The 135462-nt window shown below is 52.6% G+C and overlaps 9 protein-coding genes and 1 long non-coding RNA gene across 38 annotated transcripts in view; 3 read left to right on the top strand and 7 right to left on the bottom strand.

The window, feature by feature from the left end:
* Positions 1–3666: 3666 nt before the first annotated feature.
* Positions 3667–8877, top strand: FUZ (fuzzy planar cell polarity protein). Of its 4 annotated transcripts, XM_082367648.1 has the most exons (12): positions 3668–3807; positions 3955–3988; positions 4248–4369; positions 4648–4732; positions 4954–5022; positions 5248–5352; positions 6181–6378; positions 6525–6620; positions 6971–7077; positions 7153–7217; positions 7299–7373; positions 8381–8877. In XM_082367648.1, the coding sequence occupies exons 1-12, from the start codon at positions 3725–3727 to the stop codon at positions 8605–8607; spliced, it is 1266 nt and encodes a 421-aa protein (XP_082223774.1). In that variant the 5' UTR covers positions 3668–3724; the 3' UTR covers positions 8608–8877. The 4 variants fall into 4 exon arrangements, with proteins under 4 accessions (XP_082223775.1, XP_082223776.1, XP_082223774.1 ...); XM_082367649.1 differs by lacking the exon at positions 4954–5022 and having other exon boundaries at positions 3667–3807; XM_082367650.1 differs by lacking the exon at positions 6525–6620 and having other exon boundaries at positions 3667–3807.
* AP2A1 (adaptor related protein complex 2 subunit alpha 1) lies at positions 8649–45369 on the bottom strand. 5 transcript variants are annotated; one of them, XM_082367599.1, is made up of 24 exons: positions 45141–45368; positions 31834–31902; positions 31561–31703; positions 31111–31304; positions 20767–20896; positions 20133–20234; positions 18617–18725; positions 15416–15566; positions 14764–14932; positions 14474–14611; positions 14153–14335; positions 13611–13708; positions 13231–13462; positions 12947–13114; positions 12700–12863; positions 12315–12380; positions 11914–11970; positions 11726–11808; positions 11532–11623; positions 10196–10317; positions 9991–10107; positions 9828–9897; positions 9462–9596; positions 8649–9090 (listed from the first exon to the last, which is right to left on the bottom strand). In XM_082367599.1, the coding sequence occupies exons 1-24, from the start codon at positions 45205–45207 to the stop codon at positions 9013–9015; spliced, it is 2937 nt and encodes a 978-aa protein (XP_082223725.1). In that variant the 5' UTR covers positions 45208–45368; the 3' UTR covers positions 8649–9012. The 5 variants fall into 5 exon arrangements, with proteins under 5 accessions (XP_082223725.1, XP_082223726.1, XP_082223722.1 ...); XM_082367600.1 differs by lacking the exon at positions 12315–12380 and having other exon boundaries at positions 45141–45367; XM_082367596.1 differs by lacking the exons at positions 8649–9090; positions 9462–9596; positions 9828–9897; ... (1 more) ...; positions 10196–10317; positions 45141–45368 and adding an exon at positions 43291–43336 and having other exon boundaries at positions 10359–11623.
* A 6839-nt stretch (positions 45370–52208) lies between these two features.
* On the top strand, positions 52209–74083 carry TSKS (testis specific serine kinase substrate). 3 transcript variants are annotated; one of them, XM_082370393.1, is made up of 11 exons: positions 52209–52423; positions 52674–52887; positions 60370–60465; positions 60672–60755; positions 61088–61171; positions 61745–62025; positions 62493–62687; positions 63543–63716; positions 64393–64528; positions 65644–65800; positions 65900–65984. In XM_082370393.1, exons 1-10 carry the CDS (start codon positions 52254–52256, stop codon positions 65770–65772), a joined length of 1563 nt encoding a protein of 520 aa, XP_082226519.1. In that variant the 5' UTR covers positions 52209–52253; the 3' UTR covers positions 65773–65800; positions 65900–65984. The 3 variants fall into 3 exon arrangements, with proteins under 3 accessions (XP_082226519.1, XP_082226517.1, XP_082226518.1); XM_082370391.1 differs by having other exon boundaries at positions 52210–52423; positions 61061–61171; positions 65644–65768; positions 65900–74083; XM_082370392.1 differs by having other exon boundaries at positions 52210–52423; positions 65601–65768; positions 65900–66037.
* On the bottom strand, positions 59198–61887 carry LOC309617764. 2 transcript variants are annotated; one of them, XR_014238116.1, is made up of 5 exons: positions 61760–61887; positions 61460–61565; positions 60961–61124; positions 60349–60416; positions 59198–60155 (listed from the first exon to the last, which is right to left on the bottom strand). It is a non-coding gene; the product is annotated as an uncharacterized lncRNA (long non-coding RNA). The 2 variants fall into 2 exon arrangements; XR_014238117.1 differs by lacking the exon at positions 60961–61124.
* Positions 74084–75706: 1623 nt separating the features above from the next.
* CPT1C (carnitine palmitoyltransferase 1C) lies at positions 75707–100044 on the bottom strand. 4 transcript variants are annotated; one of them, XM_082370326.1, is made up of 19 exons: positions 99739–100044; positions 98544–98698; positions 93365–93504; positions 91952–92123; positions 91719–91820; positions 91499–91636; positions 87026–87103; positions 86684–86791; positions 86495–86579; positions 85863–86058; positions 85566–85748; positions 84759–84864; positions 83166–83282; positions 82249–82413; positions 81871–82005; positions 81084–81236; positions 80504–80617; positions 80292–80384; positions 75707–80060 (listed from the first exon to the last, which is right to left on the bottom strand). In XM_082370326.1, exons 2-19 carry the CDS (start codon positions 98682–98684, stop codon positions 79881–79883), a joined length of 2406 nt encoding a protein of 801 aa, XP_082226452.1. In that variant the 5' UTR covers positions 98685–98698; positions 99739–100044; the 3' UTR covers positions 75707–79880. The 4 variants fall into 4 exon arrangements, 3 of the variants coding, with proteins under 3 accessions (XP_082226452.1, XP_082226450.1, XP_082226451.1); XM_082370324.1 differs by lacking the exon at positions 99739–100044 and adding an exon at positions 99371–99607; XM_082370325.1 differs by lacking the exon at positions 99739–100044 and adding an exon at positions 98792–99010.
* Positions 100045–100140: 96 nt separating this feature from the next.
* ADM5 (adrenomedullin 5 (putative)) lies at positions 100141–102564 on the bottom strand. The gene is made up of 2 exons (XM_082370390.1): positions 100803–102564; positions 100141–100599 (listed from the first exon to the last, which is right to left on the bottom strand). The coding sequence occupies exons 1-2, from the start codon at positions 100871–100873 to the stop codon at positions 100344–100346; spliced, it is 327 nt and encodes a 108-aa protein (XP_082226516.1). The 5' UTR covers positions 100874–102564; the 3' UTR covers positions 100141–100343.
* Positions 102565–102705: 141 nt separating this feature from the next.
* On the bottom strand, positions 102706–113448 carry PRMT1 (protein arginine methyltransferase 1). 3 transcript variants are annotated; one of them, XM_082370343.1, is made up of 11 exons: positions 113300–113410; positions 111020–111073; positions 110357–110458; positions 109439–109594; positions 109234–109297; positions 107048–107190; positions 106065–106152; positions 105863–105978; positions 104823–104973; positions 104386–104507; positions 102706–103019 (listed from the first exon to the last, which is right to left on the bottom strand). In XM_082370343.1, the coding sequence occupies exons 1-11, from the start codon at positions 113333–113335 to the stop codon at positions 102936–102938; spliced, it is 1116 nt and encodes a 371-aa protein (XP_082226469.1). In that variant the 5' UTR covers positions 113336–113410; the 3' UTR covers positions 102706–102935. The 3 variants fall into 3 exon arrangements, with proteins under 3 accessions (XP_082226469.1, XP_082226470.1, XP_082226471.1); XM_082370344.1 differs by lacking the exon at positions 111020–111073 and having other exon boundaries at positions 113300–113448; XM_082370345.1 differs by lacking the exons at positions 111020–111073; positions 113300–113410 and adding an exon at positions 110693–110812.
* Positions 113449–119263: 5815 nt separating this feature from the next.
* BCL2L12 (BCL2 like 12) lies at positions 119264–125122 on the bottom strand. 6 transcript variants are annotated; one of them, XM_082370364.1, is made up of 8 exons: positions 124966–125078; positions 124731–124814; positions 124173–124287; positions 123815–123957; positions 122657–122743; positions 122478–122569; positions 121355–121642; positions 119264–119480 (listed from the first exon to the last, which is right to left on the bottom strand). In XM_082370364.1, exons 3-8 carry the CDS (start codon positions 124277–124279, stop codon positions 119430–119432), a joined length of 768 nt encoding a protein of 255 aa, XP_082226490.1. In that variant the 5' UTR covers positions 124280–124287; positions 124731–124814; positions 124966–125078; the 3' UTR covers positions 119264–119429. The 6 variants fall into 6 exon arrangements, with proteins under 6 accessions (XP_082226490.1, XP_082226489.1, XP_082226488.1 ...); XM_082370363.1 differs by having other exon boundaries at positions 124731–124817; positions 124966–125072; XM_082370362.1 differs by lacking the exon at positions 124731–124814 and having other exon boundaries at positions 121314–121642; positions 124173–124302; positions 124966–125122.
* Positions 125123–125187: 65 nt separating this feature from the next.
* Positions 125188–130406, top strand: IRF3 (interferon regulatory factor 3). 4 transcript variants are annotated; one of them, XM_082370341.1, is made up of 8 exons: positions 125188–125326; positions 126168–126340; positions 127013–127184; positions 127271–127341; positions 127989–128175; positions 128276–128656; positions 129547–129662; positions 130171–130406. In XM_082370341.1, exons 2-8 carry the CDS (start codon positions 126176–126178, stop codon positions 130336–130338), a joined length of 1260 nt encoding a protein of 419 aa, XP_082226467.1. In that variant the 5' UTR covers positions 125188–125326; positions 126168–126175; the 3' UTR covers positions 130339–130406. The 4 variants fall into 4 exon arrangements, with proteins under 4 accessions (XP_082226467.1, XP_082226466.1, XP_082226465.1 ...); XM_082370340.1 differs by having other exon boundaries at positions 125255–125395; XM_082370339.1 differs by lacking the exon at positions 125188–125326 and adding an exon at positions 125797–126061.
* A 1117-nt stretch (positions 130407–131523) lies between these two features.
* SCAF1 (SR-related CTD associated factor 1) overlaps positions 131524–135462 on the bottom strand; it is a 14122-nt gene continuing 10183 nt past the window's right edge. For all 6 annotated transcript variants that reach the window (XM_082370287.1, XM_082370284.1, XM_082370285.1 and 3 more), the window contains 5 exons: positions 134907–135462; positions 134178–134260; positions 133740–133958; positions 132269–132397; positions 131524–131962 (listed from right to left, as the gene is read on the bottom strand). The exon at positions 134907–135462 is cut by the window's right edge. In XM_082370287.1, coding sequence (XP_082226413.1) covers positions 131771–131962; positions 132269–132397; positions 133740–133958; positions 134178–134260; positions 134907–135462 — 1179 coding nt within the window. In that variant the 3' untranslated portion in view covers positions 131524–131770. The remainder of the gene's footprint in view (positions 131963–132268; positions 132398–133739; positions 133959–134177; positions 134261–134906) is intronic.

The raw sequence follows: 135462 nt of genomic DNA, 5'->3' as shown, positions 1-135462 counted from the left end.
AAAGACCACCAGCACAGAGGCAAAGATTGAAATTAGAGTCCACAGAAACAACAGTTAACAGATGTAGGTCCCCCACCTCCAGGTACTGGAATTGTCAGGTTCGTAATGAACCACACTATGCAAAATAATAGGAGAAATAAAGGACATTAAGTTATCTCGTGCTGTGTAACAAATTACCCCAAAACTTAGTGGATTGAAACAACAACATTGTTACTTCGCAGTTTCTGTAGATCGGGAATCCAGGCATGGCTTAGCTGGGTCCCCTGCTTCAGAGACTATAATCAAAGTGTCAGCCAGGGCTGTAATCACCTCGAGGCACAACTAGAAAGGATCTGCTCCCATACTCATTCTTGCCATTGTTACCAGGGTTCAGTTCTTCACAGGCTATTGGCCAGAGGTTCCACGTGTCACCCACCAGGGTCCTTGGACTCTTTTTTTTAATAATTTAAAATTTTTTATTTTATTTATTTTATTTTTAGCTGCATTGGGTCTTCATTGCTGTGCGCGGCCTTTCTCTAGTTGCGGCGAGCAGGGGCTACTCTTCATTTCGGTGCGCGGGCTTCTCATTGCAGTGGCTTCTCTTGTTGTGGAGCACAGGCTCTCGGCGTGCGGGCTTCAGTAATTGTAGCACATGGGCTCAGTAGTTGTGGCTCGCGGGTTCTAGAGTGCAGGCTCAGTAGTTGTGGCGCACGGGCTTAGTTGCTCCACGGCATGTGGGATCTTCCCGGACCAGGGCTCGAACCCATGTCCCCTGCGTTGGCAGGCAGATTCTTAACCACTGCGCCACCAGGGAAGCCCCCTTGGACTCTTTAATCAATAAAAATTGATAAGACGCCAGACAAGAAATTCAGGCAAGCCTTTATTTGGACTCTTGCTGCAGCAGGAGGGAGTGAAAACAAGAAAGAGGTGCCCTTGTTTGCTCCGTGACGGGGAGCAAGCCGGTTCCTTAAATGGGGTGAGGGGAGAAACAGTTTTTCGGTAGGCAGTACTTCAGGAAGTAGGAAAATTTTAAATTAACCTGGAAAGATGATCTGAGAGACAAGAAGGAAGAGGGAGAGCAACATGAATCATAAACATTTACGTAATTACAAATAAATATTGCCTGCATAAAATAAGAAATATATTCAACGAGGGCATTAAAAAAGTCAAACTAAAATGCTGACAACACTAGTTGGTTAGTCTGGGAGGGAGTTTAACGGAGTTAAGCTGTTATATTCTGTTTGTATTATTTGAGAGAGGGTTTAAGATCTTTAACTTTTTGCTGAATTAAATATGTAAGGTAAAGTTTCAAGGATAACCAATAAAAATAAAAGAGAATTCGTGTATAAATTTGAAACCAGAAGAAAGAGAAAATAATGGACTGAGGAAACAAACAAAAAAAAATCCAGTAAAAGATAAGAATGGAGGAAAAAAGCATTGAAAAGGCAGAACAAGAAATATAAAAATAAAATGATAGAAATAAATCTAAATATATCAGTAGAAAATAAATATAAGTGGACTAAAGAAAAAATTCATAGAACTACAGGGAGAAATTGATATTTTAGTTCATTTGTTATTTATTGCAGCTTATTCCTCTAGTTTAATGTAATTTAATGTGCAGGGTAAATGTCTTAATATTTCCTATCAGCTATTAGAAATCAAATCCAGAGTGCAGACAAAACATGTTTAAAAGAAACAAATGTGGGCTTCCCTGGTGGCACAGTGGTTAAGAATCTGCCTGCCAATGCAGGGGACTCAGGTTCCATTCCTGGTCCGGGAGGATCCCACATGCGGAGTAGCTAAGCCCGTGCGCCACAACTACTGAGCCTGAGCTCTAGAGCCTGCAAGCCACAACTACTGAGCCCACGTGCCACAACTACTGAAGACTGTGTGCCTAGAGCCTGTGTTCCACAACAAGAGAAGCCACAACAATGAGAAGCCCGCGTACCGCAACGAGGCCCCCGCTCACCACAACTAGAGAAAGCCCGCGCACAGCAACGAAGACCCAACACAGCCATAAATAAATAAATTTATAAAAAATAAATAAAACATAAAAGAAACAAATGTTTTTTAATATTACTATATATTTTGTAAATATATTTGGATAAATGAGGGCAACTGTTCTCACAAAAGAGAAAAGATCTAGAAAACCATAATTCAAAAAGAGTCATGTGCCACAATGTTCATTGCAGCACTATTTACAATAACCAGAACATGGAAGCAACCTAAGTGTCCATCGACAGACGAATGGATAAAGAAGATGTGGCACATTTATACAATGGAATATTACTCAGCCATAAAAAGAAACGAAATTGAGTTATTTGTAGTGAGGTGGATGGACTGTCATGCAGAGTGAAGTAAGTCAGAAAGAGAAAAACAAATACGGTATGCTAACACATACATATGGAATCTAAATGGTTCTGTTGAACCTAGGGGCAGGACAGGAATAAAGACACGGATGTAGAGAATGGATTTGAGGATGCGGGGAGGGGGAAGGGTAAGCTGGGACGAAGTGACAGAGTAACACTGACATATATACACTACCAAATGTAAAATAGATAGCTAGTGGGAAGCAGCTGCATAGTACAGGGAGATCAGCTCGGTGCTTTACGACCACCTAGAGGGGTGGGATAAGGAGGGTGGGAGGGAGGCGCAAGAGGGAGGGGATATGGGGATGTAGCTATGCATGTAGCTGATTCACTTCGTTATACAGCAGAAACTAACACAACATTGTAAAGCAATTATACTCCAATAAAGATGTTAAAAAAAAAAGAGAAAAGATCTAGCTGACTAAATTGATAACTTAATGAAGATTTACTTCATCACTTTAAACACACAGAGGTGAGAACCTAACGCATGTCAGCATAGGATAGGCTAAATCTATTTTGTTACATCCATAATATAGGTTAGAATAGGACATTTAAAAAAGACGAAGTGTACTTATACGGTTTCATGAGAAAAAGAAAGTTTGAAAACAACATTAACACAATAATCATACTTGTGAAAACGTGAATATTCTGTTAAACGGTAAAGCTTTTATTTTAGGGAAAGGATTTTGGGAGGAGTATTTTCACATTCTGCACAATACACTATCATGTATAAATTCATTACAAATAATATTATTTTCCGATTCTGGAAAATAAAGGATTTCATCTTTCTTTTTCTAACAGCAAAAACAACCATGCCATTTGTGCGTTACTAGGCAACGCTCGCCGGACCAAACCATCCTCGAGGGTGAGGGGAGAGATTTTGCTCTAAGGAAGTGCTCGGGATTCGTCATGCGGCCATCTTTGAGAGGGGCACAGCTGTTTCCAGCTTTAGAAGGGAACTAGGACTGAATGGCGGTTGCTAGGCAACGCCTAGGCGCTGTCGCCATCGTTGAGCGTGGCATAGTGTTTGCCACTACAAAACGGAAAGCCAAGCCAAAGCGGTTGCTAGGCAACACCCCGGCACCGTCGCCATCTTTGAGTGTGGCACGACTCTTTCTCAATTTAGAATGTGAAACGTACTAGTTTACGTGATGGTTACTAGGCAACGCCTTGGCGCAGTCACTACCTTCAAGTCGGGCTCTTAATTCTCTTAGTTAAATAGAGTCAAACCGCTTCAAGGAGCGACTAGGAAGCTTCGCAAATACAATTAGCCGCCATCTTTGTTAGGGGTATTGTGACTTCCGGCTGGGGCGGAAGAGAGCGTAACGGGGCTTGGGGGAGGTGCTGGAATAGGAGTTGATGGGGGTTTGAGTTGGATGAAGAAGGCGAGAATCCATTCCTCTTCCAGTCAGCTCCCCATCTCGCCCTCTGTCGGCTTCGGACCGCAGCCTGACTTAGTGTGACTACCGGCATGCTCCAAGGCGGGCATTGACTGTCCCCACGAAGGGACTGGGAAGCGGGGGTTCCAAATGGGGGAGGAGGGGACCGAAGGCACCGTACATCTGCTGTGCCTCGCGGCATCCAGCGGGGTCCCTCTGTTTTGCAGGAGCAGCCGTGGCGGCGCCCCTGCCCGCCAACAGGTGGGGCCCCGGGCGCCTGGATCTCCGAAATAGAAGGGGTTTAGATGCTTGGACTCTGGGTCTTCAAGGGAGTAGGGGCTGGGGAAGTTTCAGAATTGGGTTTGGAGGGTCAAGGGTGCAATTGACCAGTGATCCTGGTTCCCCGAAGAGGAGGGGCCAGGAGATCTAGAGAGAGGAGGGGGTTGGGGACCTGAGTCATTTGTTCCCATAGAGGACGGGATTTGGGGGCTCCTGTCTAAAGTCCCCAATCTTTCCCCAGCTCCCATTCTCTGTCATCGGCTCCCTCAATGGCGTCCACATGTTTGGGCAGAATCTCGAGGTGCAGCTGAGCTCTGCGAAGACGGAGGACACAACCGTGGTGTGGAAGAGCTTCCACGACAGGTCTCCAAGGGTAGCTTGGGGGCAGGGCCAGGGTGATAGCCCCTGTTGAAGATGACCCCGAGGCCATCCAGGTCTCCAACGTCAGCTGTTTACCTGGCTGTGGGATCTTTGACAAGTCAGTTACCCTCTCTGATCCCTGAGTTTCTCTGAATGAAAAGCGGGTTGTGCTCGGGCATGGATGTAGCTGGCATCCAGGATCAAGGGCAGACCCTACTCTCCTCCCTGCCTTGTTTCCTTGGCCTGGACTCATTCTTCCTTCTCACCTTCCTTTCTCACAGCATCACCCTCATTGTTCTGTCATCTGAGGAGGGCACCTCGGAGCTGAGGCTGGAGAGACTACTCCAGATGGTGTTTGGGGCCATGGTGAGACTCCCCAACCCTCTTTTCCAATCCCAGGAGTCTGAACTCTCAGCATCCTTCTCCCTCAGGACCCAGAAATCCTGGAGCTCAGTCCCTCCTGCCTTGGACTAAGGAGTCCAGATCCCCAGTTTCCTCCTCCTGCAGACACAGGAGTCTGAGTCCCAGCCCCTCCTGTCTTATAACCAGTTATCCAGGTCCCCTGCTCGTCTATATGGTTCTTCTAGGTTCTTCTTGTGGGACTTGAAGAGCTGACCAATATCCGCAACGTAGAGAGACTGAAGAAGGAGCTGAGGGTGAGGCTGCAGGACGTGAGGATGGGAAGTTAGGATACCTGGTTACTGATATTTGGGAACTACAGTTCCCAGAAGCCCCTGGGGCAGCCTAACCCAGTGGGTTCAGGGGGCAGCTTGGTTGTATGACACCCCTCAGCAAGGCCCAGTAGGGCCAGTTTTCTGAGGAGGAGGCAGCAGATCTGGGTACCACCTGGGTCCTAGGCTTCTTCATTTTCCCTCTGCTAGGCCAGTTACCGCCTCATCGACAGCTTCCTTGGGGACTCAGAGCTCATCGGGGACCTGACCCAGTGTGTGGACTGTGTGGTTCCTCCAGAGGGGTCCCTGCTGCAGGTATTGGGAACGCCTTGTAAACTCTTAGAACTGTCCCTCTGGCCCTGGCTCAGTCCGCATCCTCTTACCCTTGGACCATTGCGTCAACCTCTTCCTATCCTTTTGGCTTCTAGTCCAACACCCCCCCTCCCTTGACCCCGGAAGGATCTTTCTACACCGAGAGCTGCCCCTGCCCCTCCCCTGGTCACGGCCCTCCCGTGGCTTTCCATCACCCCCAGGACAAGGTCTCAGCCCCTCAGCCTGGTGTTGAGGACCTGAGGAATCTGAGCCCGCCAGCCTGCTCGCCCTAATCTCTACTAACTCCACAGTCCACCCTCTCCCAGCTGCCTCATGAGTCTCGCAAATCCGCACAACTTCCCAGCTTCCCTGCCCTGGCACATCCTGTTCCTTCTGCCTCGGGGATCTCTATCTCCCCTTCCTTAAATATTGCTCTGGATTCATCTGGCATGGCTTGCCTCCCAGCATTGTGACTCTCGGCAGGTGACTTGACCTCTCTGAGCTTCAGTAGGTTGTAGATTGCGACTACCTGGCATATAATAACAACGCGATAAACCATAGCTGCTGCTGTTACAAGTATTAGCTTCAGTAGGACGTGTCAGGCTATGTAGCAATCACCCTACCTGTTTAATTTCACACTGTGACTTCGGATGGTACCTGCATGTGAAGATGAAGGAACTCAGGCCCAGGGAGGGTGAGACACATGAGCATGGCCACCAGGCAAGCTTTGAATTGTATGGCCGTCTCTTCCCACCCCTTACGCACCTGGGAAGTCACTGTCGGCCCTGCTCAGGTCTCCTGACTCGCAGCCGGCCTGCCTCCCTTACCCAGGAAGCCCTCTCTGGGTTCGCGGAGGCTGCGGGCACGGCCTTCGTCAGCCTGGTCGTGTCGGGCCGGGTGGTGGCAGCGACAGAGAGCTGGTGGCGACTGGGGATGCCGGAAGCCGTGCTGCTCCCCTGGCTGGTGGGATCCCTGCCGCCGCAGGCCGCTCGCGACTACCCGGTGTACCTGCCTCACGGGAGTCCCACGGTGAGTGAGTGGATGGGGCGGGCAGGGGGAAGGTGGGGGCGGGGAGGAGCGCGCAAGGGGTGGGACCTGGAGGCTGTCTGGAGGAGGCGGGGCTTGCGATGAGAAGGGGAGGAGCTCCGGCCAGCCCACCCTGCGGGCTGCCTCAGGTGCCGCACCGGCTTCTGACCCTGACGCTCCTGCCGGGCTTGGAGCTGTGTCTGCTCTGCGGGCCGCGCCCTCCCCTCAGCCAGCTGGATGCACAGGTGAATCTGGGCTACGTCCCGCTCTTCCCCTATTTCACCTGCTACCCGCGAGCCCCGGCCCTTCTCTGAGCACCCTGACCCGCGAGTGCGCTCTTTACGCTTGACTCGCCCTTGGCCCCGCCCCCGCCCCTTAGGCCCCGCCCCCTTCGGACTGTGCTCCTATCACCGTCCCCCCAGCTCGGCCCCTCTTTCCCTCTTACAGCATCCTTCCAGGCCTCGCCCCTTCCACGGTCCCCTCTGCCCTCTGCCCTTGTGGTCTCCTCCCCTGCTCTAGCCAAACCGCCTTCTCTTGGTATCCCCCCGACCTCACCCACCGGCCCCGCCTCTCTCGCTGACCACGCCCCCTGCAGCTTCTGGAGCGCTGGTGGCAGCCACTGCGGGACCCGCTGCGGGCCTGCCTGCCGCTGGGATCCCGAGCGCTGCCCGCGGGCTTCCCCCTGCACACGGACATCCTCGGGTAGGGCTCAGACGGGGGAGTGGGTTGGGGGTCCTCATCCCCTCTTTTCTGGCCGTGACACCTCTTTTCCCACAGGCTGCTGCTCCTCCACCTGGAACTGAAACGTTGCCTCTTCACGGTGGAGCCCTCGGGGGATAAAGGTGACTGAGAGGAGGGCGGGGCCGGGAGGGGCGTGGGCTGGGGAGGGGCTCTCTGTTACCCTGTCCCTCTTCCCCCTTCAGAACCGTCTTCTGAGCAGCGTCGGCGCCTCTTCCGCTCCTTCTACACCCTGGTCACCGCCACGCACTTTGCACCAGGTCAGCGGCGGGCACAGCGCCCCGTTTGCACAGGCTGGGACACTGAGTCCCAGCTCTCACAAGGTGGTGGTGGGGAAACTGGTAGGAGAAGCCAGCTGTGAAGTGGGCGTGGCTGTCTGTGAGGACTGGGCAGTGCACACTGACAGGAAGGCAAGGGAGGGGCAGGGAGGTCCCAATCTGCAGGTTTCAGGACCTCCTGGCTAATCCTAATAGTTAACACTGAGGCCTCATGTCCTGCAAAGTGCTTTTCTGTGTACTGACTCACTTCATCCTCATAGGTGAGGGCTATCTCCTGTTATGTCATCATTCCCATATTATGGATGAGGAAACAGGCTCAGCTAATAAGCAGCAGAGCCACGATTCAGCCAGGCAAGCCTGGCTCCCACATCCACACACTCCTGCTCTAGTGCTGCAAGTACACGCTTTGCCGATAGTCTTGGGTGGAGGAGGGGTGGTAGATTCCACAGAGCCCAGGTCCGGAAGGAAAAGTTGTCATATACGACCTGTAAGGCCCAGAGAGACAAAGGAAGGGACCTAGAGTGACACTACCACACCAGCGAAGACTCTGATGAATGTAACAAAATGGTAAAAAGCTCCACCTGGAAGGGGCAGATGACTGTCCCTTCCTAGCTATGCGACTCCACCTCCCAACCTGCCTCCCACCTGTAAGTGGGGCAGGGCCCTCAGCAGGGTTACGGGAGGTCTTCCCTGGAGCCCAGCGCCCGGCACCTGGGAAACATCTCCTGCGTGTTTATGATCTGTATTGCTAAGCAGATTACCTAGGGCTGCACACGCAGTGTCCCCAGGAAAGTGGGGGACTGAGGCTGGGTGGGAAGAGGGGGAGAAAGTCCGTGATCTTCTCAGGTCCTGACAGCTGGCTGGAGCTGTAAGGCTCTCCTCTGTCAGGAGTCAAACTTAGGCCCAGGATGGGGGGTGGCTCCCGGAGGTCGGCATCCTAGTTGTCCAGGCCCCACTGGTCACCTCGGCCCTCCCTGTCCTTCCTTCAGAGCCGGGGCAGCCAGAGGAGAAGGCGGAGGAGGTGGTCCATCGGGCCCAGGTACCGAGAGCCTGCTACCTGGTGTTGGGGGCTGAGGAGCCAGGCACAGGATGGCGACTGGTGGCCCTGCAGTTGGGGCCACGGCGGTTGCTGCTGCTGCTGTCTGCTCAGAGCCCCACGCATGGGCTGCGGGGCCTAGCCACCCACACTCTGCATGCCCTCACCCCACTCCTCTGACCGCTGGGCGTGAGCGCCAGAGACAGACAAGGACATGGGGCTGTTAGCGTCTCTCTGTTTATTCGCTCACAATAATACACAGCCCCTGGACAGGGAGGGGGCAGGAGGGGCTACGACAGGGTGGGGTGGGAGGGGAGGAGGTTCCCACTTCCCTGGCCCCTCTCCCCTCTGTGCTTCGGGGGGGAAAGGGAGGGAGGGGGCTCCCCCTTACCCCCCAGAATGTAAACAGCAGCAGATGAACAAAAATAAAAATACAAAAGGCTGGAGAAAGGTCCTAGGCACCCCTCGACCCCGGGGTCTTCCCTGTCACCAGCGGAGGTCCCCTCGCTGCCCCATCCACCACGGCTGCCTCAGTCCTGGCGGCTGCCCAGTGCCGGCCACATCCCCGGGGGCAGAGTCCAGGGCTCAGAACTGCTGGGCCAGCAGCTCACACAGGTGACGGGAGACAGGCTCCTTGCTGGTGCGCAGGGTCAGCCGGTACATCTGGGGGGACACGGGGACTCAGGGAGGAGGCACAGAGGATGGCGAGCCCGGGGGATACAGGGCAGATAAATGATGAGAGGAGAGAAAAAGGATCAAGGGATCAGAAAGGTGATAGAAGGGACAGGGGAGACAGAGGTAAAGGATGGAAGATAAAAAAGAGGCCACAAAGGGTGGAAGGGATATGGAGAGATGAAAATCAGGGAGGAAAAGGGAGAGGAAGACCAGAGGATGGAGAGACAGGAGGGAGACAGGAGAGGGAGGAGACAGGGACACAGAGCAGAGGCACGTGATTAAAAGAACACAGTGAGGCAGGAGGGGGCCGGGTGCAGAGAATGCACACAAAGCAGGGAGCCTCGCAGACCACCACTCACCTGAGCCTGGGCATTGGGCTCCAGCCGGAGCAGACAGCCCACCTGCAGGGCTTTAGTCTGGATGATTCCAGCCCCCACGAAGTTCTCTGGGTTGGGGTCCACATTGTCCAGGAGAGCAGAGCCAAACCCCAGGAGCTGAGGAGGAAGGGGGGTAGCCGTCAGAGGGTGCCCGATCTCTGTTAACTCCCAGACAGTGGCACACCAGTTCCCCCAAACCCTTTGGAGTGGAAATTGGCCCCACTTTACAGATGGGAAAACAGAGGCTCAGAAGTTGAGCAGCCACTGCTCCCCAAATCCCAGAGTTGGAGAGAGAGGCAGGGCTGGGAAACTAGCCCCGGTGCCTCTCCTGTCTAGCCTGTCTCTCACCTTGGCCTTAGTGACTTCCGCGTCCATGGGGTGGTTGGCTTTGAAGATTTTCTGCGCCTCCTGTTGGGGGCTGGGGGCCGGGAAAGGTTCAAGTCAGGGATCTGGAAGCCCCAGCCCCGCCCACCCTGAGGGCGGCTTTGGCTCCGGCCCCCCCGCGGCTCACAGGCTCAGCTGCTTCCAACGCTGGAAGAAGTCCTGGGCCGCCATCTCCGTCGGCTGGAAGAACTTGTTGATGGTCACCGGGAGCTTCAGGGTGAGGGATTGGGGGGCGCCCCCGTACCTGGCGGGAGAGGAGGGAGGGCTCTGTCAGACCACACCCTCGCCCCGGAATCCCCGCCCACCCGGCAGCGCCCCGCCTCCTGACTCACCGGAAGCGCACGGACAGGAGCGGGGGCGTCAGGAAGTCCCGCAGACACTCGATGTTGAGCACCTGCTGTACCTGCGCCCCACCGTCCACCTGCGAGGCCACCCGCTTGGTCTGCACGGCCAGCTGTGCCCGCTCGTGGTCAAGGAAGCCAGAAACAGGAGCGACCCGTGGTGGGAGGGGTGGTGATGGGGAAGGGACTTGACCATCATCACCTGATGGTTCAGAACTTTCCTGGAACCCCAGCCTGCCGGCCCTTCAGGGACCCGGCGCTGCCGTCCAGGGCTCATCGTACATGGCCTAGCTCCAAAGTCCCTCCTAAGCCAAACCTCTGACCTAGGTGCCTCCTCTAGCCTTCCATAGTGGGCTCAGCCACCTCCATTACGGTACAGGTCACACCGTGGCTCTGAAGGCTGACCTGGGTTTGAATCCCAGCTCTTAGCACCTCGGTGACTATGGGCAAGTCACTTAACCTCTCTTAGCCTCATCCAGCACAAGTGCTCTCATCCAGCACAAGTACTTGTCAGTGTGTGTGGCACAAGGTAGGTTCACCAAAATGGTGGGAGTTAGTGTTGTCACCATCTACCTTTGTGTCAACAACCCATTGGCAAGGACGGGGTCTTATGTCTCTCTCCCCCGGGCCCTGCCCAGCACAGAGCTGAGCCTACAGGAGGCCTCTGGAAATGTTGAATGAACCAAAGAACTGAAAAGGTCATCAGGTTTTGGGATCTAACCGCTCTAATTTCCAAGTTGTGCAAACTGAGGCCCAGAGAAGGGGGACAGGGGACTGACGACACTGCTCAAGCAGTTCCTTTATGCCAGCCACCCTTCCAGGGTCTTCGAACCAAACTGATCTTCAAAACAAGCCTGTGAAAAGGAGGAGGAGGATCTACACTTCACAGAAGGGATAGCAAGGCTCAGAGAGGCCAAGTGACTGGCCCAGGTCACACAGGAGAAGGCCGTGGTTGGCAACAAGACCCCCAGGCCTGGCTTTCAGGGGCAGGAGGCACTGGGATCATGGGTGTGGAGCCCGATGGAGGACGAGGTCAGGACACGGGAGGGGCCTGACAGGGACCAACTGAGGCCCAGAGCAGCTGTGATTCCAGAAGTAACACCTCCTGCATCCCTATCACCTGTCACTGTCATCTCCCGTCCTGTTAAAGAGGCCCACCCCATCTTACAGATGACACTAAATCTCAGAGAAGTACCATGGGCTCAGGCTTCCAAGTAAGAGGGCCAAACAGGGGTCTGGACCTGGGTCCATCTCCTTCCCAGCTGCCAGGAAGGTGGACCTGGAGGGGCGGGGCTGGAGCCAGGGGGCTGAGCCAGGCCGACAGGATATGAGTGTGGAGATCTCCAGGGTGGACCACGGTGGGAGAGAAGTTCTGGAACTGCACTGAAGTCTTGTTGCCATAGAAGAGATACATGCGGCCTGTGGAGGATGAGGAGAGGTAGGGCTCCATCTGAGTTCCTTCCACGCCCTCCCGAAGCCAAGATCTCCCCGAGACTTCACCCCATCGCCCCCTGGACGCACCCAAGTTCTGCCGGAACTCTGACTTGACTCCAATCTGCAGCAGCTGGTTCTCAAACAGGACCCCGTTGTTCCTGCACACGAACCTGGGTGGGGGCGGTGGGAGCTCAAGATGACGGGTGCCCGCCTGGCTCCTGCTCTGTGCTTCCCACTTGTCCCCACTGCCCTCCCCAACCTCACCCACGACTCACTTATTCAGCAGCTCATCGGCTTCTGGGATGGGCGGGCCAATGTCCTCAGGACCTGGGCTGCAGGTGGGAAAGGAGAGAGATGGGAAGGGGCTTGGGGGGCTAGAGGTAAAGGCCCAGAGCTAGTGGTGGGAGATTGCAAGCCCTGAAGGAACAGAAGCCCAGAATCCATATACCCAGATTCCCCAAAGAGCCCCAGAATCAGACTGGCAATTGCCTCTAGTGGGAATAGGACCCTGGCAGGTACCGTCAGCACCCCCCTACCCTGTATCAGACGGCCCTGATTTTCACTCCCTTCCAATTCCTTGCAGCTCATCAGGAGAGCTTGATGAGAGCTCCCAGTCCCCTAACCCTCCCTGGGGACACGGGAGTCTGCCCCCCAACCCCCTGAGGCCACCCCTTACTCAGCAGCTGGAGCTGGGTCAGCCAGCAAAGCCATGGGGCTCTCAGGGGCAGGCGGCTCCAGCTCGCTGGGCCATCCAATCCCAGAGCAGACAAGAGAAGACAGGCGTGGCAGGCAGCCAATCCCAGAGAGGCAGCAAGAGGGCGAAGAGAGAGGGAGGGGGGAGGAGGGAAGGAGAGAAGGAAGAGCAGGCTGAGACATGGTGATGGGAAAGGACAACACAGGGTGGCCAGGGTCAGCCGAGAGTCCAGAGTGGCCCAGAGGGAGGCAGGAGGCCGGGGGAGGCGGCAGCCAGGGCGGACAGAGGCTCAGGGACAGGGAGGGAGGGGGGAGTTGGGAGAGGGCAGATGGAAAGGGGGCAGCCCTGGGCCCAAGGCGGGCGGTACCTGAGGAAGGCCTCCTCGGGGGTGGGCCCCAGGCTAGGCTGGGCGGCCGGGCCATCGGAGAATACGTCCACCAGGAGGTTGCCCGCACCCGAGGGAGCTGGGGGTGCCGCTGGGGGAGGGGCTGCCCGCAGCCCCAGGAGGTCGGCGGAGGGTGAGGGCGTGGACTGCAGGGAATGCAGGCACAGGTGAGAAGAGAGGACGGGCGTGGCGGGGCCCCGCCCCCGCAGCCCAGCCCCACGGGACTCACCACGGTGCTGGGGGTGGGCTCCACGCCCCCATTGATGTCATGGCTGCTGGGCTCCCTCCGGCCGTCATCCAGGGCACTGCCGGCCCCCGGCCCTTTCTTGCGTTTCAGCTTGGCCAGGATGGACGACTCGCGCTCGGGGAAGGGTGGCATCTCCTCCAGCACCGTGGCCTGCGGGGTCGGGGTGGGGGGGTTGGGGGGGCAGGAGCAGGTCAGGGACGGGCGTCCCGGGGAGGAGGAGGGGACAGAGGTGCAGAGGAGGGGCGCGTGGGGGCTGGGGCTCTGACCAGAACGTCCGTGCTGGCCACCGAGCTAAGGGTGAGGTACTCGACGGCGCGCTGCTGCAGCTCCACATCGGCGTTACGCAGCTGGGAGCCGGCCCGCAGGACACCCTGGATGGTGGCCTTGGTCTCCGGGAAGAGGTTGATGAACTTGATGTAGGTGGACAGCAGCAGGGCCCGGGTGGCCACGCTGCACAGGTGGAACTTGGAGTGCAGCAGGGAGAACTGCACCGGGGGGCTGCAGGGGGCGGAGCCGGGGGTGCGCGTCAGCAGGTGGCCAGCTCCACCACCCTCTCCCAGAAGCCCCCACGAGAGGTGCCGCCTCCCTCAGAGGGACCTTTCCCGGGATCGCAGGCGGACCCCAGGGTGTGCGTTCACCCCCTCACCTGGAGCGAGGGTCCCCAGCAATCAGGTTCCCAAACTCCCCAAGGATGTAGCCGCCAACTTTCACCATGTTCTCATGGCAGGCGGGGGCCTGGAGCGCCTGGGGGGCGGGGACAGCGGTGAGTGGCACCATCCTGACTCAGGAGCGCTCAGCATGTGCCAGGCGCAGCGCTGAGCCCTCGACTCCTATTAACTGCAGAAGCCTCGTGACTCTGCCGTGCGTGGGTTTATAGATGGGGAAAGTGAGGCACAGAGCAGTTAAGTGACTGGCCGGAGCTCACACAGGGAGTAAAACGGGGCAGAATGGGCCCTCTTTGCTGGGGCAGAGGGAGTGAGGAACTGCCGGGACCTGGGGACGGGGGGCTACACGCTAGGCACCCCACGCCCTGCTGACCCTCATACATATGAGCCCGTGGAGGCCCCAGGAGGCCAAGGCCCCTCTGAGGAGGAGGAAGCAGCATGGAGGCCCGGGCCGTCTGGCCCACCGCCCCAGCTGTCCTTGCTCTGCCTTGCCCCTCTGTGGGGGTGAGACGGGGGCGCTGACCTCGAAGACGGTCTTGGCAGCGTAGCCCTGGACGTCGTCACGGTTGGTGACAATCTGTAGCACGCGGTACCACACCTCCTCGCTCACGTAGTCGCCCGCGATGCGGATGAGGTTGAGGATGGTGTCCACGTACCAGCTGTAATCCACGGCGTACTTCTCCGCCAGGATGGCCACCTTCAGGACCTGCCAGCCAGGAGGGAGGTCGGGCGTGCGAGTGTGCCCACGGCGGGGAGGCGGGGTGTGGACTCACCCCATCTGGGCTCAGCGCAGCCCGATCTGGAGACCCAGGAGTCTGGGCGTCCTGCCCCTGCCAGGACTCACGATCTCTTCGCGGATGGCGTAGTCGGCCGTCTCCAGGTACCGCAGCATCTCTGACACAATCTGCTTGGCGTTGCTCCGGTCGCACATGGCATAGAGGAGGTCGGCCGCCCGCTGTCGCACGCTGACGTCCCGCTCCGTCTGAGGGAGGAGAGCAGGCAGGGTGTGTTCTAGGCTCCCTCCTGGCATGGCCCGGCCACCCCAGGGCCTCTGACCCCCCGAGCCTCTCTGAGGGAGCAGAGGAGACACAGGCCAGGTCAGTGTGGCCGGGGGCAGGCTCCCAAAGGTCACACCTTGAGGGCGTTGATGACGGTGTCAATGTGGGTCTTGACCGCCTCGTGGGAGAACTCGGAGCTGGCCAGCGTGCACATGCTCTCCAGGGCCAGGTAGCGCAGGTTGGTCTCCCGGTGCTGCAGGAACTGGCCCAGCTGGTTACAGGCCCGGACCAGGAGGTTGGGCTCACTGCCGGCAAAAGAGGAAGAGACCGGGGTGGGGGCAGGGAAGACACCCAGATGACATGAGGAGATGGAGGACCAGGCCTCAGCTGATCCAGCTCACATCCGCCTCAGGATCCAGCTCTTAACTCCTGCCCTCTGTCCCAGTCATGACCACTCCCGGGGACCCAGACACCTGGGCATCCGGCCCAAATACAGATATTTGGGAATTCTGCCCCTCAAGAGGGGCCCAGTGCCAATCTGGCAGGGCAGCGTTTCACACTTCCATCATCCTCCTAGCTAGAAGTCACATTCCCAGGCCCCCTCCCCTAGGACCCAGGAACCCAGGCCCCCAGCCCCTCCTCCCTCAGACCCAGCATCCGGGCCCCAGGCCCCTCCTCCCTCAGGCCCAGGAGTCAGCCCCTGGCCCCCTCCTCTCTCAGACCCAGGAATCCAGGCCCTCAGCCCTCCTTTCCCAGGCCAGGCTCCCTGCCCCCCAGCAGGCAGGCACCTGTCATAGTGGATGATGAGACTGATGGTCTCGAAGAGGATGGCATTCTTGGCGTTGGAGTGCTGGACCTTCTTGGACTTGGGCGGCTCCTGGGCCTTGTTGAGCACGGTCTCCAGACACTCCACCAGCCGCCCCTTCACGGCCGCGTCCTCTGGGAAACCAGAGGGCACGCCCTGGGCTGAGCTCTCTGCCGGCCCGGCCCGCGTGCCAGGGGCAGGGGCCACGCCATGGCTCCCATCCTCCAGAGGAAGAGTGCGGGCCCTGCAGCTTCAGGCTGGGGCCTCTACTCCCCCAAGTCCTTCCTGGGTCCCCAGGTGACCAGGGGAGGCTGACAGAGGACATGACTCCAGACCTGAGCTCTCGTCCTGCTCTGTTCTAACTCCGCTGGTCCAGAGGCTCCACCCTTGGGAGCCCCTGTTTCCCCTTCCGCAGCACGCATGCACTTTAGGAGTCTCACAGAGCAAAGAAAGCTGTAGGAACCTTCCCCAGAGACACCCCCAAACCCGGCTCTTCCCAAGGAGGGGTCTGAGTGCCTGAGACAGGTGCCAGCTAGGAGCTCACACAAACCCCGGGAACTGCCATTCCCTCACCTGTGAGGCAACTCCAAGTGGACAGAACAACTGTCAAGTGTTCTGGCAAAGAATGTTGTACCCAAATCTATCGGGAAATTCACGAGATAGAGAACCAGCTAAAGGACACAGGCAGCGATCAGCCAAATCCAAAACATGGGACACACCGCAACCCAAAACTCTCCCGTTTCTTCAAAAACTGGGAGTGGGGGTGGGACTATTCCAGATGGAAAAAAAAAAATGACAAAGACGTAATCAGTTAATTTGTGGTCCTAGACTGTATTTTTTAAGCCATAAAAATATGCTATGGACAATTAGGGCAGTTTGCTGCCTGGGTAGCTGATGACCCCAAGGTTATTCTAAATCTTCTTAGGTGTGATAAGAGCATTGTGGTTTTGTAGTGTTCTTGATTGTAAGAAACGTTTGCGGAAATATCTTGGGGTGAGGGGGAGTGTTATGATGTCTGCCACTTTTTTTTTTTTAAATAAATTTATTTATTTTATGCATTTATTTTTGGCTGCGTTGGGTCTTTGTTGCTGCACGCGGGCTTTCTCTAGTTGCAGCAAGCGGGGGCTACTCTTCGTTGCAGTGACAGGCTTCTCATTGTGGTGGCTTCTCTTGTTGTGGAGCACGGGCTCTAGGTGCACGGGCTTCAGTAGTTGTGGCATGTGGGCTCAGTAGTGTGGCTCGCGGGCTCTAGAGCGCAGGCTCAGTAGTTGTGGCGCACGGGCTTAGTTGCTCCGCGGCCTGTGGGATCTTCCCAGACCAGGGCTCGAACCCGTGTCCCCTGCTTTGGCAGGAGGATTCTCAACCACTGCGCCACCAGGGACGTCCCTGCCACTTACTTTCAAGTAATTCAGCAACTGGGTGTCCGAGACAGTGAGGGAACAAGGGAGCAAATCCAGCAAAGTGGTAAAGCTCCGCTGAGTCTGGGTCGGGGGGCATCTGGGTGTGGTCATTTTACTGTTGTTCTCCCAAGTTATTCTTATGTCCAAAATTTTTCTTAACCAAAGGTTGCAGTGAAAGCCAGTGTCATGGAATGAAGGGGGAATTCTTCGAGATTAAAAGAGACTTATGGGACTTCCCTGGTGGCACAGTGGCTAGGACTCTGCGCTCCCAGTGCAGGGGGCCTGGTTTCGATCCCTGGTCAGGGAACTAGATCCCACACGCATGCCGCAACTAAGAGTTTGCATGCCACACCTAAGGAGCCCACTAGCTGCAACTAAGAAGCCCGCCTGCTGCAACTAGGGAGTCCACGTGCTGCCACTAAGGAGCCCGCCTGCTACAACTAAGACCTGGTGCAACTGAATAAAAAGAAACTTACTTGGAAATAAATTGGAGCAGCCCCTCCCTGCCCAGCACTGGGTGGGGGTGGGGTGGGGGAACGGCTGCAGTTCTCACAGGGCAGGGGATCAGAGTTGGTGAGGTGCTTGCCCAGGGCACACCCCAAAATTATGAGGCGGGGCTTCTAGATGCAAGAGGGCTTAGGTTCTAACTATGCCCTTCCTTACAGGATGAGAAAAGAGCCCCAGAGTGGGGACGAGGCTTCCCCAGGGCCTCATGACAAAATTCACCTCTGGCTTTCACCGGCTGGGATGGGCCTTGGGTGTCACCTACATCATACACTCCATTACAGTGTGTGCGTGCGTGCACGTGCACACACACACACACACACACACATACGCTCGCACCCAGCTGGCTGTGAAGATTTGGGGCTACACACCAGCTCCCTGGCCCCCAGCAGGTGCTTAGCACCCTGGCTGAATCGAAGGGCACTAGTTTATCAAGCACCTACTGTGTGCTGAGCACCTCAGCACTGGGTCCCTCAAAACTGCTCTGTGAGGTCAGACAGCCGAGGATACAGAAGCTCAGGGGGAGCCACGGCCCACGTGGTAGAGGGAAAGGGTTTAGAGCATAGATTCGGGAGTCAGGCTCTGCTCTTCCTTTGCTGCCCTGGAAAGGCAATGTCTTCTCTCCAAGCCTCAGTTGCCCGGTGTGTCTATTTCAGGGACAGCTGCCCCTCGCCAGCTCTGCTGGGGGCACCTGGACACCCCGGTGCAGTACCAGCTCACTGCAGTACCTCCGTCCACGCCGGTGGTCATGACCATGAGCAACGAGGGCAAGAAAACCCCTAGCAGAGCTATGCTAACTCCCACTGCATGGCCTGGAATCGCCCCTTGACCTGCTGGGTGACCTTGGGCAAGGCCCTCCCCTCTCCAAGCCCTGGTTTCCTCATCTGTAACAGATGAGATGACAGCCCCGACATTCCAGGGCTGGAGCATTCCAGGGCTGGAGCGTGAGTCTAGTTTTGCAGGGACCCAGGCCCACAGCAGGGGAGTCAACAAACAAGCGATCTGTCCCATTCTCTGTGCTGAGCCGGGAGGACGCCCTGCTCTCTGCTGCCCACCCTCCCCCAACCCGTCTCCAACAGCCTCATACAGCATTCTCATCCCGGGGCCTCCCAGCGTGGGCCCTGGGCTCAGCGCTGCCCCCACTGCAGCCTCGGAACAGGGGCTAGAGGCACCGGCCCAGCCTCAGAGGACTCCTGACACAGACCCCCAGCACCCGGCCCCCCTGCCTAGCCATGGGGTCGGAGGCCCCCAGACCCCAGCCCCGGTGGGCTCGGCAGTACCTGGCGGCGGGTAGCACTGCAGCAGCCGCAGGAGCTTCACCGAGAGCCAGGGCGCCGGGACGAAGTAGTAGGTGTAGTCCTGGAGGTCGGTGGAGGCCGAGGAGACGATCTGGGGGCAGAGGAGGCGGGTGAGGCATGGGTGGGGGGACGGGGAGGGGTGGCTGTGACGTGACAGTTTTATGGCGCAGAAACCTGAGGCTCAGGGAGGGTGGTGAGGAAGCCTCGGGCACACAGCGAGTGACGGGCTGGATCTGGGACTGGTCGGTTTTTCCACGTAAAGCTGGCGTTGGGTGGGCAGGAACTCTCGGCCAACCCGATCCCCTTCTGTGAAGGCGACTCCAACTCTGCGCCTCACAATGCCCTGGGCTGCCTTCACTAGCACCTGGACCCCACGGCTCCCTGGAGAGTGCTTCCTTGTGGCCCTCCCCCAACACCCGAAGCTACCCAGGGGCAGGAACTGGGTCTGACCCATTCCTGGGTCCCCGGGCCTACTACGAGGTCAGACACGAGAAGGGATCAGGGAAGAGGTGGGGGAATTAGTAAAAGAGCAGGCAACTTTTTTTCCTCACGGCAAACTCCTACGCCACCTTGAAAACCCCTTCTCCAGGAAGCAAGCCCCATCCTGCTCTGAGCCACCTCCATGACAGTAGGTGCCCCGCCCCCGCTGTCACTGTCTGTGTCTCCCCCACCAAGCCTGGCCCATGAGAGAATTCGGATGCGTGGTGAATGAATGAAAATACGAATGAATAAGCTGGTGTGTTGTTCTCTTTGGTTGAGAACACAGGCCTCTCTTGACCTGCTCAGGAAACATTTATATTTATTCCAAGTCTCAACTCAGGCAAGGATCACCTCCACCAGGAAGCCTTCCCGGACTTCTAGGCTGGGTGAAGTGCCTCCTTTGGGGGGGCCTGCAATGTCCTTGCTACCTCCACGACTGCACACACTGCCCCTTTTATGATAATCTGTGCCTGAGTTGGCCCTGCTGTACATCCCTCCCCTCAACAGGACAGGGAGCTCCTTGAGGGCAGGCTCGGGTCTGACTCATCCGTGTCCCCAAGTGTCAGCCCGCACAGAGCTGGGCCCACAGGAGGCCTCAAGGCATGTTCCCAGGACAGGGGCGAAGGTGGTGAGAGGAGCAGAAAAGGAGGGAAGGAAAAGCAGGAGAAGCAGGAAGAAGAGAGGGGGGCGAGAGGGAGACAGACAGGAGAGCAACCTCACTTCCTGGGTGCTCATCGTGTGCCCGGCCCTGTGCTCTTTATACAGATTAATTCACAGCAGCTATGCTGTGAGGCAGGCACTGGAATAATCCCCTTTGAACACATGAGGCAAACGAGGCCCAGAGGGGTGAAGCCACTTGCCTAGGGCCACACAGCCAGGAAGTGACGGAGCTGGGATGAACCCAGCTCTGAGCCTGAGTCCTTAACCACTGAGCGAGATGGCCTCTCTGGGACCAGTGAGGACCAGAGAGGTGCCCAGGGGACAGGGACACCGCAGCTGGCACTGATACCACACCCACCCGGCTCAGGCGAGACACGGCCAGGGAGATGCATGTCTTGAAGTCATCTGGGTTCTTCTTGCAGAGACAGGTGATGAGGCTGACAGCGGCTGTGACCACGCCCTGTAGGGGCAGACGAGTGGCAGGTTAGGGCCCTCGGGGGAGGGTCAGACTGGGGACAAGTGTCCAGGCTGTGGTTCTGAGAGTAGAGGCGCAGGAGCAATTGGGGCTGGGGTGGCCTGAGGGGTGCGCTTGGGTATGTACAGGTGTCCTGGTGGCTGTTTCACGGCTTGGGGACCATGAGGGACTGGAGCACTGGGGGTAGCGACAGAGGTCAGTGTCTCTGTGCTGGTTGGGCAGGCGATGGGGGAATCTCTGGGTGTCGGAAACAGAGGCTGGGATTTTTCTGAGGGGCTGGGTGAGTGACGGGTGTTGGGGACACTGGACAGGATCCCCGGGCATCCAGGTGGGTGTCAGTGACAGAAGTGGGGGGCCCTGGGCATTCAGGTAAGAATCAGGGCAGAGGAGGGGTCCCCAGGCATCCAGGTGGGAAGCAGGGCAGAGGTGGGGGGCCCCAGGCATCAGCTGGCTGCCAAGGGCGGTGGGTCTTGGGGGCAGTGGTCCAGGGTCCCTGGGCACCAGGCAGGGGTCTCACCATGTGCTGGTCGTTGAGCAGGTGCACCACGCGGGCCGTCCACTCGCCCATGGGCACCAGGTCGGGCGAGGCCTTGTAGAGCCGCAGCAGGCACAGGGCCGCACTCTGCTTCACGCTGTCCATGCTGTCCCTGCCGGGACACAATGTGGGGTGGGAGTGGGGGGTCAGCGTGACCACGGCCCTGCACACCTCCCCCCTCCTCTCTCGCTCCTCCCAGGAAGGGTGTCCAACAAGAGGCGGAAAAAGCCCGGCAGACCCAGGAACCCATCTGGCGCTGCCCTCACTGCCCATCGGGCCTCAGTTTCTTCATCTGCAAAATGGGTTGCCTCCCAGTAACCTCATGGGGTCATGGGCAGGGCCGAGCAAAATGTCAAGCGTGGCTCTGCACCTTCATTCAGTTACCGTTCACTTATCGAGCGCCTACTGGGAGCCAGGCACTGCTGTCGGCTCCGTGGACAGAGTGGTGGACAAACTGGTCCAAAGTGTGTCCTCACAGGGACTTCCCTTGTTGTCCAGTGGTTAAGAATCCGCCTTCCAATGCAGGGTATATGGGTTCGATCCCTGCTCGGGGAACTAAGATCCCACGCTGCAACTACTGAGCCCACGTGCTCTGGAACCCATGTGTCACAACTAGAGAGAAGCCCTTGCGCCGCAACGAAGAGTCCGCGCACTGCAACGAAAGATCCCGCGTGTTGCAACTAAGACTTGATGCCGCCAAAATAAATAAATAAATAAATAAATAAATAAATAAATAATCCACAGAGTATCAGATAAAGTTGTTCTTTCTTTAAAAAAAAAACACAAAAACAGTGTGCCCTCACAGAGCTTACATTCTCACCAGGGCAGCCGGCATCCTACAACAGATACTGTCCAGGTTCAGTGCTACAGAGCAAACTAGGGCAGGCACTCTGGGTTTTTGTTTTTGTTTTTTTAACTTTTTATTTTAATTAATTAATTAATTTTTTTGGCTGCGTTGGGTCTTCGTTGCTGAGCGCAGGCTTTCTCTAGTTGCGGCGAGCGGGGGCTACTCTTTGTTGCGGTGCACAGGCTTCTCATTGTGGTGGCTTCTTTTCTTGAGGAGCACTGGCTCTAGGTGCGCGGGCTTCGGTAGTTGCAGCACATGGGCTCAGTAGTTGTGGCTCGAGGGCTCCAGAGCTCAGGCTCAGTAGTTGTGGCGCGCGGGCTTAGTTGCTCCGCGGCATGTGGGATCTTCCCGGACCAGAGCTCGAACCCGTGTCCCTTACATTGGCAGGCGGATTCTTAACCACTGCGCCACCAGGGAAGTCCCTGGGGATGCTATTTTGGATGAAGGTCTCACTATCAAGGCGCCAGGTTAACAGAAAACTGAGAGAAAAGACTAGAAATCTGCACAGAATGTTCCCAGCAGAGAGAAGGGGCCGTGGAGGCCTCGAGGCAGGCAGGCCTGTGTGTGGAAGGAGCTTGGAGGAGTCTTGTGTGGCTGGAGACAGGACAGAGCGGGGGCTGAGGGCCAGACCGTGCGGGGCCTTGCAGGCCACGGCGAGGACTATGCTTTCACCCAGCGGGAGATGGAGCCACTGCAGGTGACAAGCAGGGAAGCTATGATACTAAGGCGACAGCGGTAAAAGCTACCACCCAGGGCCCTTCCGATCTGCTCGGCCCTGGTACAGGCACTGGCTCATTCATTTTATCTCCACAACAAACTGAGAAAACAGGTACTACTATGGACCACTGTCCCCAGATCTGACTTATGTTTTTAAAAGGTCCCTCTGCTGCTGTGTGGAGAAGAGACTGTGGGAGGCTGGGGTGGGGGCGGGAGGTAACAGCAGTAGTCCAGGCAGGAGATGACAGGAAATGACAGTGCTTCAGACCCCGCTGCAACCGTGCAGGTGAGAAGTGGCTCTGTTCTGATACATTTTTACTATGAGGTGGTGGGGACAGAAGAGGGGACAAGGTGACCCTCAAGTTTCTGACCTGAGGGACCTGGCAAGTGGTGAGACCATTTGTTGCGTGGGGACCTGGGGCAAGATGGCGGGTGGGGCGCTGAGTGGGACCCAAGTTTGATACCGAACAGATACGAAATTGACATGCTAACGAGACACCCAGTGGGGCCCTGGACCCACGGGGCTGCGTGGCCTCTGGCAAGTGCCCTTCCCTCTCTGAGCCTCCATAATGTCCTTCATAAAATGGGAACCCTACTCCCCTCTTCAGAGGAGAGGAAGCCTGTCAAACACTGTGGTGGGCTGAATAATGCCCCCCACCCCCGACACGTCCACATTCTAATGTCCAGACCCTGTGAATGTGTTCCCTTACATTCAAAGGGGACTTTGCAGATATGATGAAATCAGGGATCCTGAGATGATCCTGGATTACCCAGGTGAGCCCTAAATGTAATCACAAGGTCCGTAGAAGAGAGAAGGAGGAGGATCAGAGTCAGAGAGATGCAAGGACAGATACAGAGATCAGAGAGAAGATGCTACCCTGCTGATTAAAGATGGAAGGGGCCATGAGCCATGGGATGCAGGCGGCCTCTAGAAGCTGGAAAAGACCTGGAAACAGATTCTCTCCGAGAGCCTCCAGAGGGCACCAGTCCTGCTGACACCTTGATTTCAGCCCAGTGAGCCTCACTGTGGACTTCTGACCTCCAGAACTGTGGGAGAATCAATGTGTGTTTTAAGCCCCTAACTTGTGGTCGTGGGTTACAGTGGCCACAGGAGACTGAACAGGCACTGGGTTAGCATAGAGCCTGGCAGCCAGCAGTGTCCCATCCCAGAGCGCTGAGTTCATGGCCCGGTCAGTACCCAGGTCCCAGCATCACAAAGAGTGTGAAGCGTAACAGTGTTCTAGAAAGCACTCCCCGGTCTCTGGGGTCAGACACGCCTGCTTGTGGGGAGTGATTTGGGGATAAGGCATTGACCCTCTCTGACTGGCAATTTCCTCCTGGGGAAAATGAGGACCCCCACAGACTGGGGGATGAAGAAGTGAACCTCGGTATCGCGGCCTCAAGCACAGAATGGGTCCTAGGAGTTGTCTCGACCGCCCAGACTGGGCCTTACAGTGACGTTTTCCCAGAAAGGACCCAACAGAAGCACAGGGGAGGGTCCCAGGAAGGGTGGGTGAAACTGCAGGAGTCAAAGGCCAGGTGAAAAGATGTTTTACTGGACGTGCAGGAGAAACATGAATTGCATGGACATGGCAGCTCCGTTTTCTCCCGTCAGCTAGGCAGACTCGCGTGTGTTGGCCAGGCTGGGGAGACGGGAGCCCTCGGATGCCGTGGCCACGGGTAGACACGGACACAGGCCGTCAGAAAAGGAGCTGGGCTGCCCCTGGTCAGGTAGCTTCTGTAAGGGATGCAGACCTAGACCAGCAATTCTGCTCCCAGACACCTGCCCTGGGGAAAGGCACACACACGTGCTCAAGGTCATGGCATAGGAAAGATCATATTAAAACCAGAAACCAGCAGAAGGTCTGCCCACAGCGGAGCTCCATGAATGGTGGTCTTTCCACTATCATCATCATAGCTCACACCCCATGAGGCTTGCCTCTGGCCCAGGCTCTAAGAGCTTCTACATATTAACACGTTTAATCCTCAGGACAGCCCTCTGAGGAGGTGGATTCTATTATCATCTCCGTGACAGGTAAGGAAACGTCCAGGAGAATCCCAAATAAAAGAATAAGAGTGGGGACTTCCCTGGTGGTCCAGTGGTTGAGAATCCGTCTTCCAATGCAGGGGACGCGGGTTCGATCCCTGGCCAGGGAACTAGGATCCTACATGCCGTGGGGCAACTGGGCCCGCGCAGCAACTACTGAGCCCGTGCACCACAACTAGAGAGAAACCCGCGTGCTGCAACGAAAGACCCCGCGTGCCGCAACGATGATCCCGCGTGCTGCAACTAAGACCCAACGCAGCCAATAAATTAAATAAATAAATAAATATTTAAAAAAAAAAAAAGAATAAGAGCGATTGACCAACTTGGTTAAGTTACACAGAGATTGTGATACCTCGTAGGTAAAGTTGAAAGCTACATAATATAGGGGGGCGTGCCTGGGTGTAAAAGGACAAAACGTACATTGGAATAAGCACCACCAGACTCAGGGCACCGGGAGGAAGTCCAGATGGAGAAATGATATGAGGGACCCGAAGGGGAAATTCAACCGCAGCTGTTTTCTTTCTTTCTTTCTTTTTTTTTTTTTTTTTTTGAAACAAGGCGTAATACATTATGACCCAGCAATTGCATGCCCAGGCAGCTCCGCAACAGAACCGAAAACAGAGTTCACACAAATGCGTGCAGTATTCATCACAGCCGAAAGGTGGAATCTTGGTGACGAACGGAGAAATAAATTGTGGTCCATCCATACAGTGGAATGTTCTTATTGGCTCATAAAAAAGGAATGAAGCCCTGACACATACTACAACAGGGATGAACCTCAAAAACATTATGCCAGGAGAAAAGCCAGACACAAAGGCCGCATACTGTGTGATTCCATTTATCTGAAATGTCCAGAATAGGCAAATCTTTAGAGACAGCATATTAGAGATTGCCTGGGGCTGGGGAGAGAGGGTCTGGGGAATGACTGCTGATAGGCACAGGGCTTCTTTTTCGGGTGATGGAAATGTTCTGCAATTAGGTAGTGGGGATGCTTGAACAACACTGCGAATGGCCTAAGGACCACCGAACTGTACACTTCAAAGTGCTTAAAATGGTGAGCTTTATGTTATGTGAATTTTACCTCAAATTAAAAAAAAAAAAAACTACCTAAAAAAACAGTAACCCAGAGTTCCCTGGTGGCCTAGTGGTTAGGATTCTGGGCTTTCACTGCCATGGCCCAGGTTCAGTCCCCGGCCAGGGAATATCCACAAGCCACACGGTGCAGCCCAAACCAGAACAAAACAGAAAAACCAAAAACATAAAAACAGCTCCTCTGTGCCCCAGTCACTGTCAAGGTCAAGTTTCCAGTGCTGAGAGCCCAGCCTATAGTCAGACAAGCCCAGCGTGGCCTGTGACTTTGGCAGGGCGGGGACCCTTGTGTGAAACGGGGACATCACCTGTGCTCATATATGTTTGTCACACTGGCTTCTTTCTCAGCTCTCAGAGGTGCCAAGTTCTCCCCAATCAGGGTGACTGGCCACCTGACTCACCCAAGCCAATGCCAGCTGCCTGTCCTGATCTTTTTTTTTTTTTTTAAAGAGATTGGAGTTTGTTTATTTATTTATTTATTTATTTATGGCTGTGTTGGGTCTTCGTTTCTGTGCGAGGGCTTTCTCTAGTTGCGGCAAGCGGGGGCCACTCTTCATCGCGGTGCGCGGGCCTCTCACTATCGCGGCCTCTCTTGTTGCGGAGCACAGGCTCCAGACGCGCAGGCTCAGTAATTATGGCGCACGGGCCTAGCTGCTCCGCGGCACGTGGGATCCTCCCAGACCAGGGCTCGAACCCGTGTCCCCTGCATTGGCAGGCAGATTCTCAACCACTGCGCCACCAGGGAAGCCCGCCTGTCCTGATCTTAAAGAAACTGTCAGCAGCATTCACCATGGCTGACCACTCCCTCCTCCGTGAAAGTTTCTTCTCCAAGCTCCGCGCCACAGCCCATTCTGCATTTTCCTCCCTCTCCCTGGCCAGACTTCCACACGCTGGATCACCCCAGCCCTCAGCCTTTGGTCTCTTCTCTTCTCTGGTCACATCCTGCCTGAGGGACCTCATCCGGCTGTGGCTTTAATTATCATCCACCCTGCGCTGTCCCATCTGGTGGCCTCCAGCAACACAAAGCTACCGAGCACTTGAATGGAGTGAGTCCAGACTGAGATGCCATGTGTGTAAATTACACAGTGGTTTCAAAGACTTAACGCAAAAAATATTGGATAATGTGTATGTTGATCCAATGTCAAAATGATTCTGGATGGATCAGGTGAGATTAAAATATTAAAATTAGATGGGGAATTCCCCTGGCAGTCCAGTGGTTAGGACCCTGAGCTTCCACTGCAGGGGGCACAGGTTCGATGCCTGGTGGGGAAACTAAGATCCCACGTGCTGCACGGTGCAACCAAAAATTAAAAAAAAAAAAAAAAAGAAATTAGTTTTACTTTTTAAAAAAATTAATCAATTTATTTATTTTTGGCTGCACTGGGTCTTCATTGCTGCACGCGGGCTTTTCTCTGGTTGCGTTGAGCGGGGGCTACTCTTTGTTGCGGTGGGCGGGCTTCTCATTGCGGTGGCTTCTCTCGTTGCGGAGCACGGGCTCTAGGCGTGCAGGCTTCAGTAGTTGTGGCGCACAGGCTCAGTAGTTGTGGCTCACGGGCTCTAGAGCACGAGCTCAGTAGTTGTGGTGCACGGGGTTAGCTGCTCTGCAGCATGTGGGATCTTCCCGGACCAGGGCTCGAACCCGTGTCCCCTGCATTGGCAGGTGGATTCTTAACCACCGCACCACCAGGGAAGTCCCTACTTATTTGTTTTTACTTTGTCTACTAGGCATCTCAGATTCAACATGGCCAAACCCAACTCTGGATCCTCCCCCTCCTTCACTTGGTTCTCCCCCACTCCCTCCTTCATCATTCATCCACCTGTTCAACTTCACTCCTCTCTCTCTCTTACACCATATACAATCAGTACTGTGGTCTTTCCTTCCAAAACATACAGCTCTAGTAACTATTTTCTGCAACAACCTTGGTCCCAGCCACCGTCAGCTCTGCCCAGGATGGCAAGAGACATCTCAATGGTCTCCCTGCCACCACGCTTGGCGCCCCCGACAGTCTCTAGGCTACCTGAATCTAAGAATCATGTTCTTTCATTGGTTCTGGTATATTTTTAGCCATAATCTGTTCAAACATTGCGTCTGTTATGATTCTCTCCCTTCTCTCTTTCTAGAACTCTAAACAGTGTTGTTAGATTTTATTTCCCTTGACTCTTAACCTCTCTTTTAAATTTTTCTGTCTCTTTGTTTCTCTGGGCTGCATTCTGATTAATTTCTCCAGTTCTTCTGCCTATTTACAATCCTTGCTTTGGTTCTGTCTACTCTGCTGCTAAACTAGACCACTTAATTTTTTTTTTTAATTTAAATGTTGTCCATTTCTTTTTAAACAATGCTTACACTTCATTCCATTTTTAAATTGTTCTCTTTTTTCTTGAAACATATTAAGCATACTCATCTTACATTCTGTATGAAAACTCCAATCCAATTGTTATTTTCCATTTTCTTTCTGCTGGTTCTCCCTCATGGTGCCTTGCGTCTTGTGTCTAGTGATTTTCGACTGTGAGCTACTCATGTAACTTGGAGCTTCATCTGTGGAAATCATTGAGGCCTATGATGAAAGTGGGTTTCTCCCAAAAAGACTTGTTTGCTTCTGTCAGGCACTGGGGTACTAGCAGTTTGTGTCACTTAAGCTAAAGTTTGGCTTAAGGTTCTACGGATGACCCAGGAAGGGGAAAATCGGACTGAACACCAGTGTGTGGGCTGTTCCATGCCAAAGTTCAAAAAGGATAATTTTGCTTATAGACCCTAAGGGGATTCATTTCTAGGTCATCCTCACTTTGAAGTGTGGCCTCTGGAGCCCCTGCTTGAACCAGCTTGTCTTCTGTTCCCAGAGGCTACAGGGCCCCAAAACCAATACCTAAGTTCATCCAGGTCAGCAAATGCCCTAAGCAAAATCCAGCTTAGGCACTCTGCTCATCTCCCTGGGTGTCAGGCTCCTCTTGGCTTGTGGCCTGTGTGCCTCCTTATTTTCTTGCTAGCTCATGAATACATTGAAAAATATTTCCTTTCCTCTTTTAACCCACATTGATAACTGGGTTTTGGGGAGACCCTCAGGCAGGAATCTAGCCAACAAGCTGCCAGAAATACAAGTCCTACTTTCTCCCACACCAGGTTGAGTGATCTTTTAAAAATACAGGGGCTTCATAAATAAATAAAGAAAGAAAGAAAAAATAAAGTAGCCGGAAAAAAAAAAAAAAATACAGGGGCTTCCCTGGTGGCACAGTGGTTAAGAACCCGCCTGCCAATGCAGGGGACACGGGTTGGAGCCCTGGTCCAGGAAGATCCCACATGCTGCAGAGCAACTATAAGCCCGTGTGCCACAACTACTGAGCCTGCACTTTAGAGCCCGCGAGCCACAACTACTGAGCCCACATGCCTAGAGCCCATGCTCTGCAACAAGAGAAGCCACAACAATGAGAAGCCCGAGCCCTGCAATGAAGGGTAGTCCCTGCTCGCCGCAACTAGAGAAAGCCCATGTGCAGCAACAAAAACCCAACGCAGCCAAAAATAAAAAATAAATAAATAAATAATAAATAAATAAATAAAATAAAATAAAATAACAAAGCCAAGCATGTCATTTACCTGCTCAAAACACACCTATTGCCTCCCAATTTCAATTAGAATAAATCCATACTCCCCCTATTCTCTCACTTGTTCACCACAGTCAAGCCAGAGACACTATCTCTTGGTTCCTTGAATGTACAAAGCTCACGCCTACCTCAGGGCCTTTGCACTTGCTGCTCCTTTTAGTTGGAGAACTACTCCAACCTTTTTTTTTAAAACATCTTCATTGGAGTATAATTGCTCTACATTGTTGTGTTAGTTGCTGCTGTATAACAAAGTGAACCAGATATACGTATACATATATCCCTATATCCCCTCCCTCTTGCGTCTCCCTCCCACCCTCCCTATCCCACCCTTCTAGGTGGTCACAAAGCACCGAGCTGATCTCCCTGTGCTATGCGGCTGCTTCCCACTAGCCATCCATTTTACATTTGGTAGTGTATATATGTCAATGTCACTCTCTCACTTCGTCCCAGCTTACCCTTCCCCCTCCCCGTGTCCTCAAGTCCATTCTCTGCATCTGCGTCTTTATTCCTGTCCCGTCCCTAGGTTCTTCAGAACCATTTTTTTTTTTTTAGATTCCATATATATGTGTTAGCATATGGTATTTGTTTTTCTCTTTCTGACTTACTTCACTCTGTAGGACAGACTCTAAGTCCATCCACCTCACTACAAATAACTCAGTTTCGTTTCTTTTTATGGCTGAGTAATATTCCATTCTATATATGTGCCACATGTTCTTTATCCATTCATCTGTCGATGGACACTTAGGTTGCTTCCATATCCTGGCTATTGTAAATAGTGCTGCAGTGAACATTGTGGTGCATGACCCTTTTTGAATTATGGTTTTCTGGGCATAGGGTATATGCCCAGTAGTGGGATTGCTGGGTCATATGGTAGTTTTATTTTTAGTTTTTTAAGGAACAGCCATACTGTTCTCCATAGTGGCTGTATCAATTTACATTCCCACCAACAGTGCAAGAGGGTTCCCTTTTCTCCACACCCTCTTCAGCACTTATTGTTTGTAGATTTTTTGGTGATGGCCATTCTGACCGGTGTGAGGTGATACCTTCCAACATTTCTGAATGACTGTCTTCTCCTCATCATTCCAGTCTCAAATTACATGTCACCTTTCGCAGAGACCCTCCCTGATGAGTCTGACTTAAGTAGCCTTCCCCACCATTTCTGCTGCCCCCCACTGCCCTGTTTTGTTTTCTTCAGAGGAATTGTCACTATCCGAACTCAACTCACTTCTTTGCCTATGTGTTTGCTCTTTGGATTCCCCCCGAGGTGTAAGCTCCCCAAGGATGGGCATGACTGTCTCCGCTGCTCCCTCCTGCCTTCCCACGCCCGGAACAGTGCCCGGCACATTGCAGGTGCTCAAGAAGTGTTTGCTGAAAGATCACACAGGCTGATCCACCACCCTTCACGCCTTTCCCTTTTCCACAGCCAACTCCTCCTCCTCACTCAGGTCTCAGCCTGATCCCACTTCCTCTGAGAAGCCCTCCCTGATCCCCCAGGCTAGGTCAGGCATGTCTACTACGTGCCCTATGGGCTTCTGCACCCCACAGCATGGTTCTGAGAGGAAATATATGTTTCATCCTGAAATTATTCAATCGATGCTTATCCCCCACGCTAGACCGTGAACGCTGGGAGGAGGAAGACCATGTCCATTTCTGGTCATGGCTACGTCCCCAGCAACCAGCATGGCGCCTCGCACATATATGCTCAATAGATGTTTGTTGAATGAATGAATGGAGAAGAGGCAGAAGTTCTGGAGGGCTGTCACCGACATAACTTAAGGTTATCACCTCTTCCTTACTAGATGTTAAAGGTCAATCAGATAGACATCCCACTGGCTTTGTTGGGAAGCTGCCTTACATGGTCGAGTCACTTTGGTGAGATGACGAGAGACAACCATGGGGCTGCCACTGGAATCACGGCGGTGCCAAGCCTGGCTGGGAGACCTTGGGCAGGTGACAGAGCCTCTCTGACCCTCAAACTGGGTTGGGTCTTGTCTACCCCATCCCCCCACCTGGGTCCCCAGTGCCTCACCCAGCCACCAAGATGCGAGGGATGTCAGCGGCAAAGGCCTCGCCCATCTCACGGCTGCCCACGTTGGCGATGCAGTGCAGGGCCAGGCACATGAAGGTGGGGTTGCGGCTGGCCAGGTCGTTCTTGATGGCGTTGTTGATGAGCCGGATCAGCTCCGAGTTGGAGTTCACCAGCACCGAGATGAACAGGTAACCCTGGGTTGGGGAGGGAGGTGGGGGGCTTGGAGCCTTGTGGCTAACTGGCCCTAGACCCCAACCCTCAATCCTGGAGTCTGCACTTCCGGCCCCTCCTCCCTCAGACCCAGGAGTCCAGACCCCTGGCCCCTCCCCCCTCAGACCCAGGATCCAGACCCCCCGCCCCTCCCGCCTCAGACCCAGGGGTCCAGGCCCCCCGCCCCTCCCCCCTCAGACCCAGGATCCAGACGCCCGGCCCCTCCCCCCTCAGACTCACTATCTGCTTCTCCGTGTACTTGTTGGAGCTCAGCAGGTTCACGGCCTCCATGTGCCCAAAGTCGATGTCATGGCCGAGCAGGAAAATGAAGAGCAGTTTACACACATACTTTTTCTTGCTGTAGCCGTCCAAGGCTTTGTCCCCTGGGGCCAGAGGAAGGAAGAAAGGGGAGGCAAAAATGAGGAAGGATCATACCTACAAGTCCCAGGTATCCCAGCCCCAGCACACAGCCCGCTCCTCCCACAGACCCAGGAGCCTGGGCCCCCAGCATACCCTTGAACTTGGAGCGGATGTTGGCCAGTTCCTTGTTGATTCTCTTAATCTCCGCCTCCTTGCTCTTACCTGGAAGGGAGAAGGCAGGACAGGTCAGGAGGGTCCCAGAGAGTTGAGCTGCCTGCCCTCACTTTCCTGGGCAAGGTCCCTCCCGGCTGGAAGGGCAGAGTCTCCCCAGCCTGGGGCTCCAGGCCCAGGGGGCTGAGGCAAGGCCTGGGCCCTGTCTCTAGCTGGGAGCTTCGGGGAGGTGGGAACCTCGGCTCTTTGGTCCCCACCACCCAGAGGAGAAGCCCAGCACACACTGTGGGGTGCTCCCTGCCTCCCTCCCTCCTCCAGCCCACCCATGGCTCCGGTTACCACTGCACCAGCCCCCAGCTGAAATACGCCCCTGGCAGGAAATATGTAATGAATGAATGAATGAAGAGATCGGCTGCCTTCGAGCTGGCCCCCTGGACCCTCACCCTGACCACACCCCCAGAGCTCAGTGTCTCTTGAAAACTGCTCGGCCCGCACCTTCCCAATTCTAGCCAGTTGCCAGGCGTTGGGTCCTGAGCTCCCGGCTCCCCACCTCTGCCCCACCCCCACCCCATCCCTGCTCACAACCTGCAGTTCTCTCCATCCACCTGCCTCCAGCCTGGCCCACAGACCCACTTCCTCCCTCCCCACTACACGTCTGTCTGTGACATCCCTGCACTTCTGACAAGATCCACCCAGGGAGGACTCGAGAGGTCCTTCCGGGGTCCCACAGGCCAGGTCCCACGCTTCCTCTGTGCTCCTGGATGCCCAGGTGTCCCCATCAGAGCGAGATCCAACTAGATGGTGATCGGGTCTCGGCCGCCCTCACCACTGGCTATGTCCCTCCTCACGCCCCCCAGTTCGAGCCAGACTTCACCATCTCTCCCTTGACAGGCTCCACTGTTCACACAGCTCCTCCAAACAGAAACCTGGGTGTGCTCACCCCGTCACTCAAGCCGTCGCCATGTCCTCTTGGCTCGACCTTCAGAACATGTAACCACACACCTCCACCACGACCCCCTCATCCAGACCCCATGCCCGCCCACCCAGATCACTGTGGCGGCCTCCTTCCTGGCATCCCTGCTTCCCACTGGGGGGATTCCACCCCGTGGCTACCAAGCCCTCTGGCCCTGCCCTGGCCACCCCACCAGTGTCACCCCTCACCGTCTTGCTGTGTGTCCCCACCTCGCAGGCCTCCGTCAGTTCCAGGGACAACTCACACTCCTTCCCACCCCCAGGGCCTTTGCACGTGCTGTGCCCTCCACCTGCCCATCTATCCAGTTATCTTCTCACCACTTGGGTCTCAGCTCTTGTCACCTCCTCCAAGAGGCCTTTCTTGGCCAGTTCTCTATTTATTTATTATTATTATTTTTTGGCCGTGCCGCACAGCTTGCGGGATCTTAGTTCCCCAACCAGATATCAAACCAGGGGCCCTGGCAGTGGAAGTGCGGAGTCCTAACCACTGGACTGCCAGGAAATTCCCTCTTGGCCAGTTCTTTAAAGTCAATGCCTTCTTCTTCTGTTTCCATCATTTAAAAAAAATGTCCTGGGACTTACCTGGTGGTCCAGCGGTTAAGACTCCGGGCTCCCGGGCTTCCCTGGTGGCACAGTGGTTAAGAATCCGCCTGCCAATGCAGGGGACATGGGTTCGATCCCTGGTCCAGGAAGATCCCACATGCTGTGGAGCAACTAAGCCCGTGTGCCGCAACTACTGAGCCTGTGCTCTAGAGCCTGCGAGCCACAACTACTGAGCCCGAGTGCCTAGAGCCCGTGCTCCACAACAAGAGAGGCCACTGCCATGAGAAGCTCCCGCTCACCGCAACCAGAGAAAGCCCACGCACAGAAACGAAGACCACAATGCAGCCAAAAATAAAATAAATAAAATAAATTTCTAAAACATAAATTAAAAAAAAAAAAAGAAAAAAAAGACTCCGTGCTCCCAATGCAGGGCGCCCGGGTTTGATCCCTTGTAAGGGAACTAGACCCTGCATGCCACAACTAAAGACCCAGTGCAGCCAAATAAATAAATATTAAAAAAAAAAAAGTCTTCCCTGGCTCATTTCATACCATGTAACTATTTTATTTATCTTTACTGTCAAACCTCGGCTCCCTCTTCAGATTATAAGCATCACAGGGGAGCTTGTAGAACGGTGCCCAGCATACAGCAGGTGCTTAACAAATGTCTGGTCACCTGAATGGTGGAGCCTGCTCTGACCCATGGCTGTGTCATCCACATGTGGCCAGGCAACTGGGAGGTTCAAATGAATGAATGAATGAAAGAGAAAGCGAGGGTATGTGCTGTCTCTCTTTAGAAATCCTGCCTCACCACCTACTCCCAACTTCCGGGGAAGCTCCCATAAGCCTCACTTCAGCTATCACCTCCTCCAGGAAGCCCCTTCTGATTAGCACCTCCTGATCAGTTCCAAATAGACGCTAGAGCTGCCGTGTCCTGGCAGCCATCAGCCAGGTGGTTCTCAAGCACCTAAAACGTGGCTGTTCCCAACTGAGATGGGCAGTAAGTGGCAAAGACACACGGGATTTAGAAGATTGTGTGTTGAAAAAAAAAAAAGAAATGTAGGGACTTCCCTGGTGGCACAGTGGTTAAGACTTTGTGCTCCCAATGCAGGGGGCCCGGGTTCAATCCCTGGTCAGGGAACTAGATCCCACATGCATGCCACAACCGTGGAGCCTGCCTGCTGCAAATAAGACCCGGCACAACCAAATTAATTAATTTTAAAAAAGAAATGTAAACTATCTCATTACAAAGTTAAAAATATAATTAATTGTTTAAAAATTTTTTAATCAAAAAAATTTTTAAATATTGAATACATGTTGAAATGAGAATATTTAGTTGCCTGCATGCCACAACTAAAAAGATCCCATGTGCCACAACTAAGACTTGGGGCAGCCAAAATAAATAAAATAATAAATAAATAAATAAATAAATATTAAAAACAGAATATTGGGGGTGTATCAGATTATACAAATATATTATTAAAATTAATTTGGTCCATTCCGTTCTACTTTCTACTAACAAAAAAGTGGTTCCTGAAGAAGTTAAAAACCACACTTGCGGCTTGCACTCTGGGTAGCGCTGCTCTTGGGCCTTTCCTGGGCTCCCACACTGCCCGGGTCACCTCTCTCAGTGCTGCTGTGCGTGTCTGGGTCTCCTGCTGTCCCCAGACCACACCAGAGCCCCCTGAGTATAGGGCCGGCGTCTGCCACTTTTCTGGGTAGTGACTCCACTTTCCACAGGCTTACTGAGTGCCTGAGCTCAGGAAAGGCATGAAAATGTGAAAAAAAAAAAAAAAAAGGGTCTGAAGAGGTACAGAGTGACCCACTCCCAGGCCTCAGGGAGGGTGGGAGGTCTCTGGGACCCAGGCGATGAAGGGCCAGTACCTCAGTGATGAGGCTGAATTGGCCTCTGTGGCCCAGAGGCCATCTGATGCTTCATTTATTAATTACACGTTTCCTAAGCCCTGTGGGCCAGGCCTGAGTGGGGCGATGCTGGGCACCCAGGACCCACGCAGATCTGGCACTTTTGATCCTCCCCCAAGGACTCCTGGCTTGGTGGGGCACAGGCAGCGGGGCCCTGTCCCCACACCTGAGCGAGATGGGCGCGATTGGAGGTCACCCAGACACCCCCGGGGGCCTTGCTGGTGGCTGCCAAGAATAGGGGACATTTGAGGAGGACCGTGAAAGATGAGGAGGGTTCAGGAGCAGTTCACCAGCGAGAACTGAGCCAGAACTACGTCACACTGTTGAGGTGTGCCCACCGGAGGGTGGCCAGGGGGTCAGGACAGCGCCTCCCTCTGGGGGCAGGGCAGGGGCAGTGACCAGCACGGCAGCTCCGCAAAACTGGCGCGCACGTTCCGTTCTCCTCCTAACCTGAGGATGACCACACAATTGCTCTAATCAGTTGCCTTAAAGCTATTCTGTAGGGACGAGAAAAAAAAAAACCAAACAGCTTTTATAAATGGACCATATAGCACACAGCGGCTGCCTAACTTTTACCACAGATAGACGGATATCTGAACGGCAATTAAATTACTGAGCCTAGAGCCCTCTCTGGCCTTCGTTTACCTCTATTAAAAGCTTCAAGAAGCAGGCAAAACTAACTGACGGTGTTGGATGACTGAGCAGTGGGGAGGGGGGTGCCAGGGAGCTAGGGATGTTGTTTCTGCCCCTGTGGGCCAGTTAGGCAGCTGTGTTCAGTTGGGGAAAATTCATCAGATTTTGATGACGAATTCATCAAAATTCATCACTTCTGATCTGTGAGCTTTTTTTATAGATATACTATATATGTATATGTGAATATACAAGTTAATACATTTTTATAGTGAAGTATATCAATGATGTAGAAGAGAATATAAAACAGATATGGACAACTTAAAGAATATGCAGGAATTCCCTGGCGGTTCAGTGGTTAGGACTCGGCACTTTGGCTCTGGTTCGATCCCTGGTGGCAGAACTAAGATCCTGCAAGCCGCGCGGTGTGGCCAACAAAAAAAAATTCAAAGATAAAATAAGCACATGACAGAGAATATGGAAAAGAAAAATAATGGCCATAGTTCATAAATTTTGGCTAATTGGAAGTGTTCTTCAATACACCTCTTTATAGCTAAATGATAACACGTATGTAATTTTTTTTTAGAATAAAGTCCTGGAAATAAAGTTCTTAGAGCAACGAGTATGCCCATTTTCAAATTTTTCTGATATATGAAGGCAAATGGCTCTCCCATAATGAACCAGTTTATATCCCACCATCATGGTATGAGAATCTGTTTCCTAATAAAAGAATTTATGATAGTCGGCTGAGTGAATTATCCAGTAATTTATTTAATTATTATGCTATAGTTGGACGTTTCGCTCACTTAATAAAAAAACATTATTAGTGCCTGCTATGTGTAAAAATTAAAAATAAATTTTTAGGGCTTCCCTGGTGGTGCAGTGGTTAAGAATCCGCCTGCCAGTGCAGGGGACACAGGGTTCGAGTCCTGGTCTGGGAAGATCCCACATGCTGTGAAGCAATGAAGCCTGCACACCACAACTACTGAGCCTGCGCTCTAGAGCCCGCGAGCCACAACTACTTAAGCCCGCGCACCTAAAGCCCGTGCTCCGCAACAAGAGAAGCCCGCGCACCGCAAACGAGAGTAGCCCCTGCTCGCCGCAACTAGAGAAAGGCCGGGCGCAGCAACGAAGACCCAACGCAGCCATAAATAAATAAATAAATAAATTTAAAGTAAGGAATATTCAAAGAATATATGCTTGTGTGTGTATATGTTTTTTCCTTAGTCTTTAAATTGTCCACGTCTATTTGATATTGTCTTCTGTACCACCAATATACTTTGCTACAAAAAAGAATTCACAGAAAGAACAAAGCATCAGGTCTCCAAACGAGAATGCTCTATGGCCCTAGAGGAAGTGCATCCCGGCAGAGCACATAACCTCTGCAAATATCTAGAGCCTGGGTGCCCAGAGACAGCACCTGGGTGCTGCTGGGGGTAACTCATGGGAGAAAGGGGCTGAAGGCAGCTGTGACAGAACTGGGCTCATGGAAGAAACTTTCCATCACTCGGCCAGCCTGCGACACGGGGACGAGCTCCCCGTCACAGGAGGCATGCAAGCATTTCAGGGTGTTTTAAAGAGATTCCTTTATCTTCAAACATTCCCTGGGCCAAGCTCAGGGATGAGTCACACCTGCTCTGCCCTGGGGGTGCTCCTTGATTGGAGGAGAGGCTGACAGGGACAATGGGGAAAACTTTCACAGAGGCAAACACAGTGGGGGCTGGGAGGCTGGAATCAGATGCGGGGAGGAAGGCTTCCTGGTACCCAATTCCCGGGACTTTTTTTTTTTTTTTTGGGCCAGCTCCTGGGACTTGTTTTGTTTTTTTTTTCCTTTTTGGCCACGCTGCAGCACGTGGGATCTTAGTTCCGCAACAGCGATCGAACCCATGCCCTCTACAGTGGAAGCATGGAGCCCTAACCACTGGACCGCCAGGGAATTCCCCGCTCCTGGGATTTCAGGCTCAAAAGACGAGGCTGAAATGGACCAAGCAGAAATAAGGGGAGGTGTGCTCTGGGCATGAGGACCAGCTTGTGCAAAGGCCTGGGGGCTAGCACAGCAGGCGGGGACAGACCGAGCAACCTCCTGGCTTTTCTGAGGGTGCCGGCGAGCCACGGGAGGGCAGGGGGCCCCATTCTGCCTGCAGCTGTTGCTGTGAGGGCCGTGCAGGTGGAAAAGAGGCCACCCCCTTGCTACAGGCCAGGGCAGGTTACTGCTGACCGCTCCAGAGGGACCTTGGGGCTTCTGGGTAGGGGAGATAAGCCTTCCCTAAGCATTTAACCTGGGGCATCGGGGTGGGGCTGTCACTGCCACAAAAGGCAACCTAACAAACCTGGACTACCATGAAGGGACTGACATGCTTTTATGGCGGTAACCCAGGCACTGGCTGGCACCTCACTGCAAGACCCTTCACTGCCTTCCAGACAACTACTGTTTACAATACAAAGCAACAAAAGTTCCTCTCTACTAGGATGTGCTCTGATGTCTCCCACACAAGTCCCAACAGCCCTGAGTCCTCAAAGAGGGTTCTGGGAGATAATGCTTGTTGACTCTGGACCCCTATAAAGTTCAGAACATGTTGGCCCACGCGGTCCACCACCGGAGCCGCTGGCCACATGTGGCCACTGGACATTTGAAAACTGGCTGGTGCTACTGAGGGACTGAATTCCTAATTTTATTTAAGTGTAATAAGTTAAAAATTAAAAACCAATCCTCCACTCAGTCACTGGAAAAGTATGTTTGGAACGACTTGGACCCTTTGTGAATCTTCTTTTTTAACCATAAGTTTTATGAACTCTTAAGACAGAGAAAATATTTCCAAAGAAACTGTAGCCTCCGAGTTGAGAAAGGAACATAAACTGTCTTGTTAATCATTGAAAAAATATCGATTACACATTCAGATAATATTTGGGGCATACTGGGGTAAAGGAAATAAATCATATTAAAGTTAATTTCCCTGGTTTTACTTTTATAATGTGACTACTGGAAAATTTAAATGTACATATGTGGATGGACCTAGAGATTATCATATTAAGTGAAGTAACAAATATCACATGAGAAAGACAAATATCATATGATATCACTTATCTGTGGAATCTAAAAAAAAGATACAAATAAACTGACTTACAAAACAGAAATAGACTCACGGACACAGAAAATAAACTTATGGTTACCAAAGGGGAAACTGCAGGGGTGGGGGGGAGGGTGGGAGATAAATTTGGAGTTTGAGATTAACATACACACACTACTATACATAAAAGAGATAAACAACAAGGATCTACTGTATAGCACAGGGAACTATACTCAATATCTTGCAATAACCTCGAATGGAAAAGAACCTGAAAAAGGATATATATACACACGTATATGTATTCAATATATATATGTATAACGGAATCACTTTGCTGTATACTTGAAACTAACATAACACGGTAAATTAACTGTACCTCAATTCTAAAAAAACGTACGTATGTGGATCGCCGCATGACAACCCTGGGTTGGATGTTATCAAAGTTGTCAACATCTCTGAGAGAAAATATTCTCCTTGAGCAACCAAGTCACACCCTGTCATTCCCCTGCTTGAACGGAGCTGCAAAGACCTCCCTGAGCTCTGTAAGCCCTCGGCTTCTGGCTGGGAATGCCAGCTCCCCAAGGGCAGGGGTGGGTGGCTGCGTTCCGTGTAGCATCCTGACACAGGGTCCAGAGCAGTCCTGACGCAGGGGAAGTGCTGAATGCGATTGTGGACCGAGGTCACAGATGACACACAGGTAGAAAGGGATGCGGCTCAGGCCTGGATCTGTCAGTTGCCAGCATCTGGATGTCACTCATAACCTAAAGCCGGTTCCTTTAAGTGCCCTGGGCAGGGGCGTGGGGGGAGGGGCGCTGTCCCCAACGGCACACTGATGTTGGAGCACCACCAACGTGGGACTCATTCCTTCTCTCTCCACAGCGGCCAGAGGGATTCTGTGAAAACCTGAGTCAAATCCTGTCCCTTCTCTGCACTGAATCTCTCCCTGGCTTCCATCTGGCTCAGTGTAAAAACAAGTCGTCACTGGATCCACTAGTTCCCTCTCTGACCACAACTCCCACCCTCTCCCCGCATTCCTCCTATACCTCAAGCACAGTCCTGCCTCAGGGCCTTTGCACAGGCTGTCTGCGCTGCCAAAAATGTCTTCTCCCAGATTCTGCAGGCCAGTTCACCCACCCAATTTTTCTTTGCTCCAATGTCACCTTCTCAGTGAGAGACGCTCCGAGCAGCCTATATAAGAGCGCCATCCCTACACCCCTACACCCCTTCCCTGCTTTATTTCCTCCCAACACTCACTGCTACCTGTCTGAACACCTGAACACTATATATTTACCTGTATACTGGTCCATCTCCCCCCTAGAGTGTGAGCACCATTGGGAGGGGACTTTTGCTCACTGTTTTAGTCTCATCACCTAGAAAGTGTCTGGCACTCAGTCAGTGCTCAGTAAAGATTGATTTGTCCATTCATTCATTCATTCAATCAGCTAACACCTCCCAAGGACTCTTGTGGGCCAGGCCCTGCAGAAGGTGGAACTGGGGACCCGGGGAGGGATCAGACCAGGGCCTGTGCTCCAGGGGCTCAGGGAGATGCCACAAACAGAATGGGTCACAGTTTGGAGTGGGATGTGCCCTCATGGAGAGCTCGGGGCACTGTGGCAGCCCAGCAACCCCCTTCCCATTCATTCACTCACACTGTCCTCGGGCTTGGGGGGAGCTGGGCCCTAGAGAGGAGGCAACCCCAGCTCCTGCCTTAGGGAGCTCCCAGTCAGATAAGTGTCTGGGAGGCTGACTCCCCTCCAGACAGGACAGGACTACGCCCTCAGGCTGGGCCCAGCCTCACCTCTCCCTTTCTTATCTGCAGAATTTGCCCTTCCTGGCTCTCCTTCTCAAAGCCTGCCTTTCATCTCCTTCTAGTTCCTTCCCCCTGAACTCCACTATGCCCTTCAGATCCTCCAGCAGGATGGCTCCACACTCCTCCCCGTCCTCCACCTGCTCAGCTCCGAGCGCGGCCTCATCCATGTCCCTCATCCCTTCTTTTGCCCTCACTCCAGCTTGAAACCCTCTCCGGTGCTCTCGGGACAAACACCAGCCTGGCCTCTGCCCACCTCCCCAATGTCAGATCCCACCCCTCTCTGCACCAGCCACATAGGCCTTAGCACAGAGTCTCGACGGGGCCTCAGGACCTTTGCACTTGCTGTTCCTCTGCCTTCACAGCTCTTCTCCCCTTCCCTTGGCCTGGCTAACCCCTCCCCATTGTCTGGGCAACGCAAGCAGACAGAGCCCCCGTCCTCTCATCATCGTGGCTCTCTCCCTAACTGGACTTAGGACAGCTACAATTTTTTTCCACTTTAAAAAAAACTTGATGCAAACAAGAAAGGAGCCAGGATAGGGCTTTTAAATAAGCAGATCTAATTTTGAAAGTAAATTTCAGGTAATTTTCTGGGGGGCAACAAAACATACCTCCCTGAATGTCTTGTAATATATTTATATCTGATTTTAGGTTTCTTCCTCAATTTAGGTAAAGAAAATAAAATTAATATATCATCTAACAGTGGCATATATGAAATAGATAAACAACCAGGATTTGCACAGGAAACTGTATTCAACATCCTGTAATAAACCATGATGGAAAAGAATGAGAAAAAATATATATATATATGTATAACGGAATCACTTTGCTGTACACCTGAAACTAACACAATATTGTAAATCAACTATACTTCAATTTAAAAAAAAAATTGAGATACAATTCACATACCACACAGCTCATCATTTGATAGTACGATTCTGTGGTCTTTAGCAGATCCAGTGTGGTTCAGCTATCACCACCATCTAATTCCAGAACATTCTCATTACCCCCCAAAGAAACCCTGTTCTCATTAGCAGTCACTCCACATTCCACCACCCCCTAGCCCTAGGCAACCACTCAACTACTTTCTGTTTCTCTGGATTTGCCTATTCTGGACATCTCATAGAAATGGAATCCTACAATACGTAGCCTTTTGTGTCTGTCTTCTTTCACTTAAAATGATGTTTTCGAGCTTCATCCGTGTTGTAGCCTCTACGGTACTTCACTCCTTTTTTTTTTTTTAATTAATTATTTATTTATTTATGGCTGTGTTGGGTCGTTGCTGTGCGTGGGCTTTCTCTAGTTGCGGCGAGTGGGGTCTACTCTTTCATTATGGTGTGCAGGCTTCTCACTGCAGTGGCTTCTCTTGTTGCGGAGCATGGGCTCTAGATGCACAGGCTCAGTAGTTGTGGCTCACGGGCTTAGTTGCTCCACGGCATGTGGGATCTTCCCAGATCAGGGATCGAACCCAAGTCCCCTGCACTGGCAGGCAGATTCTTAACCACTGCACCACCAGGGAAGTCCCTTCATGCCTTTTCAATGGCTGAATACTATTCCATCGTATGGGTGTCCACACTGTGTTTCTCCATCCATCCACTGGCAGACATTTGGGTTTGTTTCCGCTCTTTGGCTATCTATCATGAATGCTGCTGTATGAACATCCGTATACAAGTGCTTGGGAGATGGACAGCTGCAATTTTTATGCAGCACCTGTCTCCCTCAGAGGCTGGGAGTTTCATGGGGGTACAGACAAGTCTATCCTATTTACCACTGTTTCCCCAGTGCCCATGATAAGGCTTGAAACATACCAGTCATTCAACCTACACTTGATGAGAAAACCAAGGACAAGGGGAAGCCCTGATTCTCCAGCCCTGGTTCATTTGGCTAAACTACTTCCACTGCCCCCAAGTTGGAGCCTCCCCTCCGTCCTCTGGCTTCCTTCTGGGGTCCTGCAGTGACACCCACTTGTTTTCTCTTTCCTGCCCTGTCCCCATCATCCAATCCCTTTGCAGATCCTTCAAAATCTATCTCCAACCAAACACTTCTCATCGCTTCCTTCTCACCCCAGTCGAGCCAACACCGTCTCTCACTGGGATGCCTGCAATGGCCCTCTAATTCCTTCCCTGTTTCTGTTCGTACCTCCTTGGTTCTGTTCTCTTCCCAGCAGCCAGAGGAACTATTTTAATACATCAATCAGCTCCTGTCCCTCCTGTGCTCAAAACCTTCCCGCTGCTCTTGCTTCACTCAAAGAAAGGCCAAAGTGCTCCTAGTGGCCCACAAAGCCCTGTCCCCTCTCTGTCCTTATCTCCCACCACTCTCCCTCCCTCCCTCTCTTGGCTCCAGCCACACAAGCCCCCTCGCATTTATCTGAACCCATACCAAGCGTGCTACAACCTCAGGACCTTTGAATGCACCATTCTCCTGCCTGGACCCCTCTTTCCTCCAAAATCTGCAGGGCTTGATCCCTCTCAATCCTGGTCCCTCCCCTCCCCCACTTGCCTGCCTTATTTTTCTTCACAGCACTAGTCATCGTCTGACCCTGCGGTTCTCTGTGTTTACTTGTTAATCTCCCTCCTGGCATGGGTGCTCCCAGGGGCAGGAATTTTTGTTCACTGTTATAGCCCCAGTCTCCGGAACAGCGTCTGGCACACTGGAGTGATCAAAAAGCTTTTGTCAAATGAATAAACAAACGAACGAACCTTCAGAGGCAAGATGTTCTGATCAATGGGAGTCAGCCGACAAGAAAAGGGAGCCTCCAAGAGGTTGAATGACTTGCCAAGGGTCACAAGGTAGGTGTCAGAGGCAATGCCCACCTGCTGCTAACAGCTGGCCCCCACAACCCACAAATCCTCAAAGCTCCACCCCTTTCATAACAGACTTAACCTCTCTCCACCACTTGAGACCCAACAGTTTCCACCCCTCTTGCTCGCTGAGCACCTACTACATGCCAGATCCTTCCATACCTACTAAATTCTAAAATCATCACTGGGCACCCAGCAGAGGCCGCTCCTCAGATCCGGCCAAATAACAAAAACAGCAGTCAGGCTATCTAGTGCCTGGAGCGTGTGAAAGGCCTCACTCACATTCGGTATCATAACAACCCCATCAGGAAGGTGTGATCAGCAGTCCCTCCTGACAGATGAGGAAACTGAGAGGCGAAGTCTCTCATTCAAGGTCACACGGCTAGGGAGTGAGAGCGCTTAGACTCAAACCCAAGTCTGGCTGACCCCAAAGCCCGTGCGGACGCAGCCTGTGAAGCTTTTGGCAGCTCCAAACACCAACACCCGCTCGCAGGAGCTGGGAGCTGACTTGGCGCCAGGCCTCCCACAGTCACGACCATTCTTCCTGCTGGTGATGGCTGCCCCCATGTTGATGTGGTCAGAGGGGAGAGCGCTCCAGATTCAGGGCTGTCCTGCTCCCTGACCCATGACCCCTCTCTGGGGCCAGGCTTCCCCCACCCCCCAGCTTTCCAGATCTCTTCCCCACAAATTCCTAAGGCCCCCTGGCCCCTTCTTTGAGATCTGAGCTCTCCCCATTCTGGCACATCCCCCAAGACCCCGCGTTATAATGTCCTCTCTTTTGCAGGCCCCCCAGCTCCCTATTTCAGGTTCTCCCAAGACTCTCCACCTGCAGCGCCTCTCCTCTGTGCTCCTCTCAGTACCCCCTCTAGCCCCTTCTCCACTGCCCTCCATGTCTCCTAAGCAATCCTCCATCCTGGAGCCCCTCTATCCCTCACCAGGGGCCCGCTACAGTCCCCCACCTTCCCGTCTCTCCTCCCCAAACCCCTGGGACTTTCTATCATTCTCAAGTCCTCCCTATGAACTAGCTGGGAGCCTCGGTAACCTACCTAGCCCCTTCCCCTCTATGACACCCCCTCACCCAGGCCCTCAAGCCCAGTCCCTTTAGGCTTCCTGTGTTTCACGTCCTCCCAGTCCTCTCTGGCCTCCTCCCACTTTATCTCTCCACAGGGTACCCCCACCCACCCACCCATGCACCCTTTTCCCTTTCTATCTACATCAGGGATTTCTCTAACCCCATCTCTAACACGATCCCCCAACCTTTCTTCCATTCCCAGGGACAACTCTATGCCCCATCCCCGGGACTTTACTAGCCTCCTCTCTCTTAAGACCCTCCCGGACGCCTCTAGCCACTCCGTGTCGTCACCTCAAGAGGCACACTATGACACCCTAAGCCCTCCCATCCCCCCCACCCTAAAGTACCCCCGGGGCCTCTCTATCCTCTCACTCTAAGACCGCAATGGATTTCTATCCCCTGGGCCCCTCTGTAACCCCCGAACCCCTCAATCCCACGCTCCCCCTCGCCCGGTGTCCCCCCGGCCGCGCTCTCACAGTTCCGGATGTCGGAGATGAACACGGCGAGCCCCCGCATCCCATCGCCCTTGGACACGGCCGGCATGATGGCGGTGGTGTCGGCTCCAGGCCTGGCCGGGCAGGGCACAGCACAGCGGGGGCTGGCAGGCGGGTACCGGGAGGGAAGGACCCCAGGCAGCGCCGAGGAGCCGAGCCGGCCAAGAGGGGAGGGCGGGCTGGCGAGCGGGCTGGCAGGCAGGCGGGCTGGCAGGCCGCGGCTCCGCCCCCGGCCCCTCCCCTCCCCTCCGCCATCCTGAGCTCTCAGCCGCCTATTGGCTTGGATTACTGCCGCTCAGACTCGGGCTCATCCCCACTCCCTCTCTCATTGGTCCCTGGACAAAGGCACGCCGCTACGATTGGCCCAGAGCCCGGCTATTTCCGTTCGGGTGGGGGTGGGGGCGTTGCCTGAGAGACGGGCGGAGTTCGGATACGTACAGTGGGACCGCCCCCTCCGCTCGGCCGGCTCCGATACTGATTGGATCCGGTCGCTCTCTTAGAAGGGAGGGATTGACGTGAAGGAAGGAGGGGGAGCGGGCTCGAGCAGGCGGGACTTACGTTGATTGAGGCCCATGGGCGGGTAGACCGCCCCCGCAGGCGTCGCGGATTCGCCGGGCCGGTCCTACTCCCATCCCCGATTGGGCTGTTGTGGGGGCGGGAGGAGGGCGACGATCCGTAGAGAAGGAAGGAGCAGGGGGTTGTCCGTCGGCTGGGCTAGGATAGGCGGAGTGGCGCCTGCAATTCCTTGCTGCAGAGAAGGGGTTGGGAGGGGCAGGAGAGCGTGAGGTATTTACTGCGCAAGCGTCTTTCTGTTCCCCTTTCTCTCTTTCCTTCACCCCCGACTCCTTAAATCTTCTTCCAGGAAGACATCCCTTCCCCCATCCCCTCCCTTCTCTAGAGGCCAAGATGTTGGGACCTAACTTGTCCGGAGACCATGTATCCCAGAGGGGAGGACCCAGTAATTCAAGTCTGTTCCCATTAAGCAGAGGTTAAAACTGAGGTCCAAAGAGGACCCGAATGACATGCCCAAGGTCACACAGCTCAGAAGTGGTAGAGCCTGGATGTAAACTATATTTTGGCTTTTAACCACTTTTCAATAAACAATGGCTTTTTTTTTTTTTCAACCATAACACCATTAAACAGATATCGAATAAAAAATTGGGCTTGGAGCTCCTCCTGAACAAGAAGGAGACCTGGTACTGAATGAAGAACGTTGGTTAAAGGGAAGGAATCGGTGAATCCGCTTTGTTTCGCCTAACCACTACCCCTTGGCGCCCCAGAGACGTTTGGGTGACTGGCTTTGGGGAAGGCAAAGCCTCCGGAACTCCAACGACCAGGGCTAAAAAGAAATTTGGGGCAAAAGGAACGGGGAGAGTCCTTCTGTCACCTCGAGGAACTAAGCCCCACCCGCCAGCCTTTTCCAATCTCAGAAGCCTAGTATTTTTGGAATGAGCCTTGGGGGAGTGTCACGGGTGCTGGGAACATCCACTCTGAATCCTGGGGGTATGGATAACACCATTAACAATATATATATTAGTAGTGGGGTTGGTACTAGTCTGCTTTTCAAGGGATGCAAAGAGAGACATCCAGAGTCTGAAGAACAGGAAAATTCTGTCCCTAAGGAAGAGGGAAAAGCGACCCTCTTCCCAGCTTTAACTATCCACCTCCCTCTCACCCACCACCTTCAACCCTTCACCCAGAGCCCACCAGGAGCCAGATAGAGTAAACTCTGGGTTTTTGTTGTGGGGTGAAAGATGTCCTGATTCTAAGTCCTGTCATGGGTAGGTGGGGGAACTCAGTCCTCTCCCAACCCCCTCTAGAGCTCATAAATTAGCCAAAAGTTAATTTTTAAGACTGGCTGTAAAGCAAAGGCATTCCGGGCACACATGAGGAGTCAGATTGGGAAGAGCCACCCTAACCTGAAAAACCCCGAGACTGTCCCATCCTGCGTGGGGGGGTGAATGTGGCGCCACCCACAGGAGCTCATGGACTCATCCCTGCCCAGTTAGAGCAGCACTTTCCAGAAGATGTACAGTGGGAGCCACAAATACAGTTTTCAGTATACTCCTGCCACGTTAAAAAGAAAAAAAAAGTAAACAGAAAAGGTGAAATGAATTTTAATAATATATTTCGTTTAACCCCGTATACCCAAATATTATCATTTCAACATAGTTGACATTCTTATCTTCCTAAGTCTTTGAAATCTGGTGTTTATACATATAGCACAGCTCAGCTGAGACATGCCACGTCACAAGCGCTCAGCAGCCACAAGGCCATTATTGGAAAGATAAAATTACAGGACCGGATTTGAGTAAGACCATTCTGGGGTTCAGGGGCTGAGGAGGTGACCCATTGCTAAGTTTTAAGACCAGGTCATGAACAAGTTCATATATGGGGGTACAGATGAGGCTTAGACAAGTCCTTTTTGGTTTCAAGATGGAGCGTTGGGACTTACCTGGTGGCTCAGTGGTTAAGAATCCGCCTGCCAATGCAGGGGACACGGGTTCGAGCCCTGGTCCGGGAAGATTCCCACATGCCGCGGAGCAACTAAGCCCATGCGCCACAACTACTGAGCCTGTGCTCTAGAACCCACGGGCCACAACTACTGAGCCCGCGTGCCACAACTACTGAAGCCTGTGCACCTAGAGCCCGTGCTCCACAGCGTGGGAAGCCACCGCAGTGAGAAGCCCGCGCAGTGCAATGAAGAGTAGCCCCCACTAGAGAAAGCCCGCACACAGCAACGAAGACCCAACACAGCCAAAAAAATAAAAATCAAATCAAATCTTTAAAAAAAAAAAAAAAAAAGATGGAGCATTAAGAGGGAACCCCAGGAGCTCCTCGAATTGCTCAGGGGTTGAACCACAATAGCTTTTAAGATTTTGACCTGAACAAATTAACTCCTGATTTTCTCCAGAAAAACTGGACTCATCCCCAGTCTTCCCATTTTGGCAGCTGGGCCCGCCATCAATCACCCAGGCACTCTTGCCAGGACAGACCCCCTCCTGTCCTTCACCCCAAACCAAAGCCAGAACACACCCCAAAGCCGGTCACCTCCTCCCATCACCACTGCCTCACCTGGTGCAGGCCACCATCACCATCATCTTTTGCCTGGAACCTTGTAGTGACATCCCTGGCCATTCTCCCTGCTTCCATCCTGGCCACTCAGGGTGCTTTTTGCAACATCAGTCAGCTGTGTCCTTCCGCAGCTTAAATGCACCAGACACACTGGCCTCCTCTTGGCCATTAAGACCCTCCAGACTCATTCCTGCCCCCTGCCCACCTCAGCTTTCCCCATGGCTGGCTCATCCTTCAGGTCTCAATGCAATGTCCCCTCTTAGGAGAGAACTTCTGGATTTAGGGATTTAAAGTGACCTCTCGGGACTTCCCTGGAGGTCCAGTGATTAAGATTCTGTGCTTTCACCCCAAGGGGCATGGGTTCAATCCCTGGTCAGGGAACTAAAATCCCACATGCCGTGCATCGTGGCCAATAAATAAAGAAATAAAGTGACCTATCCGTGTCGTACTTGAACACGTTATCCAGTATTAAAAAAAAAAAAAAAATGTGTTACAGCAATCGCACTCCTGGGCATACATCTGGGAAAGACGAAACTCTAATTTGAAAAGATACACGCACCCCAACGTTCATAGCAGCACTATTTACAATAGCCAAGACATGGAAGCAACCTAAATGTCCATCAACAGATGAATGGCTAAGGAAGATGAGGTACATATATACAATGGAATACTGCTCAGCCATGAAAAAGAATGAAATAATGCCATTTGCAGCAACATGGATGGACCTAGAGATTATTACACTAAGTGAAGTAAGTCAGAGAAAGACAAATATAATGTGATATCACTTATATGGGGAATCTAAAAAAATGATACAAAGAACTTACAAAATAGACTCACAGACATAGAAAACAAACTTATGGTTACCAAAGGGGAAGGGGGGAGGGATAAATTGGGAATTTGAAATTAACAGATACACACTACTTTACATAAAATAGATAAACAACAAGGACCTACTATATAGTACAGGGAACTATATTCACTATCTTGTAATAACCTAGAATGGAAAAGAATCTGAAAAAGAATATATATACACATATACATATATATATATATAAAACTGAATTACTTTGCTGTATACCTGAAACATTGTAAATCAACTATACTTCAATTAAAAAAAATTTCAAGGGACTTCCCTGGTGGTCCAGTGGTTTAGACTCTGCACTCCCAATGCAGAGGGCTTGGATTCAAACCCTGGTTGTGGAACTAAGATCCCACATGCCACGCGGCGCAGCCAAAAAATAAAAACAAAAAAAAATTTTTTTAATGTGTTATAGAAATTTTCAAATATACCCCTGCAAAGCAGAAGAGTATAATGCACCCCCATAAACCCAGCTCCAACAGTTATCAACATATGACCTTTATTCTTTCATTTATGATCCCCTGCATTTGACTTCCCTACCCCCCACTGGATTATTTTAAAGCAAGCCCCCCCCCCATGATATCATTTCATCCCCATCACCCAGTTTCTTCTCCAACATTTCACAATGAAAATTTCTAAATATTCAGAAAGTTGAAACAACTGTACAGCAAACACCCATATACCCCATCGCCCCAATGCTGGCATTAACATTTTACTCCACTCGCTTTATCACAAGTCCATCTGGCCTTCCCTTCCTCCATCCATCAATCCATCATGTGTTGTTTTTTTTTTTTAATTTTTAAAAAATTTATTTATTTTATTTGGTTGCGCTGGGTCTCAGTTGCAGCAGGTGGGCTCCTTAGTTGTGGCTTGCCGGCTCCTTAGTTGCAGCACGTGAACTCTTAGTTGCAGCATGCATGCAGGATCTAGTTTCCTGACCAGGGATCGAACCCAAGCCCCCTGCATTGCGAGCGCAGGAGTCTCTCTTTTTTTTTTTCAAGTTATCCTAATTTATTTATTTCTTTATTTTAATTTTATTTATTTATTTATGGCTGCGTTGGGTCTTTGTTGCTGCACACGGGCTTTCTCTAGTTGCGGCAAGCAGGGGCTACTCTTCGTTGCCGTGCACGGGCTTCTCACTGCGGTGGCTTCTCTTGTTGTGGAGCACAGGCTCTAGGCGAGTGGACTCAGTAGTTGTGGCTTGCGGGCTCTAGAGCACAGGCTCAGTAGCTATGGCCCACGGGCTTAGTTGCTCCGCAGTGTGTGGGATCTTCCCGACCAGGGCTTGAACCCATGTCCCCTGCGTTGGCAGGCAGATTCTTAACCACTGTGCCACCAGGGAAGTCCCAATCCATCATGTATTTTTAATGCATTCAAAGTAAGTTGCAAATAGCACTATTCACAATAGCCAAGATATGGAAACAACCAGGTGGTATATACACACAATGGAATATTATCTGGCCATGAGAAAAGAGGATATTCTGCCATTTTCAGCCACGTGGACAGACCCTGAGCACATTATGCTAAGCTAGATAAACCAGACAGAGAAAGACAAGTACTGTATGATTTCACTTATATGTGGAATCTTAAAAAGTCTAACCTGTAAAAAAAGATTAAAATGGTGGTTACCAGCAGGTAGGGTGTGGGAGATAAGATTGATGTTGTTTAAGGGTACAAACTTGCAACAAATAATAAATAAGCCATAGAGATCTAATACACAGTATAGTGAATACAGATAACAATATTGTACTATAATGATGTGATAATATAGCTACAACGGCAATCATATTATAATATATAAATGTATCAAAGTAAGACACACTTTAAATTTATAAACACTATATGTCTGGGAATTCCCTGGCAGTCCAGTGGTTAGGACTTGGCCCAGGTTCGATCCCTGGTCAGGGAACTAAGATCCCACAAGCCGTGCAGCATAGCAAAAAACAAAACAACAACAACAACAAAAAAGTCAAATTTATTCAATAAAAAAAACAAGTAAAAAACAGAATAAAACAAAGTTGCAGATATCAGTACTCATCAACCCTGTTACGGGTTGAATTATGTCCTGAAAAAGATGCTCAAGTCCTAACCTGCAGTAGCTGTGAATTTGGCCTTATTTGGAAATAGGGTCTTTGCAGATGATCAAGTTAAGACATGGTCATTTGTGTGGGCCCTAATCCAATATGTGCAGTTTCTTAAAAGGGGGGAAATTTGGACACAGAGATAAACAGTTCCACAGAGAAGATAGTGTGAAGACACAGGGAGAAGATGGCCATCTACAAACCAAGGAACACCTAAGGATACCAGATACTAGGGGAGAGGCACAGATTCTCCCTCACAGCCTCAGAAGGAACCAACCCTGCTGACACCTTGACCTTGGACTTCTGGCCTCCAGAACTTCCAGACAATAACTATCTATAGTTTAAGACGCTCAGTCTGCAGGACTTTGTTACAGCAGTCCCGGGGTCTAACACAACTCCAAATATTCAACATGCACATCATGAACTATAGTTCAGTGCTTGTTTAGATTCTTTAATCGGTAGAATTCACACAGTAAAAGGCTCAAATCCCAGGTGCACAAATCGACAAGCTTTGACAGACGTCCACATGGCCATCACCCAGTTTTGATTCCCTTTATATCACGTTCGGACATCTGGTGTTTTTGGTTTGTTTCTATTGCCCGCCTGTCCCCTTCCAACCCCCCATAGAATGTAAGATCCTCCAGCGCTGGTATTCAATCCCCGTCGTCCCCCAGATCCTGGGAAAGTGACAAATCCAATGTATTACATGATGAATCAAGTCTGAATGGAGGGGCTGGGTGACCCCACAGTGAGTTTCAGGGAAAGGTAATTTGGACCCCTCCCAAGAACCAGTGGGTCCGTCCACTGTAAGTTCTGGACTAGAATGAATTTCACTGTGTTTCTGAAGGGGAAGGACAGATCAGGGTAGAACTAGAATCCTGAACAAGAGTTCACTGAGGCCCCCGGGGGAACGTGCCAAGTCACGTTTCCCCACCCTTGTGCCCCCCCCTTACTGGGGCCCAGTGGTTGGGTCCTTTATGAGGCAGGCTTGTGGGGACAGGGGACCTTGAGGGTCAGTGGTCAGTGTAGGTGGAAAGCCTCAGAGGAAGGAGCCCCTGGGAGCCGGGCCCTCCACAGGCCATGGCGAGCGTGGTGGTGAAGACGATCTGGCAGTCCAAAGAGATCCATGAGGCCGGGGACCCCCCCGCGGGGGTCGAGAGTCGCTCCCAGCTGGTTCCCGAGGCTCCTGGGGGAGTGACCAGCCCAGTCAAAGGGATCGCGAAGAAAAAGAAGGCCGTGTCCTTCCACGGGTGGGTTTGTAGCACCCTGTCGGGGGCGGTTCCACCACCCAGCCCTTGCCTCTGACAGAGCACAAGTCCCCCTGTGGGTGCTGTTGGAAAGGGAGGAAAACAGGCAGCAGGGATGGAGGAGAAAGAAGAAAGCAGGCTGCGAGGTTGAAGTCAGAGAGAGTAGGGAATGTGCAGACAGGGAGGCGGGGTGGGGGGGGCCGTACCCTGCTGGGGTGGCATCTTGACCCTCCTGCCTGTTTCTCCTCCCCAGGGTGGAGCCTCGGATGTCCCATGAGCCAATGCACTGGTGCCTGAACCTCAAACGGTCCTCAGCCTGCACCAATGTGTCCCTGCTCAACCTGGCCGCCATGGAGCCCACCGACTCCTCGGGGACAGACTCAACTGTGGAAGACAGTGGCCTGCTGGCATTGCCCGTGCCCATCCCACCCTGGGCTCCAGATGACCCAGACATCACGGAAATACTGGTGAGAGGGCCCTCGGCCGGGCTGGGGAATACGAGGGTTCTCACCCTTGGTGGTAGGCAAATACTGAGGATGGGTTTGGGGGGGTGTCTTCTTGATTTGGAATGAGAAGGTTCTTGTCACCCTTTGAGGCCCTACAGTCAGCCATGAATCTGCTCCATCCAGGGTGAATGCTGCCTGCTGCCTGCGAGTTGGTCTTTTGTTCATTCAGTCACTTCCAAATGTCCTGGGTGAAGCTGGAGTCACAGATAGGAATCAGGCCAGGTCCCTGCCCCAGGAAAGCCCCCAGTCTGGTGGGAGTGACAGATACAGACTGGGGTGACAAATTCCATAATGGAGGTAACACTGGGGATCCAAGAAAAGGGCCCCTCAAACCAGGCTAGGGGTATCAGGGAAAACTTCTGGAGGAGGCAGTGTTGGAACTGGGCTTTGACGGATGAGTAGGAGTTCTCTGAGCAGACCACCTCAGACTGTGGGGAAAAACTGGGAGATGAACAAGATCTAGGAGAATTTAGAGAATTCCTGACTAGAGCATAGAATGCTACAGCTTGGTCCTTTAACTCTCCCACCAACCTCCACCCCCTGCCAGGCTTCTCCTGGGTCAGACCCTGAACTTGGCTTGACATGGACACTGAGAATTACACTAACAATAATCACGGCCATAATGATACTAATAAGATTCACTAGCGGGAATTCCCTGGCGGTCCAGTGGTTAGGACTCCAAGCTTCCACTGCAGGGGACATGGGTTCAATCCCAGCTAAGATCCCACATGTCACACGGCATGGTCAAAAAAAAAAAGATTCACTAGCATATACTGAGCACTTTCTGTGTTCCAGGAGCCTCAGTGTCCTCATCTGTAAAATGGAGATGCATGTGTTTGTTCTTTCAAGAAATATTTCTTGAACACCTACAATGTGCCAGGCACTGCTCTAGGAACAGGAAATATAGCAGCACCCAAGACAGAGTTCTGGAGAGAATTGCACCCATCTCATGAGGTTGTCATGACAATGAAATGAAATTCATTCATGTAAAATGTTTAGCACAATAGTCAGCTGTATGCACGGAATAGTTAGTCATTATTTTTATCCTCATTTCACAGATGAAGATATTGAGGGACTAGAAGGTTAATTAGCATATCCAAAGTCATACGGCTTCTAAGTAGTGGAGCCGGGCTTAGGAGTCAGCACCTGCATTGCTGGGGGCAGTAGAGGTCACTGTGGGAGCCCTGAAGAAGAAGGCCTTGGCCCAGCTGACCATGGTCAAGGAAGGCTTTCTGGAAAAGGCAGCACACAAGCTGGATCTTGAAGATAAGGAAGGCAGAACACAGGGAAGGGTATTCCACCTAGCTGGAACAGCATATGCAAAAGGGCAGGAGTTGAAAAGAGCCTGGGGAACATGTCCTTGTGGCTAGATTGTGGTGTGTGGGAGAGGTGAGGCTGGCGGGGGGTGGGCACAGGACACAGAGGCTGAGAAATGTGGGCATTCTCCATTCTCTTGAGGACAATGGGGAGCCATTGAGGGTTCCTGGGGAGGGGAGAGGAACAACTCGGCATTTGGGCTCCATATCCATTTACTGAGCATCTACTATGTTCCAGGCACTGTGCTACATCCCTATGGTGGTGGTGGGGGGTGTCTCATTTTCCCCTCTTAGAGGTTCTGCAAGGAAGATGAAAACAAAAATAAGTGAGGTAGAGAGAGGTGGAGTGACCCCATGCAAGGTTAGAGAGCTTGTAAGAAGCAGGGTCAGGACCAGAAGCTTAGCGAGTGTGATGCTTTCTTTCCCTAGAAGATGCCTCTGGCCCCGGGTGGGAGACGTTTGGAGGGGAGAGACTGGAGGCAGGCAGGCCGGAGAGGAGGCCGGGCGAGGGTCCAGGGTAAGAGGACCAGGTGGAGAGAAGCCAGCAGGCAGAGAGAGAGAGTCCAGGTGGGATGGATGGCCTGGGAGGCATCCCCTCCCACCAGAACACTTTCCTCCCCTTCTCTTCCAGCATCGCTCAGGCAGCACTTGCAGAGGTCCGCCTCCCACTGGAGCTATTTCTGAGTCACATCCTCCAGAGGATTGTGATGCCTGAGAAAGAGCCCTGGGCGGCCAAGATCAAGGTCTGATGCAGCTGCGGCTCACTGTGGGGCTGCAGGGGAGAATCAGCCTCTACGGGGCTTCTCCATAAAATGGAAAAAGTACTGTCAGTCAACACCTTAGGGTATAGGCAGGAACCGTGAGGAGGTGGTCAGGAAGAACACAGGCTGACACACAGCATCTGAGCTGCATCGGGAGAGAAAGCTGGAGATGGGCAGAGGGGAGGGGGAGGAAACCCAGAGAGAAAGGAGGACAGAGACCCAGAGAGAGGAGGACGGGGACCTGGGGAGGGGGACAGAGACAGAAAACCAGAGATAGAGGAGGGGGCCAGAGACCCAGAGAAGGAAGGAACGGACACCAGAGAGAGAGGTGGGACAGAGAACTAGAGAGGAAAGGACGAGAACACGGGAGCGATGGAGACCCTGGGTGAGAGAGTGATAATTCCCAGACTGGATGGAGGGTCAGCAGAAGAATGGTGAAGCAGACAGCTTTGGCTCCTGGCTTTTTTTTTTTTTTTTTTGGCCGCACTGTGCAGCTTGTGGGATTTTAGTTCCCTGACCAGGAATCGAACCCAGGCCCCTGGCAGTGAGAGCATGGAGTCCTAACCACGGGACCACCAGGGAATTCCCTGGCTCCTGTCTTAAGCTCTGAAATCTTTATGAGGCCAAAGGATGCAACTGAGGAGGTAGTATTGCTTTGGGGGAAGGTCAGTGCCTCCATGCGGAAATGGCCAGAGCAGGTGTTCTGAGCCCTGCTTGGAACTTGTCCTGCTGTCTACAGATTTCCCTGAGGCTGCTGTAGGGTCTTGGTGCTAAGCCCTTTCCTGGTAGGTCCTGTCGTGTTGTTTTTATGTTTAACGATGCTGACACTAATCACTGCGCTTGGCTTATGGATCCTATCATCTTCTTGACCTTTCCTCACCACCATCCGAGCAAGGTATTCTCATTCCCATTTGACAAGAAGGGAAACCGAGGCAGGCTCGGAGTGGGAAATTGGATTGCCCAGTTGCATGGCATGTGGACGGCCAAGGAGACGTTTATCCCCAGGTTTGGCTCCCCACCACCACCGTGCCATTCGCTTTTTTAGCCAAGGCTAGCAGCCTCTGCCTTCACCATTCCCGAAATCTGCTCTCAGTGAAGCTAAAACTCACCTCCAGTGACCCCAGCTGCACTTTCTCTTTTCCCAAGTATTGACCAAGGGCCTTTCTGGATTAGCCTGTGTTCCTCCCAACAGCAGCCCTGTGAAGGTCGTTATTAGTCCCTCCCCATTTTACAGGTAGGGAAACAGAGGCTTAGAGAGGTGAAGTCCCCTCCCTGAGGTCATACAGCTAGTAAGTGGAAGAACTGAGTTGACTCCAGAACCCGCTCCCCTAGTTTCCCAGAGCAGCTACCTATGGGAAATCCAAGACCGTTGGGTCTTCAGTTTAAAAATATCACAGCTATTGCTGTGAAACAAATGATTCCCAACCTTAAAACAACAAACCTGGAGTGGCTTAATTGGGTGGTTCTGGCTTAGGGTCTCTCATGAGGTTGTAGTCAAGATTTTGGCAGGGGCTGCAGTCATCTGAAGGCTTGACTGGAGCTAGAGGTTGGGCTTCCAAGATGGCACATTCACATGGCTCTTGGTTGGAGGCCTCAGTTCCTTGCCACACGGGCCTCTCCATAGGTAGCTATTTAGAACATGGCAACTATCATTCTCCAGAGTTAAGAGTGAGCAAGAAGGAAGACATGGTTCCTCTTATGAACTCATTTCTTAAGTCACATACCATCACTTCTGCCTTATTCTATTTACTAGGTATGAGTCACTAAGTCCAGCTGACACTCAAGTGATGGGAATAAGGCTCCACATTTTAAAAGAGCCTCAAAAAATTTGTGGGCATATTTTAAACCACCATGGTTTTGTGTGGGTTTTATTGCTTTTTAATTTTTTTTTTTTTTGTAGGTGCCCTTCACCAGGATGAGGAAGTTCCCTTGTGCTTCTAGTTTGTTGAGTGTTTTTATCATGAAAGGGCATTGGATTTTGTCAAATGCTATTTCTCTATTCATTGACATGATTGTATTTTTCCCCCCGATATTTTACTAATATGGAATGTTACATGGGTTAATTTTCACGTTGAACCAATTTTGCATTCCTGGGATAAATCCTACTTGGCATGGTGTATAATCCTTTTTATATGCTGCTGGACTTGGTTTGCTAGTATTTTGTTGAAAATTTTGTGGCTGCTTTCAGAAGGAATATTGATCTGTAGTTTTATTATCTGGTGATGTCTTTGGTTTTGGTATCAGGGTAACATTGGCCTCATAGAATGAGTTAGTTCCCTCCTCTTCTGTTTTGTTTGTTTTGTTTGTTTTTTGTTTTTTTGGTGAAGGGTTTGAGATGAATTGGCAACAACTCTTTTTTAAATGATTGGTAGAATTCACCAGCGAAGCCATCTGGGCTTTTGTTGTTGGAAGTTTTAAAATTACTAACTCAACCTCTTTACTTATTACAGGTCTATTCAGATGTCCTAGCTCTTCTTGAGTTAGTGTTTTGCTAGGAATTTTTCCATTTCATCTAGGTTATCAAGTTTGATGACATACAATTGTTCATAGTGTTCCCTTGTAATCTTTTCTCTTTCCGTAAGATTGCTAGTAATGTCTCCTCTTTCCTTCCTGATTTTAGTAATTTGAGTCTTCTTCCTCTTTCTCATGGTCAGCCTAGCTTAAAATTTGTCAATTTTGTTGACCTTTTCAAAAACCCAACTTCTGGTTTTGTTGATTTTTCTCTACTGTTTTCTATTCTCTATTTCATTTTTTTCCACTCTAATCTTTATTATTTCCTTCATTCTGCTAGCTTTGAGTTAAGTTGTCTCTTCTTTTTCTAGTTTCTTAAGGTGGAAGATTAGGTTACTGATTTTAAGTTCTTTTTTGATGTAGGTGTTTACAGCTCTAAATTTCCCTCAAAGTATTGCCTCTGCTGCATCCCACAAGTTTTGGTATGTTGTGTTTTCATTTTCCCTCATTCCTAAGTATAATTTCTCTTGTGATTTCTTCTTCTACCCATTGGCTGTCTATGAGTGTGTTGTTTAATTTCCATATATTTGTGAGTTTCTCAAATTTCTTTCTGCTATTGATTCCTGATTTCATTCTACTGAGGTCATTGAGGTCAGAAAACATACTTTGTTTTCAAATTCTTTTAAATTTATTGAGACTTGTTTTGTGACTTAATATATGGTCTGTTCTCGACTATATGAACAATGTTTAATTTCACTTGAGAAGAATGTATATTCTTTTGTTGGGTGGAATGTTCTGTAGATGCCTGTTAGGTCTGGTTGGTTTATAGTGTTGTCCAAGTCTTCTATCTCCTTCTTGATCTACTCTCTAGTTGTTCAATCCATTCTTGAAAGTGAGGTATTGTAGTCTCCAACCATTACTGTTAAATTGTCAATTTCTCCCTTCAATTCTGTCAGTGTCTTTTTTTTCTTTTTGGCCATGCCATGGGGCTTGCAGATCTTAGTTCCCTGACCAGGGATTGAACCTGGGCCCTCAGCAGTGAAAACGTGGAGTCCTAACCACTGGACTGCCAGGGAATTCCCAATTCTATCAGTTTTTGATTCATGTGCTTTGAAACTCTATTAGGTACATATATATTTATGATTGTTACAATCCCCTCAATGACTTGACTCATAGTTTTGGCCAGTTTGGAGGGGTGGAATTTGGGGGTTTCTGACTCCACCATTTTGCTGATGTCACCTTAATACAATATTTCTTATCACACTTGTTCTCCAGAGCAGTTATGCAAGAAATGTGAAGTTGTTCCCATTTTACAATGAAGGAAGCTTGTTCTCTCTTTTCTCTTTGTGTATTAGTTCAGCAGCTGTGAAAGAAACCAAAATATCTGGTTGAAGCAGGATAGTTTGTTGCTCCCATAAATGTCTCAAGTACAGCAGGTCTCTTCAAATGCAGTAGGTTAGAGGCTCCAGTGTTCTGGGGGCTCAGCTATTAAGTCACAAGTTTGGCTGCTGTAACAAAAAGGCACAAAGTAGCATAAACAAGACGGAAAATGTTTTCTTGGTCACGTGTATAAAAGTATTCATAAGTGGTTGGAATTGAGTATGGCGGCGTCACAGGGTTGAGGATTCAGTCTTCTTTTATATTGTGTCCTCCATCTCATGGTCCAAGATGGCTGCTCTGGCTTTAGCCATCAACATTGTAGGGAGAGAGAAAGGGAGGTGTGCTCCCTACTTTCCTTTATTAAAAGGCATGACTTGGAAATTGCCTACATCATTTCCACTCATATTCCATTGGCCAGAACTTAGTCACATGGCCACACCTGGCTGTAAGGGCACCTGGGAATTGTAGTCTTTGGCTGAGCAGTGATGTACCAGGCTAACTCTTCTATAAATGTGGAAATGGGAGGGTGGAGATCCTGTCACATGCATCCCTCCTGAGCCAGTTTGTTTGACAGGAGTCACAAAGCATTTTATGGTGACATAAGGTAGCAATGAACAGAGGCCATATGGCATCATGGTTTGAAACAAAGGCTCTGAGCATAAATTCTGACAAGGCCACCTCCTGTCTCATGTACCCAGGAGTACAAGGGACATCACCTCTCTGGGCCTCATTTGCCTCACTTGCAAAATGGGGCAAATAACCTCAAGAGGTGTGGTTGTGAATAAAAAGGAAAATGTGGGTAAGGGCTTGGCTTGGTGCATAGTGAGTGCTTATATCTGGAAAGTGGGTTATCTTTAGAAATCTCCACTGCCTGGAGAGAAAGACAAGGCATGTGTTTCAACAGTTTATCTTATTTATTTATGTCTGTGGACCGCAAAGGCATTTATCTCAGGTTAAGACCATCCTCCTTCTCCCACGTCTGAGCTTCCCACCCCCACTCCCTCCTGGATCCTACTTATTTTTCTTGCCATCCGCTAAGCAGAAAACAAGGCTGCCCCCTGGTTTTTCTTGTTTTTTTGGTTTTTAATTTATTTATTTTTATTTTTGGCTGTGTTGGGTCTTCGTTTCTGTGTGAGGGCTTTCTCTAGTTGCGGCGAGCAGGGGCCACTCTTCATCGCGGTGCGTGGGCCTCTCACTGTCGCGGCCTCTTTTGTTGCGGAGCACAAGCTCCAGACGCGCAGGCTCAGTAGTTGTGGCTCACGGGCCCAGTTGCTCCGCAGCATGTGGGATCTTCCCAGACCAGGGCTCGAACCCGTGTCCCCTGCATTAGCAGGCAGATTCTCAACCACTGCACCACCAGGGAAGCCCCTGCCCCCTGGTTTTATACCAAGAATCAAAGAGGCGCAGCCCTGGCCCCAAATTCCACAGCTATTCCAGGGCAGAATCAAGGTGTAAAGCTAGTTCTAGACTTTCTCTTGGGGTTGGGGTTTGCTCCCATGCACCCACTGACCCACCTGTCTCCCGTTCTTCCCCAGAGTTGGGTCAACAGTGGATTGGTCCACACCAAAGATTCCATCACCAGCTTGAAGGAAAAGACCACCCGGGTTAACCAGCACGTGCAGACGCTGCAGGTCGTGAGGACCACCCGCCCCCTCCCGCAACATCTCCTCTTCCTCCAGGGTCACATTGCCCTCTTAGAGCTAACCTCCAACTCAATGCACCCATAGCCCAGTTGGGGAGACTTAGGCTCAGGAGGGAAAGGAAGCTTCCCGCCTCTCCTCCCCACGGGGTGTCTCCTTGAGGCCCCGGCTAACCCCTCCTCCCTTCCATGCTCCAGAGTGAGTGTTCTGTGCTGAGTGAGAACCTAGAGAGAAGGCGGCAAGAGGCGGAAGAACTAGAAGGGTACTGTAGTCAACTCAAGGTGAGCTGCTGTGGGGCAGGAGCGGGGCGGGAGTAGGAAGCGGAAGTAGGAAGAGGGTGAGAGGAAGTGGGGAGGAATGGAGTGGTGGACAGGAGAGAGGTGGGGTGAAGTGGAAAAGGAGCATGGGAGAGGTCCGAGGAAGAACCATTTCTTTAGCCAAGGGAACCGAGCCGGGAAAAGGCAGACCAATAACCAGAAGGCAGACCTTGCGGAAGGAGGGGGCGTGCCTTAAACGCGGGGGGTGGAAGCTGTACGGAAAATAGCGAGGGTAACGGCTGGGAGGCGGAACTGGAATGGGAAGGCAGGGCCCCCGTCCTGGTGTCCTGACCCAGGAGAACTGCTGGAAGGTGACCCGGTCGGTGGAAGATGCTGAAATAAAAACCAACGTCCTGAAGCAGAACTCTGCCCTGCTGGAGGTAAGGGGGAGGGGTCTAAGGGCTTGAGGAAGGTACTCAAGTAACCGAGGTACTTGAGGTAGACTTCAGGTGGGACTTCCCGCCCTGCCACCACCACCACCACACTGCCCCTTCATGTTCATGGTCATACTTTTCCATGCACAGTCATATTCAAGTCCCGGAGAGAGAGATTCGTATCGGACTTGGAGTGGGAATGCCTGTCCTGCCCACATACCCACTCATTTCCCACCAAAATGTTGGAAAAGCTTCAGCTGTTCTTCCTAAACAGGAGGGACTGGAATTGGATACCTTCGAGGATTAGAGTGAGGGTGGAGGGCTAGATGGAGACACAGAGGCAGGCATTCAGTCCAAGGTGAGTTGGACTCCAGCTGGGCTTCGAATGGGGCATCCCTCCCTAGTAACAGCAAGCGGGAGTCCATTAAGACTTCAGGTGGGACTTCCCGATATCCCGTCCCCACATCCATTCACTTTCTAGCCTCAGGAATTTACTGGGCGGATTTGGTGGTGGAGGGGGTGGTAGTGGTGGGAGGCAAGGGGCCGGACGCAGTAACCCTGCCCTCCTTCCCCACCCAGGAGAAGCTGCGCTACCTCCAGATGCAGGATGAGACGCCCAGGAGGCAGGAGGCTGAGCTGCAGGAGCTGGAGCAGAAACTGGAGGCTGGCCTCTCCCGCCACGGCCTGGGCCTCGCCACCCAGCCCCCAGGCTGCTCCAGCCCGCCGGGGAGCCCCGACGAACCCCCGCGACGGCGAGGCGTGGCCCTAGGCGGCTGGGGAATGGGGCCCCGGGCAGGGGAGGGCCCCGTCGTGAGCGAGCAGGAGTTGCAGAAGGTCTCTGCCGCCCTTGATGAGCTGAGGTGAGTGGGATCCTGGGATGGGCCCAGGGGGTGGAGCCTCGAAGAGGAGTGTTCTGGGGGCGGTGACCCGGAAGGGCAGGACTTCGAAGAACCGAGTTTTGAATATAGGGCAGGTGGCAGGGAGGTCCGCGTCGGGTGAAAATGAGGTGGGCGGGTTTTGGGACGTGGCAGGTCTTTGGAGGCTCCAACTCCCGGGGGACAGGGTTGGCGCGAGCGGTATCTTGAGGAGGCAGTGTCTGGAGGAGCTGATGTGGGGCTGGGAGGCAGGCCGAGAGAAGGCCAGGATACCTGATAAGGGGATAGAGGCAGGGTTCTGGAGGACATGAGAGGATCCCAATAAATGAACAGGACAGGAGAATTCGGGGACAGGGTGGGTCCGGAGCCACGGGCGTGGTCTTGGCGAGGCGCGGCGGACGGGGGCGTGTCCGAACCTAGCCCTGACGCGTTCCTTACCTCTACGCCTACAGGAGGGAGGTGTCCTCACTGACCGCCCGGTGGCATCAGGAGGAGGGGGCCGTGCAGGAGGCCCTACGGCTGCTCGGGGGCCTGGGCGGCAGGCTCGACGGCTTCCTGGGCCAGTGGGAGCGGGCGCAGCGCGAGCAGGCTCAGGCCGCGCGGGGCCTGCAAGAGCTGCGGGGCCGGACGGACGAGCTGTACACCATGTAAGGGCCCAAATGCGCGCACGGGGCGGGGACGTGGGAGGGCGGAGCCTTGAGGGAAAGGGGTGGGCCAATCAGCTGGAGCCAATCGGGTGGGAGCGCATATACTGACAGGTGGAAGCCCCAATTAGAGAGTAGGGAGGGGCGTGTTATACCTAAGAAGGACTGAGGGGCGGAGCCACTTAGAGAAGAGGTGAGTTCCACATCTTAAAAGCAAGGGACGGAGCCAAGTAGGAACAGGGGAAACCAGTTAGAGAACAGGGAGGTACATTCCCGACAATAAAACGCAAAAGGAGGTACCAATCAGAGCAGAGGGGGCAAGGCAGAGCGGGGTATTGCAAACTGGATGGAGACAGAGGTGCTGGGCTAATTTTGGGTGGAGCCTTGCTGGGACTACAGGTTTCCCTGCCATCCAAAAGTAGAGCAGTTCCTGTGAAACCTTCTGTAAGCCAAAATAGCATAAAGCGAAGAAGCAATTACCTTAGAATACATCTTGCTAACAGATGCACAAAATAAATTGAGATAAAGCACAGGTGCCCATAGACAACACAATTCAAAGCTATGGTGGCTTGGTGCTGAGATACTGAGTGTAGTTCTCAGAGAAGGGGCTTGGTGGCGCCACTCTCGCTGCTTGGAGTGTGTCCTGCTTCGGTAACAGCTTGCTACAAAACAAATGCTTTGCGCTTTTTTTCATAAAAGGGAAAATCCTCTTCGGACTTCTTTTGGTTAGTGAAAACAGGTACTAATGTAGGCCTTTTGTAAAAATGAAGTGGGGTAAAGCGAACTTTCAAAAACCGGAGGATGCCTGTATACTGTTGGAGAGGCGACCTCACTGTACTGCTTACTCTCACACCGCAGGGTGGAGCGGTCAGCAGTGTCTGTGGCTTCACTGAGGAGCGAACTGGAGGCGCTGGGCCCAGTGAAACCGATTCTGGAGGAGCTTGGGCGGCAATTTCAGAGCTCTCGTAGAGGGTCTGACCTCTCTATGAACCTGGATCGGGCTCCCCAAGGCTCCTGTGCCCGCTGTGCCAGGTAAGGGGGCAGCGCCTGGCTCCAGGTGCATTCTGCATCGTATTGAGGACCAAGCATTGAAGGAGATGAGACTTTAGCAAGAGTGGAGAGGGAAATTCATTGTGGGAGACAGGGCATCCCCACGTATTGTAGGATGGGCCAGTCTCGCGGCATTATGGGAGTCACATTTCTTCCCTCCCCACAAGGTGAAGTCAGTGTCCTGTGGAACGCAAGAAAGACTTGTTATGTTTCGAGCATCTTGGATTTCCAGTGCATTGTGGGAAGGCTGGGCAGTGGTACTGGGTGGGAGGCTGGTTTTCTCAGTGCATCGTAGGAAAATGAGACCTTGGGGTGTTGGAAGCCGACAGATACCATGCTTGATCTGTATTGGGAAGGGTGCAGGGCACTTCCAATACAACATGGGATCGGTTTTAACTAGTGCATTGTGGGAAATGTGAGTTTCTGATGAACCGAGGACCGTGTGGTGGAAATCCCCAGGCACTGTGGTAACTCCCCACGCTGTGGAAACCAGAGCACACCGGATGAACTATAGTTTGGGCCCAGTGCATGGTGGGAAGGTTGCCTGGGTGCATAGTGGAAACGGGACCTGGGTGGAGGCTGGGCAGATGGGCATGGTGTATCCTGGGAATGGAGTTGGTCCAAGGCCTCTTTCACCTGGTGACTACCCCTCCCCCAGCCAGGGACAGCAGTTGTCCACGGAGTCCTTGCAGCAGCTGCTGGAGCGAGCGCTGACCCCGCTAGTGGACGAGGTGAAGCAGAGGGGCCTGGCTCCTGCCTGCCCCAGCTGCCAGAGGCTGCACAAGAAGATTCTGGTACCAAGGACCATGGGCCACCATGCCCCACTTTTTGGTCAGGGCAGGGCGGGGGAGCCCCAGGCACAAGGATACTGCTGGTGTGTGGCAGGATGGGAAGGATGAGCTGTGGGCAGCAGGTGTTGGGGGAACACTTGGCTCTAATACGTCGGGACAGGGTGAGAGGGGAGCTGTTTGGTGTTTAGTGAGTCATAGGTCAATCATTAGGGAAGCTTGGGTGATGGATATGGGCTCAAAGCATGAAGGGACATGGATCTGGTGCACTGTGGGACAGAGGAGACAAACACCAGTCTATAGCGTCATGGAATATAAGCCTGATTTTCAATAAGCCTTAAGAGAGGCAGTGCATTATATGGGATCACCGAGATCAGACAGGGGACCCAGCGAGTAGCAGGTCACAGTAAGCTAATGCATTATGGGAAATGGAACCGCAGCTCTTCGTGAGGCATTGCACACAGACTCAGGACCAATAACTGATGGAACTTGAGGCTGGTGTACATTCTGAAATATAGAGATCTAGTATATTATGGGATATTGGCCTAATGTATGATGGGATATGAGTTGTAGTGGGTGAAACAGACAAATGAGGCAGTAACGGACAGTCATGTGGCAGACCTAGAGGACTAAGACATGATAGGACATGGGGGCTGGTACATTGTGGGATATAGGGAACCAGAGCACTGAGGACTATTATTGTGACCGAGAGGCTGGCCTAATAGATAGGATGTGGGGGTCACATCCCATAATGTGAATTATGGGATGTAGATGATCACCATGTGATGGGATACCGGGGCCCAGACATCAAATGCATGATGGCTCATGGGCATTAGGGGACAATGTGATAGATGCTGATTTAGTGCTTACAGGGACAAAGAAGTCCAGTGCAATAGGGGACAGACAGTGGGACAGACACAAGTCTAGTGCACAGTGGGACTTGGGAGGCCCAGTGCACCGTGGGATGCTGGGGTCAGCCTCAGGCTCAAGGCATGATGGGATACTCTGGGGGAGGAATGCGGGCCCTAGGGGACCCTGCCCCTTGCCCTCCGCGATCCAGATCCCCCTCCACTCCCAGCCCGGTCCAGCAAGCCCAGCAGCACCTACACTCCTCTCCCCAGGAGCTGGAGCGCCAGGCCTTGGCCAAACATGTCAGGGCAGAGGCCCTGAGCTCCACCCTTCGGCTGGCCCAAGACGAAGCCTTGCGGGCCAAGAACCTGCTGCTGACGGACAAGATGAAGCCGGAGTGAGGAAGGAGGCTGAGGGCATGGGAGGAGGGTGAGGTCTTGGGGAAAGGGCTTGAGTTACCCCCGGCTTCCACACCAGCCCCGAGGCATCGGGCCTCCCGAGCACTAACTGCCCACCCTCTCGTTACAGGGAGAAGGTGGCCGCTCTGGACTATCTACACTTGAAGATGTGCTCCCTCCACGATCAACTCAGCAACCTACCACTTGAGGGGTCCACGGGGACAATGGGGGGAGGGGGTGGGGGGGGAACTCCCCCAAAACGTGGGGGCCCAACCCCTGAGCAATAAATGGCCCCTCATGCTGGCATGAATTCCATCTCCTTTTTGGCACCAAAAGAGGGCTAGTAAAATTGCACACACACCGTGCACCAGCCTCTGTGCTCACTATGACTTTGATCCTCAGCCAACAGGGTGTCGATGGTGGTACAGTTCTTTAATTTCTTGGGGTTTTTTTTGTTTTTTAATATTTATTTATTTGTTTACTTTTTTTATTTGGCTGCACCGGATCTTAATTGCTGCTCACAGGATCTTTTAGTTGTGGCATGTGGGATCTTCGTTGTGGCATGCGGGATCTAGTTCCCTGACCAGGGATTGAACCCAGGCCCCCTGCATTGGGAGCTCAGAGTCTTAACCACTGGACCACCAGGGAAGTCCAGTACAGTTCTTTGAAAAGGAGGCAGAGGGTAGAAATAAGGTTCTGTGGTGCAGTTTGAGCCTGTCAAGCCAACATTTTTTAGGATGACTTTTACTAGATAATGATATTGTCTACCACTGTGTAAAAAAAGTACCCTCCCCTCCAAAAAACTTAGCTGCTTATAACATATTATCTCACATAATTCCTGAGGGTCAGGAATCTGGGAGTGGCGTAGCTAGATGGTACTGGCTCAGGGTCCTCATGAGTTTGCAGTCAGGATGTCAGCTGGGGCTGCTGTCACCTGAAGGCTTGCCTGGGGCTGGATGTTACACTTCCAAGATGGCGCATTCACATGGCTTTTGGCTGGAGGCCTCAGTTTCTCATGGCAGCTAACTTCCCCCAGGGCAAGCAGTCTAAGAACAAGCAGGAAGCTAAGGTGCCTTTAATGACCTAGTCTTTGAAGTTGCATACCATCATTTTCTCTTTTTATATTGACTAGAACTGAGTCACTAAGTCCAGATCATACTCACATGGTGTGTCAAAGAATTTGCAGACATATTTTGAAGAGAATGTCAATTTGTGGAGATATTTTAAACCACCACACTAATACTATTTTTAAATGTACAGTTGAAATATAATATAAACAGAAAAGTTCACAAGTTAAAAGTGAACAGCTTGGACTTCCCTGGTGGCGCAGTGGTTAAGAATCTGCCTGCCAATGCAGGGGACACGGGTTCAAGCCCTGGTCAGGGAAGATCCCACATGCCACGGAGCAACTAAGCCCGTGCACCACAACTACTGAGCCTGTGCTCTAGAGCCCACAAGCCACAACTACTGAGCCCGTGTGCCACAACTACTGAAGCCCGCGGGCCTAGAGCCTGTGCTCCGCAACAAGAGAAGCCACCGCAATGAGAAGCCTGTGCGCAGCAACAAAGACCAAATGCAGCCAAAAATAAATTTTTTTAAAAAGCCAGTCGTTTAAAAAAAAGTGAACAGCTCAATGAATTATCATGAAATGGACGTGTTTGTGTAACCACCACCGAGATTTAGAAACTACACCTGACCAGCATTCCCTGAATCTCAATCACTACCCTTTCCTTCTACCCCAAAGGTAACCCCTATTCTTCTAACACCATTGCAATAAGGTAAGAAAAGAGAGACTATAGGATAGGAAAGGAAGAAAACTATCATTATTCTGAGATGGCATAACTGTACATATAATCATAGAGAATCCAATAGAATCTATAAATTACTAAAAATCAGTGAGCTTAGCAAGGAAGCTGAATAAAAGGTGACATAAAAAAATTATCTCTGTATGCCAGTGATGAAAGTTTAGAAAATGAAAAACTTTCAAAGGTGCTAGTTCTAAGTAGCATAAAACTAAAAAATGTCTAGGAATCCAACAAAAGATAAGTTATGATCTCTACATCAAACTTTAAAATATTATTGCGAGAAGTTAAAGACCTTAACAAATGGGGAGTTATACCATATTCATGGTTTATAAGATATCATTATAAAGATGTTACTTCTCTCCAATTGATTTATAGATTCGAAGATAGCAGATACGAGATTTATTAATGTGGTTTTGTTTGTACCAACATGACAATGGGAACTGTGGGATCTAAAATCTCTCAGAGGATGAATAATTATTCTCATTTTATATAGTGCTGTGGACTCTATGTGTCCCTCAAAATTCATATGTTCAAGCCCTAATCCCCAATGTGGTGGTATTTAGAGATGGGGCCGTTGGGAGGTAATCAGATGAGGTCATGAGGGTGGAGCCTCATGATGGGATTAGTGCCTTTTTAAGAAGAGACAATCTCTCTCCCTACCATATGAGGATACAGCAAGAAGGCAGCCATCTGCAAACAAGGAAGCAAGCTTTTCACCAGGCACTAAATCTGCCAGCACTTTGCCCTGGGATTTCCCAGCCTCCAGAACTGTGAGAAATAAATTGTTTAAACTACCCAGTCTCTGGAATTTTGTTATAGCAGCCCGAACTGAGGAAGCTACAGAGGAGGAACTAGGTCCAGAGAGGATAAATTATTTACACAAGGATACATAGTTAGTGGGTGAAAGAACCAGAATTACAACACATTTTATATTCCTCCTAGAGACAATGTATTCTAGGGATAACTGTAATCCCATTTTCCCCCTACATAGATATCATTTCTTTGAAGTTCAAGCAGATGAACACCTAATCCCAGAATCCCATTTTGGGGATCTGTTTCCTGAGGTCACTCTTGGCACCAAGAACCACAGCAGTCAAGACTCAACTGAGGGACTTCCCTGGCGGTCCAGTGGTTAAGACTCCACGCTTCCACTGCAGGGGGCACAGGTTAGATCCCTGGTCGTGGTACTAAGATCCTGCAATCCACATGGCGCAGCCAAAAAATAGAAAATTTTAAAAATTAAAAAAAAGGTGGGCTTCCCTGGTGGCGCAGTGGTTGAGAATCTGCCTGCTAATGCAGGGGACACGGGTTCGAGCCCTGGTCTGGGAAGATCCCACATGCCGCGGAGCAACTAGGCCCCTCAGCCACAACTACTGAGCCTGCGCATCTGGAGCCCGTGCTCCGCAACAAGAGAGGCCACGATAGTGAGAGGCCCGCGCACCACGATGAAGAGTGGCCCCCGCTTGCCGCAACTAGAGAAAGCCCTCGCACAGAAACGAAGACCCAACACAGCCCAAAATAAATAAATAAATAAATAAATATTTTTTAAAAAAAGGTAAACACGGTAAAAGACTCAACTGAATATCACTATCCTTGTGGCCATTTTTAGTGCCCTAAAGGTTAATTGCAGTAGCTACTTGATCCCCCAAGTCACTTATTTCAGTTGGAACCTCATCACAGTCAACACGGATGCTAATATATGATTTACCATGATGCCACTGCAGAGTATGGATTACTAGCATCCCATTTTTTGGCAAGGAGCTCATCACTGCGTTCAAATCCTAAAAAACAACTAAACCACCTCCAAACCCCATCTTTTGACAATTTGCTTCTTCTTGCCAATATTGAGGTCAGTCAAGATATATTCAGGAGACAGAAGTCACACCAGTTATTTTCACAGAGATGATTTCATATAAAGAAATGTTACTTAGGTATGAAGTGTTGGTAACCAGGTAACTGAAAAGGCAAAAAGAGAGCCCTATGCTATCATGGTCATAGTAACTATGGGAAGCAGCTAACACCACTGGTGCAGGAAAAACAAAGGATATAGGTTAGAATTATGAAAACTAAACACTTGGATGAGAGGCTCACTGAAGATGAAACTCAGACCACGAGGAGGAGGGGATTGTTCAGATGGTGCAGGTGTATCTGACCTCAGAGGACCACCAGGGACTACGGTCTTCCTTGGAAGCACCCTGAAATGGTGCTGGCATCTGTGAGGGTGTGCAAGATTTAGAAAAACTGAAAACTAGATTTAGCAGCTGCTACAGGAAGGAACTGCCTCAGCTGGGGTAAAGAAGCTGTGCTGGGTGATGCTGATGAGAACAAGAAACTGACAGGAAATAAGCAGAGAGCAAACCGGAAGAGCCCAGTCCCATTGCTTCCTCCAGGCTTCTTCAGTCCCTTTGGCGCCCCCTGTTGGCAGAGTCGAACACAGCCAGTCGGCAAAGAAGAAGTGCGGTTTGCAGAGTCCCAGAGTCCCAGATTCACAAGGGAGTGAATTTGAAACCAAGAGATAATAGCTTAATAACTGTGCCCACATAACTGTAGTGTGTGCCAAGGACTAGCGGCTATGAGTAATCCAATTCCGTACCCCTGAGGCCCAAATATATCTTTTAAAGCATGCTTGAATACCTGAGAGTAATTATTTTCCTGGATAGCTAGTCTGAATGTTGTGCTGATGCTAATTCTATCCAAGTTCCATTGTGGTTTTAATGCAAATTCAATCAAAATCCCAATGAGATTATTTTTTAAAGAATTTGATCCAATTATTCTAAAGGTCTTCTGAAGAAATAAGATGAGAGAAGCAAAGTTTTTTTTTTCTACAGAAGAGTAATAAGATGGGTCTAAAGCCAATATATTAAAATATAAGGTAACGCTAATCATGTGGTTCTGAAGGAAGATTAAAAGGATGATAAAATGGACTTCCCTGGTGGCGCAGTGGTTAAGAATCTGCCTGCCAATGCAGGGGACACGGGTTCAAGCCCTGGTCAGGAAGATCCCACATGTTGCAGAGCAACTAAGCCCGTGTGCCGCAACTACTGAGCCTGCGCTCTAGAGCTCATGAGCCACAACTGCTGAAGTCCGTGCACCTAAAGCCTGTGCGCCACAACAAGAGAAGCCACCGCAATGAGAAGCCTGTGCACCACAGCAAAGAGTAGCCTCCGCTCGCCGCAACTAGAGAAAGCCCACGTGCAGCAATGAAGACCCAATGCAGCCAAAAATAAAAAATATAAGTAAAGAAATTTTAAAAATATTAAAAAAGATACATATTAAAATTTCATACACAATAATATCTGACAAATATGTTATTATAAAGCAACAAAGAATAGTGAAATTATTCAAAATATTATTGGGAGGGGGTGAAAGTTTTTTTCCTCCCCTGACATCAAATAGTTTTTCCACACTAACTAATTCTCTGATTCTCCAACACCAGCTAGGTGTCTAGCAACTCAATTCAATTCTGACACTAACCCTCCAGAGTTAGCCCGAACCCCGCAGGTTAAGACCTCAGATGCTGGCTGCAAATGGGGTGCCCAGTCTTCCCCCACTGCTGCCCAGCCAACTACAAATTCAGGAGTTCCCATGATCCATGCCTCCCAGGTTCAGTAATTTGCTAGAAGAACTCACAAAATTCAGGAAAGCACTTCAGTTACTATTACTGGCTTATTATAAAGAATACAACACAGGAAGGGCCAAAGGGGAAAGATGCATAGATAGGGCGAAGCATGGGGGAAGAGATGCAGAGCTTCCGTGCCCCCTCTGGGCATGCCACCCTCCCAGCACCTCCATACGTTCACCAACTGAGAAGCTCAACAATTCAGGGGTTTATGAAGGTTCCATTACCTAGACATGATTGAGTCAATCACTGGCCATTGGTGATTGAACTCAATCTCCAGTCCCTCTCCCATCCCCAAGAGGCCAGAAGGTGGGGCTGACAATCCCAACACTCTAATCACTGCTTGGTCTTTTTGGAGACCAGGCCCCCTCCTGAAGCTACCTAGAGGCCCCTCAGCCAAGAGCCATCTCACTAGCATACCAAAAACACTTTTATCACTCAGAGACATTCCAAGGAATATTGTCTTTTAGGAATTTTTAGGACCTCTGTGGCAATGAAGGGGCAAAATACACCACTTTGGCATAAGGATTATTTTGAACTGGAGGCAAATGAGAATCAACAGATGCAGAAAGAAGCCTTCTCAGAGCTACTCTTATCTGACTAAAAGCAGAAATTTCTGAGAAATGAAGACTTTCATAAATCCCCCTCCCAGGGAAGTTTTTAAAAATTAATTAATTAATTTTTTGGCTGCATTGGGTCTTCATTGCGGTCCGCGGGCTCTCTCTAGTTGCGGCAAGCGGGGGCTACTCTTCGTTGCGGTTTGCGGGCTTCTCCTTGTGGTGGCTTCTCTTGTTGGGGAGCATGGGTTCTAGGCACGCAGGCTTCAGTAATTGTGGCTTGTGGGCTCTAGAGCACGGGCCCAGTAGTTGTGGCGCTCGGGCTTAGTTGCTCCGCGGCATGTGGGATCTTCCCGGACCAGGGCTCGAACCCGTGTCCCCTGCATTGGCAGACGGATTTTTAACCACTGCACCACCAGGGAGGTCCCCCCAGGGCAGTTTTATGACCATGAAGAATATGGAAAGTTGACACCAAGATGGGTCTTATCTTCCATTAGTTTTGCCCATATATATATCCTAGTCACTTTCCCACAACTTATCACCCCTAGTCTAAAACATTTTCTTTTGTCACATAGCATCTCCACAATTTATTGTTCTTTGTTAAAAAGGTATATAAGCTCTCAGTCCTATCCACTTCTTTGGGTCTTCACTTTTCTATGAAGGCCTCCATATGCATACTTAATATTAAAACTTTTTCCCTGTTACTCTCTCTTTATCAGTCTAATTTGCAGGGCCCCATGTACTGAACATAAGAGGGTAGAGGAAAAAAAGGTGTTGTGTTTTTTTCCCTCTCCTACACCAGGCATTAACGACAAAGACCAAATACTTTTTTTTTTTTTTAATATTTGATTAGCACTTAGCACAAGGCCTGGCACAGAATAAGCATTTAATACTTAGTTATTATTAATGATACTCCATTTTTTAAAATATTAATTAATTAATTTATTTAGGCTGTGTTGGGTCTTCGTTTCTGTGCGAGGGCTTTCTCTAGTTGCAGCAAGTGGGGGCCACTCTTCATCACGGTGCGCGGGCCTCTCACTATCGCGGCCTCTCTTGTTGCGGAGCACAGGCTCCACATGCGCAGGCTCAGTAACTGTGGCTCACGGGCCTAGTTGCTCCGCGGCATGTGGGATCTTCCCAGACCAGGGCTCGAACCCGTGTCCCCTGCATTGGCAGGCAGATTCTCAACCACTGCGCCACCAGGGAAGCCCTAGACCAAATACTTTTTATCAAACCACAGTGTTATTGCTTAAAATATATAAAATTTAGATCCTTTTCTGATATATTACTGTAAAATAAATTCCAAATAGATCTTAGGAAAAATAGAAGAAAATTGAAATGAACTTATTTGAGTAAGCCCTCTTGGGGTAGATCTGTGAAACTCATCAAACTTTTCCCCTGAAAAGTGTTATTCCATGTTATAAATTGAATTGTGTCCCCCCAAAAATATATTTTGGTGTCCTAACCCCTACCCCCGTATCTCAGAATGTGACTGAATGGGAAGACAGAGTCTTTACAAAGGTAATCAAGTTAAAATCAGGTAGGGACTTCCCTGGTGGTGCAGTGGTTAAGAATCTGCCTGCCAGTGCAGGGGACACGGGTTCGATCCCTGGTCTGGGAAGATCCCACATGCCGCTGAGCAGCTAAGCCGGTGCACCACAACTACTGAGCCTGCACTCTAGAGCCTGCGAGCTACAACTACTGAGCCCACGTGCCACAACTACTGAAGCCCGCGCGCCTAGAGCCCGTGCTCCACAACAAGAGAAGCCATCGCAAGGAGAAGCCTGCAAACCACAACGAAGAGTAGCCCCTGCTTGCTGCAACTAGAGAAAGCCCGCGTGCAGCAATGAAGGCCCAATGCAGCCAAAAATAAATAAAATTTTTTTTAAAAGTGAGGTAATGAGAATGGGCCCTAATCCATTATGACTGGTGTCCTTATAATAAAAGGGGAAGTTTGGACAAAGACACACAGGAAGAACGCCATGTGGACATAAAGGCAGAGATTGGGGTGATGTTTCTACAAATCAGGGAACACCAAAAGTTGCCAGACAGCCACCAGAAGCTAGGAGAGAGGCCTGGAACAGAGTCACCCTCACAGCCCCCGGAAGGAACCAACCTTGCCTTTACCCTGATCTTGGACTTCTGGCCTCCAGAACTGTGTGATGATCAAGGCCTATTGTTTAAGCCACCCAGTGTGTAGTATTTTGCTACAAAAGCCCCAGGAAACTAATATACTCCCCTGCCTCTGGCAGTAAGCCCTCCTGGCAATGTTTACAAGTTAGTCAAAATTTAAGGGAAGGTAACAGAAGCTACCCTAGTTCTTTTAAGCAGAATAGATTGAATACAAGGAAATAAAGACAGAAACTGTCAGGAAGGGTTGTAGGAGAGGACCCTGGGCTACATCTCTGGGAAAGTCTCTCAGAACAGCACTGCCAAAGCACCCTTACAGGGTAGCTGTTATCTCCTACAATCATGAAAGCAGGAACTAGGGAGCTCCCACACCCCAGCCCACAGCATGTGGCTGCAGGAGCATAATAACACAGACATAACTGCTGGGGTAGTCAGTTTCATTAGAGGCTCAGTGAGCCATAAATCCTAGTGTTCATACTCTCTGTAGGTCCCTCCCTTTCAGTCTGGCCTAGTGACGTGCTTTAACCAGAAGAATACAGTGGAAATGATGCTAGGATGGTTCTAGACCTAAGCTTAAGAAGGCCTGGCTCCTCCATTTTTGTACCCTGGGGAACCTTGGGCTGCCATAGAACAAGTCAGGCTGCCCTGTTGGAGAGAAGCTTGTGAAATAGACCCCATGGAGAGAGAGAGTCCTGCCATCCCATTTCCCAGCTGACACTTCAGCTTGATGCAGTGACCAATGCCCAACGACCACAGCAAGGCCAGTGAGTCCAACTCAACCCAGGCATGAGTAAATGCAATGGCTGGCTTTTAAAACTGTGGCAAAAGACATGGAAACAACTTAAATGTCCATCAACAGATGAATGGATAAATAAGATGTGGCATATATATACACAATGGAATACTACTCAGCCATAAAAAAGAATGAAATAATGCCATTTGCAGCAACATGGATGGACCTGGAGATTATCATACTAAGGAAGTAAGCCAGAAAGAGAAAGACAAATACCGTATGATATCACATATATGGAATCTAAAATACAACACAAATCAACACGACTGTGAAACAAAACCAGACTCACAGATACAGAGAACAGACTTGTGGTTGCCAAGGGGGCGGGTAGTGGAGGGAAGGATTGGGCGTTTGGGATTAGCAGATGAAAACTATTATATATAGGATGGATAAACAACAAGGTCCTGCTGTACAGCACAGGGACCTATATTCAATATCCTGTGACAAACCAAAATGGAAAAGAATATGAAAAAGAATATATATATGGGGACTTCCCTGGTGGTGTAGTGGTTAAGAATCCACCTGCCAATGCAGGGGACATGGGTTTGATCCCTGGTGTGGGAAGATCTCACATGTCGCGGAGCAACTAAGCCCATGTGCCACAACTACTGAGCCTGCACTCTAGAGCCCACGTGCCTCAACTACTGAGCCCATGCACCGCAACTACTGAAGTCCAAGTGCTCTAGGGCCCGTGCTCCGCAACAAGAGAAGCCACCGCAATGGGAAGCCTGCGCACCGCAATGAAGAGTAGTCCCCGCTCGCTGCAACTAGAGAAAGCCCGCGCGCAGCAACAAAGACCCAACACAGACAAAAACAAACGCAATTAAAAAAACAGAAGTAAACTGACATGCTGATATTCAGCCAGTAGACCATGATACGGAAAAAAAAAAAAGAATGTATATATGTATAACTGAGTCACTTTGATACAGAGCAGAAATTAACATATTATAAATCAATGATACTTCAAATAAATAAATTGTGGCAAAATACGCATAATATAAAATTTACAATTTTAACCTTTTTTAAAAAAAAATTTGGCTGCGTTGGGTCTTCATTGCTGTGCGTGGACTTTCTCTAGTTGTGGCGAGCGGGGGCTACTCTTCGTTGCGGTGTGAGGGCTTCTCCTTGCGAGGGCTTCTCTTTGTTGCAGACCACAGGCTATAGGCGCGCAGGCTTCAGTAGTTGTGGCGCACGGGCTTAGTTGCTCGGCAGCATGTGGTATCCTCCCAGACCAGGGATCGAACCCCTGTACCCTGCATTGGCAGGCAGATTCTTAACCACTGCGCCACCAAGGAAGTGCCTGCCCCCTGTTTTCTTTTAAGAGTTTAATAAGAGTGCGCTCTGCGGCCCCCCGATCTGTCTCTTGCTTCAACAGTGTTTGAATTCAACAGACCCAGGGACGTCCCTTTGCTCCAGCCTCCCACCAGCCTCCAACCTTTTTTCCAGTCGCAACCTTCGAATCAGCCACTCAGCTATCCTCGCTCAATGGGACCAGCCAGCACCATTTTTCGGGCTTAACTCCTTATTACCAATCAACCATGAGCTCCCAGATTCGTCAGAATTATTCCACCGAGGTGGAGGCCGCCGTCAGCCGCCTGGTCAACATGCATTTGCGGGCCTCCTACACCTACCTCTCTCTGGTGAGGGTCCCCAGGACGCCCCCAGCCCAAGTTCCCCTCAGCGGCGCACCTCCGGCCCTCTGCGCACGCGCTGGCCTTCTTTGTCCTGTTGGATAGTCAGAAGGCGGAGTCCGCATGCCTGGCCCCGCCTCCTGCTAACCGTTATTCCCGCCATCTCTTCCCGCAGGGCTTCTCTTTCCACCGGGAGGGTTTGACTCTGGAGGGCGTAGGCCACTTTTTCTGCGAATTGGCCGAAGAGAAGCTCGAGGGCGCCTAGCGTCTCTTGAAAATGCAAAACCAGCATGGCGGCTGCGCCCTCTTCCAGGACGTGCAGAAGCTGTCCCAAGATGAGTAGGGTAAAACCCAGGACCTGGTGGTAGGGTAAAACCCAGGACGCTGTGGAAGCCGCTGTGTTCACGGAGAAGAACCTGAACCAGGCCCTTGTGGATCTGCATGTCCTGGGTTCTGCCCATGCAGACCCCCATCTCTGCGACTTCCTGGAGCCACTTCCTAGATGAGCAGGTGAAATTCATCCAGAAGATGGGCGATCACCTGCTCGACCTCCGCAAGCTGGCTGGTCCCCAGGCTGGGCTGGGCGAGCATTTCTTTGAAAGGCTCACCCTCAAGCACGACTAGGAGCCTGCAGAGCCCAGCAGACTTTGAGGAGACCCCCTGATGTCAGGGCTTCTGCCTGAAGCCCCTCTCTGCAGCCAGTAGGCAGCTTGTTAACCACACTGGAGCCCTCTCCCCAGCCATGGACCATATGGAAACAATAAAGCTTTTTGCAGAAAAAAAAAAAAAAAGAGTTTTATAGTTTTAGCTCTTACATTTAGGTCTTTAATATTGAGTCCATTTTTGTATATGGTGTCAGATAAGGCTCCAACTTTGTTCTTTTGCACATGGATATCCAGTTTTCCTAACACCATTTGTTGAAAAGACTGTCCTTTCCCCCACTGAACGGTCTTGGCAACGTTTCATACCAGGGTTTATTTCTGGGCTCTCTATTCTATTCCATTGTTCCATATGTCTGCCTTTATGCCAGTACCACACTGTTTCGATTACTGTAGATTTATAATAACTTTTGGAATCTGGAAGTGTGAGATCTCAAACTTTGTTCCTCTTTTTCAAGATTGTTTTGGCTATTCAGTGTCCCTTGAGATTCCATATGAATTTTAGGTTGGATTTTTTCTATTTTGATAAAAAAAATCACTGGATTTTGATAGGAATTGCATCAAGTCTGTAGATCGCTTTGGATAGTATGGACATCTTAACATTATTGTCCTCCAAGCCAAGTTTACGAGATGTTAACAAATTTTAATTACATGTGTGGCTCACAGTACTGGCTTAAACGTTCCTCAAAACACCACATTAGTTCACCCTATCAATAATATCACGTTAATCAGACTGGATAAACAAGAAGCAGGAAGTGCACTGGAGGTATTGATAAGACACATGCTACCCAGGGGACGGGAAATAAACTTTACAAAGTTTCAGGGACCTATCACATCAGTGAAGGTTTTAGGAGCCCGGCCATCTGAGGAGTGGGCAGTACCTACTGGAAAGGGAAGGACAAATACTGCATCTTACCACTAAGAAAGAAGCCCATGCTCTTCATCCTACGGGCTCAGGCATCTTCAGGTTCTGGAGGAAGCATATTCTACACTGGGAAATACTGCTCTGATCCATTTTTTGGGTGACACGGAAGACTTCTAGCTTTGAGTGACTCCCAGGCCAGGAAAAGACCTGCAGTAGGTACAAGCTGCAATGCAAGCAGCCCTGCCGGTTGGGTCATGGGGCCCAGAAATATCTGTAGATTGGCAAAGATGTCACACACGGTTTCTGCCAAGGATTCTGCCGACAGAGAAAGCACAGTGTCGACCCCAGGGTTGTGAAGCAAGGCCATGCACCGTGTTCCAGAGGAACTCCTGGTGCGCTACTGAGCCGATAGAGATGGAGGATCAGAACACAGGCTATCACATGCCATTGCAGCCAGCGTGGCCCATCGTGAGTTTATTCTGTTGGAACCCCCAAGTATTTCAGGGTGGGCGGATCCAACAGTGATCCGCCGGGAGGTGGATCCTAGATCAGGCATTAGCAGGACCAGAAGACACAAATAAGCTGCATAAGCAGGTGGGTCAGACCCCCGTGACATTCACCGTCCCCCCCCCCTGCTTATGATTGCCCCCGCTTATGACTATATTGGACAGGCTGGAGTGGGGAGGTGTTCCTTATAATCAGCAGACAAAGGAGGGAAAAAGCTGAGCAGTATTTTCACTCATTTCTTTTTTTTTTAAAGCTCAATAACCTTGAATTTAACTTTTTTTTGGGGCGCCCCCCCCTGCCCAGCACAGCATGTGGGATCTTAGTTCCCCAACCAGGGATTGAACCCGTGCTCCCTGCAGTGGAAGTGCGGCGTCTTAACCACTGGACCGCCAGGAAGCCCCCTCATTTAACTCTTTGTCATGGAACTTTTAGGCATCTACAAAAGTAGGACAATCTCTAACGAACATTGTAAATCAACTATACGTCAATTTTTTTAAATGACAAAAAAAAAAGTAAGATAATATGATGAACCATCCCGATCCCAATGACCTTTCCCCTAGTTTCACTACTTATCAACTCGTGGCCAGTCTGGTTTCATCTATGCCCCTGTGGTACGCAAAACAATGGTTCCCCCAAAGATGCCCACCTCCTAGTCCCTGGACCCTGTGCATGTGTTATGCTACATGGCAAAGGGGAATTAGGTCGCAGATGGAATTAAGGTTGCTAATCAGTTGGTTTTAAGATTAGGAGCTAATCCTGGATTATCTGGGTGGGCTCAGTCTAACTACAAGGGTCCTAAGGACCACAAGGGTCCTTAGAAGAAAGATGATGGCAGGAGTCAGTCACAGGAGGTATGACTAGAGGAGAAAGCCACAGAGGGATGCAGCAATGCTAGTTGTGAAGATGGAAGATGGGGTCATAACCTAGGAATGTGGGCAGCCTCTAGAAGTAATAAGAATCCTGGGGGATTCATTTAGATGTCAACCTTTAAGTTTAGGGTGGGCAGGGACTTCCCTGGTGGTCTAGTGGTTGAGACTCTGCGCTTCCAATGCAAGGGGCGCAGGTTCGATCCCTGGTCGGGGAACTAAGCACCCACATGCCCTGCAGCCTGGCCAAGAAAATATTAAAAAAAAAAAGAAAAAAGTTTAGGGTGGGCACTTGGTGTTGCACCTGAGCTCATGAGAGCTCGTGGGGTTGTCTGACTGGGATGGGCCTTGAATGGTTGGGTTTGGTGTGACCGGGGCTGGGAATGCAGTAAACTGGGCAGGTGTTGGGGGTTATAGCTGATGTGGTGATTGTAACCAGGAATTCGTGGTGGGGCCCGGAGATGGATGGGAACTTTTCTCCTCCTCCACCCTGACCTTCACCTCTCCCATCCCTGCCCAGCTCGAGAGCACAGCGGACACCACATCCCCAGCGCACACATCTTTATTAGACCAGATGTGGGATTCCCAAACCCAAACAGGCTGCTTCTGTCCTGCACCAGCCCAGCCATAGAGACCTTCCCCCTAGTTCCTGGGGAGACCAGCTCCCCTCTGGAAGGTGTCAAAAGTTAGTGGCTGTCGTGGGTGCCCTGGAGCCCCTGGTATGGCAAGGGAGAGAGTCACGGCTGTGCTCCGAGCCCTCCTCCGCTAACCCTCTGCGCTTAAGACGCTGCCCCTCCTGGAAAAGGGCGGCCACGTCCAACAATGCATCCTCGATGTGCTGCCCCAGCCGGTGGGAGTCCTGGAAGGAGAGATGTGTCACGTCCAGGAGAAGCTGGGAGAGGAGCTCCCAGGGGCTGAGAAACAAGAGGGCTGGGGTCCCTGCTCCTGGGTCTGAGGGATGAGGGGTTTGGGTATTAGGACTCCTGGATCATGGGATGGTCGGGAGCTGGGAGTCTGCACTCCTAGGCTGTAGGAGAGCAGGGAGGTGGGAGTCCTGAGGGAGGAAGGGGCGGGGGTGGGTTAGTCTCACCGTTCTTGTGCTTGATTTTTTGCTGGAGATGTGGAAGGTGATCACATCATCCCCCATGAAGATGTAGGAAACACCATAACCATGGTCATCAGCCTTGACAGGGACAGAGTGAGGGCAACAACATAGCCCCCGGTCCCCCTCCCCACCCCCACTAGGTAGGAGTGCGGACGCCCAGCCCCCTCCTCCCTCCCTCAGGGCCCAGTTCCACTCACAGGCCCGAATCCACCACCAGAGGAAACATAGTCGGGGTAACTGTGGACGTCGAACAGGTGGATTTGCTGAACAGGAATCTGGCTGGTGGCCAGCTGCCACTGCTCCGAGTGAACCTGAGGGACAGAAGTCGGTCACGTGTGCGATAAAGACAAACTGACCCACAGGTCCGCGCCGCCTTGGCTGAACTGCCTATTTCCCTTAAATCTGTGCCGTTCTGCCCCTCCGCTTCCTGACGTCCCCCCTCTGCTCTTCTCCCTTTTGACCACACCCCTCTTTCCTTCTCCCAGAACCCACCCTCTCTCCTTGTCCCCCCTCCCCCAACCACGCCCCTCTCCCTTTCAACCCCTGACCCCGCCCCTCTCCTCTCTGACCACGCCCCTCGCGTTTCTTTCCATAACCACGCCCCTCTTTCCTGGCCCCTTTGCCCTCTCCGCTCTCTCCCGCTTTCTTTCCCGGGTCTCCCTAACTCTCTCCTCTGCTGATACCTGCATTTTCCAACATCACCCTCCTTGCCCGGAAGTGCCTCCCTTCTCCAGTGGTTTGCCACTTCCCTCTTTAACTCTTTCCCTGCACCCCAACCTGGTCCAGGAAGGGAGACTGCAGGTGGAGGAACTGGGACACGATGTAGAGAGCAAAGAGGTGGCGGTCGACCCCCTGTCCACTCATCGCTGCCTTCAGCAGGGCTTGGTGCTTGTCCACCGCCAAGCGGAACAGGGCGAGGCACTGTGGGTCCTGGGGTCCCCGGGGAGGTCACAGGTCATGGAAAGACAGGAAGTGGGCTTACTGCTGAGGCCTGTCACACCCCCGGCCTCAACCCAGCTTGCAACATCCCTGCAAGGCAGAGATATCAACTCTATTTTGCAGAAGGGAAACAGGCACAGAGAGGGGAAGTCACTTGCCCAGGGTCACACAGCAAGGCAGAATCAGGTGGATTCCCAGAGCTGTCTGACTCTAGGGCCCAAACTCCTTCCATTGAACCACAATACTTCGTAAGTTGGGGGGAGAGGCAACAGAGGTGCCTGGGGGGTTCTGAGCAGAGAGGTTATATAGGGAACATGAAGAATGGTACAAATGAAAGGCACAAGGTCACACAGAGGTTACATAAAGAGACCTACATTGTGGAACCAGGGCTCCCTCTTGGGTGCTCCCCCAGTGCCCTCTGTGTGACCCCCATTAAAGCATGTATCACACTGTGCTGAACTACCTGTCTCCCCCATCAATGAGCTCCTTGAGGTCAGAGACCGGGCTTGGTTCCTCCCCTGTCCCATCACGGAGCTTGGACCTGAGAAGGTGCTCCTTAAAAGTTTGTATATGTATGAATGAGTATGTGGAAATGACTGAAGCCTCAAACGAGGCCCACACCCACTGTCTTCTCTTTGTCCTCCATGGCTCTCACAAAGTTGCAGGCCTCCCTCGTGCAAGAACGCACCGTCTCTGTCCGCCCTTCCAGGAACAAGCGAGTCATGGTCGACTCGTAAGTCAGGCAGAATTGACCCCTGTCCTGGGGACAAGGAGGAGAGGAGCCTGTCAGCTAGGTTCAGGAAGTCTTCACGGACTTGACCCACCTCTGTCTGGACCTCCAGCTCCTCCTACCCATGGACATGCGATTGGGAGAGAGAAATCAAGATGGTGGACCCACCATGGCAATAACCAAGAAGTCATTAAAGGGGTCAATGCGGCGGGTCTTGGGGGCCCAGGTGAACTGAGGTCCTGAGAGGGGGTGGGGGTCGGGAACCCAACTGACCCGAAAGTAGGCCAGCTGCAAGGCCATCTGGATGAAGCTGTCTGAAGAGAGGTGGCAGCGTTTGATGAAGCTCTTGCCAAAGTGGGAGAAAGGAAAGACGTGGCAGTCGATGTTTCCAGACAAGGTCTTGGCTCCCCTCAGGGCTAGAGAGATGGATAGATGGATCTGCCAGAGAAGGAGGAGGGAGGAATGGCCAGGGGTTACAGAAAGGGGTAGGTTAGAGCTGGGCATGGGGCTGGAAGTGATGGGAATGGAGTGAGGTTGGGGTGGAATATGGAAAAGGGGACAAAGAAGGGAATGGAGCTGAAGGGCTAGGTTAAAGATGGAGCTGGGGCTGGCAGTGAAGGTCGGGATAGGATTGGGGTTGGGGATAGGGATAGGATGGGGAATGGGGTTGAAAATGAGGACTGAATTGGAGCTGGGGATGGGGTTGGGATTGGGTATAGGATGGGATATGGGTTGGGGTTGGGTATGGGATGGGGTTAGGGTTGAGGATGGGGTTAGGGTTGGGTATGGGATGGGGTTAGGGTTGAGGATGGGGTTAGGGTTGGAGATGGAATTGAATTTAAGAATAGCGATGGAGTTGGGGATGGAGATGAGTTTGGGGTGGAGATGAAGTTGGGTTTGAGTGGGGATAGAACTAAGTTGACGCTGGGGATGGAGATGGGATTGGGGTTGAGCGTGGGGTTGGGTGGTGGGAAGAGGGTTAGTGTGGGGTGGGTTTGCATTTGGGGATGGGGTTAGACTGAAGATAGGGTTGGGGTCTGAGGTTGGGGCTTTTTGGGGGATGGGGTGTGGGTTTGGTGTTGGGTTAGGGATGGGGTTGATATTTCGGTTGAGATTGCGGTGGGGATGAGGTTAGAGTCAAAGCCAGGAATTTGGGGACTTGGAAGAGAGGCCTAGAAACCAGGCCTAACCTTGTCTGGAAGGTCCCAGTGCAGCCGCTGGGGCTGGGGCAGTGAGGGGTCAGGGTGTCCCTTGCAGTGACCATCTGCCGAGTAGCCCAGCTGAAAGCATTCTGTGGCCAGAGTGAACTGTGTACAAATGGAAGCTGTCAGAGTCCCTTCCTCCCTCTGGACCAAGGGACATCTAACCAGGGACCTCTTAAGTCCCTTCTTAAGGGGGTCAGGGACAATCCTTGAGAAACAGAAACCTCTGATGGTCACAGGTGGGTTCTTGGGGTCATACTCATTGAGAGCAAGGCTAATACTAATACTCGGTGCTTACTGCCCTTGTACTTCTGACAGGTGGATAAAGAGCCACCAATGGCTGCCCCAGCCCTCCCAAGACAACCCCCGCCATGATCCTAGGAGAGGAGAGAGAAAGCTGGGCATAGCATGGGCTTCTAGGGGTCAGCATTCCTTCTGACTGAGTGGTACCCATGCCCTGCTGGTGGTTAAATGTTTTAAATCAGTCCTGATGGAGCACCTACTACGGGCCAGCCTCCCACTTAATTTCTCCCTAGAAAGAAGGGATTAAGATCCCCATTTTGACATTAGAACTAAATGAGAAGAAGAACCTCTCACTTTATGCCTTAGAGTTTCCACTTCTCTTTATCTTACTCTATGTGACATCTCTTTGTTCAAAGTCAATATGCAGAGATGGCAGATGACAGGCAGTGTCTTGAGGGTCTGAGGTTAAATTGAATTGAGAGTGTCATTTACCAATATAATCAAAGGCAAATTCCCATTTTATAAACAATAAACAGGCACAGAAGACTCAGTGCTTACCTGGGGCTGCTCTCAAGATCTGGAAGCAACCTCCCTTCCCCTCATACATGCCTGATCCACACCCTGGATCCCAGCTAACCCCTCATGCAACACCACGGAAGACTGGGAAACTGGTGGGGTGCAGACACCACCCCTTATGATTTAGGTACTAAGTGAAATAGAGAAAAGAGAGATGCTAAGGTTCTCAGGACTGGAGGGGAGCTTAAAGATAAAAGAAAATCCAAGCTTTTCACCTGATGAAGCAGAAACTGAGGCTCAGAGGAGGGGAGTAACTTGCTGAAGGTCACACAGCAAACCAGAGCTGGGAGATAGGTCTGACTCAGTGTGAGTATGATATGGTTGGAAGGCCTCACTCACACTCTGGTCTCAGAGCATTCTGGATTCTTATTCTCACTCTGCAACTTCTGATTCTGTGACTCTGGGCAAATCACTTCCCTTCTCTGAGCCCCAAATGCCCATTCGTCAAAGAAAGGTCATAGGGAATTCCCTGGTGGCCCAGTGGTTAGGACTCAGCGCTTTCACTGCTGAGGCCTGGGTTCGATCCCTGACTGGGGAACTCAGATCCCACAAGCCGTGTGGCACGGCCGAAAAAAAAAGAGAGAGAGAAAGAAAGGTCATAATCCCAAGACAACCTTTTTTGCTGCAGGGCGACCCTGGTCTGGTCTCTGCCTCTCTCTGAGCCTCCATTTTCCCTCTGACCTTAAGGCGCTGGAGAGGAAGGTCTTTGGAAAAGGGGGGGGGGGTGGCAGCCCCCAGGGTGGGGCCGGCCAGCTGCCATACCTCCCACATGTGTCCTGAGATGGGGCAGTCAGCCCACGAGTGCTCCACGCTGAGGCCCAGCTTCCCGTTGGAGAAGACGATTAAGGAGAAGGATTTGTCAAACCAGCTGCGGGGGGAGAGTTCAGAGTATTCACCAAAGAGGCCAGAAGGGACGTTGGGGGTCTCTCTGTGGGAACTCAGGGGGTTTCCGTGGGGAGATCTAGGAATCAGGGCTGGGGTCCTGGTATGGGGAGCTCTAAGAAGGTGGAGGTACTGATGGTCTCTGAGATGTGTCTCAGGTTTGGAGAGTTCAGGGCTTTTGAAAGAATGTGATAAAAAAGGTTCAGGGTTTACGGGTGCTGAGAGCTTAGGCGGACTCTCCCAGGAGCCTCAGAAATCAGAGTGGTGCCTGGTGGGCACCAAGGAAGTTGTCTGAGGATCTCTACGTAGGCGGGGTGCCAGGTGCGAGGTCCTGGGTTTGGGGTGCCTGCATTAAGGTCTGAGGATTCCATGGTTTGCAGTTCTGAGTCTGAGGTCCCCAGGCTTGGGGTCTAGCTGCAGGTCTCTGGGTCTAGGGGTCCCAGGTTTGGCATTTGTTAATCCTCAGATCTGGGGTCACTGGGTCTGCGATTCTGAGTCTGGAGTCCCAGGTCTAGAGTTTCTCAAGGTCTGAGGGTCCAGGTCAGGGGTTTGGTGGTCCTTAGATCTGCGGTTCTGGATCTGGGGGTCCCACGTCTAGCAGTTATTTGCTTCAGAGGTCCCCAGGTCTCAATGCATTGGGTCTGGGGTCACATGTGGGGTGGGGTCCAAATCCCCAGGCTGACTCACCGGTCGTGGCCCCTGCCGGCCAGCAGGGCGTGGGCGTAGGCGTCTAAGGAAGCTGCAGGGTCCTCCCTGGTGAGCCCCGCGGGCTCAGAGTCGAGTGATACAAAGAAAGCAGCCCCTTCGACGGCCTCCAGGGCCTCCTGGGCCTGGGTCTTCAGGGACCTCCGCACCTGGGCCCACATGTCCCTGTCGGGGGAGTGCCTGAGTTCCGGCTGACTCTCTACCATGCCCAGCCTCCACCCGGCCTGCAACCTCAAGATGCTGGCTGGGCCTCCGGGCCCCCAGATCTGTGACCCTCACCTCGGAGCAGCGGTCAAGGCCGCCAGATGCTCCTCGTGGGGGCAGGCAGGAGAGGGGTCGTCCAGGATTCGCTGGAACTGCTGCTCCAGGGCCCGCGGGGAAAGCAGGCCGCTCTGGGAGTGGGTCCCCACGCGGAAGAATCGGCCCCGGTGGAAGACGGCCACGTGCCTGCTGTCACGAAGGTGGCGGATGTGGTCTAGGGGTGATATATTATAAGAATAACGTGCTCTGTGATGACCTAGACGGGTGGGATAGGGGGCGGGGGTCCAAGAGGAAGGGGATATATGTATACATATAGCTGATTCACTTTATTGTACAGCAGAAACTAACACAACATTGTAAAGCAGTTATACTCCAAAAAAAAATAATAATAATGACCTTTATTAGGCACTTACCAAGTGGCTTGCACTGTCCGACACACTCCTTTAATCCTCACCACCCTAGGTACCCTTATTATCCCATTTTAGAGAAGAGGAAACTGAAGCTCAGAGAGGGTAATAACTTGCCCAAGGTCACACAGCTTGGGAGTTACAGAGCTGGTGTTTGAACCCAGGCAGGCTGGCTCCAGAGAGCGTGCTCTTAGCCACTACACTGTTCTGCCTCTATCAGTGAGGAGGGGAGAGGGGGCTCACCTTTGTGGACCCCGGGAATTCGCGTGGTGTTGAATATCTTCTCATACTGGGCAGAGCACAAGGGCCGCATTCCCATCAGCAAAGTCTGCAGGAGGTCATGGGTCCATGAACTGCTTCCCAGGACCCACGTGGCCTCATGGTCTCAGGACCACAGCCTCTGTCCCCAGCCCGCGGGCACAGCCCTCTTACCGGCAGGATCTCCTGGCGGTTCAGGCGGTGACGGTACAGGAGGAGGGCGTGGACCGCGTTCCCCGCACGGGCAGCCTGCACGGGAGTGGGCGTGACATACAGGAAGTCCTGTGGGCAGGTCCAGGGGATAGCAAAACGCCTGAGGTCAGGTTTGCCTCTGATGGGGGCACTGACCCCAAACACAGGTCTTGATCCCAACAGAGGCAGGATGGTGAAATCCAGATTGTGATTGAGGTCACTGACCCTAAACCCCACATTCTACCCAGACACCCCAACCCTAGACCCCAGGAACTATGAACCCCATCCCCGGCCTGGTTCCTAACCTCCTTCTCCCCTTCTCACCATCATATAGTAGTTGCTATTCACCATCAGTGAGTTCCGGGAGCGTAGGTACACAAATTCTTCCCACCAGTCGCTGACCTAGGAGTGGGGCAGAGAGACACACAGCTGCGGTGGCTGGGGTCAAGGTACGGGGGGGTGAGTGGGGGAGGGGAGCCCCCCAAGACTTTGCTATGGCAAACAGGGAGGGTGGAGCTCCATGAAGGGGGCATCAAGATCAATAACTAGCAATAACCTAGAAGTCCATCGATGGGGGATCAGTTAGCTAAACCATGTAACCCTCAAGTTACGGAATACTTCATAGCTGTTAAAAATAAGTTACATCTGGGCTTCCCTGGTGGCGCAGTGGTTAAGAATCCACCTGCCAATGCAGGGAACACGGGTTCGAGCCCTGGTCCGGGAAGATCCCACATGCCGTGGAGCAACTAAGCCCGTGCGCCACAACCACTGAGCCCGCGTGCCACAGCTACTGAAACACACGCGCCTAGAGCCCGTGCTCTGCAACGAGAGAAGCCACCTCAATGAGAAGCCCGCGCGCCGCAACGAAGAGTAGCCCCCGCTCGCCGCAACTAGAGAAAGCCCGCGTGCAGCAATGAAGTCCCAACGCAGTCAAAAATAAATGAATGAATTAATTTTTTTAAAAAGTTACATCTATATTACTGACAGAGAATGAGTACCAAGACAGGCTGCAGAGTGAAAAAGGCTAGGCACACAACAAGATATATGAAACGATCCCATTTTATTTAAAAAAATACTACTAAGACCCAACCTGTCCACCAAGTGGATGAATAGACAACCAGAATGTGGTCTAGCCATACGATGGAATGTTAATATAAAAAGGAATGAAGTTCTAAGTCTTCGGGGCTCCAGCATAGATGAACCCTGAAAACATTATGCTAAGTGAAATGACTCAGACACAAAAGGACAAATTCCATTCCTATGAAAAATCTAAAATAAGCCAATTTAGAGAGACAAAGTAGAACAGAGGTTACCTGGGGTTTTGGGGAAGTGAGAATAGGGATATTTTGCTTAGTGGACACAGAGTTTCTGTTTGGGATGATGAAAAAGTTCTAGAGAGAGATAGTAGTGATGGTTACACAACACTGTGACTGTACTTAGTACCACTGAATTGTACACTGAAAAATGGTTACAGGGGCTTCCCTGGTGGCGCAGTGGTTGGGAATCTGCCTGCCAATGCAGGGGACACGGGTTCGAGCCCTGGTCAGGGAAGATCCCACATGCCGCAGAGCGGCTGGGCCCATGAGCCACAGCTACTGAGCCTGCCCGTCTGGAGCACAGGCTCCGCAACAGGAGAGGCTGCAATAGTGAGAGGCCCGCGTACCGCGATGAAGAGTGGCCCCCGCTTGCCGCAACTGGAGAAAGCCCTTGCACAGAAACGAAGATCCAACACAGCCATAAATAAATAAATAAAATTAAAAAAAAAAAAAAAAATGGTTACAGTGACAAATTTTATATTATGTATGTTTTAATCGCAATTAAAATTATATATGATATTTATGTTTTATATATAATATTAAATATTAATGTGTTATATGATCTATAACATATTACTAAATACTTTAAAATTATATATTATAAATAAAAACTATATACTTAAATATATATATATCTATCTCTCTCCCTGGGTATAAATATATGTGTATATACACTCAGAAAAGACTCTGACCAAAGTATTTCTCACAGGCGATGGTGGGAGAAACAAGAATTAAAGGGAGGTAGTCAGAGAGGACTTGAATGTTTTCTAGATGTTTTTCTTTCTTCTATGTCATAGAATCGCATAGAGTCTATGAAGACATACATGTTTGCTTGCGTCTTAAAGTTGATGGCATCCGACACTTCCTTACGCTTAGACTAGGCAGGATGTAGTTGTCATTCCCTGGGAATGTGCAACATCTTCTGGAAAAATCCATAAGTTTCCAGCAAACGGTAGAAAAGTTCTATATCTTGACCTAGCCAGGGGTTATCTGGTTATATGCATACATAAAACTTCATTAAGCTGTACATGTAAGATTTGTGTATTTTACAATACTATATGTATAATATTGTGGAATTCCCTGGCTGTCCAGTGGTTAGGACTCTGCACTTCCACTGCAGGGGGCATGGGTTCAATCCCTGGTCGGGAACTAAGATCCTGCATGCCCCTGTGGCCTGCCCAAAAAAAAAAAAAATTGTAACATTATATGCATATCATGTACCATTTTTTTCAAAGAAAAGCCTCACCAGCATCAAAGCTTGCTAAAGTCTATGACTCAGAAGAAAATCCTAGAGATAATTGTGGAGCAAGATTTTAACTTCCAGGAACCCAACTGTTGGGATGGGAGGTGGGGGGGGGGGAGGGGCGTTGGGGAGGTGGCGATGAATCAGAAAATCTCCAAAGCAAAGCAAAAATTAATCTGGTTTTAATAAAGGCCACTTTAGTGCTCTGCACCAATGGCTTTAGGTACATTATAGGATCTTTCAGGAAATGCTGCATTGTCAAGGTTCTTGACAACACAGAGGATGAAGCTGTGCGGAGAGTAGGAAGATATGGACAAGTCTGAATCAAAAAGCAATTGAGAAGAGATGGATTCTGAGCGTGAAAGTCTTAGGGATGCCTAGGCCAATTTATTACAATTTACATTTCCGTTTTTCTGAGCTTGCTTGGGAGTGATAGTTGATACAAATCTATGTCTAAGTAAGTCTGAGCTGTTTTAACGTATACAGTTGATTCTCATTACTCGCGGTCGTTATGTCCTATAAAGTGGCAGTGAACGCTGATTAGCGAACACTGAGCCATTGTTCCAAGGGGAAATCAGGGTCAGGTTCCTTCCAGCCCTGTTCCATCTCAGCTTGGAACGTGTGCATCGCGCAAGCCAAAATTTTTGCCATCCTGCGCATGTCCGTGAATGACTATGAAAGTGCCATGAATACTGATTTGGGGTTACAAATACATTTTAGCAAGTCGGCAAATCTGCAAATACAGAATGCATGAATAATGAGGATCGACCTATATAATAAGTAATAAGAAAGCACTGTGTTAGACTAGTTCTTTTCCCTTAGTGTCCATAGATAATGGTGTATGTTGTAACTGGCAGTGCCTTAGAGGTACAATGAAATATATCAATGAAATATATATAATATGGTGTGTACATACATTATTTATATATAATAAACAACACATATTTATATAATTTATATATTATATAATTGCTATATTATTTATATGTGTATATATATATATTTTTTAAGAGCAGAATCTGGTCCAAGAGCATGAAGGGAAAAAAAAACAAACCTTAAAACTAAGGCTTATTGGGCTTTCCTGGTTGCACAGTTGTTAAGAATCCGCCTGCCAACGGAGGCGACATGGGTTCGAGCCCTGGTCCGGGAAGATCCTACATGCCGCAGAGCAACTAAGACCGTGCGCCACAACTACTGAGCCTGCGTTCTAGAGCCTGCGAGCCACAACTACTGAGCCTGCATGACACAACTACTGAAGCCTGTGCTCCTAGAGCCCGTGCTCCGCAACAGGAGAAGCCACCGCAGTGAGAAGCCCGCGCACCTCAACGAAGAGTAGCCCCTGCTGGCTGCAACTAGAGAAAGCCGTGCACAGCAACAAAGAACCAAAGCAGCCAAAAATAAATAAATTTATGAAAAAAAAAAAACCACTAAGGCTTGCATAAAAAAGAATGAAATATTGCCATTTGCACAACATGGATGGACTTAGAGATTATCATACTAAGTGAAGTAAGTCAAAGAAAGACAAATATTATATGGTATCACTTATATGTGAAATCTAAAAAAGTGATACATCTGTCTCTTCTTCCTACCTCCACCTCATCACATGCTGCCTGACAGATATTTGTGGCTTCCTACGGAATGGGAGGCCTGGAAGCCGCTTACAGGGTGACTTGCTTACTGGTTCTATGCCTCGGTTTCCCAAGGATCTCAACTCAGAGTGCGTTCTAGGGCTCTAGCTCCTGAAATCATAGTAGAAGCCCGTTTGGCGTCTTTGCCCAGACAGGGGAGAGGAAACAAGAACTGGGGGCGGGGCTTAGAGACTCGGCAGGTCAGAGGAGGGGCTGAAATGTTGGAAGGGGCCCGGAATTCTGGATTAAATATTGGAGGGTTGGGGGCGGAGCTCTGGATGTGGGCGGACCCTGAAGGCGGAGCTTAGATTATTGAAGGGCCGGGCTCAGAATGCGGGAGCATGTGGGGACGGGGCTCGAAATGTTGGCACAGGATGGACGGGTTCCAGAATATGGGAGAGGAGGGAGGAGCTCAGAATATTGAAGCCATCTGGAGCTGGGTTTAAACTATTGGAGCGTGGGGGTGGGGCTCAGAATGTTCTCACGTCTGGAGTGAAGCGCCAATCTCCGCTGGGCCTGGGGGTTGTGGGCGGGGCGTGGGGCGGGGCGAAAAACTCGCAGGGTTAGGAGGGCCAGCTCAGAACCTTTGCCTACAGGATGCGGTACTCACGTAATTGGACGCCCACCAGGACTTGAGCTGAAGGTACCACTGCAGCAGTGACGCCTGCAGCCTCAGGAATTCCCGGGCTAGGGCCGCGGTCCAGTCGAAGTCCTCGTCGGAGAGGACGGGTCGGACAGACTCCAGATACTAAGGGGCAAGGAGGGGAAGACGGCAGGTCACACCCCACTGCTCAGCAGCCTCCCGCCCCATCCCCGGGGACCTGGCCCACCTTGCGCACGGTGTCCTGCACGGAGGGCACAGGCTGACGCGGCAGGGAGCGTTGGTAACTGAAGAGCATTGGGTGGCGGCCGGAGAAGATGCGAACCAGGGCCTGGCGGAAAATTAGTGGTTCATTAAACTTCTCACTGCAGCCCGGCAGCCAGGTGTTGGGGGTAGCGGGGTGGCAACCCACAGAGAGAATGGGGCAGAGAGAGTTTGAGCAGGGCTCTGCCCCTCCCATACCAGCCAGGTCTTGGTGCGTGAGGACATGGCTCCGTGGGGTTGGAGGAGCCAGCCGTGGTAGGACAGAAGTAGCCTCAGGGCCACATGAAGCGTGAAGATCAGAGCTCCCCACAGACACGAAGCAAACAGCGCGGCCGCCAGGACCCCCCGAAGCCTGTGATGCTGTCCACCCCTGGGGTCGGGGGACAGAGAAAACGAGTATAAGCCTGGGTCTCCTGGCCTCAGAACACCCCTCCCCTCCAGCCCCACCCTAGCGCCTGCCGTTCCTAACACTCTCTGACTCTGATCTTTTAGCTGTTGGAGGAATATCCTGTAGCATTAGAGTTGGTCAGAAAAAGTCCAGTTTCCTCATTTGTGAAGTGCTAGGTGTGATTTTCTCTCGGTACGCCCACCGTCTCCTCCCAGGACTGCGGAGACACCAAGTTTCTAAAATCACTTCCCATGGAAATTGGCAGGTGCTTAATAAATAAGAGCTGGTATTTCTATTGAAATATACCAGATCAAATTACACTGTAAGGCAGTGGTTCTCAATGTGTGGCCCTTGGACCAGCAGCATCAGGACCACCTGGGAGCTTGTTAGAAATGCAACTTTCTGGGCCCCATGATCTCCATCTCTTGGCGTTCAGGCTAGCAATCAGTGTTGTAACAAGCCTTCCAGGTGACTTCAATACAAACTCAAGTTCAGGAAATGCTGGTCTAAAGATACAGTAAATCAACATGTTTGCAAAGTTGCAATCAGACAGGCTGTGAGCAAATCCCACCTGGAGGACTCGGGGCGAGTCACTTCCCCTCTGTGGGTAAATCTAGCCTTCCTAGAAATTTCTACGTCTGATCCTGGATCTGCCCTTTGAGGCCATCTGCACAAAGTTTGAATCGTCTTCCCCAGGAGGACTAATCCAAGAGTTAGAACCTGCCACATCACCCACATCTGGCTTCCAAACCTTCCCCAACAACTATAATAATTCAACCACTCCCATTTAATAACCTCCTAGTACTGTACTGAATATTCCACATGCATGATTTTGTTTAATTCCTCCAACCACCCTAAGAAGCAATTATTATTATCCCCACGTTACAGGTGAAGACCCTGACACCAAGAATGGTGAGGTCTCTTGCCCAAGACTACACAACTGTAGATTAGCAGAGTTCATACTTCCATTAGTATATATAATCATAACTGGATATTGTCTAGTTTGCCACCATCCCCTTTAGCAAGAAGCAGCCAAGGTGGAAAATGTACAGAGACAAGAGAGGAAATCACCTCCTTTTACTTGAGTCTGTACCCTTATTTATCTGACCCCAAGTAAGTCTCAAGGGTTACTTTTCTTTAACCAGCATACATGCTGATAGAGAAACTTACTGGGTGGAGGGAAAGGGATTAGGAGGTTACTGGGCTGAAGTGGGAGACCTCACCAGTCTGGCAGCAACTCTTTGATTTTCTCCATCAGTCCTAAGGAAGGATCCAGCTGGAGGAACCAGGCAAGCTGGATTGCACTGAAGAGGAACAGCCAGCTGAGGGGGCTAGCAGGGAACACACCTGTGAGAAAATCGTTCTGCGGAAAGGAAAGGGCACCTATTCAATCAATTATCCCATCTGCTCAGCACCATTCTTAGATGTTGATTCAGCACTGAGCTGGGTGCACCAGACGCCGTGGGGAACAGACACATCTGGGTCTTGCCCCCAGGGAGGTCAGACCAGAATGAAGTGAGTACTAATGGCGATAGGATAGGGCAGGTTGCTCAGCCTGAAGGAGTCAGGGAGGGCTTCCCGGAGGAGAGGTTACTCCCAGGCAGGACCCCGAAGGTGAAACTGTCAAAAAAGCAAACTGGTATCCCATATACAGCAGTGTCCAGAGCTCAGGAGCTGGCCATGGGATGACTGAGGAATGAATGAAAGTGTTGGGTAACTGATCAGACTCCCAGGGAAGCATGCTAGAGTTGACTAACATTTCTTTTTTAATTTTTATTTATTTATTTATTTTTGGCTGCGTTGGGTCTTTGTTGCTGCCTGCGGGCTTTCTCTAGTTGCGGCGAGCGGGGGCTACTCTTCGTTGTGGTGCGCGGGCTTCTCATTGTGGTGGCTTCTCTTGCTGAGGAGCACGGGCTCTAGACGCGCAGGCTTCAGTAGTTGTGGCACGTGGGCTCAGTAGTTGTGGCTCGCGGGCTTAGTTGCTCCATGGCATGAAGGATCTTCCTGGGCCAGGGCTTGAACCCATGTCCCCTGCATTAGCAGGCAGATCCTTAACCACTGAGCCACCAGGGAAGCCCCAAGAGTTGACTAACATTTAATGAGCACTTACTACATGCCAGGTGCCATTTGCAAGGCTTAACTCTTTAATTAACTCCCAACAACCCCGTGAAGTAGGTACTAAGATGTTCTCTTTTTACAAAAGAAAACACGTAGGTTCAAAGTCACACAGAGAGCATGGTTAAGCCGGGATAAGAGCTAGTGTTGGTTTTGGTATCACCACCAGGGCTCAAGAAACCACTCCCTCTCCTCTTCCCACATTTTAATGACCAAGAAGGCCTCAGAGATCATGGTTTAGACCTTGGGCTCTGGAGTCCCCACCCTCTGGGTTCAGATCTCTGCTCTGTCACTACCTAGTTGAGTGACCGCAAGCAAGTGACTTTACCTCTCTGTCTCAGTTTCCTCATCTGTAGAATGGGAACAATCCCAGTACTTGGCTCATAGGGCTGTCACAAGGGCTGGATGAGGAAATATTCCACAAATGCTTACTGCAATCCAGCAGCAGTGACAAGACAGCAAGATTCCTGCTCTCATGGGGGATAGAGACAATACCTACATAAGTAAAGGCTTTAGTGAAGTGGGTCAGATGACGAGAGGTGCTATGGAGAAAAATAAAGCAGAGGGCTCGGGGTGGGGGGAGCAGAATGGTAAATTGCATAGCTCATAGCCAGGCACACTGTAGGTGCTCAATAATTATTATGATGATCCTCTCTGTTGCTAATCTACTTCTCACTGGAGATGTAGTTACTTGACAGTCTCCCTTTGGCTTGGCAGGAAAAGGTTACTGGCAAATGTGGTTATTTTTGTTGTTTAATTTTTCTTTTTAAAAGAAATTTTCAGTTCTTCTATCTAGGGCTCTGTATTGCAATAGAAGAGGGGCATCCTAATAACAGGAAATGTCTCCATAGCACTTCCCAAGTACAAGGAGCATTATTAAATTATTTCGTTCCCCTGTCACTCAGTAAGATAGAAATTATTATTATCTTCATCATATGGGTGAGGAAACTGAGGAGATAGGAAGTTTGAAGAACTCGTCGAAGCCTACATGGCCAGGAAGTGGTGGAGGTAGGATTTGAACCCAGGTTTCCTGGCTCCAGGGTCCACTGTCAATCACTTAAACCATCCGGGATGCCTTGTGACCCTAATGCACCAGGATGAACCACAAGGCACCGAACTCTGAAGTCTGCCGTATCTCAGAATTTCATATTCATTTGGAAATGATTTCAGATGACACTCAAATCTCCTGCCAATGAACCGCCCACTAAGTGCCGGATGCCATGCCACATGCTTGGCCCCAGTGACCCACTGCACATAATTCACAACAGCTCTCTTGGCATAGATATTGAGATCACATTCTAGAAAAGCACCCCAGGGTAGTGGGGCCTCAGCATGGACTCCAGAGCCAGACTGCTAATTCTAGCTCTGCCTCTACTTCTGCATCTTAGCAGCTGTGTGACCTGGGAAAAGTGAAAGCACCTCTCTGGGCTTCTGTTTCCCCATCTGTAAAACGGGACTAATGATAGGCTTACCTTAGAAGGCCCTAATGGGACTTCCCTGGCAGTCCAGAGGTTAAGACTCCACGCTTCCACTGCAGGGAGCGCGGGTTCGATCCCTGGTTGGGGAACTAAGACCCCACAAGCCGCGCAGCGCGGCCAAAAACAAAAAGTCCTAATGAGGACCAGATGAGCAACAGAGTCAAAGGGCTTGGTTGGTACAGAGCCTGAGACACATTACTACCTAGTTTGATTTTAGAAATGAGAAAGCAGAAGCTCAGAGAAGTGACTAACATGCTGGAGGCTACACAGCACCTACGTGGCACATAAGACAAGAATCGTGATGCTGGAGTGGTCACTTCTGTGAGCCAGGCCTTCTGCTAAGACAACTAATGCTTACAACAATCCCTTGAGGCAGGGACTGTCAAGGTTCCCATTTTTTACGTGAAGAAAGTAAGGTTTAGGGCTTCCCTGGTGGCGCGGTGGTTAAGAATCTGCCTGCCAATGCAGGGGGCACGGGTTCGAGCCCTGGTCCGGGAAGATCCCACATGCCGCAGAGCAACTAAGACCGTGCGCCACAACTACTGAGCCTGCGTGCCACAACTACTGAAGCCTGCATGCCTAGAGCCTGTGCTCCGCAACAAGAGAAGCCACCACAATAAGCCCACGCACTGCAACGAAGAGTAGCCCCCACTCGCCGCAACTAGAGAAAGCCCGCGCGCAGCAACAAAGACCCAACGCAACCAAAAATAAATAAATAAAATAAATAAATTAAAAAAAAAAAAAAAGTAAGGTTTGGCAATGAGTCTATGGAATTACAGCTCTGGCATTGCTGAGGGCACAGCCCCCATCTTGGGACCAAGTTCCAGGAGCTACGGCTTCAGGTGGTTCCTGGGGTCCCAGATTGGAGAGGAAGGATGTGAGAGCTCCACGTGATCATCAGGGAGAGAGGCAGCTATGCGATAGAAAGGCAAGAGTTGTCATTATTACAATTATCAATTAATACTAATATGAGGGTCTGGTGGGGGCCATTGGCAACAGGTGACATGAGTCAGAAAAGAGCTTCAGAGGTGACTCAAATACAGGGGTGACAGTCAAAATATTCGACACAGCAACACCAGTCCAAATCCATCTATAAGCATAGAAATCAGAACAGTGGTTGCCTTGCAGTGAGGGTGAGGTAGGGAGTGCTGGCTGGAAAGGAGCTCGAAGGAACATCCTAGAATGATGGCAGTGCTGTCTTGATGGGGAGTTGGTTACACAGGTATTATACCGGTTACAAAGATATTACAAAATTCAAGGACTGTACACTTAAAACAAATCTGTGCATTTTTCTGTATATAATTAGATCTTAGTTTAAGTGTCTATGTATGTGTATATATATAAATGTGTGTATTTAACCACAGGTTAACATTTTAACTGCTGGGTTGGCCTGAGGAGCAGGGGGCTCCAGGGGCAGGGTCTCTCTGGGGCTTTGGGTTAGTGGCTATTTACTCACTGGAGCAGATACATCTCTATTTTAATAACCATTTTAACAACCAATATGGCCATAGAAGTGTGATCCACCCTGCTCAAATGTCTCAGCTTCCAGAGATCCTCCTGGGCTGCCCCCTGGTTTTATTATAACACCTCCATGCTCCCTCTTCCCTGCCTGCTTTATCTTCCTGCATAGCATGACACCACCTAAAATACTCTATGGTTTGCTTATTTATCTTCTTTATTGCCTTCTCCTCCAGCTTGATCAAGAGCTCCATGAGGGCAGATCTGTCCGTCTTGCTCCCTGCCGTGTCCCCAGTGCTCCAAACAGTGCCAGGCCCTTAACAAATGCTCCACAGATATTTGGTAAATGACAAACAATATTATAATCTAAAGCTAACCCTTACTCAGCACTTGCCATGGGCCAAGCACTTGGCTCAGGGCTTACATGTAAGAATTCGTTTAATCCTCGAAACTGTCCTGTGAGGGAGGTGCTACCATCACTCCTGTTTCACATGTGGGGAACCTGAGTCTCAGAGCAACGTGCCTGCCCAAGGCCACACAGCTAGTCAGTGGCAGAGCCAGGATTCAAACTCAGTCCTGGCAGACCCCACAGGTGTTCAAGACCTGTGTTCACAGAAAGACGGTGTGACCAGCAGGGAGGCTCCACACGTAGATGGTGCCAGAGTTCTAGAACCGGGGAGTCTGGGGCTGACGTGGGCTCTGGGTAGATGTTGGCATTCTAGGGCATTCTAGGGCAAGGGCAAGGAGCAGGAGCTTGGCTTTTCCAGAGCTGGGGCAGCAGGCTTTGTGGTGATGGGTAACTAGAGGATACAGACAGTGGAGGTTCACATCTCAGAGCCGTAGGGAGGGTGCGCCACATACTGGAGAGGGTACTGGAGGTTCACAGCAGGGGCAAGGAGGGGCCTCTCAGACCCACTGGGTAAGGACTATGGGAAAGGGGGGCCTTCAGGATTGGGGTGTGGGCTACCCAAGATGTTGATCAGGCCATGGGGTTCTGGAACGGGAAGCACCTCGTTTAGAGCTAGAGATGAAAGGGAACGGTAAGGGGACTGAGTTCTAGAAATTGGGGTGGAAGTTGTGTTTGTGGGTGTGGGGAGAGTGGGAAGGGCTTCCAGGAAGTGGCTACAAGAGGTGAATGGCAGTTCCCAGTAGGTGAGGTTGAGGATCCCGGAAGTGAGCCATAGAGAACCCGGAAATGGCTTTAAGGGGTCCTGAAGTAGACACCAAAATTCCCAGAAGGGGTGACAGGATCCCAGAAGTGGGACCACCAGGATGCCGGAAGGGAGCCTTAGGCATCCCGGAAGCAGGTAACTGGATTCCTGGAAGGAAACCAAGCCGCAGCCCTCCTCACCCAGAAACGGGACAGATGCCTTTTCCAAGAGCGCAGTCCGGAGAGGTAGATCTCCTGCAACATCGGGGCACTGAGCTCCACTTCTCCCGCGTCCGAAATCAGCGAGGGTCGGAAGCCCACGGCCTGGTGCGCTTCAGCCATGTCACGCTACAGCCCTGGGAGGAGGACAGAGGGTCATTCTCCAGACCCCCAGCCCCTTCTCCGCAGACCCAGGAATATAGGACGCCAGCTCACCCTTCCCTAACCACCTGAGGGGTCTTGATGGTCCTGGCCGAAGACTCCGGTATTGGGGGGACTTCAATTGGGGACCTCTGTGAACGCACAGAAAGGCAGGAGGGATAATTTGCGTTAACCCCTTTTGCGGCTATTCTGAGAACATGGTGCGGGAACAGTGCCCCCCCCCCAAGGGCCTTTCAAGATTCGGGGGTCGGGGCGGGAAACCGGTCCAGGGTGAGTTGCGGGATCTAGGGAAAAACATTAGTCCCAAACCCGTTTGAAATGAACACCTGCCAGACGTTGGCATTGTCCACTCCATTTCCGCTTCCCATTCCAAGGCTGGGGCTGGGGGGTGGGAGTGAGGAGGAGTTGGGTGGGGGTTCTCTATAAATTCATACGCTCTGGGGTAGCCCAGCGTCCCCTCCCCCCGCCCCCGGGCTGAAGGGGATGGGGGGGAAGCACCCTACTGCGCATGCCTCGCGGGCAGGGATGCTGAGGCTGAGAGCAGAGGCGAGCGTCGAGGACAAGTGATGGAGAGGCCCGCACTCCCAACCCAAGACACAATCCTCCAGCCCCCGCAGGAGCTCGGGCCCCTCCAGTCCGGCACTTACCACGCTGAGTCCGGGGTCCGCCGATTGGATCCTGGAGACCAAGCCCGAGTACACCCCCCCGACCCCCGATTTAGAGCGCCGGACTCAAGCCTCCCGCTTGCATATGTCCAATCCCAGTGACTATGAGTCCAAGACTTGGTCGATGGGCCTCCGGAGCACCTGTCCGCCTCCGACTATCCAACATCCAGGAACCCGGATTTCTGTCTCACGGGTGCCTCGCAGGGTATTCAAGTCCTAGGTTTTATCCCCGCCCCCTTCCAATCTTCTATCCCCGCCCCTTTCCAATCTCCGCGCTCAGTTCCCGCCCCCTTCGAATCCCAGCGTCCAATCCCCTCCCTCCGTTCGATCCCCAGCCCACAGACTCCTACCCGCCTGATTCTCCACCATTGGGCCTCCCCCGTTCTACGCAGCACCTCTCCTCCGAACCCCAGTTTCTTCGGCTCCCCAGTCCACTCTTTGTCTCTTTTCTTTCTCTTTGAGGAAGGAAGCTCAGCTTGGAGCTCAGAGCCCACGCGCGTGGGAGCCAGAGTGAATCTCAGCCCTACCACCTAGGGGAGGGAGGAGGACTGCTTTGGGGTCAGGTCGGCCCACCAAAACCACCCACGGAAGATGCAGCTGCAGGGATTAAGTTGGCGTGGAGGTGCTACAGCAGATTGGATTCAAGTTAGTCAGAGGGACTTCCGTGAGGAGAAAAGTGCGTGGGTAAAGGGGAGGGGCTCAGGGACCGGGCTCAGATTGGGTGGCCAGAACGGGCACAGACAAGCAGAGACTGAAACATGGAACTCTCGTTTTATTCAGCTCTGGACGTTAATATTCTTTGTCCATGCTGGGTCCGGTGTGCACGTGGTCCAGCCCAGTCGCAGCCTGGGGAGAGCCCAGGAGGTGGAGTTAGGGGAAAAGAAACTTGGGGTCACGGCCCCGATACACAGATGGGTAGACTGAAGCCAGGGGACGAGCAGAGATGTGCCCAACATCACCCAGCCAGCTGGGCACTGAGCTGGCCTCCTTGCCGCAGGCTGGGGTCCTGAAGACGCAGCAAGAGTCTGGCCGCGCGCCGCCGGCGGCGCCCATAGCTGTGGGGATCCTGAGGCTTGCGGCCCGCCTTCCCTGAGAGCTCCTTGGTGGAGGCAGAGCGGAGCCAGTATATAATCTCTGGCAGGCGGTGCGTCTGGCACGTGCCCAGTGAACAGAGGTGCCCGCGCAGCTGGGAGACCTGGTGCCGGGGCCGCCTGGGGATGGAGCGTGGGAGAAGAGCGGGTTCAAACAATCCACTCGAGAAATGGAGCCCCGTGGGCGACCCAGAACTCCGAGATTGGCGGGCGCGTTTCCTGATCAACTTCCCATTCCACCGAAGCGGAAAACCGCCTAGAGAGGTCGCACGCCCCTCGCGTCTCCCTCCGGCTCTGTCCCCGCTGCCACCGGCGTTTCTCACCTGCCCGCGGAGTCCGGGTACCCCAGGGTAGAGGAGGCGAGGAGCAACAGCAGGAGGATGTGGGCGGTCATCGTGGGGGTGGGGCGGGCGGGGTCCGAGAAGCCGGTGGGGGAAGCTGCTCCTCTGGGCTGCGGCCCCGCCCTCTTCCCGAGCCTGGAAAATGCCCTCTGAGAGACTGCTTTAGTGCGAGGAATTCGGGCGTCCCCACTTCTCAGGCCGAGAAAACAGAGGCCAAGAGCCACACCATGCCAGAAGGGCAGGATTAGGATCCGGACGCCCACCTCCCGCACCGCGGCCACGGAACCCTCACGGGTCCCGCCGAGGTGCTATCTACGCCCCTGGGAGGCCTCGGGAGACGCGACCCCTTTAAGGCGGAGGGAGGAGGGGCGGGGCAGCTGACACCTGCAAGTGACGTCGCAGCTTCGGGCTTCCAGGAAAGGGGTGGGGGCGGGGAAGCGCTAGGCTACTTAGAGGCGAACTCGCCCTCATCTCTGTCAGGGACCCGACTAGCGTTTAGTCTCAGGGGACAGGCGACTTCCAGAGAGGGGGCTGGGCAATGTGGGACATTGGCAATTGGGACAGGTGGCAAAGACAGCCACCTGAAGTTGTAGAGAGAGTCTGGGCCCTAACACCCTCCTGGTAGAAGAGGAATAGGTGTAGTCGGGTGTGGGTTGCGGGCAGGCCTAGCGCTCCAGCTGTACTGAAGCAGGTGTAGGAGGGCCATGGAAAGAAAAGCCTGGGATTCTGTCTCCGGTGATCCAGATCGTATGGACAGAGACCTGGGGGACCAGCAACTCTTGGGAAAGGAAGGGCAGGCACGTGTAGACACCATGTCGGCAGCAGAGGCTGGACAGACAGCCCCTGGGGAGTTGTGAAGCAGGCTAGTGGGGCCTCAGTGTGCATCTCCGTGAAGTGGGGCAGAGGGTGGGAACCCCCCGAGCTCCGAGCCAGGCTGGGGGAGGAAGCAGGCACCCAACCCCACAAAGAACTCTATCGCCGGACTTCCCTGGTGGCGCAGAGGTTAAGAATCTGCCTGCCAATGCAGGGGACACAGGTTTGAGCCCTGGTCCCCTGGTCTGGGAAGATCCCACATGCTGCGGAGCAACTAACCCCGTGCACAACTACTGAGCCTGCGCTCTAGAGCCCGCGAGCCACAACTACTGAAGCCCGCGTGCCTAAAGCCCGTGCTTCGCAACGAGAAGCCACCGCAATGAGAAGCCCGCGCACCACAGCGAAGAGTAGCCCCCGTTTGCCGCAACTAGAGAAAGCCCGCGCGCAGCAACTAAGACCCAACGCAGCCAAAAATAAATAAATAAAAATTTAGAAAAAAGAACTCTATCCCCCTCCAACACCCCCCCCGACTCAGTTTCCCCAGCTGGAGAGGGCAGGGCAGTAGTCTCTGCCAGTCAGCCCTGGTTTGGCCTTGGAGGGTCCTGGACAGGAAAAAACAGCCAGAGAGGAACAATGTGTGTGATGGGGGAAGGCGGGAGAGAGAGCTTTCTGAGGAACTTAAGGGCCCAGCTGTGCCGGGAACCCACACTCCAGCCCTCCCCCAGCCCAGCAGGGCAGCTGGGAGCAGGAGTCTGGCCCAGTGGGGACAAGAGGGACCAGGGCCTCAGGAGGCCTGAGAGAGAGGGAGGTGGGGGGCACAGACCCCGAGAGCCAGTGGAGAAGGCCCTGCGAGTGACCTGAGGGCAGAGGTGGGACAAAGACTTGAGAGCAGGGCTGTGGAACCCCAGAGACGGCGGGGGTGGGGTGGAGGTGTAGTAAGACCCAGAGACACAGAAGTGGTGACAGAAACCGGCAGCCACCAGCAGGCGCTGTCCCCACGCTCTGGGTGCCTGGCATCTCAGCACCTGTGGACGGAACCCCAACCCCACTTCGCCCCCAGGAAGCTGAGCCGTCCCAGCTGAGGATTTATTGGCGTAAATGCAACCATATAAAAACATAAGTTATGAAAAACACAGTCACGATGTGCCCGCCCCCCTCCCCGCCCCTGGCCCAGGCCCCGGAAACCCCCTTCTGTGGGAGGGAGGGAGAGGAAGGGGGATCCCCGAAACTGCCTAAGAACGCTGCAGCCCCTGGGCCCTTGCAGGGCCGGCCCGGCCGGGGTGGGAGAAGCCGGATGCTGCCTCAGCGCATCCGGTAGTCGGTGGAACAGGACAGCTCACACAGCTGGCCTTTGAAGTCCAGGTCAATGGTGAAGTCCAGGTCACGCTGTGGGGAGAGTGCGGGCGTGAGGGGGAACCCGGGACAGGGCAGGCCGAGACAGAGGGCAGCGGGGGTGCGGTAGGGAGCGGTGGCCACCCTAGCCCACCTGAGGTGCCGTGGGCCCCCCGGCTGTCTACACACCCTCCCCAGAGACCCCACATTGCCGGTCCCACTCCCAGCATCTGTCTTGAACCCCGCCTGACTCCCCGTGAGAAGCTCCACGTGACATCCTCAAACCCACCTGGAACCCAGCCACGCCCCCGCCTTGGGTGGGGTGGCAGAGCTCAGCTGCTGTCTCTTGCATCATGATTTCCCCCATCAAAACCATCCCCATCAGCAAGTTATTTTCTCCTTCTTTTACAAGAAGCAAACTTCCTCCTCTCAAAAAACTCTGTGGTCCTACCCCACCGTCCGCACTTCCTCTCCTCCAAGGCTTCCTGGACGCCAACCCTCCTGTGCCCGCCACCCCCAGCACGCTGGAAAAACTGGGGCAAAGTCACCAATGACCTCAATGACTTCCGCCCTCAGTCCTCACTGCACTTCACCCCTGGCTCCCAGCTTCCTCCTCCCTCTCTGGGTCTCTTTCAGTTTCTAGTTTGGGTTTTCTCCACCTCTGCACTACTGACATCTAGGGCTGGACCACTCCTCGCTGTGGGGGGATTCTTATCTTGTGCGCTGCAGATAGAGCAGCTCCCCCGCCTCTACCCACTAGATGCCACCAGTACCCCTTCTTCAGTTGTGACACCCAAAATGTCTCCAGACAATGACATGGGTGGGTGGGGCAAAATCATCCCTGGTTGAGAATAGCTGCTTAAACCGGTTCTCATCTCCCTGACTTAGAAAGCGGGCGCACCCACACTGGCCGCGCAGAAGCTCCTGACGTTGCCCCAGACCTGCTTCCCCACCGTGTCTCAGGCTGATGGCAGCTCCGTCCTGCCAGGTACTCAGGAGAAAAAAGCAGGGGAAGAAACGGCCCTCCTTCCCTTCCCTCACCCCCATACCTGGGCGAGGATATCCTGTCAGGTCTCCCTCTGGCCCCGCCCCCACCTGCTCCAATAACTGCCGGCCCCTTTCCCAGGTGGACACAGAAGTCACCTCCTGCTGGCATTTACCACATGACTGTCCTGTGTCTACAACATGAGTGCCAGGACGGCAGGGGTTCAGCCTGATCACCGCTGGGGCCCCGCGGCCCCCTGGTTTCTAGTAGGTGCTCAATAAAACTGTGGTCCATAGACAGACCTGGGGGGCCCCCAGACAGATGAGGCCAGAGCAGAGTGTAGCCAGGCCGGCTGGCAGGCTTGGGGCTGAGGGGTGCTGGGGCCCCAGAACAGGGAGAGGTGCCCCTGAGTCCACCCCCCAGCAAGAGCCTCACGTTGTTCTTGGCATTGGGCCGCATGCCAATGGTGCCAAAGATCTCCTCTCCTGTCTTCACCGTCAGGTAGTCCTCCATGTAGAACACCGTCTGCTTCCAGTGCGTGTATGGGGACTCAGGGCCTGGCGGGGGAGGCGGGGGAGGCGGGTCAGCCGGGCCCACCCGCCTCCGAACCTTCCCAGCCCGCACCTTCCCTCTGCCTGGACACCCCACCAGCCAGTGACTACCGGCTAAGCGGTGACTGTGGCCCCTTCACCCTTATCAAGCCTGGGAGGGGCTGTTTCACGGGTAGGGAAACGGAGGCACCGCACGCTCAGGTTGGCTGGCAGAGCCGGCGTCAGAACCCGGGTCCTCGGTGTCCCCATGGCTCCCTCTGGCCACTCTTGTCACGTGCCCCACGGTCCCTGGGCCCCCGCCGCCCCAGGGCCCCGCCTCACTGGTGGAGAAACCGGTCCTCTTGTGGCAGCGGGTGAACTCGATGTTGAAGTAGGCCACCAGCGCATGCACGTAGTCATTCCGCTTCACTTGCAGGCAGAAGGGGGAGGTGAAGGTCAGGTCTTCCACCTTGACCGTGTAGATGTCCACCTCCTGCGGGATGAGCCTCGTGAGACCCACTCCCCGACCTCTGGCCCAGCGGGGAAACCTGGGGGGGCCCCGCTGGAACCCTTGTTCCCTGCTCTCCCAACTCCAGCCCCAAATCTGACAGTTCGACCTCCTACAACAACTACTGTTCCTTAGAGAATCGACCGTTTTCCCCTCTCCACTGCCTGTACCCTGCCCATGGCCACCATCCCCTACTCCGATGCGGCAGCACCTTAACAGGGTTCCATGGCTCCCGCCCTCTCCCCCCACATCCCTTACTCCACGTTATCAGCCAGTGCGACTATTTAAAAACAGATCATGTCACATCCCTGCTTAAAATCCTTTGACTGCTTCCCGGTGCACAAAACAAAACCGGGGCTCCCGACTCAGGCCGTGGAGGCTCGTCCAGTCAGGGCGCCTGCCCTGCCATCTACCTCTACAAACTCCCTCCTCCACCCAGTTTTGCCCGCCATGAGCATCCCAGCAAGATTTGATACTGTGGGTCGGGAGGGGGACCTCAAAAAATGATGGCTGCTGGTAGTCTTTATCAGGGATCCATGTGCGTATAAACTCACTCGTGGCGCTGGGCTTTCTGCATTTGGTGGCCCTGCCTGGGGTCTTAGCTGCCTGCCTCGGGCGGACGTGCCCTCCGGGAGGTGTGCCTTGGGAGCAGGGCCAGCCCACGTCACTGCCTTGTTCTGGAACCCGAGGGCCATGCCTGGCTCACAAAGCTCTTTAAATGAAGTGGCTTCTCCAGGCGTCTAGCGCCACCTCCAGCAGATCCGTCAGGCTCCCAAGACCTCAGGCAAGCAAGCACTCTGTGCACTGAGGTCCCACGCACTGGCCCTTCTTGGGTTGACCCTGCGGGACACCCAGCCACCCGCCCCCCCCTCACCTTTATCAGGCAGGCGTTGGTGACCAGCTGCTTGGGGTCCACCACATCCACCAGGGGCTCCTTGATGGCCACGTCTTTGATGCAAGACATGTCAAAGCCGTACACGTTCTCCCACCCTGGGGAGGAGGGGAGGGGTGAGCCCGTGGGGGCACCCGGCCCCGAGCCTGCCCCACCCCTCGGGCTCCTCGGGCCCCGAGCTCACAGTGGATCTTATAGTCTTTGTACTGCCGGTCCTCGATGGCCGTCACATACAGCGTGGCTCGGTCCGGGAAGATGAGGCCATCGGGTGCCTGCAGAGTGCAAAGGAGCAGGGCAAGGGCATGAAGGATGGGGCCTTGGCAACGCTGCCCCATTTTGTCTCCTTGCCCGTTCTGTCTCTTTATCCACCACCCCTGCCCCCGCCCTGGTCTGAGCTACCAACATTTCCCACGTGGATTCCTGAAGCAGCCCCCTCACTGGTCCCCAGCCTCGGCCCTCGGTTTACTCCCCGGATGGCTGCCTGATGGCTCCCAGGAGCATCTACGTCAGACCCTGTCCTTCAGAGGTCCTGAGGGATCCTCAGAACCACCCCCCCCGCCCCCACTCCCCTGAGGAGTAAAGCAAAATCTCTCAGGGGTCCACGAGGCCCTGCGAGATCTGCAGAGGCCCCTCCACCCCTCACCTCCAACTTCACCTCCCGGCACTCCTCCAGATCCTCATTCCACTACAACTTCGCCGCTGCTCAACACACAGCAAGCGCACTCCTGCCCCAGAACCTATGCACTGGCTGAGACCCTCTGCCCAGTGTGCCTTTCCCCTCAGATCCCATGCAGCTCCTTCCCATCCTCTGTTCAGGTCTCAGTCACCTCCCGTGGGAGGCCTGCTCTGACTTGAGCACCTGGGACCACAGCCCCCCAGTCCCTCCCTATCCCTATGCCCTGCTATTGTTCTCTTCCCAGCACTAACTCTCCTGACACTGTACCATCTCCCTGTCCCTGTCTAGCTTCCAGTACTGGCTCCCCTCCGTCTTGGCTGTGGGCCTCCTAACATCTGTGTAGAAGATGTATTCAATCCCCTGTATTCACTGCCACTGTGGGAAATACCTAGCATGGCTTTCCTTTTCTGCCTGGATCCTGACATACGCTCAACAAACAGCTGAAGGGCCCTGGCCTGCATCAGCTGCTCCCACCCCACCGGGGGCCTCACCAGCCACTTGTCCCGGGCGTAGAGCACGGTGTTGAGCATCGACTCGTAGAAGAGACAGTAGCCCATCCACTCGCTGATGATGATGTCCACCTTCTCCACCGGAAGCTCCACCTCCTCCACCTTCCCCTTGATGATGGTCACCACTGTGGGGCAGACAAGGGCACATGCCACCAGCCCAGAGGAGGCCCATCTGCTCGCCTCCCTTGGGGGGGATGGGGGGGTGGTCCAGGGCCTGGGGACCCCACTGGGACAGCCCTTGTCTTCTCAAGGAAGGGCTGGGGGTTGTATTGGGGCATCTACAAAGAACTCTGCGAGCTGAAGCCACACCCTGTTAACTTAGTTTTAAAATTCATTCATCATGGGGTATTTCTGAGGCAGGAGCAAAAACTTTACGTGGATTAGGTATTAGGTGATGTTAAGATTTTGCCACTAACAGTCAGGCCTGGGGCCCGGTGCGGAGAGCCCTTCGTCCTGGGACATGAGGCCCGGTCAGAAAGGTGGCTGACCCCTCGCCCGTCACGCACTGCACATTCGTGGGGAAGCTGCTAAACCATTCGTAGACGACCTGCTTCTGGGTCAGGGTTTCATACGCAGCAGAGAAGCTCCCTCGCTGCAGTCTATTAAAAGTCAGCCCTCGACGCGAGGGTTTTGCTTTGTTTTTCAAAAAAAGAAAAATTAAAAAAAAAAAAAAAATTTTCCCACTAACAGTCATGGTCTTTTTTTTTTTTTTTTTTTTTGGCTGCACTCTGCAGCTTGTGAGATCTTAGTTCCCCGACCATGGATCAAACCCCGGCCCCAGCAGTGAAAGCGCCACGTCCTAACCACTGGACCTCCAGGTCACATTTTGTGTGTGGGGGGGGTTTAATTTACTTATTTTATTTATTTATTTTTGGCTGTGCTGGGTCTTCATTGCTGCGCATGGGCTTTCTCTAGTTGAGGTGAGGGGGCTACTCTTTGTTGTGGTGCACGGGCTTCTCATTGTGGTGGCTTCCCCTGTTGCGGAGAACAGGCTCCAGGTGCACGGGCTTCAGCAGTTGTGGCTCACGGGCTCTAGAGTGCAGGCTCAGTAGTTATGGCACATGGGCTTAGTTGCTCCGTGGCATGTGGGATCTTCCCGGACCAGGGCTCAAACCCGTGTCCCCTGCATTGGCAGGCGGATTCTCAACCACTGTGCCACCAGGGAAGCCCAGGTCATGCTTTTAAAATGGCCTTATCTATTAGAGACACACACAGCAGTACTCATACAGTAGGAATTTGCTCCAGAAGGAGATATTTAAAGCTGAGTGATGGGTACTTGGGGATGCGTTATATTAGTCTCTTTTAATAAAATCCCTTCAGCTTCTAGAATACCAGGAGTCCTCACATCTGGAAAACCCACCATCTTCCCATGTTCTCTGCCCCTCAAACCTTGCAGGTGGGAAGGACAATTTGGCAGTATCTGCCCAACTTCCATTTTTGACCCACACGATCCTACTTTTATGAACTGACCTCACAGATACACTAGTTCGTATATGAGATGACAATGATGTTACGCGTGGGGGAATGAAAACCTCGGAAGCTTAAATGCTCATCACCAGGGACTTGGTTAAGAAAGTTGGTGTATGTGTAGACAGATGATGGCAGCCATCAAAAAGCAAGATCCTCTCAACATTGTGAAAAGTGTTAAACCACACAATAAGCAGGTGAAAAAAGCAAAGGGCAGAAGACTTGTATCAATATGTATGAAATGCTATCTGTGTCAAAAACCGGCATGTGAACGTAGAAACACACACACACGTATATTTGCTCATAGATACGGACTTCTCTGGAAGGGACCATTGGCTGCACTCAGAGAAGCGCGGCTGAGAGGCAGGTAGGAGATTTCTTACTACAGGCCCTCAGATGCCAACCACGTGACTCTAACACTCACTGAAAAAACTAAAGACTGCTTCTTGCCCCGCTCCCCTTCCCCCCCTTTTTTAAAGACTGAGGCACTGAGCTTGCGACTTCTGCACTCAGATTCTAAGATGACTTGTCAGGTGGTAGGTTCTGAGAAGGCTGGATTCTTGGGCTGTCGGCAGCCCAGAGTCCACGGAGGAGGAACGCCTGAATCTGAGTTCAGTGGCCCCCATCCCCTTGCTGAGGGCCCCGGGGAAGCTGGGATCACCCGCTCCCTCCCCACAAACCCGTTCTCTTCCTGGGCTCACCGTGGTCTAACTTGTTGGCTTTGACGATCTTCACCGCATAATCAGAGATACTGGAACACTCGATCTGGGGGCCCAGGAAGAAGGGAGGGTGAGAGCCCCCCCAGGCCCACCCTCAGTCCCCATCCCCCTCCACCCAATCCCTGAGCCCCAAGGGGCCCCCTTTCCGTCCCCAGGCCCAGGCCCGCCCGCTGCCTAGGACACTCACCCCGATGACCTTGCGGGCCCCGGCCTTGGCAGCGAACATGCAGAGGATCCCTGTGCCCGAGCCCACATCCAGCACCACCTTGTCTTTGAAAAGGTGCCGGTTGTGAAACATGGAGTTTCGGTACGTGAGGGTGCGGACCTCATCTTTCAGCATTTCCTGGAGGGGGTGGGTACAAAGATATCATGAGGGGGCCTGCATCCCCAGCTGGAAAACAGGGTGCCCTGGCCTCCAACACACTGACCGTTTCGAGAGCTAGAGCTCAGACCTCAAACTTGCTTTAGTCCCCTTGGAACAAGTCATTTCCCTTCCACACGCCTCAGTTTCCCTATTTGTAAAATCGGATTGGGTGGACTAAACTCCCATATCAGCCAGGTTCTACCATTGCCACCTAAGCCCCTGTGAGCCTTGGCTTTAAAAAGTCCTCAGCAAGTTAATGCCACTGAACCGCATACTTGCAAATGGTAAATTTTGTTATGTATATTTTATAACAATTAAAAAAAGAAAAATCTTCACAATTCCATCCCAGCTGCTTTCTGGGACCTCAGCCTCCATCGCGTGCAAAAGGGTCGAGAAGCCTTCGGCACACTGGGCACGAGCAGCTGGGGGACAATCCCGCCGCCGGTCACTAGAGGGCGGCAGAGACCGGCAGGCCCTGACCTCTAGCTGAAGTCTCAGGCACACATGCGCGCTCCAACCCCAGCCTCCCAAGAGGGGCCCGGCAGAGAGCCAGGCTAACCTCTGTCTCCAAGGCAACGAATGGCTGGGAGAGGCGACCCTGAAGTGAGCCTCGCATGCGCAGAGGGGAGGCCCGCTGTCAGGGAAGGCAGTGTGCATGCGTTGGAAATTAAGTCCCAGCCCTCCTAAACATTAACCCCCTTGAAGACTCAGCAGCTTTAAGAGCCGTCTGTCCGTACTCACCTCGTGGATGCCAAAGTGAGCATAGGAGTCAAAGTAGTAATCTTTGGACGTCATGTCCTCAGCGTTGGGCTTCTCGCTGCTTTCTGCCTGGGCACAGGAGACCTGGGAGCGGGCGGATGGGAGCAGGGGTCAAACCTGGGGGCTCCCCACAGACTCTTAAGTCTCCAGGTCCCTACTTCTCCCTGGAGTATAGAACCACCCTCCCAAACCGTACCATGGCAACCCTACAGCCCCCGCCTGCCATCTTGCCTCTCCCAGGAACCCCCAAACCTAACACCCCATTTTCCTCTTCCAGGACCCCCCCCAGAGCACCATCCAGGAGAGCACCCCTGATACCTCAGCCACGCCTACCATCTCTCCAGTCTCTCTGCCCCCGTCTCTAGCTCAGCCCACAGCTGGGGAGGGGAGGAGAGGGGAAGGCAGAACAGGGGCAGACATAGGGAAGGACAAAGGGGGGCTGGAAATGGAGTTAAGGAAGTAGCCACAGTGTTGGGGGAGGCCAGATAGGGGCCACAAACCTGGAGGGAGTTTGTACTAAGTGTTTCCGGGGCACAGGGTGAACTGGTTTGAAGCAGGAGGGATCATAGTTAAGACCACTAGAAGGGGCCTGATGTGTGACAAGATATGTATATGTGGGGAAGGGTCTCACAAAAGGATATTTACTTCTTCAAGAGGCGGCTGGAGGCTCATCCCATTAGCCAAGGTGGCTACAAAATTCTAGGAGAGAGTAACAGGGAGAAAGGATTAGCTACTGGGAGTGACTAGGGGAGGGCCAGGCCAGGGGACCCGGGCTCTTGGGGGAGAATGAGGTGTTTCCTACAATTTTGCTTTTTTTTGAGGGGAGTGGTGGTAGAGGGAACAAATAAAGAGGCAAGGCTGTTTTTAAAAGGGTGCAGGGCGGGTGGGTGGGAGTAGAGGGGGAAGGGGGGTTCTATCCCAGCTGTGGCTGGAGAGATGGTGGCCTGCACCCACACTGCCCCTCTTTGGCCAGGCACCTGATGACACACACCTCCCCCATCCAGGCCAGAGGAACTGGCACCCGCTGGGCACACAGGCACTGCCAGCTGTCACTCCCCCTCATCACCTAATCCCCCCAGATTAGGTGACACTTCCTGACACAAACCCCCATCCTGGGGTGCCATGAGTAGCTGGGGGAGGGTGGCTGGCAGGGGGTACCCACTGGGCACCTGCCACCTCTGCAAACCAGTCTCTCGTCTGAGAGGATTCCAGAAAGGAGGTGTGGCACACAGACGCCCCCACCAGAGCTGGCACCCCGGTCGCTAGCTCCTGCCTTGGACTCAGGGAGTCCCAAACAAAACCAGTGAGAGCCAACCTTCTCGATTATCACCCTCTGCCCAGGAGGGAGGAGGCCAGACCCTGGATCCTCAAGCCCACCTACCCTCCATTCAAACAACTATCCCAGGCCCTGAAACCCCCCCGGTGTGGGGCGCAGTCCTGGGGCAACCTCTGGGGAAGATATTTCCTCCACCCACACAGGCCCTGGTCCAGGAGAGAGCCGAGGGGGATAGGAGTCATTGAAGTGACCCCTAGGGGCTGCCCCCCAAGGTATGCATCTTGGGAGCCGACCTCCCATTCCAGAGACTGTTACAAGGTAAGGGGTGAGAGTAGGAAGACCCCAACAGATTACAGCTTTTCCCGATGTAACCACCCTCTAGGCTCCAAGAAGCGTGAAATCACAGACATGACCCCCTGGGCTCCAAGCCCCACCTCTATCCTCCCAAGCCAGTGAATGACGCGGATTAAGAAGGGCTGCTGGTGAGAGGATTTCCCACTGGGGCGCATTTCTCAACACCGCCGATACCACCGCCAAACAAGCCCCCAGAGCGCTTGAAACACAGCACCGGAACCAGCCCCACATGGCTGCACGAGAACCAAACCTCACGGGGCACCATTTCAGGCAACCAGGCTCAGGACCCTCAAACAGGGCCTCAGGAAGGGGGAGGTCAACTCCCACCCTCACAAATGCCCCAGGGAGAGAACGGGCTCCAGAAGCGGGTAAAGTTCGCTGCGTCCATTCCCTCACATCCCTTTCCCAGTACAGATTCTCCCTCCCCTCGCCCGGGAGGGCTTCGACGGGGAGGTGGGCTTTGGGACACGCCCCATGAAAAAGATGTCCCTCCCACACACCCAGAAATGGCCACAAGGGGGTGCACAGCGCCTAAGCCGGAAGGATCTCCTTCAGCTAGATGCCCCCCCACCAACCAGAGGGAGGTCACAGGGGCATGCCCCATCCCCCTAGCTCCCAAAGCGGGGAGAATCCAGGGACAGGAAACAGGGGGTGTGAGGGGGGCCCGGAGGGAACCAATCCTTCGTCTTCCTACAATCCCAACGCAAGAGTGCACGAAACCTGGACGGATGCCTAAACAGATGCCCTGGTCCCGGGAAGGGATTTGTTGAGAGTCGAGATACACTGCCCCTCCCAAGAGACTCTTTACTTCGCGGAGGTCCCCAAGTAAGTCCCATCCCGAGGTGCCTGTCACGATCCCCGGGGAGGAGGGCAGGGGGTCTCAGGAGGGTCGGAGCCTCCTCTCCGCCCCCCCGGGGCGCCCCTCCCCCGGCCGGGGGCGGGGCCTTTGTCCCGCACGTGGAACCCGCCGGGCCAGCGGGCACGGCACACCACCTCCCCACCCACCGCGCCGCGGCCACGTGGGGGCCAGGCCGGAAGCGCCCCCAGCCCTCCTCCACGTGGAAGGGGGCAGGAGACCCGCGGAGCGCCGTGCTGCCTCAGGCCCCCGAAAGCTAGGGAACCCGCACTTCAAACGGTATCTCCAGATCCGTTGAATGCGGCGCCCCCTCCGTACGGCTGGGGGCCTTCAGCCCCAATCCGGCGACTCAGAGCCCCTTCCCCAAGACGGAGGCATAAAATACCGACCTCCAAACCGCCCCCCGCCCCCTGCCCCCGACGGCGCTCCAGGCGCTCACCTCCATGATGCAGTTCGCGGCCTCGGCTGCCGCCATCTTCACCCGCGCCTACTCCTCCTCCGGCCGCCGAGACCCCCCCCTTCTCCGCACTCCCCCGGGACCGCCTTATACCGGAGGGTCCAAGGCCCGCCCACCGCGACCCCGCCAGGAGATCTCATTGGCAATGGAGGCGACCCGTCTGGGAATACCGTTTAGCAATTGGGTGAAGAAGACGCCCATCAAAGTCGAGGGGCCCGCCCAGTCTGGCGTGCCGAACCCCGCCCCCATAAGTCGACCGGGATGGGAAAGACTGCCCGTCTGTCGCAAGAAGTGCGACTGATGATTGGGCAAAATCTACCGGGAGTTCCCGCCCCTACACCCCAAGACCGCCTCAAAGCTTCCCGGCAGACCCTGCGCTAAGCGGACATCTTGAAATAGAGCTGTCTATCACCAAAATGACCCGCCTCTTCATAGCTGCTATTGGTTTATCAAATCTGTGACGTCACGAGGCCTTTGGCCAGCCTCCGCCAAGCGGCAGGCCTCAAGGAGAACATGGCGATTGGCCCACGAGAAAAGAAGGCAGGGCTTTAGGCTCCAGCGATTGGCTCAAACGAACTGTCACTCATCGTCCATTCGGTGGCTTCTCACAGTCTGTGGGAAATCCAGGAGGAACAAGGGAGCTCGTGCCCATTTTCCTGAGGGAAAACTGAAGCAATGAGAGGCCCAAAGAGAGGGAGGTCATGTCCGGGGTCCCGAAGCAAGTCAGGAATAGGACTCAGGTGTCGAGGCATTGAACCCCTAACCCTCTACTTAATTGTTCCAAGTTTTTTAAACCCAGTGACTCCATTCAAGTCACTTGGCCTTTGCCAAACCCCACCCCTGCCGGGAACACCCACCCCCTTCGTCTGGCCAACTCCTATACGTCAGTCAGGGCACAGCTTAGTCGCCACCTCCTCCAGGAAGCTTTCCTGGACCTGCAGAAAAAGTTACTAGTTGAATGAAGATAAATGCAACTTGTGGAATGTATCCGTCACCCAGAAAGTTCCTTCACGACTCTTTCTAGTCAACATCTCCCCCACCCAACCGCAGAAGCAATCACTTTCTGTTTTGTGTCACTATAGTGCAGCTTTTCCGTTTCTAAAATTTCGTATAAATGGAATTATACAGTATGTGCTCTTTTGGGTCTGTCCCTCAGCATAATGTTTTTGAGATTCGTTCATGTCGCATATAATGGTTGTCCAATCCTTTTTACTGCTGAGGAGTATTCCATTGTATGGATGGATCACATTTTCCTGTTGATGGACATCTGGGTGGTTTTCATAGGGCTGGTATGAATAAAGTGGCTATGAACGATCATGTCCAGGTCCTTCTGTGGACGTACACTTTCACTTCCCTTGGGTAAACCTAGGAGCACATGGCTGGGTCATAGGCTAGGTGTATGGGTTTTTTGTTTTGTTTTGTTTTTGTTTGTTTGGTTTTTTGGCCGCGCCATGCGGCATGCAGGATCTTACTTCCCCGACCATGGATCAAACCCGTGCCCCCCGCAGTGGAGGCACCGAGTCTTAACCACTGGACCGCCAGGGAAGTCCCCTAGGTGTATGTTTGTAAGAAACTGCCCAAAAGTTTCCCATGGTGTTCTACCATTTTGCATTCCCATCAGTGATGCAAGAGAGTTCTAGGTGCTCCACATCCCCTCCAGCACGTCATAAAATCAGTCTATAATTTTAATCACTCTTGTAGGTATGAAGAGATTATCTCCTGGTTGTGACTTGCATTGCCCTGACGGCCAGTGTTGTTCAGCATCGTTTCATGTGCTTATCGGCCATTTGTGTATTTTCTTTTGTCAAGTGTCTGCTCAAGCCTTTTGTGTATTTTTACAAACGGTGTTGTTTTCTTATTCACGAATCATAAACGTTCTTTATAGATTCTGGATACAGCTCTCTGTCAGGTATATCTACTTTTTTTTTTTTTTCCTTAATTTATTTATCTTATTTTTGGCTGCTTTGGGTCGTTGCTACAGCGCGCGGGCTTTCTTTTTAGTTGTGGCGAGCGGGGGCCACTCTTCACTGCGGTGCGCGGGCCTCTCACTGCGGTGGACTCTTGTTGCGGAGCACTGCCTCCAGGCACGTGGGCTCAGCAGTTGTGGCACAGGGGCTTAGTTGCTCCGCGGAACGTGGGATCTTCCCGGACCAGGACTCGAACCTGTGTGCCCTGCCTTGGCAGGCGGATTCCCAACCACTGTGCCACCAGGGAAGCCCGGTATATCTACTTTAAATTTTTCTCCCAGTCGGTCACCTATCTTTTCATTTTCTTAACGTTGCCTTTGAAAAGCAGAGAGTTTTTCATTTTGATGAATTCCAATTAATCGGTTATCTGAACCCACGTCTTGACCCCTACATTGTATGTTGCATGGATCTTTTTTTTTTTTTTTCCTTTTCTATTTCTCCAAATGTTTCAGCAGGGTGTTTGTTTCTTTTTACCTTTTTTTTTCTGATTTCCAAGCATTTTAACCCAATCAATTACTTTTGCTTTGTGTTGCTATGAAGAACGAAAAATTGTAACAAACTCTCTACAACACTAGGAAATAACCTAATGTCATTGGGTATAGAGTACAGAGGAGAAGTCTGAGCTGGAGGCAAAACTGGGGGAGTCGTCAGAGTCAAATTCTGCATTTTCCAAGATGGCAGCCACATGGGACAACTGAGCAATGGACCATGGCAAGTCTCAACTGAGATTTGCTATGGCTGTAAAACACACACCAGATTCTGAAGACTTCACGTAAAAAAAGAATCTATAATATATCATTAATAGTTTTTATATTGATTACATGTTGAAATGATTCTATTTTGGATAAATGGGGTAAATAAAAATTATTGTTAAAATTAATTTAACTGTTACTTTTTACTTTGCTTTAATGGGGCTACTAGTGTATTCTAAATAGCACATGTGGTTCATATATTTCTATTGGCCAGTGCTGCACTAGGTCACGGAATGGACAAGAGCACCGGGGAGCTGGTGTGATTAGAAGTGTGGTTAGAGGGACTCCCTTGGCAGTCCAGGGGTAAAGAATCCGCCTTCCAATGCAGGGGATGCGGGTTCGATCCCTGGTTGGGGAACTAAGATCCCACATGCTGCGGGGCAACTAAGCCCGCGCGCCTCAACTAGAGAGCCCACGTGCCGCAAAACTACAGAGCCCACGCGCTCTGGAGCCTGCGTGCCACACCTAGAGAGAGAAAACACACACGCTGCAACTAGAGAGAAGCCTGCGCACCGCAATGAAGATCCCGCATGCCACAACTAAGACCCAACGCAGCCAAAAATTTAAAAAAAAAAAAAAAAAAAAAAGAAGTGTGGCTAGAAGACCTGAGTCAAACTGGAGAGTCAAGTGTCCACGAGCTGCGATGGTAGAAACTTACATCTCTCGCTAAGCTGGAACTCGGTCCTTCCTTCAACTGAGAATTTGGGCAACACATCAAAATAGGATTAGCTCCTGTGCCTGGTTCCGCAATATAAATCACAGAGGTTTGCATGTCACATGACAGTTGCTGTAGATACTCCTGTGGTGAGCAGGATTCTAAGATGGCCCCCATGATCTCTGCCCCCTGGTGTTACATACCAAGGAGTAGGTTGTGTTATATGACAAAGGAGATGGATGTCACTCCCTTGATTAGGTGACCTTACATGGCAGGGGTGAAGGGAGTTCGCGGATGACATTAAGGCTTCAAATTGGTTAATTCTTTTAATTAATTAATTAATTAATTTAGCTGTGCCGGGTTTTAGTTGCAGCATTCGGGATCTAGTTCCCTGACCAGGGATCGAACCTGAGCCCCCTGCATTGGGAGAGCAGAGTCTTAACCGCTGGACCACCCGGGAAGTCCCTCAAATTGGTTAATTTTAAATTCATCAAAAGGGAGATTTTCCTGGGTGGGCCTGACTTAATCAGGTGAGGCCACACTGATTGTCCTGCTAAAACCACGTACACTGGGAAGAGGCCCCCGAGCCTCAGATGAGATTGAAGCTGAAACCTTGATAGCAGCATAGTCATATCCTGAGCCAAGCACCCCGCTAAGCTGCACCTGCGTCCCTGACCCACAGAAACTGAGATTAGTGTGTTATTATAAGCCACTAAATGTATATGACTTGTTACGGTAATAACTAATCTGCCTCCAAATGTCACTCCTGTTCTATTTAGAAATCATGGTTATGAGACCCACCCTAGGTGTTTTTAATGAATATGTTAATGAGGAGGCATGCCTATTATTATTTTTTAAATTTATTTTTAATTTATTTTTGGCTGCGTTGGGTCTTCATTGCGGTGTGTGGCCTTCTCATTGCAGTGGTTTCTCTTGTTGCGGAGCACGGGCTCTAGGCACACAGGCTTCAGTAGTTGTGGCACACAGGCTCAGTAGTTGTGGCTCGCAGGCTCTAGAGCGCAGGCTCAGTAGTTGTGGCGCACGGGCTTAGTTGCTCCGCGGCATGTGGGATCTTCCCAGACAAGGGCCCGATCCCGTGTCCCCTGCATTGGCAGGCGGATTCTTAACCACTGCACCACCAAGCCTGGCATGCCTATTATTAGGCCACTAATTTTTATATTAATCTTGAAAGCTTTGGGACTTCCCTGGTGGTGCAGTGGTTAAGAGGCCGCGCTCCCAATGCAGGGGCCTGGCTTTGATCCCTGGTCAGGGAAAGAGATCCCAGATGCATGCCGCAATTAAGAGTTCGCATGCTACAACTAAGGGGCCTGCATGGGGCAACTAAGGAGCCCGCCTGCCGCAACTACAGACCCGGCGCAACCAAATAAAATAAATAAATATTTTTTAAAAAATCTTGAAAGCTTTATTTCCACATACACTCGATTCTTATTATTTGTGCTAGTTACGTCCTATAAAGTCGCTGTGAACACTGAACTGGCAAACACCGAGCCATTGATCCTGGGGGAAGATACAGGGTCAGGCTCCCACGAGCATCTTGTCACAACACTTTTGCCAACTCATCAACATATAATCAGGTTTTCTGTGTGTTTTCTGTTTAAAGACACGTTATTTAATATAGAGTTGGTCCATTCACAGTGATCTCACAGCCAACAGCAGTGTAACAAAAATTATCTACAACGAAGCTTGTCTAATAGAGGCACATTGCAGCCTTCGTGCACTTAGGAACGCTAGCCAGCACTCCAGCGCTATGCTTGGGGCCCTTTCAAACAGCGAAATCACCACAAAAAAGCACAGAAATGTGAAAAATGTGCCACTAAATAGACTGCAGAAAGGACGCTTGTATACAGTGTGAGAGCTGAAACAAGAAGGCGCGTTGCCTCACCTGATCTGAGCTGAAAGGTGCCCACAGGGCGAGTCAGATCCTTTGCTGCTCTGAACACAAGCACGCCTGCCAACAACTGCGAAAGCACGTGAGTATTAGTTTGTGGACTACAAATAAATGTTCGCGAGTAGGTGAATTCGAAAAATACAGAATCCGCGAATACTGAGGCTCGACTGTAATTGGCTTCCTTTGTGATCCTGTGCGTTTCATTTTAGGCATTTACAAACATAATTCGGTGAAGGGGGTGACAGCCCTAAAAAGGTGACAAATTTCTGGCGGACAGGCAAATGAGGAGAAACCAGCAAAAAGGCTCAGAAGGAGCTGTGTGAAGAGAAAAATGAGAAGAGGGTGGTGTTCTGGATGTCTTGTGAAGAAAGATCATAGCTTTCTTCTGGAAATAGCTAGAAAGACTCCAGGACTATCAACACAGGATTAGGTGGAATAAATAAATCATGCAATAAGGGAAAAATATAATTAGCTGGAATCATATTTACAGGTATCCTCAAATATGCTGTATATTTAGGTGACAGGTGCTTGTAGGTACCCCAAATAAATATTTCTGGAATGAATGAATTGGTTCTTTCCTCAATTTATAAACCAGAGAGGTCTCCGAACCGAATCTCCTCTACTTAGAACTTTAGTTCTTGAGTGAAAGGACAAATCATTAAATACTTTAAAAAGTTTTTAATGTCAAAACATTTTAAACTTTTTTTTTTTTTTTTGGCAAAAACAGAGAGGGTGGGCACCACCCCACAGCCCTGAGTGGAATAGGAAGGCTTGGAAAAAGAGTGCAGGGACATGAGGTCCAATCTTGTAGCAGCTTCTGAGGAAAAGCTCAGTCCAGGGGTAAGTTCAAGTCCACAGGTGAAACTGCCAGGATGCCCCCCTGGAAGGGAAAAGTGGCAGAGCCCCATGAGCAGAGAGGCGTCTTCCACTCACAGCAGCACACACACCAGCCCAGTGAGAGCAGAGGCGGGGAAGGCAAGGAACCAGAGAGGGGGAGGGGAAAGAGACCCAGAGAGAGGTGGACAGGGATGAGGGATGGAGACCCCAAGAAAGGCGCAGAGACTCGGGGTGGATGGGAACAGAGTCCTAGAAGGGGCGGGGGGAGACAGAGCCCCAGCGGGGGTGGACAGAGACTCAAAGAAGGGGAACAAACAGAGTCCTGGAGCTTTAATGATAAAGAGCCCTGGCTTTGTGTTAAAGCCCTAATTCCAATCCCCCACCCTGCATAAGTGACTTTCCCTCAGTCTCCATAAAACTAGGATAATAATCGAATCCCATAAGGTTGTTGTGGGGTTTCAATGGGATCATTCCACTAAAGTCCTTGGCTGAGTACCTGGCCAAGCTTACCCGTTATCATTCCTTAACAAATAAAATGATTTTACAAATAAACCAGTTTCTGCTCTGAGCTACAGACACTAATATCGACTGTCCTGTCATCATCTTGCTTTGAGGTCTCAGGGGTCTCTCTCCCTTAACTGGACCACCTCCGATCACCTCTGCCTCTTCCCCAAACCTGCTCCCCACCTTCCCCTCCACTCTGCTCTTCCTGGTCCCAGAGGACATCAGATGTAGCCCTGCAGCTGCTCAGGCCAGCATCTTTGGCATCATCCTTGACTCCTGTCTCCCATCCACTCCATGAGCAAAATCTGTCAGGTCTACCTCCAAATTAAATCCAGAATTCTCTACTACCCCGACCCTGGTCTGATCCACCCTCACCTTCTCCCTGGACCAGCCCAGTCACCCCCTTGGGTCTTTGCCCTCTACAGTATTTGCCCCCTACAGTATTCTCCACACGGCCGCCAGAGGGCACCTGTGACCACCCAAGACAGCTCACATCCGTCTACTCTGAGCCCTCCTAGGACTCCTGGCTCACTGAGTCAAAGTGCAAGTTCTTACCTTGACCACAAGGCCTAAAGCCTTGCATGATCTGGCCGCCCCTCCTGCTTTCATCTCCCACCCTCTCCCCCTCACTAACCCTGCTCCAGCCCTACTGGCTGTCTCTCTGCTCCTCAAACGCACCTAGCCAGCTCCTGCCAGTCTATGAAGCAATGCTTACATTCTGAGAGCCCGGCAGTGATGAGGCAGGTGAGATGGTGCCCATTGAGCGGCGTGAGATTGGTATTCAGAGAGACGGGGACAGTTGCCTAGGTCACACAGCCAGTACACAGGAGCTTAATCCAGCTCTGAGCCCAGCACTGGATTTAAAGCGGTGAGCAAGCAAGGTAAGGTGGGACGGTGTGGAGGTGGCTGCGATTTTAAATGGGGATCAGGGAAGGGCTCGCTGAGAGTGATACCTGAGCAGAGGGGCAGAGGAAGCAAGGCAGGGAGACATCAGGCAAAGGGCATTCCCGCAGGCAGTGCTGCACAGGCAGACAGTCACCAGATAATCACATAAATGTCAAGTACTTACAAGGATGATCCCATTTTAATCCTCACAATAACCCTTTGAGGTAGGTATACAATTCTCCTCCCTTTACGGATGAAGAAACTTGTTTCTAGCTCATAACTGTTAGTGTATACCAGAGTGGTTTAAGTTGGGCATAGCATCTGCACTGATCACTACAGTGCCTCGTGTACATTAGGTGCTCAATAAACACGAAACGGATGAATGGTGGAGCTGGGAGAACACCCGTGATGTCTGAAAGGCAGCCTAAGAGCCTCCCCGCCCACCTCCCCACCCACCCCCAATACACACACATACAATTACAATTACAGTTAGGTAAAGGGAAGCCCAGAGAGGCTTTAGCGGCTCACCCAGCCCCCGTGGGCCTGGATCCAGGGCGCAAAGCTGTGCACGTGCTCTACGCTGAGACCGGCCAGGGTGCCCCCCAGCCTGGCCACGCGCCGGCTCAGCTCCATGGCCAGGGCTAGGCGGGCCAGAGGCTCCGGGGAAGGCGGTGGGGGCCCGGGGCACGGCAGCGAGGGGCGTGCTTGGCTTGGGCGAGGGTTGCCCTCCCGGCTAGAGAAGAGCTCCACTAGGCGGCTGAAGGAACCGGCGGAGAGGCGGGCCAGCTTGCGCCGCAGGGCGGGGTCTGAGGCCAGCTGTGGGGCGGGGAGGGGGAAGAGGCAGGGTCTGCCTCAGTCACACCCTCGTAGCCAGCCAATGGGAGGCTGGGAGGCGTGGCTTCAAGCAAGCTCTAGCTACAACTGACGCCCTAAGCCACGCCCCTATCCAGCACATCTGCCAATCACAAACGAGACTATATGATCTCGGCCAAACTACTCACAGCAAGATGGCCTAGAACCGGAGAAGCCAAGCCACGCCCCTGCCAAGGCCTCGACAGCCAATCAGGACCAAGCCCTGTATTAGCTGTGTTCTAGCATGCTAACATTCTAGCCACGCCCCTGTGGGCTTCCCCGAAGGCCAGGCCAGTGACTACGGCAACCTTGCCTTCTACCAGACAATGAATATTATAAGGCCATACACTTTGCCCAAGCTCCTGACCCAACCTGATTCCAGGACAGAGTCACAAGCCACACTCCCTCCAGCAGTCCGTTTCCCCCATGTTCTAAGCAACGTCCCTATATAGTCAATCAGGGCTTCAGATTTTAGACAGCTGTCTTCAAGCTACCCCCTCCTCCCTTTCCCATCACCATACATTCCCTTACTGCCTCACCTCGTCCAATCTCCTTCCTAGAACAGTTTCTGGTGGCCACACCCCTCTGCCTTCAGGCCACGCCCCTTTGACGATCAAAGAACGTCACTAATTTAAGGTATTGCCCTGGCTTACCTGTCACTCACCCCTTCACTGAAGCCTTGTCCCACCTTCTCCCCACCTGACTATCCAATGAGAATGCAAATCCAGCTTCAAGTCCCAGTGCGGAACCATGCCGCAACTCCTATCCTAGCTAAGGGATGGAACAGACCGCCCATCACCTTCTGGTTGATGACTTCTGCCTCTTCCTCCAGCAAGGCCACCAGCTTTCGCAGCAGGGCTTCCTTCTCTGTGGGTGCGTGACCCTGTAATTCTGGGGGGCAGAAGAGAATTTGGCTGGGGGCAGAACCGTGGCGACCCTTCTACCCTCATCCTTCTCCAGGGCCCTTCTGCACCTCACCTGGGCTAGGTGGGGATTTCAGTTGCTCTTGGACCAGCTGTTCCAGCCGCTGGGCCACCAGGGCATAGAAATCTGGAGTAGCTGGGCCTGGGATGAAAAGAGCCAATGATGGGCCTTCAGGACATAAGGAACTTAGGGATTCTCTCCGCCCAACCACCTTGCCAGGTAGCAATGATTTCCATTTCAGAATGGGATAAATTGAGGCCCAGTGAGCAAACTTGGTAAAAGACCCTTTTACTTTTCCCCAAATTGGACTTCGAATGTTTGAGTCGAACTGGACCTTGAAGATTATTCCATCTAAGGAAGGCAAACACATGGCACTCCAGCTACTACCAATCTATCCCTTGCCCATTTCAGGCAACAACTCATCACAGAACTCTTCTCCCCAGCTGTGAAATCCTCTCCAAGCGAGCACTCCCAGGAGCCATTGCTAGTCTATCCAGTATCACATATGAGAAGAAACCTACTGGTCACTCTTGATCAAGTCCAGTATCCACCGCTCCCCCCATTCCTACTTTGCTACTGGAGAAAAGGATTCATGTAACCAAAACAGCCAGGGAATTGTGACTGGAAATCAGGTTTCCTGCCTCCCTAATGGGGGCACTGGTGGTTACAAAATCTTAGGGGCAAGGAAGCATGTGTGGAAAGAGAGAGATAACAAATAGAAAGGCACCAAAACGAAGTGAGGGAGTGGCATGGACATATATACACTACCAAATGTAAAATAGCTAGCTAGTGGGAAGCAGCCGCATAGCTCAGGGAGATCAGCTCGGTGCTTTGTGTCCACCTAGAGGGGTGGGATAGGGAGGGTGGGAGGGAGACGCAAGAGGGAGGGGATATAGGGATATATGTATACATATAGCTGATTCACTTTGTTATACAGCAGCAACACAACATTGTAAAGCAATTATATTCCAATAAAGATGTTTAAAAAAAAAAGAAAAGAAAAGAAAGAAAGAAAGGCACCAAAAGCCCTCCTGAAGCCTGCTCACAGAATTGACAGTTAGTAAACCAACTGGGGGTCGGGGGTGAGGGTAGGTGCTGGAGATCCCCCACAGCTACCCCCTTAGCTGAGTGATCTTGAACTAGTTCCTTATCCTCTCTATGCTTTAAGAATCAAAGCTGCCAGTTCTTGGGTGATCGAGGGAAATCTCTTACCAGGCTCTGAACCATAGCATGGCCGGAGGGGCAGGGAGCAAGGCCGAGGGGACTCAGGGGGAACTGCTCCTCGCCCCAGGGAGCAGGGAAGACATCTTCGAAGGCGGCTCAGGAAGTCTGTTGGCTCCTCTTGGGCAGGGCTCCTGGGGAAGGGGACCTCAGAGAGTGATCCCAAAGGCCCTTTGCAAGCAGTACCTTTGTCCTCCCACTGAGGGCCTTTTCCTGCAACCCCCAGGACAAGGAGTGGAGCCAGATATAAAGAGGGGGGGAAAGGAGACAGACTGAGTCCAGGAGCAGGAGTTGGAGAGGGGCCCACCCCAAATGCCGTTCCCGGAGGGAAGAGGGCAACTCCTCTTACCTGGGTGGGGTCGGAATGGGAGACCCCGCAGCCTCACCCCGCCTTAGGAAGGCAGCTAGGACCCTCAGCGTGTCCTCTCGGAGCCCCAGCTCTTCCGAGCCTGCCATGGGGGCACCTGTGAGAGAGGGAGCTGGAGGATGGACTCCAGGGTTCAGCGGGAAGTAGAGGCTGGGGGCCCAAATTCCTAGTCCCCGAATGAGGAGGGGACCAGGACTTGTGAGTCCCCAAAGAGGGAAGGGGCTGAGGGTCTGCATTCCCAGGTCCTTTACGGGAGTTGGGGGTCTGGGGGCCCAGACGCTTAAGTCTCCAGATGGAGAAGAGGGATGAGGAGGAAGACACCTTGATCCTGGGAGAGGAGAAGGCTGGGGATCCGGATTCTTGGGTCTAAGGGAGGAGGGGCTGGGGGCCTGGACTCCTGAGTTTTCGGAGAAGGGGGCTGGGGGTGTGAACTCTTGAGTCTAAGAGAGAAGGGGGCGGGGGCCTCAGACTTCTGAGTCCCAGAGGCAGAAGGAGGCTTGGGGACTTCTTGATTCTGAAGGTATATGCCAAGCTGCTCACGTCCGTAGAGGGTCGAGAACTACCAATCCCAGCAGGCTTCATAGCAAACATTCCCCTCCGTCCGTTACTGGTTCGCCGCGCAGCCTGCTGGGAGGTGTAGTTCCACTCTCTGAGGCTAGAATTTGGGGGACCCAGGACACTCGGATGTCGGAGAAGCGGGACTGAGTTGCCCCCTCCTGGATCCCGGCTCCCTCTTCTTCCCTCCTCACCTAGCCCTCGCTAACGTCCCGCTCACCTGGTCCCGGGCCCCGCCGCCGCCACCTCCTCCACTGAACTTGTATAAACTTTCTTTTCTTAGTTGAACTTTCCCGCGCCTGCGCCCTGGGCCAGGTTGGTGACGGCCCAAACGTAGAGGGGCGGAGCGTTGGGTCCCGCCTAATTTGCATGTGACGTTCCCAGCATGCCCGCGGTCGGAAGGCCTAAAAAGAGCATGGGGTTGGGGGGAGGCGCACCCGCTTATCGAGCAGCCTCTTTGGTTTTGGAGTCACCCAAACGACGGTGAAGTCGTTTTTATTTCAGGAAATCGATACAAAAGGAAGCCCCACCTCTAAAGCTCAGCTGACAGGAAGTGGGGTGTGCAGCTGAGAGTTCGAGAGGTACGAAACCCCAAAGACAGGCTTGGCCGGGGCACTCGGCGCGCCCGACCCGCCACATAGGAAACATAGGTAACTGGCGAGTAGGTGGCGTTCAGAAGTGAGGAATCGGAGAAAGGATGGGTTTACCCTGCCAGTGGAGAAGGCGGGTTGTGTAGTCTGGGGGAAAGTGAAGCAATGATTGGCGCCGAGATCGGCTGTAAAAAAAGCAAACGTAGAAAAAGTAGTGGAGAGGAGGAGAGAGGAGGCGTCTACACTGGGGGATCTAGGGGAGAGATCGACGGGACTCTGAGAATGGGAGGCAGTCCACTCTAGAAAGTGGGGACGTGCCCTGGAGGAGAGAAGCTGTCTGTCTGGGAGGGATTGTGGATGGTCTACGGTGGGAATGGGTGAGGGGATCACCGGGAAGGGGGGAACTGTGGAAGGGGGTCTACCTTGGGGTAACTGCGGCAGGTAGCGGTCTACAGGTCACTAGGTCTGCATTGCAATAACTAGAGGGAGGGCTCTACCTTGGAAGTGGGAGTACCTGCCTTGGGTGATGTGGGGGGAAGGAGGGGCTTTCAGTGGAAGAGGGAAGGTCTACACGGGCGCAGTTGAGGGAGGTAGAGGTATCTACACAGAAGAAGCTGGGGAAAGGAGGGGGGTGTAAAATGGGTTTGGGAGGGAGTTCTCGCTGAATTAGAAAGCCTCGCTGGAGGATGGGAGAAGGTTTCCTGTTGGTACCCCAGGAAGATATAGGTGAGAGACCTGCGCCGTGGCCCGTGAGGGAGGTCTGGGTGCGGAACCCCCGGACGGGGTGGCCCTGGGAGGCCGCCTGTACCTAGGACCTGTTCTCTGCGCGCAGGCCGGACCATGGGAACACAAAAGCCTCGTATCCTGCCCTGGCTGGTATCTCAACTGGACCAGGGGCAGCTGGAGGGCGTGGCCTGGCTGGATGAGAGCCGCACGCGCTTCCGCATCCCTTGGAAGCACGGCTTGCGGCAGGATGCCCAGCTGGAGGACTTCGGCATTTTCCAGGTGCGGGCGCGCCGGGCGGGCTGGACTCCGAGGGGGCGGGGTGGACTCCGAGGGGCGGGGCCGAGAAGGCGGGATTAGCAAGCCTGGAGAGGCCCGCTCTTATTCTGACAGACTGAGATGGGTGGAGTTAGAACGGGAAGGGGTGAAGTTAGTAGGATCCACGGACTAGTGTCGGAGAGCAGTCAGGATTAGAGCTGCCAGATTCCGGTAATAGAATCGGGAAAGTGAAGGAAGTGCATCCTGGGGAGTTCGGGGCCCCCGGAGTGGGGCTCTTGGTTGTAGAATTTCTGGGGGCCGGTCTTGGACTATCAGAGGCGAGACTTGGCCCTGAAACTGAGGTTTCTTACCACCAAATTAGGATACACCGGTGGTGGTAAGCCGAGTTAGAGTGCGAGGGGGCGGGGTTACTACAGAGGGTGTCCTGGGGCAGGTTGGTGGCAGAGTTAGACACCCATTAGGACCTGGAAGGCTGGCTTAGAAAGCAAAGGTGTTTGAAGGGTGGTGGTAGGGGGATTCGGGGCGCAGAGAATCTGAGAGTTTGGGGATGGAACCTTGCCAAGTTAGAACGTGTCGGGGGGAGGACGATGTTAGGACAAGAGGAGACAGGGTTGGGACCCCTGGGGCAAGGTCTAAGTCATCCTCTCCACTATCTTGGTATCACTGGTCCCCTAGGCCTGGGCTGAGGCCAGCGGTGCCTACACTCCTGGGAAGGATAAGCCCGACCTGCCCACCTGGAAGAGGAATTTCCGGTCCGCCCTGAACCGGAAGGAAGCGTTGCGTTTAGCAGAGGACCACAGCAAGGACCCCCACGACCCGCACAAGATCTATGAGTTTGTGACCTCAGGTGTGCTGGAAGTGAGGCTTCACTTAGAGGGATGGGATTTCGAGTGTCCCCGGCACCCCCACTCCACTCCCCACCTTTCTCCACAGGAGTTGGGGACTTATCTGAGCCAGACACCTCTCTAGACACCAATGGCAGATACAGTACCTCTGATATCCAGGTAAGAATGCGCCCCGACCATCCTGCTCTTAGTCTCTGCCCCATCCCCTCTCTGCGTCCTCATGGGCCTATTCAGGCCTCATCTTCTTCCCCTGGACCATCACCCCAGGCTCCATTCTCTCCCTTGCAATCTGTCCCCAACCTGACTCAGTGCTGACCCTGTCCCCCGACCCCCTGCCCACAGCCCTCCGTGGCTTCCCAGCATCCTCAGGAGAAAATTCAGAGCTTTCAGCAGGCATTCAAGGCCCTAATCCACCTTTCTAGGATTTAATAGCTTTCCTCCCTGTGCAGGGTTCTCTCAGCGTTTTGGGAACTCAGAACCTCTCTATCCTTGATCTTGCCGATGTCTGTGCCAGGGGAAGTCCCCTCTGAAATCCTTTGCAGCCCTCTCTGCCCAGGTCTTGCTTGCAGAGAGCCAGATCCTTGGGTGGAATTAGCTGCTCCCCTCGGGCCACTGTAGTGCCCGGCATACATCAAAGCTGTACATATTTTACTGTCTGTGCCCCAGGTTAGAAGCCCCTTGAGGGCAAAGCTCAGGTCTGTCTCCTCTCTGGGTCCCCACATCGCTGAGCACAAAGCTTGGTCCATGGGAAGTCTCCAGAAAAGGCTGTGGAAGTACCTGGATCCTTTTATTTTTTCCCTCTCCAGGAAGACATTCTGGAGAAGTTACTGAGTGACATGGACTTGGCCCCAGATGGAGGGCCCTCAAGTCTGACCATGGCCCCTGAGAACCCCCCTCAGCTCTTGTTGAGCCCCAACTTAGATGTCCCTGCTCCTTGCCCAAAGCCGGGACCCCCTGAAAACCCACTGAAGCAGCTGTTGGTGAGCGAGGAAGGTGAGCGCCAGCTGCGGGGTGGGAGGGGTCAGGGCTGGGCCGCAAGCCCCCTGACGTTCCCTCATCCTCTCTCCCTCTTCACATTGCTGCTGCTGCTCAGACTGGGAGTTCGAGGTGACCGTCTTCTACCGGGGCTGCCAAGTCTTCCAGCAGACTGTCTTCTGCCCGGGGGGCCTGCGGCTGGTGGGATCAGAAGCAGGGGACAGGACACTGCCTGGACAGCCGATAAGACTGCCAGACCCCGCGGCGTCCCTGACAGACAGGGGCGTGACAGGCTACGTGCAGCGGGTGCTGAGCTGCCTGGGCGGGGGACTAGCTCTGTGGAGGGCCGGGCAGTGGCTCTGCGCCCAGAGGCTGGGGCACTGCCATGTGTACTGGGCCGTGGGCGAGGAACTCCTCCCCAACAGTGGTCACAGGCCTGATGGTGAGGTGCCCAAGGACAGGGAAGGAGGCGTGTTCAACATGGGGCCCTTCATAGCAGGTGAGTGAGGCGGGGCCTCAGCTCTGCTGTGGAAACGGCAGGCAACGGTGGTTAAAAACTCTGGGGTCAGGAGGTTTGGGATCGAATTCAGACCCTGCTGCTCTGCTTGTGGTTGAACCTGTGGGTAGAAGGACTGGACTGCCCTGAACCTGTGGAGTCTGAGGACTGTCTCCTCTCTCTCACCTGCCCGGAGCTGGCAGGAGGCACAGGGCCCAGCGTACAGAAGGTGCTTCGGGGAATTAGCTGCCATAGTCGTTATCATTTATTACAATTATGGTGGAAAGACAGATGCAGGAGAAAGAAATCCTTTAGGGCTTTGCTCTCCAAACAGACCTTTCTGCAATGATGCAAATGCTCTGTATTTCCACTGCCCAATATGGTATCCACTAGTTACGTGTGGCTATTGAGTACTTAGGTGAGGTGAGTGCAAATGAGGAAGTGAGTTTTTTAAGTTTTATTTGATTTTAATTAGATACAATTAAAACTTAAATAGCCACGGTGGCTAATGGCTACATATTGGACAGCATGGCCTTGAAGGGTTAAAGCGCAGTAACCACCAACCACCTTATACTCCAGCATCACTGAGCATCCTCGGGGGAGTGGACTCCCCTCCTGGGCCTGTTTCCCCATCCAAGTGCTGAGGCTCCGGGCGGTGTGCGGGGAGGCCTACCTTCCAGCCCAGCCCTGATGGAAGGGAGGAGGAACATTTCAGCTTGTGCCAGAACAGGAGGGACTTCCCCCAAATCAACAGCCCCCTGGTCATGGTGGCAGAGACATGTTGAGCTTTAGATCAGGGAAGAAGATGAGGATGTTACTGAGGTTTTCGGGGAGCAGGGAGGAGCAGGTAGAGGGTCTTCTTCCCATCCCTGACTAGGTTCCTGGGCCCCCAGATCTGATTGCCTTCATCGAAGGAAGCAGACGCTCACCACGCTACACCCTCTGGTTCTGCGTGGGGCAGTCATGGCCCCAGGACCAACCATGGATCAAGAGGCTCGTGATGGTCAAGGTACTGCAGCCCCAGGCTCCTGGAGCTGAGGGGTAGATCCTAAAAGGGAGGAGGTTGCTTCTGGGAACTACAATTCCCACAGTCCCCTCGGAGAAACTACAACTTCTAAGAGTCTCTGCAAGTACCAGTTCCTCCTCAGGAGCTTCTGGTGTCCCTCCCACGGCCTCACCCCCAAAGCCTACTTTGCGTTCTCCCAACCATGTGCAAGTTGGTGGACTGCAAGTCCTAGCAGGCTGGGTGCGGTACTACAGCTCCCAGGAGTCCTTCTCATCACAAGCTGCTCGGCTCTAGCTTCCAGGAACCCCTCAGCAGCCTCAGCCCTAAGACCCATTTTTGGCCTCCCTTGGTGGTGAATATGGGGAAAACTGTAACGCCCAGCAGCCCTGGGCCTAACGGTTCATCCTGGGTTACAGTGGGGGCTGTCGGGAATTGTAGTCCACTCAACCCATCCCCGACAGGAGATGGTGCTGGCTGTTTCCCCTGACTGTTTCTCCCCCACCTCCCTCAGGTTGTCCCCATGTGCCTCAGAGCCCTGCTAGACATGGCGCGGGTAGGGGGTGCCTCCTCCCTGGAGAACACTGTGGACCTTCACATTTCCAACAGCCACCCACTCTCCCTCACCTCGGACCAGTACAAGGCCTACCTCCAGGACCTGGTCGAGGACATGGACTTCTAGGTCACCGGGGAGGCCTGAGCCCTCAGCTTCCACCTCAACCAATAAACTGGTTCCGGCCATGGTCATCACTTGTCTGTCTGGTGTTCACTGTCCCTGGGCCAGCCCTGACCCACGTTGGGGGTTATTCCTTCTTAAGGCCCGTTTATCCATCTGTGCAAGCCACTCATATCCTAGGTGCTCACTGCATAAAGGCCAGGCACCGTGCAGGGGGCAGCTGACACTCCTTACCTCTTCCCTGTGGCCTGGTGAGTAGGTGACAGTCACCCCCACTTTATAGACCAAGACACTGAGGCTTAGAGAGGAGCAAAGTTCACAAAGTAGGAAAATACAAGACAGGTCAGAATCCAGGTCTGACTCTAAGGTTGCCACTCTTTGAGGGCGGCCTTGGGGCTCAATCTGGAACCCCCATCTTGCCTATAAACAGTTCAGGCCGACATCCAGCAAGCACAGAGCCTTTCGCCTGACTGTCCTGCCTGTCAGGGGCCTTGGGTCCCCTCCCAACTCCTGCTAGGTGACCTCAGGCAAGTCCTTCTCCTTTCCAGGCCCTGGGCTCCCCTCCGTGTGGGCCTACGAGGGCCAGTTGTAACGGAGTTCTGAGCCCACCCCCAACCGCAGCCCACCCTCCCCCCGCGGCCTGGCTGCACCCAGCTCTCCTCACCGCGCCTGGGTTCTGGGCAACGGGACTGACGGAGGCCAGCGCAGCCCTGATTCACTGTGTGGCCCTCGCTGCTCTGTGCCTTAGTTTCCCTCTCCATCTCGGGGGAGCCAATTAGATCACCCCAGCCGCATAGGACTGATAAAAAGAGAATCCAACTGAATGGAGGACAAAGATCCTGTTTCTGGGGCAATTCCAAGGTTAGACAAATAGCACCTAGAGGCCCTGAGCTGGGCAGACACTGGTCAGGTGGGGCAGGGACTTCTCCCTCCCATCACCACCACTCTTTATCAGTAGCAACGGCTTCCTATGTGCCAGGTCCGGTTCTAAGTGCTTCACCCGCCTGCGTCTTTCTTAATCCTCACAACACCCACTTTATAGACGAAGAAACAGGCCCAGTGAGAGGAATGCACTTTTCCCAAGTCACACCGTCTACTTCCCTGCTAACCACCCTCACACTTGGGCCAAAGCTCCTCCCCAACCCTTTCCCAAACTGGACTCTGAAAAGAAAGGGCTAAAAGTCATGGGGCTCAGGGGTAACATTTCATGAAATCTTTAATGAAATTGGGGTAGGGGCACGAACAGAGGGGAGGGGCGATGGGCACAGGCTTGGGGCAAGGGAGATGGCAGTGGGGCTGGGCAGGGGGCTCTCCTCTTTCCCGCAGCAACCCTCCCCCAATCATCCCACTGACAGGGGAGGGACGTAGGGAGGCAGAGCCATAAATACGTCCAGAATTCCAGAGAGGCAGCAAAGGAAGAAAGGGGCGGCTGGGGATCTCAGAGAGGGGGCAGGGGCAGGCCCGGGCCGCCCTTATCAGGGGGTCCCGGCTCCTTGGGCGGCCGTGGGGGCCCCGGGGGGTCCCCCGGCTTGCGGCCGTGCTTGCGGAAGTAGCGGTAGCGTTGGACGTAGGCGCGCACCAGGTTGCTCACCTTCACCGGGTTGATCTCCCCACTTTTGCTGTGGCAGATCTGCGGGGCAAGGGGCAGCTGCAGTCACCGCCAGCCCCCAGGGTCCCCTGCACCTGGACTGCTGAGCGCAGGTGGGGACTGGGATGGGAACCCCTCCACCAAGATCCTGGCCAACGTCCCTACTTGTCCCCCTGATGCCAGCAGAACAGGCCCAGGTGGGCTTGAGGCAATCCTGTCACCCTCTCGCCTTCTGGAGTGACCCACTGCCCCTCTGTCTCCCCATCTCTGTACGCCTGTCTGCTCACGTCCATCACTCCGTCTCATCCTCTCCCCACCTCTGCGCATCTTGCCCCCTCTGGGCCCCACCTTGTGGACGGCCTTCCTCAGGATGTCCTTGTACTCCTCCTTGGTGATGTCCTTCTTCTGATAATACGGCTTGATGGCCAGCTTCACCTCCTCTACTGCCCGCTCCTGCGTGTGCAGCTTCTTCAGATACTGGCGGGGGTGGCAACAGTGGGAAGAAGGGACAGCAAAGGCCAGGTAAGTTCCTGCAGAACCCCTACCTCCACTCACCTGCCCACCAGCTCAGACTTCTTGACCATCCAGCTACTCCCAGAGGTGGAAATCCTGCTTCGGGTCTGCCCTGTTCTCCCCTTGCTGCAGTCGCCCCAGACCCCAGGCCAGGCCTGGGCCTCTCAATGTCACTAGTATCTCCTCCAGGCTGGACCCTGGGCTGTCCCAGGCGTCCATGACCAGGACCCATGTGTCCCCTGCCCTTACAGTCTGGTAGGGAGACAGACCTGAGCCAGGCGGCTGTTCCCTACCATCCCAGAGAAGATGAGGGCAGGTAAACTGAGGCCTGGGAAGGGCAGGACACCCCAGACTTCAGGGCCAACATCTCCCATGAAACAAGAATGCCAACTGTCAGGTGAGCTACTGAGCTGCTGCGGGAGCCACGGACACCCCGGGGGGACTCCTCAGGCCTCCCTAGCCCCACAGGAGTGGGTTTCTAAATATGCGGCCAAGAGAAAGGGGTTGTGGCCTGCACCCGTCTCGTATGTGGCCAGAGAGGACAATGGCAGGGAACAGACAGGGCAGCCTCACTGGCGGAAAAGGGACCTGCTGCTCATCCCAGGGCCTGTACTGTCCCTGTCCCGCAGCCCATGGCACAGGCCATGGACAAGTACACATCAAAGCTGTGGCCCCACCTCCGTTTATACGGGGCTTATAACACAGGGGTTTGTTCTGCTTTCCTTCTGGCGCTGTATGTAGGGTGCGAAAAGGGTGAGCAGCGCCATCATCTGGTGACAGGGCCATAGCGACCAGCACCCAGATGCAACCAAAAGGTACACAGCCCCCAGGCCCGGGAGGAGGAGCCAGACGTAGTGGGGGAGGGGGAGCTGTTTGCCCTGCACCCATTCTTCCTCCCTCCGTCCAGGAACAGACGCTTGATTTTTTGTTTGTAAGCCACCCCGAGCCCCCCTTACACAAAAAGATAGGGGTGAGAGAGAGAGATATAGATGACCAAAGGGTAGACTGTAGTAGGTATATGTATAAATATGCGTGTGTTTATATCCATATCTATTTCTCTCTTTTTCTCCCTACCTGCATCTCATCTCTATACGAAATTCTTTAAAAACCTGTCTAGCACCCCTTTCCCAATCATCTAATCAAGTGAAAGTTTAGTTCCTTATAATTTAATGATTTCAGCTTTCTCTAAGTCCTCATCTGCTGGCATCAGTCTCTGGCATTCTCCTCGGGCCCCTGCATCTCAGTATCTGCCTGCATTCTCTGCAAAACTGTCACCACCACCCCACCTCTCCCAAGCCCAGTTCACCTTGTCTGTGTCACCACGTCCCTCGGAGCTGCTGCTGCCCTCTCTCTTGTCAGACGCTGCAGCCAGCCCAGTGGGCGTGGGAGGGGTAGAGCCACAGCCCCCCAGCGGGAGGCTGCCAGGGAGCAGGTAGCTGGAGGGGCCAGGGGGCAGACCCAGAGAGGTGGGCACAGGAGCTGGCGTCACCCCCAGACTTGAGGGGGGCTTCCTGTGGCTGAGGATCTGGGGGAAAAGGTTGGAGGATAAGCAAAGGGAGGTGGCAGGGAGGACGGAACATGTACCCCTATTCCCACCCTGATTTCCCAACAGTCCCAGAGGCAACAGGCTCCTCTTCCGGCAGACACCTTGCCCCAAAGCCTGTTGGGAACTGAAGTTCCTCTCCTAACCCGGAGCAGGGGACAAGAGAAGGGGCTGCGGGGACTCTTCCCCAAGGAAGCCCACCTGGTTGGTGGCCTGGATCAGCTCCTGGGCCTTTGCTCGGCTTGCCAGATTGGCTTCTTCCATCTTGAAGAGAAGTGCAGTCACTGCAGTAGGTGGAGAGTGGACGACAAGGATTGGGAGTTGACGCACGAGGAGAGGGTGACCCTCACCCAGCCACGTGCCACCTCCCACCCCGGGCCCCCAGACAGGCTATAAGGTCTCAGGCTCATAACTGGGAAAGGGGGCCTCAGCCACCAAGAGAACCAGCCCACACCCTGTACGTTCTTAGGACTTAAGGTGTGTGTGGGTGGGCGTGTGGCCAGGGTCACACAGTGACGAGTTGGTCCCGAGCCCCCGTAGCCTCCCTCCCCACCTCTGCAGTCTAGCAAAGGCTCCTGCCATCCCTTAAGGGACACTGCTCCCTGCTCCCCCATTCCGGTCCCTCCACCAAGCCTACCCCAGTCTACCTCTAGGTGGACCCCAGGACACACCCCACTCCTCCAGTCTCTGCTGGACTGGCTGCCCGCTGCTCCCATCTGCCCAGCGCTCTTCCAGTGCACCCAAACATCGTGGAGCCTTCTGGACAGACCCTGACTGGCCCTCACCCACCCGAGGCCCTCCGGGTCCTGGTCACTACACCCACCCCTTCCAAGGTATCTCCACTGCCTCCAAGTTTGTCCCCACATGACCTCCTCCCCGATCCTGTCTCTCCACCCTCATCTGCCCCGGCCCCCCCCAGGGGACACTCACAGGCCAGGACACCGCTGGTAGTGCAGTCTACACCAGCGGGCAGGCTCCAGGGCATGGGTGGGGGCAGTGTGGGCAGCTGGGAGACACGGGGGGCTGGCCCATCCTCCGCCCCCGAGTCACCAGCCGTGGACCCCGCACTAGGGGCGGTGCTGGGAGCGGCAGCGGCCGTGCTGGTGGCCGTGGTGGTGGCCGGCTGCTGCTGCTCCTCCTCCTCCTCCTCCTCCTCTTCTTCCTCGTCCTCCTCCTCTGCCCCACCTCGGACTCCAGCCTCCTCAGTGGCCTCTTCTGGCAGGAAGGAGACCTCAGGTGTCTTGCAGCTGCTATCCACAGTCTGTGAGTCGGGCGTGAGAGCAGGGGGTGGAGGGGCCGCCTTGGGGGGCGGGGTGCTAGGGGCCTTCGATGCCCGCTCTTCCCCGGACCAGGAAGTCTCCTCGGCCCCTTTGGCTCCCGCCGCCTGGCTGCAGCTATCCGCCTTGGACTTCTTCAGTGTCACAGGGCCACTGCTGCCTCCGCTGCTGCCCCCACCGCTGCGGATCTTTTTCCTGGTCTTGGATGG

The sequence above is a fragment of the Balaenoptera borealis genome (genome assembly GCF_965194805.1).
Source record: "Balaenoptera borealis genome assembly, chromosome: 19".
Classification (NCBI taxonomy): Eukaryota; Metazoa; Chordata; class Mammalia; order Artiodactyla; family Balaenopteridae; genus Balaenoptera; species Balaenoptera borealis.
Note: the sequence above shows the minus strand (reverse complement) of the source record. Positions and strands in the feature narration are given on the sequence as shown.

Excerpts from the sequence above, each read along its gene's own strand:
- CPT1C (XM_082370326.1), bottom strand. The coding sequence starts at position 98,684 with ATGGCTGAAGCGCACCAGGCCGTGGGCTTCCGACCCTCGCTGATTTCG. Across the intron at positions 91,821-91,951 it reads CACGCACCAAGACCTGGCTG|GCCCTGGTTCGCATCTTCTC; the intron begins GTATGGGAGGGG and ends ATTTTCCGCCAG. Across the intron at positions 91,637-91,718 it reads TGCAGGACACCGTGCGCAAG|TATCTGGAGTCTGTCCGACC; the intron begins GTGGGCCAGGTC and ends CTTGCCCCTTAG.
- AP2A1 (XM_082367599.1), bottom strand. The coding sequence starts at position 45,207 with ATGCCGGCCGTGTCCAAGGGCGATGGGATGCGGGGGCTCGCCGTGTTC. Across the intron at positions 13,115-13,230 it reads TGGCCAGCACGGACGTTCTG|GCCACGGTGCTGGAGGAGAT; the intron begins GTCAGAGCCCCA and ends CCGACCCCGCAG. Across the intron at positions 9,597-9,827 it reads CGGAAGTCACTAAGGCCAAG|CTCCTGGGGTTTGGCTCTGC; the intron begins GTGAGAGACAGG and ends CTTCCTCCTCAG.
- BCL2L12 (XM_082370361.1), bottom strand. The coding sequence starts at position 125,116 with ATGCAAATTAGGCGGGACCCAACGCTCCGCCCCTCTACGTTTGGGCCG. Across the intron at positions 123,958-124,172 it reads CCCATTCCGACCCCACCCAG|GAGCCCTGCCCAAGAGGAGC; the intron begins GTAAGAGGAGTT and ends CCCCTTCCCCAG. Across the intron at positions 119,481-121,354 it reads TCCAGGCCCACGGGGGCTGG|GGGGGCATCCTGGCAGTTTC; the intron begins GTGAGCCGCTAA and ends TTTCCCTTCCAG.
- FUZ (XM_082367648.1), top strand. The coding sequence starts at position 3,725 with ATGAAGAAGGCGAGAATCCATTCCTCTTCCAGTCAGCTCCCCATCTCG. Across the intron at positions 5,023-5,247 it reads GACTGAAGAAGGAGCTGAGG|GCCAGTTACCGCCTCATCGA; the intron begins GTGAGGCTGCAG and ends TCCCTCTGCTAG. Across the intron at positions 6,621-6,970 it reads TCAGCCAGCTGGATGCACAG|CTTCTGGAGCGCTGGTGGCA; the intron begins GTGAATCTGGGC and ends CGCCCCCTGCAG.
- IRF3 (XM_082370339.1), top strand. The coding sequence starts at position 126,022 with ATGGGAGAAGGTTTCCTGTTGGTACCCCAGGAAGATATAG. Across the intron at positions 128,176-128,275 it reads GCTGTTGGTGAGCGAGGAAG|ACTGGGAGTTCGAGGTGACC; the intron begins GTGAGCGCCAGC and ends GCTGCTGCTCAG. Across the intron at positions 128,657-129,546 it reads CATGGGGCCCTTCATAGCAG|ATCTGATTGCCTTCATCGAA; the intron begins GTGAGTGAGGCG and ends CTGGGCCCCCAG.
- PRMT1 (XM_082370343.1), bottom strand. The coding sequence starts at position 113,335 with ATGGCGGCAGCCGAGGCCGCGAACTGCATCATGGAG. Across the intron at positions 109,595-110,356 it reads CTCACTTTGGCATCCACGAG|GAAATGCTGAAAGATGAGGT; the intron begins GTGAGTACGGAC and ends CACCCCCTCCAG. Across the intron at positions 103,020-104,385 it reads GGCCCAATGCCAAGAACAAC|CGTGACCTGGACTTCACCAT; the intron begins GTGAGGCTCTTG and ends CTCTCCCCACAG.
- ADM5 (XM_082370390.1), bottom strand. The coding sequence starts at position 100,873 with ATGACCGCCCACATCCTCCTGCTGTTGCTCCTCGCCTCCTCTACCCTG. Across the intron at positions 100,600-100,802 it reads TACCCGGACTCCGCGGGCAG|GCGGCCCCGGCACCAGGTCT; the intron begins GTGAGAAACGCC and ends CTCCATCCCCAG.
- TSKS (XM_082370391.1), top strand. The coding sequence starts at position 52,254 with ATGGCGAGCGTGGTGGTGAAGACGATCTGGCAGTCCAAAGAGATCCAT. Across the intron at positions 60,756-61,060 it reads GGTACTGTAGTCAACTCAAG|GGCCCCCGTCCTGGTGTCCT; the intron begins GTGAGCTGCTGT and ends ATGGGAAGGCAG. Across the intron at positions 65,769-65,899 it reads ACGGACAAGATGAAGCCGGA|GGAGAAGGTGGCCGCTCTGG; the intron begins GTGAGGAAGGAG and ends CTCTCGTTACAG.